Raw genomic sequence first — 118783 nt, 5'->3', positions numbered from 1 at the left:
TTTGTAAAACATCTTGTCCCTAGTGTAACTTATCTATCATCGATTAGTGATATATATTATATATATAATATATATATTTTGTTTTTTATTTATTTTTATTTTTAATATATTTATACACATATTTATACAAATACATTTTTATAAATATGTATATGCATATATAAATTTTTTTATATTAATTAATTAACTAACATTGGTTTTTTTTTTATTATTTTATCTATAAATTTTCTTAGTCGGCTAAATGATTGAAAAAACCGTCCTTCGACATTGCTCCTCCTGTTGAGAGTTTTTATCCACCCAAAAATCTAAATTTAATTAGTTTAATAAAAAAAAAAAAAAAATTAAATATTTTAATATTCATTGAAATTAATAGAAAAATTATTTATAATTAGTGTGATTAGAATATCATATATGACATCATATTGTCACATATGATTATATATGATCATCACATTTGATGTCATATATTGTCATCACATATGATGTCATATATTGTCATACATTACACTATATATGGTTATTAATGATATCAGTGATCATATATGATCATTAATGACATCAATGATCACATATGGTCAAATATGATCAATGATCACATATGATCATTAATGACATCAATGATCACATATGGTCAAATATGATCAATGATCACATATGATCATTAATGACATCAATGATCACATATAGTCACATATGACCAATGATCTTATATGATCACAAATCGATATTCTAATTAGCAAATTGTCTAACTTAATTTTAGAGAATCTTTTATTTGTATGAAAAAACAATTAGTTCAAAATTTATTATTACTTTAAAAAATTATTTAATATCTCATAGAGGTATAATATTTTGGTTTGAATAGTTCAAATAATTTATAATTGGACTATTGCTACATCAAAATGTTAAAAAAATCACCCTCTTAAAAAATAAGGAGTTAGACAATTGCTAATTAGACCGTCGATATGACCAATGATCACATATGGTCATATATGACATCGATAATCATATATGGTCACACATAACATCAATGACCACATATGGTCACATATGACCAATGATCAAATATGGCCACATATGACCAAGGATCATATATGGTCACACAAGACCAATGGTCACATATAATCAATGATCACATACGGTCACATGACCAATGATCACATGTTACCAGTGATATGTGACCAATGATCACATATGGTCACATATGACATCAGTGATCATATATGGTCACATATAACATCAATGGACACATATGGTCATATATGACCAATGATCATATATGGTAACATTGATCATATATGGTCATATATATCACTGATCATATATGGTCACATATAGCATCAATTACCACATATGGTCATATATGACCAATGATAAAATCTGGTTACATATGACCAATGATCATATATGGTAACACATGACATCAATGATCACATATAACATCAATGATCAAATATGGTCATATTTTTTACATTAATTATCACACATGATCATATATGACATCAGTGATTACACATGATCACATATATCATCAGAATGACCTCAATGATCATAAATAGTCACATATGACATTACACATGTCCATATGCACTTATTATCATGTATGACATCATATATGATCATATATGGCATCATACATTAAAACTTGTTTTTTTTTAATCATTAACTTAAAAAAATAAAATTTAGGAAACCTTAAACCTGCAAACTAAAAATTTTAGGTGGTCCTCTTACGCATAATTTGTTTCATATTAGATACCTACCAACAAAGATCTTACCCGCGGTAGTACAGTGAATTTCTCAATAAAACCATACAGTTTTTCACATGAGAGTAATTATCAGTATCATTAGTTAAATTTCTTTAGTCAAAAGGCATTTAAATGATTAGTCACGTTAACGATTGACTAAAATCACAATTGTTTTTAAAAACCTCGTCACATCGTTACAATTTATGTTTCTGTTTTATTTTATTTTATCATTTATTATTAGTAATAATATCTTGATGTACAGGCATAATCGCACATGATTTGTTCTTACGCAGGTAAAAATGAAAGACGCGTTATTTTAATAATTTAACTTTTATCGATTTCTTAAGTCTTGTAATTTCGTACATACGTCTTACAATAATAGTTTTAAACGCTCCCGCTCTTTTTTTACACTTCCATTTTGAATTTCCGTGTCCCCCTTCTTACGACGGCCATCTTGTTGACAATTTTATCCTTAATCATTTTTCATATTTTTTTTTTTTTTTTTATATATAATTGCGAATTCACTGTTAAATTCGTGCATATTATTATTATTATTTTTTTTTTTCATTTCAATTCTCTATAAAATATAACATTTTTAAAATACAAAACAGTTTTTTTAATTTGACACTCAATAATACTGTAAAAATTTTATTATAATTAAAATTCATTTATTTTTTAAATAAATTCAAAAAAATACATTTAATTATAATTAAAATTTTTTAAACAAATTAAATATTTTATAAATTAAGAAAAAAAATTCAATTTTTTTATTTTCTTTTTTTTATTTTTTATTATAATAATTTTTATTTTTATTCAACGAGAGCATCCATTCTCACGCACACACTCACACGATTTAATATTTAATTGCATTATGCATTAATTTAAATCTCCATTTGTTTATTTATTATTTTATTTATATCTCTCAAGTCTCTCTAAACGAATCATCGACAGTGAATCGCTACTTGGGTATATGCGTTATTTATATACTTAGAATAGAAATATATTAAAATTGCAAATTCATACGTTGTGTGTGTGTTTTTTTTTTTTAATTTATTTATTAATTTATTAATTTATTTAATGGGCCGCGAAGGCTCTTCGAGCACGCCACCGACAATCCTGCGCACTGATTTATTTTATTTTAATAATTAACATCATTTGAACACTCTTATCCCCTCGTTATTCCGAAGAGCGAACTTAGATTCATAATTATAGGTTTTTTTTTATTTACTAAATTTTTTTAAAATTTGTTCTTTGATGGAGCCTCCTATATTTTCAATTTGAAATTAAGCAGGAGGTGCCATCCAAAATTAGGTAAATTCATTTTTTATTTTCAACAGTGCTTAACTGAATAAAAAAATTTTTTTTAGAGTTTTATAAACTGGTAATTATTTTAACAATACAAACAATAAAAATTCAGCAAACTTTTATTAAATTTAAAAATCCTTGATTTTTTGTCGGCGCCGGGAATCGAACCCGATATTTTTAATCATCTCTTTCTTCAGTTTGTCATCAAGCTACGCTTAAACTTCTGAAGACGAAACAAAGTAAATAATCACTATTTTGGCACCTTAATACTGAAATTTTTCATATTTTGGCATTGAATTATATTTAATAAATTTTACCAGTTCATAAAATTCTATAAAAAAAGGAGCCAATAAACAAAACATATTGAAACATTAACGATAAATTTATGAAACTCTAATAGATGTCTTATACAATGATCGATCATTAATATTAGTACTCTTGATGACACTATTAAATTGACTGATAAACAACGCGATAACAAGCCAAGAAGAAACAGTTCAAGTAAACATTTGAAACTTTTTAAAAATACAGACCAACAATATTGATATTCAATATAAAAACGAGTGGGTGTAGAATTACGTAATAAAATCCGACGGTTCTATCCGCCATTTTGTTTAATTAATTACTCAGAAACGTATTTTATTCTCTCTGAAGATTTTAAACTTTTAATATATTAATATGTATTTTTTTAAAATAGGGCAGTGTCGTGGACGGTTACGGAGAGCATCCGTATCCCAAAATGTTTCCTACAAGTACATACTATTTAATAATAATTAATTAATTTAATAATAATAATTAGTAGTTCCCGAGGGGGCTAAAGAAGCCTCAATATTTCTCATTATTTTCTTTTATGAAAAATTTGAGAAGAAAATGTCTAATTAAATCTCAAAAGTTACATATTTGAGCACTTTTTTAAAATTATTTTAGAACTTAGTGATGAAATATGGAAGAAAAAAAGTTCCGTGGCGGAACTTGGAACTAAAACTTGGAACTTGTTTGGCGCCCTCTGGATCTACATATTCAACAACCGTCATTAGATCTAAGGTTTACAAGTATCGTTATTTAAGATGTATTAGTCCTTTTTTGCGTAAGAACGTTATTATCAGATAAATAAAAAACAATGGTATTATTATTAATTATGATCATTATCATTTTCATTGTTGGTACGGTAAATTATTTTTCGTCATAATTTCCCCACAAAAAATTGTGTTAATCTTTGCAGTACTTAACACAAAACGTTAGTGTTAACACAAAGGTTTCACAATTTTTTATCCTATTTTCCGCGTTAAAATGTTGTTTGTTGAATTTAAATGTTTTAATAAATAATTTTCTAAACAAGTTTTTCCCAAATTAACCTAAAATATCCAAAAGCAAAGTTATAACCTTTAAAATTAATATTTAACTTTTATACTAAATAAAACAATGAAAATCAGAACCCTATAAACGGCAAAAAAGTATCCATATAATTTTCTAAACTAATTCTTTATCCTATAAATCTACCTAACCAAACAACAATTAATTAAAAAAATAATTTACCGTCCATTAAAATAGAAACAAAGTCAGTCGTCACCGAATAGTTCCGTACCAACCCATCGAATTACAATTACCATTATAATTACAATATTACACTAATAATAAATACGATAAATCGATAAAAAAGGTATGAAATTGCGAAAAAAACGACGGTATACCTAAAAAAAGATTATTAAAGACGATCTTCCTCCTCTTCCTCATTGTCTTCATTATTCTCCTCGCTCTCCTCTTTATACCCCGGATGCTCGCTGATCGCATAATAATTCCCATTGTAAATAACCCCCAACTCCCTGAGAACGTCCCCCCTAATAATGGCTTTAATGGTCCAATTGTAGCACTCCTCGCTCTCGCTCTCCCTATCCAGCCTTTCAACATCCAAAATCTTAGAACTGAGTCTCTCCAAGATGATCCCAATGTCCTTAATACTAAGATGGTGCTTCTGATCAACAGTCAACTGATCAATAAGCAGAAGAAACTTCTCAGAAGTGACAATCTCGTCCTCCATAATCGTGTTCTCAGTTTCTGACTCAGAACTATCATGCTCCTGATGGTTGTTGTGGTGCATGTGGAAGCCTGAATTCCTGGGAGACTCTTCCTCAGCAGTGTCCCTGAACCTGACGTGGCCCTTGACCATCCCGGTCCTGCGAGTTCCGTCGGAGAGCGAGGAAGGAGGCTGAGGAGACGGAGTCTGGGTCTGAGTCTGCTGTTGGTGCTGATCCCGTTGGACCGCATGCTGGTCCTGGATGGGTGAGGTAGCAACTGACTTGTGGACCGCAATTCTACGACCTTCCTCATGAAGCGCACAGCAGTGGAAGTCGCATTCACTCGTGTTATTCCCGTCGGTTCCATTTACTGGGCTTCCATTTCTGGTTACCGGTTGGTGGATCCGGTTGGAGCACTCGGGAGTGTGGATGTGGATGGTGGAGCTGCTCTCGAAGGAATTGGTGCCTTGCTTGACCAGCCGGCCGGTCATTCCGGAGTGAGAGTGGGCGCCAGCAGCCCCTGGAGCAGTTCCGTAAGAGCTCGGGCTGGTGAAGCTCTTCTGGACCATGTCGTCATGGTTTATCACAGTGATTTGAGGGCTGGCGTACCTGGGTGGCACCAATTCTGGGTGGCCCTTGTCGTACCCCAGCTTGTCGAGGCTGGTCTGGATCACCAACGACGGTCGCTGGTTAGGGCCGCCTAGATCCGCCTTCTTGGTCGGCGAGTACTTGGAACTAGATGGGTCTGTTGATTTGGCCTGTTGACCACCTGGTTGCTGCGTTCCTTGGCTACCCGATCCTGACCGCTGGTCCCAATGGAGCACCACCGTGACCCGGCCCTTGTTGTCCATGATCTTCCACGAGGGCGTTTCATCGTGTAGCTCCAGCGCGTGGATAGTTTCGCAAACTATTTTTGGAATTGCTGAGATAGCTGTGGATAAAGACAAATAGTGGTTTTTAGCTAGGTTTTTTTTTGTATTCCTTGTGTCGTTCATCAGACCATTAGATTTTATGTCTTGGTAACAGGGTGCCAGTGTAGTAGCTGTACCTGCGCGGATGATGTCGACTCCTGTTGGACACCACCGCTCCCCATGCCGCAGCAACAGCAGGATTGTGTTGTTTGCTAGGGTCTTCAGGTATTCCCCGTCCTCCACCTGGGTGCCGTCTGATTCTAACACCAATGAGACATTTTCGTTCTGTGGCACGCCCAATTTTTCTTTTCCTAAGGGTGAGTAAAATTTTTTAGTAATAGGCTTTTTAGAAGGATTATTTTCAAGTTTTGATTTGGAAAATTCAATTTTTTTAAAACACTTATGGGGCATTCCATAAAATTTTAAAATTTCTCTTATTCTAATTTATTATTAAAAGCCTATATTTTAGTAATTTGTAAAGAAATTTTACTTTGCAAAATAAAACAATTTTGTTGAAATAACAAAAGACGGGATAACTGAAAAATATGTTGTAGTAACAAATGAGTGTAGTTGGAGCAACAAATGTATTAGGTGCATTAATAAAATATTTCAAGTTGTACTAACAAACCAGTTTGTTAAATCACAAAATCAATTTGTTGCTCCTAACAAAATCATTTTGTTGCTGTCACAAAATGACTTTGTTGTTGCAACAAAATGATTGTGTTGCTATTACAAAGTGATTTTGTTGCAATAACAAAACTAATTTGTTGCCAAAATATTTTCCAAATCAGCTATATAGCTAATTATAGCGTATTTTTAAATGTATTTTTATAAAATTTACTGTAACAAATTTATTTGTTATTGCAACAAATTCTCATTGTTATTATTACAAATTCTCTCTATTAGTTCAACAAATTGTCTTTGTTACTCGAACAAATTCTCTTTGTTATTTTAATAGAATAATTTTGCTATTTCAACAAGAAAATTGTTATACCAACTAAAGTATTTTGTCGAATCAACTTAAAGATTTTGCTGTAGTAACAAAATTTTTTTGTTGTTATAACATATCAATAACTTGTTATAACCTAAATTTTGTTATTTTAACATAAAATTTGTTATCCCTATGTTAACAAATTCATTTTTTGCCCTCCGGGCGGAAAGTGGCAACTTTCGTCCCGCTGCGCTAAACAAAGTTGCCGCTTTCCGCCTTCTTCGGACAAAAAAATAGTATACACTCCACGGGAAGTAAATAAGAAAGCCTCAGATCACATGTTTGTTGACCTCGGCTTCGCCTCGGACAACAATTACATGTGATCTGAGACATTTCTTACTTTACTTCCCTAGGTGTGTAATATACTATTGTTACCATAACATATCTTAGGTTATCTTAACAAAATTTTTTTCTGCGTGAAGAAAATCGATTTTTCTCTCCTAGTAATTTTTCAGCAGTACTAACTTGCATCTGGGTCAAATGTTGTTTTAATAGTTTTAACAACAAATTCATTTTATGTTTGTTATTAACTAACATATTTATTATTATAGTTTTAAGAACAAATTTTGTTTACGTTCGTTATTAATTAACACCCAAGTTTATCAAGATCGTGTTTTTTAATTAGTTTTTTTTTTAATTATCCTAAAAATTTATAGTTAAATATACAAACAATAATGTTTCTAAGGTTGAAATAATATAAAAGTCTTTTTAATAAACAACTCGATGTAGACATTTAGTACTTGTCCCACCAGTCACAAATGTCTGTCCCACCAGTCGCAATAAAAACAAATTTTTTTAATTGTGTCTACGTAGGTAATCAGTCTAATTCTTCATAATATTGAATGTTTGTAAGATAAATTTTGTATTTTCGAGGGAAGTATTTTTTAAAAGTTTAGTGGTCGAACTGAAATCGGATTTTAAGTATACCTTTGGTAAGAGAGAAGGATTTTTCTTAGTCCCACCAGTCACACTCAGTCAAATTATAATTACGAGAAACTTAAAAAGTAATGGAGGTTTTCGACAAAGGGATGTTGTTATAATTAGTTATTCTTCTATATTATAAGATAATCTTTACTATAGAGGCATTCCTTGCGAAATGGAAAAATAACTAAAATTTTAAAATTTCTCTAATTCATTCTAATTTAGTTCTAATTTATTATTAAAAGCCTATATTTTACTAATTTGTAAAGAAATTTTTTTTTAATCAATAATAAAATCGATTTTTCTCTCCTAGTAATTTTTCAGCCGTACTAACTTGCATACGGGTCAAATGTTGTTTTAATAGTTTCAACAACAAATTCATTTTATGTTTGTTATTAACTAACATATTTATTATTATAATTTTAAGAACAAATTTTGTTTATGTTCATTATTAATTAACACCTAAGTTTATCAAGATCGTGTTGTCAGCATGCTAAATCCTTTATTTGTGTTTTTAAATTATCCTAAATAATTTATAGTTAAATATACAAACAATAATGTTTCTAAGGTTGAAATAATATAAAAGTCTTTTTAATAAACAACTTGATGTAGACATTTTGTACTTGTCCCACCAGTCACAATAAAAATAAATTTTTTTAATTGTTTCTACGTAGGTAATCAGTCTAATTCTTCATAATATTGAATGTTTTTAGGATAAATTTAGTATTTTCGAGGGAAGTATTTTTTTTTCAGTTTAGTGGTCGAACTGAAATTGGATTTTAAGTATACCTTTGGTAAGAGAGAAGGATTTTTCTTAGTCCCACCAGTCACACTCAGTCAAATAATAATTACGAGAAACTTAAAAAGTAATGGAGGTTTTTGACAAAGGGATGTTGTTATAATTAGTTATTCTTCTATATTATAAGATAATCTTTACTATAGGGGCATTCCTTGCGAAATGGAAAAATAACTAAAATTTTAAAATTTCTCTAATTCATTCGAATTTAGTCCTAATTTATTATTAAAAGCCTATATTTTACTAATTTGTAAAAAAAAATTTTTTTAATCAATAATAAAATCGATTTTTCTCTCCGAGTAATTTTTCAGCCGTACTAACTTGTATACGAGTCAAATGTTGTTTTAATAGTTTCAACAACAAATTCATTTTATGTTTGTTATTAACTAACATATTTATTATTATAATTTTAAGAACAAATTTTGTTTATGTTCGTTATTAATTAACACCTAAGTTTATCAAGATCGTGTTGTCAGCATGCTAAATCCTTTATTTGTGTTTTTAAATTATCCTAAATAATTTATAGTTAAATATACAAACAATAATGTTTCTAAGGTTGAAATAATATAAAAGTCTTTTTAATAAACAACTTGATGTAGACATTTTGTACTTGTCCCACCAGTCGCAATAAAAACAAATTTTTTTAATTGTGTCTACGTAGGTAATCAGTCTAATTCTTCATAATATTGAATGTTTGTAGGATAAATTTAGTATTTTCGAGGGAAGTATTTTTTAAAAGTTTAGTGGTCGAACTGAAATCGGATTTTAAGTATACCTTTGGTAAGAGAGAAGGATTTTTCTTAGTCCCACCAGTCACACTCAGTCAAATAATAATTAGGAGAAACATAAAAAGTAATGGAGGTTTTTGACAAAGGGATGTTGTTATAATTAGTTATTCTTCTATATTATAAGATAATCTTTACTATAGGGGCATTCCTTGCGAAATGGAAAAATAACTAAAATTTTAAAATTTCTCTAATTCATTCGAATTTAGTCCTAATTTATTATTAAAAGCCTATATTTTACTAATTTGTAAAGAAAATTTTTTTTAATCAATAAGAAAATCGATTTTTCTCTCCTAGTAATTTTTCAGCCGTACTAACTTGCATACGGGTCAAATGTTGTTTTAATAGTTTCAACAACAAATTCATTTTATGTTTGTTATTAACTAACATATTTATTATTATAATTTTAAGAACAAATTTTGTTTATGTTCATTATTAATTAACACCTAAGTTTATCAAGATCGTGTTGTCAGCATGCTAAATCCTTTATTTGTGTTTTTAAATTATCCTAAATAATTTATAGTTAAATATACAAACAATAATGTTTCTAAGGTTGAAATAATATAAAAGTCTTTTTAATAAACAACTTGATGTAGACATTTTGTACTTGTCCCACCAGTCACAATAAAAATAAATTTTTTTAATTGTTTCTACGTAGGTAATCAGTCTAATTCTTCATAATATTGAATGTTTTTAGGATAAATTTAGTATTTTCGAGGGAAGTATTTTTTTTTCAGTTTAGTGGTCGAACTGAAATTGGATTTTAAGTATACCTTTGGTAAGAGAGAAGGATTTTTCTTAGTCCCACCAGTCACACTCAGTCAAATTATAATTACGAGAAACTTAAAAAGTAATGGAGGTTTTTGACAAAGGGATGTTGTTATAATTAGTTATTCTTCTATATTATAAGATAATCTTTACTATAGGGGCATTCCTTGCGAAATGGAAAAATAACTAAAATTTTAAAATTTCTCTAATTCATTCGAATTTAGTCCTAATTTATTATTAAAAGCCTATATTTTACTAATTTGTAAAAAAAAATTTTTTTAATCAATAATAAAATCGATTTTTCTCTCCTAGTAATTTTTCAGCCGTACTAACTTGTATACGGGTCAAATGTTGTTTTAATAGTTTCAACAACAAATTCATTTTATGTTTGTTATTAACTAACATATTTATTATTATAATTTTAAGAACAAATTTTGTTTATGTTCATTATTAATTAACACCTAAGTTTATCAAGATCGTGTTGTCAGCATGCTAAATCCTTTATTTGTGTTTTTTAATTAGTTTTTTTTTAAATTATCCTAAATAATTTATAGTTAAATATATAAACAATAATGTTTGTAAGGTTGAAATAATATAAAAGTCTTTTTAATAAACAACTTAATGTAGACATTTAGTACTTGTCCCACCAGTCACAAATGCCTGTCCCACCAGTCACAATAAAAATAAATTTTTTTAATTGTTTCTACGTAGGTAATCAGTCTAATTCTTTATAATATTGAATGTTTGTAGGATAAATTTAGTATTTTCGAGGGAAGTATTTTTTTTCAGTTTAGTGGTCGAACTGAAATTGTACTTTAAGTATACCTTTGGTAAGAGAGAAGGATTTTTCTTAGTCCCACCATTCACACTCAATCAAATGATAATTACGAGAAACTTAAAAAGTAATCGAGGTTTTTGACAAAGGGATCTTAATTAGTTATTCTTTTGTATAAGATAAATTTTACTATAGTATAAGTTTCAGTCACATAATTATATATAATTGATGGAATTCCAGAGTCAAATGTCCCATCAGTCACTATGGAATGCCCCATATACAGTTTTTGCCAAAAAACAATTTGCTACCCAACAATTAACAATAAAATCCAAAAAATAATTACCTCGATGTAACAGCTCCTCAAAGTTGCTTACGACTAGACCCTTCCGTACGTTACGCCAGCTGTCCCATATCTTGAAAGGTCTCTTGTTCCGTAACTCCTGCGCAAAAATAAGCCTCAATATAGTATATAATAATATCTCAATGCCATTGGCTGGAAAAAAGCCTCATAAAAATAACAAACAAAGTGCATAAAAAGCTGCTCTTGGAATAACCGAGGTTGGTAACTTTCAGATAATCGCTGGTATGCTAAATAGAGTATAGTCTCTGTACCGGGTCAGAGGAGGATTAATTTACCCTTTATCCACAACACTATAATGTCCCTATCTCCTATCGGATTCTCCTGACCACGAGACTAGCATGAGACTCTGTTTATTTATAAATTTATAAATAATCCACCATAACTGGGTTGCCTATAAACTTACAGCCTAGCGTGGAAGAATTGCTCGGTCAAATGCCTAATGCCAATTTATTTAAAGTCCAGCTTTCCAGCTGTCCAGCTGGATCTCTGTGAAGAATTACTTTAATTGCCACCCAATTTGGAAATTTGAACCTCGCCCACGTCCATAACTTAGTTTTGAAGCTCAAAAGACTTAAAAACCTTATAGAAGATGCAAAAAGTGCAAAATTTGAAGAAAAACTGCAGAATTATCCAGAAAATGGCGAAGAAAGTTTTGATAATGATGATCAGGAAAATATTAGCGCAATAGGTCATTGTACGTTAAGAAAAAAAAAATGCGGGCGATGCGACGAAGGGGAGGAGCCCCTGAAGGATCGTAGTTGGGGTGGCATGAAGTAGGATTAGGACGAAATAATGTTTGGGTCGTTCCGCGTTTTCAACAGGGTGGCGCTAGACCAGTTAAGCGCAGACGCAAGCGGCACTTATGGTCGACAACACTGACCTGATTCAATCATTCTTTGGGGAAGGTTGTATTCGTTGAATTCCAAACTGATAAATAGGAAATAAGGACACGGAGATTTGGACGTTAATCTGGATAATGTCGATCTTAGTATGAATAGGCTCTAAAAACTGATGACTAAAATAACCCAAAGAACAAAGGTTGTCTCTATAAATTAAAAACGAGCTCGACAAAAACCATTCTTTGAATAAACACTGAGGTCGCGATCGTTAAATGTGAAGGACGTATCGATTTGGAAGATGCAGACGCCAGACGTTAAGTTATAGCTCACTAAAGTAAGCTACCCAATTCCGGATCAAAAGTTTCTTAATTCCGCCGTTCTTCATTTGGGATTAGGCTTCTGATTCGGCTTGTGATCTAAGGTTCAACATCTAAAACCCAAGAAAAAGAGACGGATAAATGGAAAAAGGGTCAGGAGGAGGAGAAGGAGGAGGCCGTCCCCAATATCCTAGGCCACCCACAATTGCCCCGCTCCCTTACCTTCAATCAGGGAACTCGAATGGCCGTGTCACGGGGTCATCTACCAGCCGAGGGAAACTAGGTCACGGATTATATTTGGGCCAGGAGGTGTTGGTCCACAATCTAACAATATAAACTAAACTTTTGATCACTTGGATGATGTATTCTTGAATTGGCTGATCACAAATTGATTAGATTAGCATAAGGACAATATCATTATCACCACTCATAACTTTACCTCTCTTGCCATTACGTCATATCCCAGCAGGTCTTGGGACCGTCCCACTTGGCACTTGTTAAAAAGTGAATTTGGCACTTGGCATTATTGGTTCCCGAGCCAATGAACGGCTCCTGGTCACCAAAACCATAGAACAGGATGAAAGATCATCAGTTGGATGAGATTCCGTTTGGATGTTGGATGGTAGATGTTGATTAGCACCAGCTAGTCACTTGGTTAATTGTTGAAGAGGCGCACCTTGGTCCATATAAACGTTGGCCTCCTATGCGACACCCCAACCACCACCACCACCACCAGCACCAGCACCACCAGTAGCTACCACCAGCCAGCACTACGACCTGGCTCCGTCGACGGACGCGCGTCGTCTGCGCGGCCGTTCGACGCCAGCACCACTGACGGTTAACCCCGATGGGAACGCCACCACGAGGGTTTCAGGAACCACCCCGAGGAACCGACGCCCCAATGGTCAAGAGACAACTTATAGAGGCACACCCTGCTCTGCCAAGCTGCTAAGTTACTCTGCCAAGGTGGTCTTCATTTCCAATTCACGGATTTTTCACTGCACTGATGAAGGAAGGCACTTTGTTGATCAAGGAAAGGATGACCAATGGATGATGATCTCCAATTATGGGTTGGTGTCCTGGACCTATTGGATGCTGGGTTTCTGATGATTGATGTGATGTCCTTCGTTGACTGGCTGGCAATCTGCGAGGAATGTTAAGTGATTAGATAGGTTTTTTGGATATTGGGTGAATAGAAACTAGTTACCCGTCTTAGGTGAGGTGTCTTAGACGGCCCTTATGGACTAGCTCAGGTTCTTACTGCGGCGAATCCAGAATTTCCGTTGATCGATCCTACCGGGCGCACCGTTTACCATTTACCTTCCTACTATACTACTACTCCCGTTCTTTGGTTTTTTTATAAACAGATGATGGGGAGGGAGTGTCTCGCTTACTCAGGAGATCCTCAAGGTGTCTCTTACTCGCTTTCGGGGTACTGACAAGCTACAGAGCAGGATGCCAAACTGAGATTATGATCACGGAAAATGGACGAGAATACACTCGCGCCGATTGAAGGGGTAGTAGCAGTGGAATACTCCATTCACGGAAGTCTAGTTTGAATTCGAAGAGGTTATTGGTCGGGGGTATTAACGCGGCTTGTGGCTGGAGATATTTTTTGGAATTTTAGAAAAAAAATTTTTTTTTATATGGAATTTTTTGAGTTTGTTTTTTTGATTTTGAAAAATTTAGCTGCAATTTTACTAATTTTTGAAAGTTTGAAAAATTGAGTGTTTTATAAAGAAATTTAAAAATTAAATTTTGAGATTTTTTTTAGAAATTTTCGAAAAAAATAGTCTTATATTTTATTTTTTGAAAATGAAATTTTTTTTTTTTTAATTCATTTGCAATTTTATTAATTTTATAAAATTTTAAAAATTGAATTTTTTATAAAGAAATTTAAAAATAAAATTTTATGAAATTTTTTTTAGAAATTTTGGAAATAAAAAAAATATTTTTTTTTAATATTGGGGAATTTTTTAGAAATAAAAAATATTTTTTTTAATTTTTAAAAATTAAATTGCTTAAATAATTTTATAAAATTTGAGTTTTTTATAAAGAAATTTAAAAATAAAATTTTTTTTTGGAAATTGGTAGAGATTTTTGAGAGGTAAGAGAAAAAAATTTTTTTGACGAAAAAATTTTTTTTTAATATGGAATTTTTTGAAAATGAAGAAATTTTTGTTTTTTAATTTTAAATAAATTTAGTTGCTTGACTAATTTTTAAATTTGAAAAATTGAATTTTTTATAAAGAAAAAAAATTTTATTAAATATAATAATTAAAAAATTTTTTTATTTTTTATAAATTTAATTTTTTATGAAAAATTTGATTTTATTTTTATTAAAATTTTAGAAAAATTTAAATAATTATTTACATTAATTTTGTAATTTTATTTTTTTTATTTGAATTTAAAAAATCGCGCGCTTTTGTAGAGGGCGCCAAAATTAAGAATAGCATCATTTGTAATCAACAACAATTTTCAAAACATAACCTTAACAACATTCGTCGTAAATACACGCCAGTAGCATTTAAAAAAATTCTATTTTTTTAAATTTATAAATTAAAAAGTGTGTAAAAATTATTATTACAAACAAATTACATAATAATAATTGACAATGGGTAAAAAAAGAACAATTACGCCGTCATCATCATCATCAAAAAATATTAAAGTTGAAGTAAAAGACGAAATTAGTAAGTGTTTATTTATTTACATTCAAATTAATAGATTCTAACAATTTTTAGATTTTTTAATAAAAAAATATTTTTTTTAACTAACCTAATTTAATTTATTTGTCAAAATTTTTGAAAACCATAAATGGAATTTTTTTTCTTTGTAACAATTTTTTTATAAATGTAAAAAAAAAAAACTGTACCTAAAGTGTATGCGAATTTCAGTATTGATTTATTTTTTAAACAATGAATTGAGAAATGTACAATAATTGTTAATTGTTTTAATAAATTAGATGACAATGAAGTTGTGGTAGCTCGTGATCGTCTGAAAGGAGCTTTAAGGGAATTACTACGTAACAGCGATGAAGGATCTTCTGGGGATTCTGATAATGAAAGAGATTTGCCGGAATATAAACCAACTCCTATTAAAAAGTATTTATTATTATTATTAATTAGACATTAAAAAAATTATTGTAATAATATTAATGATTTTTAAGTCATTATTATTATTATATTATCAAATAGAATTTTGACAAAAATAATTTTAACAATAATAAAGATAATAATTATTATTTTATTGTTAATTGGCTAAAAAAATAATAATTATAAATAATAAATTATAACAATAATTTTCATAATAATAATAATAATAATCTAAACTCAAAAAATTTTTATTATTATTTTTATAAATTTGACATTCTCAAATAATAATAATAACAATTATCATAATAATTTTTAATTATTATTATAATCTTTACGTCTGGATTATTATTATTATTATTATTTGATAAAGATAGATAGTTATTATTATTATTCTAAGCCGAATTATTATTATTATTATTATTATTATTTAAGATTGTCAAATTTATAATAATAATAACAATAATCTAGGCTTCAAAATTTTAAGAATTTTAATAAAAATTAAAAATTATTATTATTATTATCAATTAGACTTTTTACAAAAATAATTTTCGTAATAATCATAATAATAATAATAATCATAATTTTTAATTCTTATTAAAATCTTTACGCCTGGATTATTATTATTATTATTTAAGAATGTCAAATTTATAATAATAATAACAATAATCTAGGCTTCAAAATTTTAAGAATTTTAATAAAAATTAAAAATTATTATTATTATCAATTAGACTTTTTACAAAAATAATTTTCGTAGTAATAATAATAATAGTAATAATTTTTAATTCTTATTAAAATCTTTACATCTGGATTATTATTATTATTATTATTATTATTATTATTATTATTATTATTCTAAGCTGAATTATTATTATTATTATTATTATTATTATTATTATTATTATTATTATTATTATTATTATTATTATTATTATTATTATTATTTAAGAATGTCAAATTTATAATAATAATAACAATAATCTAGGCTTCAAAATTTTAAGAATTTTAATAAAAATTAAAAATTATTATTATTATTATTATTATCAATTAGACTTTTTACAAAAATAATTTTCGTAATAATAATAATAATAATAATTTTCAATTCTTATTAAAATCTTTACGTCTGGATTATTATCATTATTATTATTATTATTATTATTATTATTATTATTATTATTATTTAAAAATGTCAAATTTATAATAATAATAACAATAATCTAGGCTTCAAAATTTTAAGAATTTTAATAAAAATTAAAAATTATTATTATTATTATCAATTAGACTTTTTACAAAAATAATTTTCATAATAATAATAATCCAAATTCAAAAAAATTTTATTATTATTTTTATTCTATAAATTTGATATTCTCAAATAATAATAACAATAATTTTTTAATCTTATTAAAATTTTTAAGTCTCGATTATTATTATTATTATTGTTGTTTTTGTTGTTGTTATTATAATTTTGTCAAAATAACAAAATTTAACAAACTATTTCAATAAATCAGAACACGACAAACTCCAATGCGCAAATTAAAAAAAAAGAAGCCACTAGCGGCAGACCAATCATTCCACCACACATATGTGATGAAACTCTTCGACAGAAGTGTCGACCTAGCAAAATTCCGTGAAGACACTCCTCTATACCCAATCTGTCGTGCTTGGCTGGCTAACCAGCCAAGAAACCCGAACTTAGTTCCAAAAGAAAGGACTCCTAGTCCGGAGATTGTCGAAGAAGTGCACAAGGACACTAGCTTTGAAGACTCCAATGGAGAATTGAGAGATGTGTTCAACTTGCCGCCACCTAAACCCGCTGAAGAAGCTTTCCCGAGGAACCGCATTCCTTCTCCAGTTCGCCAGCCCAAGGATAAGCTTGATCTTAATTATGTAAGTTTAAAATTTTTTTTAAGAATTATTAAATTATTAAGAATTATTATTAAAGATCTATTATTTAAGAATTATTATTTAACTTCTTTTTTTTTTATTGTGTAAATTGAATTTTTTTTTTTTTTTTTTAAGGATGGAAAATCTTTGAAATCTAAAGAAACTTTAATGAAAAGTCATAGACAACATTGGAATGCAGTTCGTCGTAAATGGCACAAGCAAGCTCAAAAAAATGAAAAACGGTTTCAAAAGAGCGCTAATATATTAGAAATTATTTTTAAAAGGTAAATTATTAATTTTTTTTAATTATTAATAAATAAAATAAAAAATTAAAAATGATTTTTTTTTCTTTTTTCAGGGCACAAACAGAGTTTGAATAATTAAAAAGAAGACGTAAAAATTTATTTGACATTTAACAATTTTTTTTGACGTATATATTTGACGATAAAAAGAAAAATTAAATAATAAAAAATAAAAGTCAGAGTAAAGAAAATTTTAGCTTCAAAAAATTTATTATTTTAGTATATAAATTTTTCTTCTTTAATTTTGACTCATTTATCTTCAGGTAAAATAAAAAAAAATTTGACTAATAACCATGTAGTCACTGTGTGACTTTCGTGACTTGTGAACTTTAAATAAATACAATTTTGAATGATTAAATAATGAGTTTTGTTAAATTGCACTGTAATTTCTTGAATATTAACGTTTTTAAAGATATAAGCTCATCCCAATGTTGCACTCATCAAGAGCTTTCATTTGAGTACCCACGTGCATTTTTGATATATTTTTCATATATACATATATATAATATATATAAATATATGAAAAATTGATGTGGGTACTCAAATGAAAGGTCTTGATGAGTGTAACATCGGGATGAGCTTATATCTTGAAAAATATCAATAGTTCACAAGATACAATATCATTTCTTAAATATTGATATTTTTTAAGATATAAACTCATTTCGATGTTACACTTATCGAGACCTTTCATTTAAGTACCCACATGCATTTTTGATATATTTTTCATATATACATATATATAATTTATATAAATATATGAAAAAATGATGTGGGTACTCAAATTAAAGGTCTCAATGAGTGTAACATCGGGGTAAGCTTATATCTTTGAAAATGTCAATAGTTCACAAGATACAATGTCATTTCTTAAATATTGACATATTTTAAGATATAAACTCATTTCGATGTTACACTCATCGAGACCTTTCATTTAAGCACCCACATGTCATTTTTTATATATTTCATATATATGGTATTTGTAAAATATATTAATATATAAAATATATGAAAAATTGATGTGGGTACTCAAATGAAAGGTCTCACTGAGTGTAACATCGGGATGAGCTTATATCTTTAAAAATATTAATAGTTTACAAGATACTATGTCATTTCTTAAATATTGACATTTTTTAAAATATAAACTCATTTCGATGTTACACTCATAAAGACCTTTTATTTGAGTACTCACATGGCATTTTTTATATATTTCATATACATGGTATTTGTGAAATATATAAATATATGAAAAATTGATGTGGGTATTTAAATGAAAGGTCTTGATGAGTGTAACATCGGGATGAGCTTATATCTTGAAAAATATCAATAGTTCACAAGATACAATATCATTTCTTAAATATTGATATTTTTTAAGATATAAACTCATTTCGATGTTACACTTATCGAGACCTTTCATTTAAGTATCCACATGGCATTTTTGATATATTTTTCATATATACATATATATAATTTATATAAATATACGAAAAAATGATGTGGGTACTCAAATGAAAGGTCTCACTGAGTGTAACATCAATTTGAGCTTATATCTTTAAAAATGTCAGTATTTCACAAGATACAATGTCATTTCTTAATTATTGAAATTTTTAAAGATATAAACTCATTTCTATGTTACACTTCTGAAGAGCTTTCATTCAAGTACCCACACGACATTTTTAATATATTTCATATATATAGTATTTGTGAAATATATAAAATATATGAAAAATTGATGTGGGTACTCAAATGAAAGGTCTCGATGAGTGTAATGTCGGGAAGAGCTTATATCTTTAAAAATATTAATAGTTTACAAGATACTATGTCATTTCTTAAATATTAACATTTTTTAAAATATAAACTCATTTCGATGTTACACTCATAAAGACCTTTCATTTGAGTACTCACATGGCATTTTTTATATATTTCATATATATGGTATTTGTGAAATATATAAATATATGAAAAATTGATGTAGGTATTCAACTGAAAGGTCTTGATGAGTGTAACATCGGGATGAGCTTATATCTCTAAAAATATCAATAGTTCACAAAATACAAGGTCATTTCTTAATTATTGACATTTTTGAAGATATAAGCTCATCCCGATGTTACACTCATCGAAACCTTTCATTTAAGTATCCACATGGCATTTTTGATATATTTTATATATATGGTATTTGTGAAATATATAAATATATAAAATATATGAAAAATTGATGTGGGTACTCAAATGAAAGGTCTCGATGAGTGTAACATCGAAATGGGCTTATATCTTTAAAAATGTCAATATTTCACAAGATGCAAGAAAAAAATCTAAGGGAGCAAAATGAAACAAATAAATTTGAAATAAAGAATCATTTAATGAATTCGCGTCAATTACATTGACAATTAGCGGTAACTTACATATTTATATATATATAATTTATTTACTTTCAATCAATTAGAATTCACGTAAACACCATTATCGTTTGGTATTTATCTCTCAAGAAATAATCAATAATAATAACCGAAAATAATCAATTGATTTTTTATTACAATAATTAATTAATATAAACCCGTAACTATCAACGATTAACCTCTTATCACTCCATATAAAATATTTATGAAATGAATAAAATCTTTAATTCGTTCATACCTAGTCTAGATTCCGATACTTTACCTATCATATAAGATATTCATTTATTTACTTTTATAGTCGCTAATTGCAGTATAAAATTTTAAATATCGGCAGCCATTTTCTCCAGATACTTATTAAAAGCATCAAATAATAATTTAATTAATTAAATTTATTTTTTTTTTTTTTTCCCGTATAGGAAGATCTCCTAAAATTTGGCTTTTTATTTTAACCTCGGATAATTTTTTAAGCTTCACTTTTCAGTAAGCGAAAGCTCAAGCACCTGACGAAAGGTTTCTTCTTCGAGCAGCCGTCTTTGCTCGTCCTCCAGCTGCTGCTGCTCAGATAGCCTCAGTGCGAGCTTTAATTGCTCAGCAGTGTCTGGAATAAGATCATGGTCCCGCTGGTCTTCCAGGACGTTTGATCTCGAACTGGTCCTACCATTTTCGCCCAGGGACTCCGAGGTCTCTTGATAAAACTCCAGGCTCTCTTGTATTGCTCTAAAAAAATTTACAATCTTATTAATCATCTTCTGAATAAAATTAATTTATTATATTTAATAAAGTCTGATCGATGTTAAAAAATTAAATATTTAATTATTTTAATTAAAAATTTCACATAATTTATTGATTTTCCTGCTTTAATTAAGGAATATTCTTTAAAATATTATAAGAGCGTCTGAGCTCAACAAAATGGCCGGAATAAATTTACAAAATGGCGGATACTATTTAAATTTGCCGCGGGACCAATAAGAATTTTTTATTTTTAAAATTAACCAATAAGAAATTTTATTTTTTAAGGTTTAAGAATTAATTACTAAATTATTTTAATGAAAAATTTCAAGTAATTATTAATTTTACTGCTTTAATTAAAGAATAATCTTCAAAATACTGTTAAAGCGTTTAGACTCAACAAAATGGCCGAAACAAGTTTACAAAATGGCGGATACTTTTCATATTTGTCGCGGGACCAGTAAAAAATTTTATTTTTGAAATTAACCAATAAGAAATTATATTTTTTAAGGTTTAAGGATTAATTATTAATTATTTTAATGGAAAAATTTTAGATAATTATTAATTTTACTGCTTTAACTAAAGAAAAATCTTCAAAATATTGTTAGCGAGTTTAGGCTCAACAAAATGGCCGAAATAAGTTTATAAAATGGCGGATACTTCTCATATTTGCCACGGAACCAATAAGAAAATTTATTTTTTAAATTAACCAATAAGAAATTATATTTTTTAAATCAACCAATAAAAAAAGCTTATTTTTCTTTACTTGTAACTAATTTCAGTTTAATCATAAATTTTTTAACCTAAAATTTTTCAATAATTAGACACTAAATTATTTTAATGAAAAATAAGGTAAAAGCTCCAATTATTGACACCCTAAATTATTTTTAAATATATTTAATCATCTGTAATAAGAATAAATATCATATAAATTTTAATTAAATTCTAATTAATTAAAAAATTGAAAAAAATTGTCAGTTCAAAATATTAAATATTAATTATTAAAAAAAAATAAAGTTACCACCATCAAACCAGCTTACGAACGTTTATTTTCTTAACAACTTTGATTAGAAAAGCATTTTTTTTAAATGCCGAGTTTAAATTCATTTCTTCATCTAATAATATCATCTTTTTTTTTTTTTAATTAACAATTTATGAAAAATTAATAAAATTGAATAACCGAAATTAATTGTATGCTTTCTAATATTTAAATAATGGGTGTCAATAACTAGTTGATAATTTCTAAGTTGAATCTCATATTGACAGCCATTCGACAGCGCTATCACGCCTTTTTTTCACTTCGACCTAAAAAATTAACTGTAAGAGTTTGAACTCTTCTAATTCAATAAATTATTTTTAAATAAATTTTTATATTTTTAAAAGTAATTAATCATTTATGGAAATCATTATTAATAAACTTTAATAAAATTGATTACTTAATAATAAGTTTGGATAAATAAGAATAAGCAGATAATTGTAGGCATGCTTAGTATAGGTGTCAATAATTGGGGTAAAGGTATGTCAATAATTAGATCAATCAGTTTTTTAACCTGCCAATAATTGGTGTATCCGGATAATCTATTTAATTATTAAAAATTAATTAGTAAATATCAGTGATTATTATTTTAAAAAATTTGATTAGTAAAAACATTACTTGAGACATTACCACAAACAAAATTCAACGATATTGATACTTGATTGCTTAAAAAAAATCAAATCATAACTTTACCTCTAATTGTGTCAATAATTGGGGCTTTTACTTTATAATTATTAATTTTACTGCTTTAATTAAAGAATAATCTTCAAAATTTTGTTAGCGCGTCCGCGCTCAACAAAATGGCCGTAACAAATTTACAAAATGGCGCACTGTTCATATTTACCGCGGGACCAATAAGAATTTGAATTTTTTAGATTAACCAATAAGAAATTATATTTTTTAAATCAACCAATGAGAAACAAGCTTCTATTTCTTCACTTGTAACTAACTTCAGTTTAGTCTTAAATTTTTTATCCTAATATTTTTCAATAATTAAACAGCGATCAAACTTATATTGATAATTAAAAAAAAAAATTTCTAATATTTCTAATAAACCCTAACCCACCTGACTGACGTGAATCGAAACCATGCAAAATAATAAAAGAATTAAACGAATAAAGCATGCAAAGACAAACTAATATTTTAAAAGAAGATACCTTTGAAGTTGTCGCTCTTCTTCGGGCAACATGTTCGGAGTGGTGGGTCTCGAGGGCTTTTGGGCTCTCAAAGCTTCCCAAATATCGACCTCGTCCCTTTCACTGCCGGCTTCGAGCAAACTTTGCTGAATGGCAAACTGGAGTAAATCGTCCTCTTCCTCAATACTGAACTGCGTACGATCAAGCGCACCGAGTTTGACGTAGCCAGCTGGCGCTTCGAAGCAAATATCATCAACAATGCACGTCGTTCGGGGACCCTCTTGGATTCTCTTTACATGCGGCACTTCTTGGTCCAGTCCAAATATGTTTCCGAAAGTTATTCTCGCGTTCAATACGTGAAACAGCGGGATTTCTGGTAGGGAATTAAATTATTTAATTTTATAATTTATAAATAAATGAAATTTTGATTTATTAAATAATGAATTTTGTTAAATTGCTCTGTACTTTCTTAAATATTGATGTTTTTAAAGATATAAGCTCATTCTGATGTTACACTCATCAAGAGCTTTCATTTGAGTACCCACATGCATTTTTGATATATTTTTCATATATGCATATATATATATATATATATATATATATATATATATATATATATAAAATATATGAAAAATTGATGTGGGTACTCAAATGAAAGGTCTTAATGAGTGTAACATCAGGATGTGCTTATATCTTTTAAAATGTCAATAGTTGACAAAATACAATGTCATTTTTTAATTATTGACATTTCTTGAGATATAAACTCATTTCAATGTTACACTCATCGAGACCTTTCATTTAAGTACACACATGACATTTTTGATATATTTTATATATATGGTATTTGTGAAATATATAAATAAATAAAATATATAAAATATATGAAAAATTGATGTGGGTATTCAAATGAAAGGTCTCGATAAGTGTAACATCAGGATGAGCTTATATCTTTAGAAATGTCAATAGTTGACAAGATACAATATCATTTCTTAATTATTGAGATTTTTTAAGATATAAACTCATTTCGATGTTACACTCATCGAGACCTTTCATTTAAATACACACATGACATTTTTGATATATTTTATATATATGGTATTTGTGAAATATATAAATATATAAAATATATGAAAAATTGATGTGGGTACTCAAATGAAAGGTCTCGATAAGTGTAACATCAGGATGAGCTTATATCTTTAGAAATGTCAATAATTCTCAAGATACAAGGTCATTTCTTAATTATTATCTATTACTTTAATTTAGGTAACAAATTATTTACCTATTTTTACAGGAAAACCTGAAGGCAATTGCATCTGGATAAAATTCTTAAGTTTGGCAAAATGAGTACTGGATATCGCCATCAGGTCAACGATTGGCATGATTTGTTCTTGGAGACTTAGTGGATATTCTTCAGACAACCACAAAGTCGCTCTGAATTTTTGGATTTTTGTGGTTACTTCTTTAGGTCTGCCGATGTCTCGGCCATTTAAATCAACTTCAGGGTCAAAATATTCTTCGGGAGTTATGTTTGAAGGGTTTCCTACATTAATAAATTCTTCCTATATTAAAAAAAAAAAAAATTATAATTTTTATTTATTTTATTTTTTTTATAAAAATTAAATAAAAATTTTTTTTTTTTTAATTACATAAATTTTTAATTAAAATATTAAAAAAAAATTTGATGAAAAAATTCAATAAAATTTTTTTATGAAAAAATTGATTAAAAATTTTCAATAAAAAAATTTAATATATCTATTTAATAAAAAAATTTGATAAAAATATTTAATGAAAAATTTTAATTAAAATTCTTGATAAAAAAATTTTTATTGAAAAAATTGATTAAAAATTTTTAATGAAAAATTTTAATTAAAATTTTTGGTAACAAAATTCAATAAAATTTTTATTGAAAAATTTTTTTAGTAATTCCAATAAAATTTTTATTACTTAAAAAAATTTTTCACTTTTTTAATCTTTAAGAAAAAAAAAATTAAAATTAATGAATTAATTTTTTAAAATTTTAATTTTAAAACTTACACTACACGTCGCACCACCATTTTCTTCCTGCTGTTGTTCAGCAATACCAAGGAATGATTGAAGAGGAGTACGAGGCGCATGAGACCGTACTTTATCGGCTTCAGATAAATGTTCAAGACGTGTTTTACTGATCAGTTCAACATTACTGGCACTGAAGACTTTGCACTCGTGGCCATTTACCACTTCACTCTTGTCTGACCTCCAGCCCCATATGCCGGCTTTGTTCCTCTCGAAACTTATTTTATCGGTGTCGACGTAGGTCGTTACTATTGGGTTGGTCAGGCGGGCCATTATGCCCTCTTCCGAGGGTGCCATCAGCTGGACATTGTCGTCGTCTATCAGCTTCATGTGTTCTACGTAAACTTTCCGGGTTTCGTGATCCACTTCCATCATTGTAGCGCCGTCATCTTTAATTCAAATGATTTAGTTAATTATTTTAATAATCATCTTTATTAATTTGGAAAAATTTTAATTTACTCAATGTTAAATTACAATTTTTTTTAATTAATAATTACAATTGTAGATATTATTTTTTAAGGGTTGATTTTTTGTGTTACGGCTAAAGTTTATTTAATTCGTAACCAAACTTAAAAATTTATTATTATTAATAATAATTTTTATAAAGGAATTTTTCATAAAAAAAATGACTATTGTTAAATTGCACTGTATTTTCTTAGCTATTGACATTTTTAAAGATATAAGCTCATCCCGATGTTACACTCATCAAGATCTTTCATTTGAATACCCACATCAATTTTTAATATATTTTTCATATATACATATATATAATATATGAAATATATGAAAAATTAATGTGGGTACTCAAATGAAAGGTCTTGATGAGTGTAACACCGGAATGAGCTTATATCTTTAAAAATGTCAATAGTTCACAAGATACTAGGTAATTTCTTAATTATTGACATTTTTTAAGATGTAAACTCATTTCGATGTTACACTCATCAAGATCTTTCATTTGAGTACCCACATCAATTTTTTATATATTTTTCATATATACATCTATATAATATATGAAATATATTAAAAATTAATGTGGGTACTCAAATGAAAGGTTTTGATGAGTGTAACACCGGAATGAGCTTATATCTTTAAAAATGTCAATAGTTCACAAGATACTAGGTAATTTCTTAATTATTGACATTTTTTAAGATGTAAATTCATTTCGATGTTACACTCATCAAGATCTTTCATTTGAGTACCCACATCAATTTTTTATATATTTTTCATATATACATATATATATTATATGAAATATATGAAAAATTAATGTGGGTACTCAAATGAAAGGTCTTGATGAGTGTAACACCGGAATAAGCTTATATCTTTAAAAATGTCAATAGTTCACAAGATAATAGGTAATTTCTTAATTATTGACATTTTTTAAGATGTAAATTCATTTCGATGTTACACTCATCAAGATCTTTCATTTGAGTACCCACATCAATTTTTTATATATTTTTCAAATATACATATATATAATATATGAAATATATGAAAAATTAATGTGGGTACTCAAATGAAAGATCTTGATGAGTGTAACACCGGAATGAGCTTATATCTTTAAAAATGTCAATAGTTCACAAGATACTAGGTAATTTCTTAATTATTGACATTTTTTAAGATGTAAACTCATTTCGATGTTACACTCATCGAGACCTTTCATTCAAGTACCTACATGAAATTTTTTATATATTTTCTATATATGGTATTTGTTAAATATATAAATATATAAAATATATAAAAAATTGATGTGGGTACTCAAATGAAAGGTCTTGATGAGTATAGCACCGGGATGAGCTTATATCTTTAAAAATGTCAATAGTTCACAAGATACTAAGTAGTTTCTCGATTTTTGACATTTTCTAAGATATAAACTCATTTCGATATTACACTCATCGAGACCTTTCATTCAAGTACCTACATTAATTTTTCATATATTTTATATATATGGTATTTGTGAAATATATAAAATATATGAAAAATTGATGTGGGTACTCAAATGAAAGATCTTGATGAGTGTAACACCGGAATGAGCTTATATCTTTAAAAATGTCAATAGTTCACAAGATACTAGGTAATTTCTTAATTATTGACATTTTTTAAGATGTAAACTCATTTTGATGTTACACTCATTAAGACCTTTCATTTGAGTACCTACATTAATTTTTCATATATTTTATATATATGGTATTTGTGAAATATATAAAATATATGAAAAATTGATGTGGATACTCAAATGAAAGGTCTCAATGAGTGTAACATCGGGATGAGCTTATATCTTTAAAAATGTCAATAGATCAGAAGATTCAAGATCATTTCTTAATTATGTATCTAGAGACAGAGCATTTTTGAATGCAGCCTAAATACTTTATCATCAATCATAAATTTCTAATTAACCACGATGTTGTGTAAGATATTGACACAAGGCTAGTTACTAATTAATAATAATAATTAATAAATTTTTGTCTAAAATCTACAATAAAATTAAAAATAAAAATACAAGGAACAATCAAGTGCTAAATTGGATTTTTTCGGGATACTAATTCACCTGGTCTATCTCCAACCATGCGGAAGACATAGCTCCGGTCGCACCTAATAGTCACAGGTGCACTTGGTACGTCTTCTTAAATTGCATTAATTGTAAGCAAAGACATTGCAAAGACAAAAACATGCGAGTTTTATTTTTCATAAATAAATAAATAAATATTTTTTTTTTTGTACTTACTCTGACCCTTAAAGACGTAACTCAGATTACCACGCTGCCAATTCGCGTGATCGAAACCGAGTAATGTTGTGTCTATTCTTACGTTGCTGCCTTGTTTGTATACTTTGTATGTATCACTTGGACACATACGCGATGCCAGAGGGACTGAAAAATTAATATTATTTATTTTTTTTTTTTTAAATTAGAATTCATTATTTTATATTTAATTTTTAATTATTAATTAATAAGTATAAATTAAAAACAATAAATTATAAATAGTTTTTGATCAATTTTTTAGATAAAAAAAATTAAATAAAAATTAATTACAGAAATTAATTAATTAATCTTTATTGAATTAATTACAATTAATTAAATAAAAATTAATTTAAAAAAATTAATTAAAGAAACTATTTAATTTCTATTTAATTAATTAAAATTAATAAAATAAAAATTAATTTAAAAAAAATTAAATAAAAATTAATTAAAAACAATTTTTTTTTAATTAATTCAAGAAATTGATTAATTAATTAATTTTTATTGAATTAATTAAAATTACTTAATTAAAAATTAATTAAAAAAAATTTTTTTTACATTAATTAACGAAATTTAATTAATTAATTAATTTTTATTTAATTAATTAAAATTAATTAAATAAAAATTATTTAAAAAAAAGTTAAATAAAAATTAATTTAAAAAAATTAATTAAAGAAATTAATTCATTAATTAATTTTTATTTTATTAATTAAAATTAATTAAATAAAAATTAAATAAATATTAATTTAAAAAAACCTAAATAAAAATTTTTAGTTAATAAATTTATTAAAAATTTTTAATTGAAAAATTTAATAAATTTTTTTTAATCAATTATAAATTAAAGACAATAAATAATAATTTAATTATTGATGAGTAATGTAATAAAATTAAATCGATTAAATATTTAATAAAAAAAAAAAAATTACTATTAATAACCGGTAGCAAACTCATTGAAGATTATAAATATTACTTATTAATATTTCAAGGCTAATTGATAAATAATTCATGTCTGGCTTTCTATAATACTTTACCAAGAAATGCCACTGTAATAAATAATTCATAAAAATCAAAATATTATCCAAATAAAAATTAATTACCCCAGCTAGTAAATTCCCACTTCATTTCAACGTAAAAATCCGGGGCTTGTTTTAGCTTATGAAGTAACTCCGGGATTCCATCAATCCGGTTGCAATATCTTTGGTAGTCTCTTCGTGCCAGGACCATCTGCAAAATTTCTGGGTTGCCCGTGCCCGTCGCTTCTTGTACCACTAAAAAAAAAAGTATAAAATTATTTTTATTAACAAAAATTCTTAATAAGTCTAATTAATTTTTTTTTAATAATAAAAAAAAATTACCGCTCCATCCTTGGGTGTTTTCAGTATAAACATTGGCCTCGTGATTCAACAAAACTTCAACAGACTCCTTGTATCCCAACGTTACCGCCAGCATCAAAGGTGATCTGCCTCTATTGTCGTGCTTCTCTTTGTCATGCTGCAATTAAATATTGTGTTAATCATCTAATTATTTATTATATAATATTAAATTGATATAAATAAAAATTATGACTTAAGATTCATTATTTATTGTTAACTTTTTTTTTTGATTAAGTATTAAATTTTATTTTATTTTTTAATTATTGTAAATAAAAATAGTTAAAATTTAATTATTTTTATTTACAGTAAAAAAAAATAATTTTTATGAAAATTAATTTAGCAGATATTTTATAATTTTAATAATTTTTCTAACAAATAAATTACTGCAAAAAAAAAATGAGAAAAAAAATGGACATTTAGAAATTTTAATAAATTAAAAATGAAATTTTTTAAAAATAATTTTTTTGAACAAAACTTTCTGTTAAATAAAATTAAAAAATGGTCAAGTGACAGCTAAGTTTAATATCATATAATTTTTCTAAAATTAATACTCTAAATTTAAAAATTTTTTTTAACAAATTTTATAAAAAAAAAAAAAAAATTATGTTAACAGTTATTTGAAATTTTTTTGTGAAATTTTAAATATTTAGAACTTAATTAAGTAAATTAAGAAAAAATGATTAAATTTTATTATTATATTTTCCAACTTTTATATTTTAGAATATTTAATACTGATTTTTTTTTGGCAAAAAAAAATTAAATAAAAAAAATATTTTAAAAGTTTGCTTATTAAAAAAAATTGACTTAAAAATCTATAAATTAAATATTTTATTAATAAAACTTTGTCAAAAAAAAAATCAAATATTTTTAACTTCTTGCTAAGAAAATTGGAAATTTTTTAAAATTGGGAAGTTATTTTTCTATAAATAATCTTATTATCTCATTTTTAGTGAAAATTTTCTGTATTGAAAATAATGTCCGCTTAAAAATCTTTAAAAATGAATTATTTTAATCTTTATTTGTAAATATAAACAAGAATATTATTGTTATTAATCTGCGTGAAATTATTCTCTAATTTTTCAAAATTTTAATTATTTTTTTTATAATTAAAAAAAAAGTTGAGTGTCTGCTACAATGATTATTATTTTTAAAATAAATAATATTTCAAACCTAACAAATAAATTTAAATATATAATATTAATACAAATACAAAGTAATTTATATTTATGCGGCTTCCCAACAAATACGGCTTCAAATCCTAGTTACCCGCACGACCACAATAATTAATTATTCACACTTCCATACCCACAAGCTAATAAAAATAAAATTATAATAAAAATCAAGACAAATATTTAGATGAGATTAGAGTTAGCAGTCACTAGATAATTTTAATTTTTTTTAACTAACAAATTTGCTCTGAAAAATTATTTTTAAAAAATTGCATTTTTTATTTTTTTTAATTTCTACAAGTCCATTTTTTTAATAATTTGTTTTTGCCATTTATTTATTCATAAAAAAATTTTAAAAATTGTGAAGTGACAGCTAAATTTAATGACAATTTTTTAATTCTAATTCAATGCAGGAATTTGATCATTTTAATAGACTAAAAATTTTTTTAGAATTTTATGGCAATTAATTTGTTAAAAAAAAAAATTTTTTATTACAAAATTCCACATTCGAAAATTAATAAAAATTACAAGTGAAAATTTTTTTTTCTAAATTTTTTTTGCCATAATTATTTGTTAAAAAATTTATAAAAAATTTTGAGTATTTGTTGGATTAATTTTCATAATATTTAGTTTTAAAAATCACAATGATACTGAAATTAATTGACAATGAAAATTAATTTAACGTATATTTAATAATTTTAAAAATTTTATTGCAAATAAATTTTGGCAAAAAAAATTAGAAAAAAAAATTGACATGTAGAAATTAAAAAAAATTGAAAATGCAATTTTTGAAAATAATTTTTTGGACCAAATTTTTTTGTTGAAAAAAATTGAAAAATTCTTTAGTGACTGCTAACTTTAATGTCATACAAATTTCTTAAAATTGTTAAGTATCTGCTGAATTAATTAATTAATTTTCATGAAAATTATTTTAGCAGATATTTAATCATTTTAAGAATTTTTTCAACAAATAATTGATAGCAAAAAAAATTATAAAAAAAAAATTGACAGAAATTTTAAAAAATTACAAATGCAATTTTTTATAAATAATTTTTTGGAGCAAATTTTTTTGTTAAAAAAAATTGAATAATTTTTTAGTGATTGCTAATTTTAATGTCATAAAAATTTCTTAAAATTGTTAAGTATCTGCTGAATTAATTTTCATGAAAATTAATTTAGCAGATATTTAATTATTTTAAGGATTTTTTTAACAAATAAACGAAAAAAAAAATTCACAAATTTTAAAAAATTACAAATGCAATTTTTTATAAATAATTTTTCGAGAAAAATTTTTTTTAAATAAAATTAAAAAATGATCGATAGCTAACTTTAATGTCATTTAATTTTCATAATAATATTTATGAAAATTAAGTTAACCATTTAAAAAATTTTAGAATTTTTCTTTATTGAAAAAATGATTACAAAAAAATAAAAAAAAAATTTCACTTGTAAAAAACTTTAAGTGCAATTTTAAAAAAATATTTTTTTGTTTTAATTTATTTATTAAAATCGTCGGTTAACTTTATTATTATTATTTAGTCTTAAAAATCACAATGATTGAAATTAATTAAGATCTGTCAATTTTTTTATTTTCAAAGCTACCATATGAAAAAAATTTTTAAAAATTAATTTAATAAAAATAAATAAATTATCAGATGTCTGCTGATTATTATCAAATTGTCACAATTTAAATGACACCATCAAAAGATAATTTAAAAAAATTCTCCATACTTAAAACAGTCAAAATAAAAATAAAAATTCGGTAATTAAAAAAAAATAAATAAAATAAAAATTACCTGATTAGTTGACAGAAGTCTATCAAGCTCATTGTAATCATTGTTCCATACGAGCCAGTGCAGCGGATAAGTCTCTTTTATTTTATCAATATTCACCATTTCTCCAGTATGTAAAAAAACTACTGATACCTTATGTTAAGTCAGAAGGTATAATAAAAATAAATAAAATATTCAGATTAAAAAAATAGTGTCTGTTACATTAAATATTATCTTATCAATTTTCATCAGTAATCAGTAATTATTATTATTAGTATAAATAATAATAATAATAATAATAATAATATGAGGTGTCACGACTGGAGTGATAGCCACGAGGTAGACACAGACACATACCTCTTGTAATAAAAATTCATAACGAGTGTAATGAGCAAATCTCCATTGACTATTGGTCCGACGCAACCAAAAATATATTAGTCTTTAATTTTTGCTTGCTTTTGCTGCTTATTGTCACGAGGCGTCAAAGTTAACTGATTATTTTTATTATTATCATTATTATTATACTTTTTTTAAGAGGTGTTGTTATTATTAGTGTCTAGTGTCACTCAGTGCCGGAAAAAAAAATTCTGCGGAAGTTTTTGGAACTAAATTTGAATTTTATTCAAACTGAAAATTTTTGATTTTTAATTAGAAGTATTTTGAAACTTAACCTAAAAATTTTTGTGATTATTTAAAAAATTTAATGCAACTGAGTGAGTAAAAAAATTTTTTATTTAAGTTAGTTAATTGATTATTTTTATTATTTTATTTGATAAATTAGTTTCAAAATTATTATTTAAATTGTATTTTTTATTTTTTAAAATTTTACATGAAAATTAATTAAGCGTGTAATAATTTTAAGAATTTGGTAAAATTTTGACATGTTGAAAATTTTAATAATAAAAAATGTTATTTTTTAACAATAGTTTTTTTGAAAAAATTTTTTTGTTCAATAAAATTCAAAATTGTGAAAAGACTGCTAACTTTATAACATTTTACTCTAAAATTAATTATAATTAATTTAAGAAAAATTTTATACTTTTTAGAATTTTTTGATCAAAAGAAGTGACAAAAAAAAATTTTACATGTAAAAATTAAAAAATGCAATTTTTTAAAAATAATTTTCTACAACTAATTGATTTTTTAACCAAAATTAAAAAATGTTTAAATGTCTGCTAATTTTAGTCAAAAATTATTATGAAAATAAAGTCGATATCTAAAAATTTTGATGATTTTTTTTATTAAAGTATTATTACAAAAAAATAAAAAAAAATTTTTTCATTTGTTAAAAACTTCAAAAACTATAAGTGCAATTTTTTAAAAATATTTTTTAGTTATAATTTAATAAATAAAACAAAATAAAAAAATCAAAAATGTCGGCTAACTTTATTTTCATAAAATTATTAGTGGAAATTTTTTAAAGTTAAATTTATTTAGCAGATATTTAATAATTTTTAGAATTTTTTTAACAAATAAATTATGGGAAAAAAATGAGAACAATAAAATTGACATGTAGAAATTTTAAATGCAATTTTTAAAAAATAATTTTTCGCAGCAAATTTAGTTATAAAAAATTATCAAGTTACAGCTGACTTTAATATCATAAATAAATTATGGCAAAATAATTGACATGTAGAAATTAAAAAAATTAAAAATGCAATTTTTCAAAAATAATTTTTTTGTTAAAGAAAATTAAAAAGTTGTCAAGTGACAGCTAAATTTAGGACTTTAAAATTAACAGTCACTTCACTATTTTTTAACAAAAAAATTTTTAAATGTCAATTTTTTTGTCATAATTTATTTGTTACAAAAATTTTTTAAATTAATGACACTGAAGTTAGCTGTCAGCTGTGAATTAAAAAAATTTTTATAACAAATATTCACTTGTAATTTTTACTAATTTTCACATGTGTAATTTTTTAATTAAATTTTTTTTTATAATAATTGCCATTAAATTCTAAAAAAATTTTTTGTCTGTCAACTTCATGAAAATTAAGCTAGCCGACACTCAAAAATTTTTGATATTTTTTTAAATTAAAAATTAGAACTAAAAAACTATTTTTAAAAAATTCCACGGATAATTTTTAAAATTTTCGTGAAAATTTTTGTTTGAATTTTTTAAAAATTATTTTTCAATAAAAAAAAAATTCTAAAAATTCTTAGAAGTCGGCTAATTTAATCTTCATTGTTTTTTCCACTAATTTATGTAATTTATATCTTAATTAAAATTATAAAATTTATTAAATATTTGCTAAATAAATTTTTCTCTAAATTTAATGTTATAAAAAATTTCGACTGAATTTTCAGTAATTGAATTAAAAATTTTTATTAAACTGGCTAAAAAAAAAAAGAAAATTATAAAATTTTCATGAAACTTGCCAAAAAAAAAAAAAAAAAAATGACACTGAAGTTAGCAGACATTTCAAAATTTTTAGAAATTTTTTTATTGAAGAAATTTCAATTAAACAATTAAAAAAAAAAATTCACATGTAAAAAACTTGAAAAACTACAAGTGAAATTTTTTAGAAATATTTTTTTAGTTGTAATTTAATTTAAAAAAAAATCAGAAATTTTTAGACGTCTGCTAACTTCAGTGTCATAAAAAAAATTATAAAATTTAAAAAAATTTTCTAGGTTAGAAAATCTGTCATTTAAATCTGTCATGTTGTAGATGTCGCACCGGATTATTCGAGTGGTTGTTGGTGAGTGAAAAGCTTGAAAAGTCTAAAGCTCCGTCGTGTCACTTACTGATCGTTTGACGTCACTGATTAGACCGCCAAGATGGTTGTCAATGTTGATAAGTGGTTACCGTAGGAAATACCAGTGCCTGAGGTGGTTGCCAATTGATTAACATCCATTTATTGTCAGGAATTCCCAGTGCGTGATAGTGCGCTCGCAGAAAGATTGGAATAATGTCTGTTAAGTGATTGTAATTTATTAGTGCCTGGGTCCAGGCGACACTAATTCATTAATTATCAATTATATATATTTCTTAGTCTTTAATTATTAAGTAATTATTATTATTTATTTTATTTCTGTCACTATTATTATTATTGTCAATATTAACATTGATATTAAAATTAATAAACAAAGCGACGAGCCTGAGGATGGCAGAGGGCGAGGATGCCGAGCTACGTCGGGCGCTTGACGTCGTCCAGTCGATGATCGAGATCTCCGCTGAGAGACTCGAGGGACTCAGGACCAAGTGCTCGACCAGTGCTGAGCTTACTCAACAGGAAATTCGGACTCTTGAGGTAGGAATTAATTTTTTTTTTTTTTTTTTTTTTTTTTTTGAGCTTTGTTGTTATTGATTTTTTACTTGTGTTTATTTTTTCAGGGGAAATTGATTAAACTTTACTCAAAACAACTTGTGACTAAGTCGAAACTCGCTGTTGAGTCTCTGCCACCTGAGATGAGACAGTATCCATCGCTGTCACAGTGGTTAAGGGTGGTTGGACTTACTCCGGAGTCTATTAATGTAAGTTTTCTTTTTTTAGATTTTTTTTTTTTTATAATTAATTAATAAAAATTAATTTACTAGATATTTAAAAAATTTTTTTAATAAATAAATTATGACAAAAATAAATTGCAATTTTTTGGAGCAAATTTATTTAATAATTAATTAATAAAAATAAATAAAATAAAAATTTATTAGATACTTAGAAATTTTTTTAACAAAAAAAAATGAAAAAAATAAATTGCAATTTTTTGGAGCAAATTTATTTAATAATTAATGAATTCAAATTTATTAGATGCTTAAAAATTTTTTTAACAAATAAATTATGACAAAAAAAAAATGAAAAATATAAATTGCAATTTTTTGGAGCAAATTTTTTTTTTTTATAATTAATTTATAAAAATTAATTTACTAGATATTTAAAAAGTTTTTTAACAAATCAATTGTGACAAAAATAAGTTGCAATTTTGTAGAGCAAATTTATTTAATAATTAAATATTAAAATTAATTTATTAGATATTTAAAAATTTTTTTAACAAATAAATTATGGCTAAAAAAAATGAAAAAAATAAATTGCAACTTTTTGGAACAAATTTATTTAATAATTAAATATGAAAATTAATTTATTAGATATTTAAAAATTTTTTTAACAAATAAATTATGGAAATAAATTTAAAAAAAAATTGCAATTTTTTTTTAATTAAATTTGTTAAATAAAATTAAAAAACGGAGTCTATTAATGTTTTTTTTTTTTTTTAGATTTTTTTTTTATAATTAATTAATTGAAATTAATTTACTAGATATTTAAAAATTTTTTTTACAAATAAATTATGACAAAAATAAATTGCAATTTTTTGGAGCAAATTTATTTAATATTTAAATAATAAAAATAAATAAAATAATAAAAATTTATTAGATACTTAAAAATTTTTTTAACAAAACGAATGAAAAAAATAAATTGCAATTTTTTGGAGCAAATTTATTTAATAATTAATGAATTCAAATTTATTAGATGCTTAAAAATTTTTTTAACAAATAAATTATGACAAAAATAAATTGCAATTTTTTGGAGCAAATTTTTTTTTTTATAATTAATTTATAAAAATTAATTTACTAGATATTTAAAAAGTTTTTTAACAAATCAGTTATGACAAAAATAAATTACAATTTTTTAGAGCAAATTTATTTATATTAATAAAAATTTATAAGATATTTAAAAATTTGTTTAACAAATAAATTATGGAAAAAAATTAAATAAAATAAATTACAATTTTTTTTAATTAAATTTCTTAAATGAAATTAAAAAAAGGAGTCTATTAATGTAAGTTTTTTTTTTTAGATTTTTTTTTTTTTTAATAATTTATTAATAAAAATTAATTTACTAGATATTTAAAAATTTTTTTAACAAATAAATTTTTGTTAAATAAAATTAAAAAATAATCAAGTAATTCCTAATTTTTAATGTCATTCATTTAATTTAATTATTTTATTATTATGAAACTAAAATAAGCAAATATATGACAATTTTTTTTTTTTTTTTAATAATTTATGACAAAAAAATACTTTTAAAAAATTGCATTTACTTTTTTTTTTTTAAATGTTTGAGTAAAATTTTTTTTATTTAAATTATTGTGGAAAAGTTACATAAAAAAATTTCATATTTAGCAATTTTTCAAAATTTTAAAACTTAAAATTAAAAAAAATAAACAATATAAATTTTTAAATATTACTTGAATTTTATTATCAAACAACTGATAGTAAATTCACTATCTTTTTTTAATTATTATCGAGTTTTTATTTCTAATAATAATTTAAGAAAAACCCACTGATATTAACAAATTCTGATAAACAATAAATGAGATATTTTTTATTTGTAATTAATAATTGCTAATGATATAATACTGAAATTAGAAGACACGTAACAATTTTCTGGTTGTTCTTTGAATTCTTACAATAATAGATTTCATCATTTTTTTAAATTTTCAAGTGAAATTTCTTTCACTTTTTTTTTATCGTAATTTTTTTTTAAATTTCCTAGAAATTATCAGATATTTTTAATTTATTAAAAATTAATTACACATTGTTCTTTTTTATTCAATATTTATTGAGAAATAAAATGTTAGAATTTACAAGTAAGGCGCGCAGTAGCCCTATCGGATCCGGCCCTTGCTTACCAAAGCATTGGACCGGGTTCGAGTCCGGCGTACACCAATGAATATTTTCAATATTTAAGTGTATTATTCTGCTTAGCCCAAAAAATAAAATGAGTTCTAATCTCAAAAGTTTACCCCCTACCGTAGTCGCTCATGACCTTAGTAGTTTATGCGACTTTAAACAAATTAAAAAAAAAAAAAAAAAAAAAAAAAAAAATTACAAGTATATTTTCTTAAAATTTATATCGTTCGACGTAATATTTACAAATTATATCTGAAATTTATATGAGTGTTGTGTTATCTTTTAATTTTATATTTTTCATATCTAAAAGTAGATTTCATTTTAAGGTACATGTTTTTTACGTCAATTAAAATAAAATAATTATCAAAATTAATTATCTTTAAAAATTTTATATCTTCTAAGAAATTTTAATTTTATATTTTTATAACAACAATAATAATAATAATCATAATAATATTAATAATAATAAAAAAAAGAATAACTTTTTTGAAAAAGAATTGAGCCTTGTTATCATCTATATTATTAAGATAATAAGCAAAATTTTGTGGCCAGTATAATGACTTCTGTTAAATTGCACTCTACTTTCTTAAAAATTGACGTTTTTAAAGATATAGGCTCATCCCAATGTTACACTCATCGAGACCTTCCATTTAAGTACCCACACGGAAAATAAATTGTGGTAGTGGCAACAACAACTGTAGTTCCATTTACCGTAGGCTGTAGTATGACCTGAGACAACTCCAAATTGTGTGTAGATTTACTCCAATATTGTAGTTAAGGTAGTACCCTCGCCAAAGTCGTTTTCTTAGGATTTTTTTTTAATTTTGGCAGATTAATGTTCATATAATTCTGCGTCGATTAGCGCAATTTGAGAATTTTTGACCATCTAGTTTCCGAGATATTTAATTTCAAAGTTTGAGTTTTGAACGCTCTTATACATTACAGTATACGGGATATCGAAAAATTTACCTACAAACATTTTTATATCTTAGAAACTTTTCTTAGGATCTTTTTAAAAAACTAGAGTAACGTTAACTAACAACTAAACAATTAAAAAAAAAAAATTCATTGATAATTACCACACAGTTTCAGAGATATTTAGTAATAAGTAATTAAAAATTTACCAGACTTTAGCCGAGGAGGGGATACGTTAATAAAGCTGTGGCAACAGCGCAAGTTTTGTAAGCCGCGAAAGAAGTATGAGATGCGCATGCGCTGACAAATTTGAAAAGTTTAATTTACGTTAGGTGTAATATTATAGTTATTAATTTTATTTATTAAAAAAAAAAACTATGATTATTTTATGAAAATAAGTATTTTTTATGATACTAAAGTTAGTCGACATTTTTAATTTTTTGATTTTTTTTTTAATAATTAAATAAGAAAAAAAAATTTTTTTTTTATATTGCATTTACAGTTTTTGAAGTTTTTTTCAAGTGAATTTTTTTTTTATTTTTTTGTAATCATTTTTTCAATAAAAAAAAATTCTAAAAATTTTTAAATGTTGGCTGAATTAATTTTAATTTTTTTTTTATATTTATTAAAAATTCAAAAAGTTAACAATTTTAATATAATAATATATATTAATCTTTCATAAGTTATAAAAATAATAGTCAGATGAAATAATAAAAAATACTTAAATTTAAAATCAGTTAATACATATAAACACAAAAATTTAATTACTTATTTTTCTGAAAAAACAAAACAATATTGTCAATTATTTTTTTTCTATTTGTTATTTGTATAGATATTTCCATATGTGCTAGAGATTTCTGTCGTTTTTCAAGGACTTTTTTTCATGAATCGTCTTTTATAAGTCGATTTTTCAGACATTGTTACTATATTTCCAAATAAATGTATGTAAATAAATAAATAAACGCATGTATCAAAACAGAGGTTAGTCTACAGCTAGTCCAATATTATGTATAATTATATATAATTATTTCCATAGAAAAAAAAAAAATCGGCGCGAGTGGGAATCGAACCGTGGACCTACCGCTTGAAAGACTAATTCATTACCCGTTTACCTAAGAGACTTACTTAGAGAACAGATTATATTACAACTACAAGTAATGCAAATCGTATACATGATCGATTCGTAGTGAACAAAATTTTTTATCTAATTTATTAATTATTAACAGTCAATATTTATATATAATAATGGTATCTATATGTAGATTTATAAAATTATCTATATATACATGAAATCGCAAAAATGATTCTACGATATATTGTTAATATCAATAATTAAGAAATGACCTTGTATCTTGTCAACTACTGACATTTTTAACGATATAAGCTCACTCTGACATTACACTCATTGAGACCTTTCATTTGAGTACCCACATCAATTTTTCATATATTTTATATATTTATATATATTATAGAGATGTATTTATGAAAAATATATCAAAAATGCATGTGGGTACTCAAATGAAAGCTCTTGACGAGTGTAACATCAGGATGAGCTTATATCTTAAAAAACGTCAATAATTAAAAAATGACATTGTATTATCTTGTCAACTAATAACATTTTTAAAGATATAAGCTCATCCCGACGTTACACTCATCGAGACCTTTCATTTGAGTATCCACATCATTTTTTCATACATTTATATATATTACATATATGTATATATGAAAAATATATGAAAATGCATGTGGGTACTCAAATGAAAGCTCTTGATGAGTGTAACATCAGGATGAGCCTATATTTTCAAAAATATCAATAATTAAGAATTGACCTTGTATCTTGTCAACTACTGACATTTTTCACGATATAAGCTCACTCTGACATTACACTCATTGAGACCTTTCATTTGAGTACCAACATCAATTTTTCATATATTTTATATATTTATATATATTATAGAGATGTATTTATGAAAAATATATCAAAAATGCATGTGGTACTCAAATGAAAGCTCTTGACGAGTGTAACATCAGGATGAGCTTATATCTTAAAAAACGTCAATAATTAAAAAATGACATTGTATTATCTTGTCAACTAATAACATTTTTAAAGATATAAGCTCATCCCGACGTTACACTCATCGAGACCTTTCATTTGAGTATCCACATCATTTTTTCATACATTTATATATATTACATATATGTATATATGAAAAATATATGAAAATGCATGTGGGTACTCAAATGAAAGCTCTTGATGAGTGTAACATCAGGATGAGCCTATATTTTCAAAAATATCAATAATTAAGAATTGACCTTGTATCTTGTCAACTACTGACATTTTTCACGATATAAGCTCACTCTGACATTACACTCATTGAGACCTTTCATTTGAGTACCAACATCAATTTTTCATATATTTTATATATTTATATATATTATAGAGATGTATTTATGAAAAATATATCAAAAATGCATGTGGGTACTCAAATGAAAGCTCTTGATGAGTGTAACATCAGGATGAGCTTATATCTTTAAAAACGTCAATAATTAAGAAATGACATTGTATTATCTTGTCAACTAATAACATTTTTAAAGATATAAGCTCATCCCGATGTTACACTCATCGAGACCTTTCATTTGAGTACCCACATCATTTTTTCATACATTTATATATATTACATATATGTATATATGAAAAATATATGAAAATGCATGTGGGTACTCAAATGAAAGCTCTTGATGAGTGTAACATCAGGATGAGCTTATATTTTCAAAAATATCAATAATTAAGAATTGACCTTGTATCTTGTCAACTACTGACATTTTTCACGATATAAGCTCACTCTGACATTACACTCATTGAGACCTTTCATTTGAGTACCAACATCAATTTTTCATATATTTTATATATTTATATATATTATAGAGATGTATTTATGAAAAATATATCAAAAATGCATGTGGGTACTCAAATGAAAGCTCTTGATGAGTGTAACATCAGGATGAGCTTATATCTTTAAAAACGTCAATAATTAAGAAATGACATTGTATTATCTTGTCAACTAATAACATTTTTAAAGATATAAGCTCATCCCGACGTTACACTCATCGAGACCTTTCATTTGAGTACCCACATCATTTTTTCATACATTTATATATATTACATATATGTATATATGAAAAATATATGAAAATGCATGTGGGTACTCAAATGAAAGCTCTTGATGAGTGTAACATCGGGATGAGCTTATATCTTTAAAAACGTCAATAGTTAAGAAAGTACAGTGCAATTTAACAAAAGTCATTATTTAATAAACCAAAATTTTAGTTATTTATAGTTCGCAAGTTGGCAGTCACTACGTGACTGCCAGCTTGCTAATTATTATTATTTTAATTTTTGAATAATAATAAAAAAATTTTTCAGAATGTATGTACCAAAGCTCAAACACTAGAAGCATTAAAAGAAAAAACAGAGCGTGAATTAAGCACAATGTTAGGAGAAAATAATTCCCGACATGAAGAAGAATTACGTCGTCTCTGCCGAGCTCTCCACAACCTCCGTCGTTACATCGACGTTCTCTTAGAAGGCGACAAAGATACCGACATGAATTTATACTGGGACTCATGGGACCGTCATCAGCTGCGAAGTGGGCCTTCACCGCGGCTTGTAAGGTCCCGAACAACCCGAAGTTCAGTGCCATCCGAAGACAGTATTCCTTACCACAACAATATTAATGTAAATAACGACATCTTGAGCCAGTCCTCTTCGATAATTTGCCTCACTAATAGTCCACCGTCGACCCCTCGGCTCAACAAGCACGAGCGAGTCAACGTAAAGTTCCCCACAACTCCGCCGCCGAACAAGAAACAGAACCCGCAACCTCCTGCGGATGTCTTTCCGCTGACTAAGTCAAAGTCCCACGAGTCCCAGCTTGCTAATCGACTGGAGAACGGCGAGACTGAGCATCCCAGAAGGATTAGACTCCCCACTGAACCAGGGTCTGGTACCAGCAACGCTAATATCGCCAATGATACTCTGAACATCAGCAGTCCTATTAAATCTCCGCCTTACTCTAGTACTGAGAGTGATGACAACAGTTTTAAGGGAACTGTGACCAGCCTCCAGGTAAGAGTTTAATAACTCTTAATTTTTTTTTTTTATAATACAAGGGTTTAATCTATATTATTAAAAGAATAAGAACAATTCTGTGTTCAGGATAGTCGGATAAAATTGTTTTTTAGTGAAATTTAGCTTCACTTGAATTTGTGCCTTTATAAGTTTTATATTATTCTTATCAATAGTTAATTTATTATGATTATTATTTAGGTTGCATTCGAAAATTATCTCTAGATACATAATTGAGAAATTACCTTGAATCTTGAGAACTATTGATATTTTTATTGATATAAGCTCATCCCGATGTTACACTCATCGAGACCTTTCATTTGAGTACCCACATCAATTTTTTATATATTTTATATATTTATATATTTCACAAATACTATATATATATATATATATATATATATATATATATATATATATATATATATATATATATATATATATATATATATATATAAAATATATAAAAAATGGCATGTGGGTACTTGAATGAAAGGTCTCGATGAGTGTAATATAGAAATGAGTTTATGTCTTAAAAAATGTCAATAATTAAGAAATGACCTTGTATCTTGTCAACTAATGATATTTTTAAAGATATAAGCTCAACCCGATATTACACTTATTGAGACCTTTCATTTGAGTACCCACATCAATTTTTCATACATTTTGTATATTTATGTATTTCAAAAATATCATGTATATAAAATATATAAAAAATGCCATGTTGGTACTTAAATAAAAGGTCTTGATGAGTGTAACATCGAAATGAGTTTATATCTTGACAAATGATATTGTATCTTGAAAACTATTGACATTTTTAAAGATATAAGCTCATCCCGACATTACAATAATCGAGATCTTTAATTTGAGTACCCACATCAATTTTTTATATATTTTGTATATTTATATATTTCACAAATATCATATATATATATAAAATACATAAAAAATGCCATGTGGGTACTTAAATGAAAGGTCTCGATGAGTGTAATATAAAAATGAGTTTATGCCGTTCAAAATGTCAATAATTAAGAAATGGCCTTGTATCTTGTAAACTATTGACATTTTTAAAGAAATAAACTCACTCTGAGATTACGCACATCGAGACCTTTCATTTGACTACCAACATCAATTTTTTATATATTTCATATATTTATATATTTCACAAATACCTTATATATAAAATATATAAAAAATGCCATGTGCGTACTTAAATGAAAGGTCTCGATGAGTGTAACATCGAAATGAGTTTATATCTTAAAAAATGACATTGTATCTTGTCAACTATTGGCATTTTTAAAGATATAAGCTCATTCCGATGTTACACTCATTGAGACCTTTCATTTGAATACCCACATCAATTTTTCATATATTTCATATATTTATATATTTTATAAATACCATATATATAAAATATATAAAAAATGCCATGTTGGTACTCAAATGAAAGCTCTTGATGAGTGTAACATCGGGATGAGCTTATGTCTTAAAAAATGTCAATAATTAAAAAATTATATTGCACCTACTTAACTATTGACATTTTTAAAGAAATAAGCTCACCCCGAAATTACAAATATCGAGACCTTTCATTTGAGTACCTACATCGATTATTCATATATTCTATATATTTACATATTTCACAAATATCAAATATATAAAATATATCAAAAATGCCATATGGGTACTTAAATGAAAGGTCTCGATGAGTGTAACATCAAAATGAGTTTATATCTTAAAAAATGTTAATAATTAAGAAATGACCTTGTACCTTCTCAACTATTGACATTTTTAAAGAAATAACCTTACTCCGACATTATACTCATTGAGACCTTTCATTTGAGTACCCACATCAATTTTTCATATATTTCATATATTTATATATATTACATATATGTATATATGAAAAATATATCAAAAATGCATGTGGGTATTCAAATGAAAGCTCTTGACGAGTGTACCATCGTCATGAGCTTATATCTTAAAAAACATCAATAGTTAAGCAAGTACCGTGTAATTTACCAAAAATCATTATATAATTAAGCAAAATTTCACTTACCACAGTTCTCAAGTAACGGCAGTCACGAAGTGACTGCCGTTTTCTGGTAATCATTAATTAAATTTTACAAATAAAATTCTTCAACCTGTTTAGGTACCCAAATCCCCTCGCACCCCTACCGTAACCCGAGGAATGGGTCACATAATAAACCACCGCTTCACCAAAACCTTCAAGATGATGACAACTTGCGACTACTGCGAGAAGCAGATGTTCATAGGAACGGGTTTAAAATGCAAAGAGTGCAAATACAAGTGCCACCGCGACTGCGAGTCAAAAGTCCCGCCTTCTTGCGGACTTCCTCAAGAATTATTCGACGAGTTCAAGCGAACGCTCCAAGCAGACAGCCTAGCAAACGCATCCCCAACTTTAAGCAAGCCTGGAGTGACATCTCCAAACCACCACCACCATATTTCAAACCTTTTAAGTTCTTTAAACCGCAAGGACAGAAAACGACCTCACTTACACTCGTCAATAAACATACCATTCACGAGCGCTGACTCAAGTTCAACTACCTCGAGCTGCAACAGCTCAACTCCTTCTAGTCCAGCGTTACTGCCTGGTAATCAGACGACTAGTCAAACGATAAGTGTCAACGTTACCAGCACTGCTACCAGCACTGCTACGGGCACTGCTACGAACATTGCTATTCACTTACCGACGGTCAAGCAGCAGTTCCACTTCCCAGAAGTTACTCTTAATGAAAAGACTCTGATGGTCGATGGTCAGCACTCTCGGCTGGACAGCACAATAATGTCCAGCGACAGCGACAAGACTGTCAGTGTCTCTGGCTCCGGAAGTGTCAGCACTGACTCAGAGCGGACTCCGGTGAGAGTCGACTCTCAGGACTCACAAGTGTCTGATGGAGAGCCTGGGGACAGTCGCTGGCCGAGGCAGAACAGTCTCTCGATGCGCGAGTGGGAGATTCCCTTTGATGAGCTCAAGATCGGCGAGCCTCTGGGCACTGGAAGGTTCGGGACTGTCTACAGAGGCAACTGGCATGGAGATGTGGCGATTAAGATGCTCAACATGGACCAGTACTCTGATAACAACAAGACTCTTGAAGCTTTTAAATTAGAGGTCGCGACTTTTCGTAAAACTAGGCATGAGAATCTTATTTTGTTCATGGGCGCTTGTATGAAGCCTCCGGATCTGGCGATTGTTACTAGTATGAGCAAGGGGATGACGCTGTTCACGCATATTCATTTGAGGAAGGATAAGTTTAATATGAACAAAACTACTGTTATTGCTCAACAGATCTCTCAGGTAATTGATTAATTTAAATTGCACTATTTTTTTAAAAATTAATATTTTCAAAGATATAAGCTCATTCTGATGTTAGGATCATTGAGAGCTTTCATTTGAGTACCCACATCAATTTTTCATATATTTTATATATTTACATATTTCATATATACTATATATATGAAATATATGAAAAATGACATGTGGGTACTTAAATGAAAGGTTTCGATGAGTGTAACTTCGAAATGAGTTTATATCTTAAAAAATGTCAATAATTAAGAAATGACCTTGTATCTCGTAAACTAATGATATTTTTAAAGATATGAGCTCATCTTGATGTTACACTTATTAAGAGCTTTCATTTGAGTACCCACATCAATTTTTCATATATTTTATATATTTATATATATTATATATATGTATGTATGAAAAATACATGAAAATTGCCATGTGGGTACTTGAATGAAAAGTTTCGATGAATGTAACTTCGAAATGAGGTTATATCTTAAAAAATGTCAATAATTAAGAAATGACATTGTATCTTGTAAACTATTGACATTTTTAAAGATATAAGCTCATCCCGATGTTACACTCATCAAGACCTTTCATTTGAATACCCACATCAATTTTTTATATATTTATATATATTATATATATGTATATATGAAAAATGTATCACAATGCATGTGGGTACTCAAATGAAAGCTCTTGATGAGTGTAATATCGGGATGATCTTATATCTTTATAAATGTCAATAGTAAGGAAAGTACAGTGTAATTTAACTGAAAGGTTACTAGTAATAAATATTTGTTATTTGATAAATAAATTAGAATTTTTTATATGAAACAACTATTTAAAATGAGTCACTAGATGAATTTTACAAGAGTTACTGGGGGTGTAAACACGATAACTTTTGAGAAACACCATTATTTACCCGGAATTTTGTTTCTATCTCTTCGTATAATCACTACGGAGAGATCTATTGAAAATCTTGCCTCAATATTGTTTCGTTTAATTATAATTAATATATTTCGGACTTTAGTTAGACCGAATTTCCTACCCGTCGATCAGCCTTACAGTTTAAATTTATTTGAGGAGTAAATACAGCCGAGCTTATTACACTTGTACTATTTTACTCTCGACTATTGTTCGAAATCACCAGAAGGTGGCGCGGTAGTATACTTCTACCAGGATATAGAGTTTCTCTGAAGAAAAGGCAGGCTATTAAAAAAAACAAACTTTTTAAAATACTTATTTTAAAAATACTATTTATTGTGTACTTTAACACTTATTAATTTATATTACGTTAATAAATTTAATTTTCACTCTCGATATTTTATTTTAATTCTTAAATATTTATACAAACTCTTCATACTTTTTTTTCTATGCTTCATTGTAATGTAAGGTCTAATTAAGCTCGCTTTTTTTAAATTTTACTTTACCAGAAAATTATGGAAAAATATAAACTAACCAGAGCTTTTCAATCAAATGTTGTATGGCTTTTAGTTTTTTAAATTTTTTACTGCGTAAGAAGGACAGGGTTCGATTCCCGGCGCCGGTAAATAAAATCCATTTATCATTAATTCCTGTTTTTAAATAGTCAAAAACTTTTATTGCATCGATACTAACTCCTAGTGTTTATAAAACTCCCTCGTAACTCTTACAAAAAATAATTACAATAAAAACAAACTTATTATTGCCAATGCGTAATATCTTTACACACAATTTTTTAAATTATATAACTAGTTATGCAACTTTTTAACTGTACTAGGGTAAATTTTTTTTTTTTTTTCAGGGAATGGGTTATCTCCATGCACGCGGAATAGTTCACAAAGATCTCAAGAGCAAGAACATATTTTTAGAAACTGGCAAAGTTGTAATAACTGACTTTGGTTTGTTCAGCGTAACAAAACTCTGCTACGGCAACAGGTGAGTTTAATTAACTAAATTACATATCAATTTTTTTCTACAATAACAAAAATTAACAAAAATATTTATTAAATCAGAATAAGTGACGGCTTAAGCATTCCACCTGGTTGGCTGTGTTATCTGTCCCCTGAAATAGTCCGAAGGCTCCGACCCCAGCATACCAGGGATCAAGAAGAACTAGCGTTTACAGAAGCTTCTGATGTCTACGCCTTCGGGTTTGTTTTTTTTTTTCTTTAATAATAATTATTAATACTAAGCGAGGAAAATTGTAGCTTTATATTTAATAAAAACATTATTACAGGACCGTATGGTATGAATTGCTCTGCGGAGAGTGGCCATTTAAAGGGCAACCCCCTGAAGCAATAATATGGCAAGTGGGTAAGGGAATGAAACAGACACTAGCTAACTTGCAAGCTTCTCGAGAGGTCAAGGTATTTCTCTTTATTTTTATATTACCATTACAATAAAAAATAATATATAAAAATAAACCGCCCAACAATGCATTCATATTTAATAAATAGCCAACATTTTATATAATTTTGTTTTTTAATATAAAATATAAGTATGACATTTATTTATTTATTTTTTTTTTTTATAAAATATTGTAAATAATTTAATTAATTTTAGAGGGTTGAATTTGGACAAAAAATTCTCTAGAGAATAAATTAAATTATTTTTAAGAGATAAATTTAATTACAGCAGATGCGTAGAGACTTTTTGGAAGATAAATTGTTATTTTGAACATTAATATAATTTATTAGACGGACGAGTAAAAAATTAATAAAATTTTAATGGATAAAAAGGCAGTTAAAAAGAAAATAAACGTTTTAAGTAAAGTTGATTAAATTTTTAATATTTACTAGCATCCTTGCAGTCACGATGTGACTGACGTGACTTGTGAACTATAAATAAATAGAATTTTGTTTTGTTAAATAATGAATTTTGTTTAATTGCACTGTACTTTTTTAACTATTGACGTTTTTAAAGATATAAGCTCATCCCGATGTTACACTTATCAAAAGCTTTCATTTGAGTACCCACATGCATTTTTGATATATTTTTCATATATACATATATATAATATATATAAATATATGAAAAATTGATGTGGGTACTCAAATGAAAGGTTTCGATGAGTGTAATATCGAAGTAAGCTTATATCTTTAAAAATTTCAATAGTTCACAAAATACAAGGTCATTTTTTAATTATTGACATTTTCTAAGATATAAACTCATTTAGATGGTACACTCATCACGAGCTATCATTTGAGTACCGACATGCATTTTTGAAATATATATATATAAATACATGAAAAATTGATGTGGGTATTCAAATGAAAGGTCTTGATGAATGTAACATCAGGATAAGCTTATATTTTTAAAAATGTCAATAGTTCACAAAATACAAGGTTATTCCTTAATTTTTGACATTTTTTAAAATAGAAACTCATTTCGATGTTACACTCATCGAGACCTTTCATTTGAGTACCCACATGTCATTTTTTATATATTTTATATATATAGTATTTGTGAAATATATAAATATATAAAATATATGAAAAATTGATGTGGGTATTCAAATGAAAGGTCTTGATGAATGTAACATCAGGATAAGCTTATATCTTTAAAAATGTCAATAGTTCACAAGATACAAGGTTATTCCTTAATTTTTGACATTTTTTAAAATAGAAACTCATTTCGATGTTACACTCATCGAGACCTTTCATTTGAGTACCCACATGTCATTTTTTATATATTTTATATATATATATAGTATTTTTGAAATATATAAATATATAAGATTTATGAAAAATTGATGTGGGTACTAAAATGAAAGGTTTTGATGAGTGTAACATCGGAATGAGCTTATAACTTTCAAAATGTCAATAGTTGACAAGATATAACGTCATTTCTTAATTATTGACATTTTTTAAGATATAAACTCATTTCGATGTTACACTCATCGAGACCTTTCATTTGAGTACACACATGTCATTTTTTATATATTTTATAAATATAGTATTTGTGAAATATATAAATATATAAAATATATGAAAAATTGATGTGGGTACTCAAATGAAAGGTCTCAATGAGTGTAACATCGGGATGAGCTTATATCTTTAAAAATGTCAATAGTTCACAAGATACATGGTAATTTCTTTATTGTTGACATTTTTTAAGATATAAACTCATTTCGGTGTTACACTAATCGAGACCTTTCATTTAAGTACTCACATGGCATTTTTGATATATTTTATATATATGGTATTTGAGATATATATAAATATATAAAATATATGAAAAATTGATGTGGGTACTCAAATGAAAGGTCTCAATGAGTGTAACATCGGGATGAGCTTATATCTTTAAAAATGTCAATAGTTCACAAGATACAAAGTCATTTCTTAATAATGTATCTAGAGATAGAGCATTTTTTTATCATATGACTATCTTGGACACAAAATTTTCGTTATTCTCTAAATAATATAATTTTTTTTATTTTTTAATTACAAGTCATAATATGTGCGGGTTTGCCGGAATGTAGACACTTGGAAACTTGAGGGTACTTTGAGTTTTATGGATAATCATAAAATGTCCCGGGCAATGAAGTGAAAACGAGCAATAAAAACATGAAATGTGTTTTCTAACAGTAAAATCAACTAATGGAATGTAATATATTGTGGAAGTAAAGTTTGTCTTTACATTAAATTTATTTTATTATTTGTAAATTCAGAATCACTTGGGTTGTTTATTCGGTTGTAATAATATTATTGATGATAATAATAATGTTGAATTGTTACAGGATATATTAATGCACTGCTGGTCATATCATGCGGATAAGCGCCCGGATTTTGCGAAGTTACTGTCAACGCTCGAAAAGCTGCCGAAAAAAAGATTAGCGCGTAGTCCCTCACATCCTATTCAGATGTCACGTTCCGCGGAATCAGTATTCTAATAATACGCTTGAAGGGGTCGGAATTAAAAGGGTGTAAGTGACTGAAGAAACTTTCCTTTCTTTTTTCTATTTTACATCTTTCTAGTTCCAACTCCTTCAACTGTAATACTAATTATTTAATTATAATTGATTACAAAATCAGTCAAAGATTAATTAACAAATTGTAAATAACTTGTTAATAATAATTATTAATTATTATTATTATTAAGTACCTTGACTAAAATAATGGACGTGATGTTAATTTAAAACGTCTAGCTCGAATTATTACCGAGTATTCAATCAATAGTATTACATGTTATTATTTTAAAGACATTTCGGCATTTATTACAAATTCTTAATCTAATATCACAACAGATACTCTAATTAAACTAATTAAAAGTCTCTTTTTTTATTCACAACATTTTTGTTCGTCAAAATAATTTCGCTGAAATGTCAGTTATTATTTTTAAAAATTTTTAATACAATCTCTTTTTTTATTGGTTAATATTTGTTCCCTGGTAAAAATTCAGTGAAGAAACACAAACTTTGTACTAGTCTGCGCAAGCGCGGCTTTTTTAGCAAAAAAAATTACCATCTTAATTAGATTTATTATTTATATTTAGAGTATTGTTAAACACTGAAGAAAACAATAATCTCAAAGGAAATAATATCAAAGGATTGTACCGATAGAGAATTATCAAGTGCACTAGTCAATCACCACTTTTTATTCTTTACTTTCTTCTTTATCAATTTATATATGTATGTATATATATATGTATATCAGACACGTGCATTTTAAAGTTGAATTTAAAACAAATTGCCATTATTTAATTGAGTTGATTTTTCGATTGATGTAAATACTAAACAAAATAAATCGATTAATAATTAACTCTCATTTTACTCAACACCTTACTTCATTAATTTGATAATTTAATCCATAAAAGTAAACCCCGAAAGGAAGATTAATAATTGAAGTCATAAATTGTCGCAAAATTAATGCCTGCAAGATTAAACTAGAGCTAACAACGGCAAATTAAATATGTAAGCGTCCTAAATAAACATTGCATTTAAAATCAGAATTGAAATAATTTATGATAAATCCTCTCTTTTATCGACTCGAAAATCCCTTGTTTAACTTGGCAATAAACGTGACCTTTTTAAAAAGCAATCCGAGTTTCTATAGGAATAAAATCTTTATGAATGTAAATAAACGGACAATTACGACTAAATTAAATTTTTATTTCAAATAAAAAGAACCAGTTTCATTTAAATTGACAGTTTTAAATTTTATCAATAGTCATTACAACTATTTACATACTCCATTAGCCATTAGCTGTTTTTAATTAAATTAAACAAAAATTTTACAGTTCAAGTTTTACAATTATTATAATTAATTAATTATATTTAATACATTTATTAATAATTAAATCTGTAGTTACAGAATAAGAAAAGCTTTTCACTCTTATTTTTTTAATAATCAGTAATTACTTATATTTATTCATTATTATTATTTTGAATGGTAGCTCGAAATTACAATTATTGCGCCTCATTTGTTTTTATTGACTAATTAATCGCCGGAAATTATAAATAAATTCTTAAATAGTTAATTTAAATATTGAAAGTCATTATATTTAATTAATATAATTTTTTTTATTATTAAATAAGTACTCAAGAGGCTTTTTAATAATTACAACATTTATTACAATTAATTATGTTTTTATTTAAATATTATAAATATTTATTTTTATGTTTGCGGATTGACCTTAAGTTTAAAATTTAAATAATAATAATAATTCATATTAATAGATTAATTTAAGTAAAAAAAAATTTTTTTTAGAAATGTTTTTTTCGAAAAAAAAAATTTGGATGAAAATTCTTAAAAAAAAAAAAATTTACAAAAATTTTTTTTTTCAAATTTTTATAAAAAATTTGAAAGGAAATTCTTAAAAAAAAAAAAATAATTATTTTCTCACTTAGTAGCACCGACATAAATAATAATAATAATATAGATTAATTTAATAAAAAAAAAAATTTTTACAAAAATTTTTTTTTTAATTTTCACTAAAAATTAAAAAATAAAAAAAAAATTTTTTTTCAAATTTTTGTAAAAAATTTAAAAAAAAAAAAAAATTCCGAAGAAAATTCTTTCAAAAAAAAAAAAAAATTTTCTCTGTAGCATCGATATAAATAATAATAATAATAATAATAATATAGATTAATTTAATTAAAAAAAAATTTGTTTTAAAAAAAAAAAATTTTTGTAATAATTTTTTTTTCAAAAAAAAAAAATTTTAAAGGAAATTCATTTAAAAAAAAAAAAATAAAAAGTTTCTCACTCAGTAGCACCGACATAAATATTATGACAATTTTGCGGATTATAAAAAGCTCCAGAAGAAAAAATGTCAAGCTTTTTCTTCACTTTGGTCATAAATTGTTAAAGTTTATTATAACAAGTAATGAATTTGTGGGAATTAAATTTGATTTTGTTTATATAATAAATGATTAATTAATTAATAAATGATTAATTAATTAATTAATTAATAATTAATTTACGAGAGGACACAAGAATTCCTTTTGCCGCCAGAGCGCTCGCGAATTTGTTGCAAGTGCTGCAATTGCTGTAGCGAGGGCACATGGGCGGTGCTGGTGCGGGAATTATGCTGAGGCGGAGGTAAGGATTGACGTCTTCTGCGTCTCAATGCTGGACTCAAATTGTACTTGACCTTCGCCTGGACCAACAACTCTTTAAACACTTGAGTGATATTAACGTTGTCCTTCGCCGATACTTCAACAAATCCATTTTCCCATTCCGTCTCGACTAATTCTCTTGTCCGCTCCGTGTTTACCTGGAACTTAGTCAATTATATTACTTCAGACGGGTCAAATATTTTATTATTTACTTATTCTAATTACTTTACTATTTTTTATAAAGTTAAATCACTTTACGAGAGCTTGGAGGATAATTTATTTAATTGGGTCACTTAAATATTTACAAAAAAAATTTTTTACCCTAGTACAGTAAAAAAGTTACGTAACTTGTTACATAATTTTAGAGAATTGTGTGTAAAGATTATTACGCATTGGCAATAAAAAGTTTGTTTTTATTGTAATTATTTTTTGGAAGAGTTACGAGGGAGTTTTATAAACACTAGGAGTTAGTATCGATGCAATAAAAGTTTTTGACTATTTAAAAACAGGAATTAATGATAAATGGATTTTATTTACCGGCGCCGGGAATCGAACCCTGTCCTTCTTACGCAGTAAAAAATTTTAAAAAATAAAAGCCATACAACATTTGATTGAAAAGCTCTGGTTAGTTTATATTTTTCCATAATTTTCTGGTAAAGTAAAATTTAAAAAAAGCGAGCTTAATTAGACCTTACATTACAATGAAGCATAGAAAAAAAAGTATGAAGAGTTTGTATAAATATTTAAGAATTCAAATAAAATATCGAGAGTGAAAATTAAATTTATTAACGTAAAATAAATTAATAAGTGTTAAAGTACACAATAAATAGTATTTTTAAAATAAGTATTTTAAAAAGTTTGTTTTTTTTAATAGCCTGCCTTTTCTTCAGAGAAACTCTATATCCTGGTAGAAGTATACTACCGCGCCATCTTTTGGTGATTTCGAACAATAGTCGAGAGTAAAATAGTACAAGTGTAATAAGCTCGGCTGTATTTACTCCTCAAATAAATTTAAACTGTAAGGCTGATCGACGGGTAGGAAATTCGGTCTAACTAAAGTCCGAAATATATTAATTATAATTAAACGAAACAATATTGAGGCAAGATTTTCAATAGATCTCTCCGTAGTGATCATACGAAGAGATAGGAACAAAAATCCGGATAAATGATGGTGTTTCTCAAAAGTTATCGTGTTTACACCCCCAGTAACTCTTGTAAAATTCATCTAGTGACTCATTTTAAATAGTTGTTTCATATAAAAAATTCTAATTTATTTATCAAATAACAAATATTTATTACTAGTAACCTTTCAGTTAAATTACCCTGTACTTTCCTTACTATTGACATTTTTGAAGATATAAGCTCATCCCGATGTTACACTTATCAAGAGCTTTCATTTGAGTACCCACATGCATTTTTGATATATTTTTCATATATACATATATATAATATATATAAATATATAAAATATATGAAAAATTGATGTGGCTACTCAAATGAAAGGTCTTGATGAGTGTAACATCGGAATGAGAATATATCTTTAAAAATGTCGACAGTTCACAAGGTACAAGGTCATTTCTTAATTATTGACATTTTTTAAGATATAAACTCATTTCGATGTTACACTCATTGAGACTTTTCATTTAAGTACCCACATGGCATTTTTTATATATTTTATATTTATGGTATTCATGAAATATATAAATATATAAAATATATGAAAAATTGATGTGGGTACTCAAATGAAAGGTCTTGATGAGTGTAACATCAAGATGAGCTTATATCTTTAAAAATGTCAATAGTTTGGAAGATAGAAGTAATATAGATTATTGATAAGTACCTCTGAGTCACAATCAGTTTCGTTGTCGTTTTCCATTACCAAATCAACTTTATTCCCAACAACGACAATGGGCACAGTTCCTTTACTGGCAAGTATCTGGGACCTGAGTGCTTCAACTTCAGCAAATGTACTGGCGTCGTTGACATCGTAGACGAGGACAAAGGCATCCGCAGACCTTATTGACAATTCTCTCATCGCCGGAAAATCATAGGAACCCGAAGTATCAAGTATGTCAAGAGTTAATTGGATTCCCGAGACATTAAAATCCCCACGGTGCATCTCTTCGACAGTGCGTTTGTACTTTGGTGAGAATGTGTTGTACAGAAATTGATTTATTATTGCTGATTTCCCGACTTTAGCCGCTCCCATCACCACAATTTTGTGCCGAGCTGGCGCTTCTGATGATTTTTCGTCTGTTTCTGACTCTACCAGTCTTTCATTTCTGAAAACAAACGCATGTATTAATTAATTACAAAAATTTTCTTCTTAAGAATTTGACAAAAGTGTTGATAAAGAAGAAATAATTCACCCCAATTATTGACATTTGTACTAAGCATGCCTACAATTATCTGCTTATTCTTATTTATCCAAAATTATTATTAAGTAATCAATTTTATTAAAGTTTATTAATAGTAATTTCCATAAATGATTAATTACTTTTAAAAATATAAAAATTTCTTTAAAAATAATTTATTGAATCAGAAGAGTTCAAACTCTTACAGTTAATTTTTTAGATTAAAGTAAAAAAAAAGGCCATTCGGCAGCCGAAATGGAAGTAGATTTTTCAAATAAAGAAAATTGATTTTTAATAAAATAATATAATAACACTAATAATCTATAACTTATTTATGAATTAAAAACATAATTCAATAATAAATTTAAAACTATTTAGAACAAATTTTGGAAAAAAAATTAACTTTTGAAGAAAAAGTTTCTCAAAGAATTGCAAAGATTATAAAATTTGAATTATAAATGACTAAATTTTAAATAACTGCTTAGGAACAACAATTTGCAAATCAATCAGATGTTTGAAACCGGATAAAATTTTAATTGAAGAAAACAATATATAGAACTAATTTGTGACATATTTACTGACGAATTACCTGAAAACATTACACGAAAGACTAATCATTATCGTAATTATTGAATTTACATCATGATTAAGCTATGATGCAGAGAATAATTTTAAAACGGCTGAAACAGTAAAACTGTTTCATTAAACGAACTCTAAAAGGAGTGATATTGAGGCTATTACCACTTCTGAGTAGTGAAAATTGAAGCTTATTAAAAGAGCTTTACTATGCATTTTACCGAATTTTGATATCTTGTCTCGATCAATAATTATATCAAGTTGAAGTAGTAAAAACATCAATTTTTACGATTTTCAAAATTTCAAAATCCTGTCATTTCCAAATTACTCGCCCGATTAAGCTCATCTTCGAACTTAACCTTGGTCTTGATCGATAGATAAAGCATGTTGAGTTTGAGAAGAATCGGTTATAAATTGAAAACGCTATCGTGCTGACAAGCCGCGTTATATCGTATAAACATATATATATATATATATATATATATATATATATGCTATATATATATATATATATATATATATATATATACATATATATATATATATATATATACATATATATATATATATATATATATATATATATATACTGCTGCTATATATATATATATATATATATATCGTATAAATATATATATATATATATATATATATATATATATATATATATATATATATATACATATATAAACTTTTGAACTATATACATTTTCTGACTCAGCTCGACAAACTGAATCAGAAAACGACTAAATTTTTTCAAAGTTGCGCCATGAGGACGGCTGCAATAGTTAGATTTTTATAAAATCTACTAAAAAGGCGTGATAGCGCTGTCGAATGGTTGTCAATATGAGATTCAACTTAAAAATTATCAACTAGTTATTGACACCCATTATTTAAATATTATAAAGCATACAATTAATTTCGATTATTCAATTTTATAAATTTTTCATATATCGTTAATTAAAAAAAAAAAAAAAAGATGATATTATTAGATGAAAAAATTAATTTAAACTCGGCATTTAAAAAAAATGCTTTTCTAATCAAAGTTGTTAAGAAAATAAACGTTCGTAAGCTGGTTTGATGAACTGGTGATAACTTTATTTTTTTTTAATAATTAATATTTAATATTTTGAGCTGACAGTAATTTTTTTCAATTTTTTAATTAATAAGAATTTAATAAAAATTTATATGATATTTATTCTTATTACAGATGATTAAATATATTTAAAAATAATTTAGGGTGTCAATATTCAGACCTCTGTCAATAATTGGGGCTTTTACCTTAAAGAATTATAATTATGGCAAGAAGAATAAGAAGAAAAGAACAAAGAGACAAAACGACTAGCTCAATTTGCTTTAATTAGTTTAAGAAAACGACCGTCGGAGCGCATTACGCACACCGGCGGTCGTAATTAAATCAAAGCTTTACTTCCAGCTGTATGTTCTCCAGTAAACTTTAATAATTCTCAATCTAGTGTATAGAGTGCTCTGTACTCACTGCTCGCTGTTCAACAAATGATTCAACTTGTCGTTACCTTCTACAAGTATACAAGTACACTAGTTCTAATGCTGCTTTGATCAATTTAAACTTTAGCAATTGTAAAACTAATTCATTTTATTCGTCTAGTAATTTTTACATTTAAACTTTTTTTGTTTTTTTTTTGTAATTTGAAAAAAAAAATTAGATTTGTTCGCAGTTGATTGCTTTTGGTAAGTTTTTAATTTATTTATCTGATAAATAATTATTTTTTTTTATTTTATATTTATTTTAGACAATAAAATTTCAAAAGAAATAATTTTAGGATTAATCGAAAAAATATTTTATTTAAAATAAAGAATTTAATTGATTTTTAACTAAGTTATAGTGTGTTACAAGTTCACTGATTTAAAATGGCCGACTTTGAACCACTTGCTATTTTTCTTTAACCTGTACATTGAAAATATAGAATGTAATAATTGGAAATAATTTTTTTTATAAAGAATACAAGTGAATTTAGCTTTAAATTACAATTTTTGTTAGTTATAAGCAAATTTAAATAATGTAAAAAATATTGAAATTTTTTCAAGTCAATATGGCCGACTTGCTATCACTTGCGATGTTTTTGCGCTCTTTAAAAGAGAAATTCTTATGAAAGATTGAAAATTCTTAATTTTTATCGTAGAAAAAATGTGAATTTGGCGTAAGAATTTATGGGAGTAAAAAATTAGATAAGTTTTGAATGAATAAAGCGTATTAAAAATTCTCAGAGTTAAAATGGCCGACTTTCTACTACTTGCTACCTTTTTTTAACACTTACATAAGAATTTTCCAACGTAAAAATTGGAAATAATTTTTTTTATAAAGAATACACGTGAATTTAGCTTAAAATTACAATTTTAATAAGTTTTAGTTGAATTTAAATAAAGATAAAAGTATTGAAAGTTTTTAGAGCCAAAATGGCGGACTTTTTATGAGTAAAAAAATTTTATTTTTTTTAATATTAAAAATTAATGATAAAAACACTCGAAAGAATATAAAAAATAGATCTTAGATTCTTATTAATCAAATACGAGGATAAAAATATATTTAAAAAAATATTCATTAGTTTTTTTGCTTCTAGCGGGAGTTTTTTAAAACAAATTTTTATCTTTAGTGACATTAATTTTATTAGTAAAAATATTTATAAAAATTTTCAATTGTGATTTTTTTCAATTTCAATGCATGGAATTTTCTTTTTATAATTGTTAAATTGTAAAAAATTTTTCAATTAATCAATTGCACTGTTATACACTTTTGTAATGGATACATAAACTATTGAGAACAAAATGGCCGTATATGTGAGCTGGATTAAAGTATATATGGGTGATTCTCTGTAAGGATGTTTTTTGCTGTCCCAGGCATTTTTTTATTAGAAAAATAGTTATTTTGTTACTAAAAAAAATTTATTACGAGAGTAGAAAAACATTTCTATTTGGAGCATCCCTGGCGGATTCATGGTCATGGTAAAATGATCGTGAAACGACGGTGAATGTACCATAAATTCACAGTGTCGACAAATGATCGTCGAATGACCGTCACTTGACTATCGAACGGCCGTCATTTGACAGTGAACGACGAGTATCATTGTGAAAGTTTTTCATTGTTACTTTATGATTTTTATTCTGTATAGTTATCATACTTCACTATTCGAAAAACCAAATTTTTACTCGACTTCTCCGATTTTTTACCTGAGTAAAAATCGTAGATCATCGATCGATCGTCTGTCATTTGACAGTCATTCGAAAACATATAAATTGTCAAAAAACCGTAACTCGGTGGTAGATGCACAGTAGTCTGTGAGTGAAACGACCGTGAAACGAGCGTATAATGTCGGTAAGTCAGGAATTTTTTACTATTCAACAATGGAAAAGTGCTGATTATATTTTTTTTTTTTATTTCATTAAAAATACTCAAAGTGTATAAAAAGATAGGTAAATGAGAAATTTTCAGTAACTAATCGGGATGAAAAATTAAAAAAAAATATTAAATTATTGTAATTTTGTTTATTTCAAAGTAAAATTATAAAAAATTAATCAGATTACAGGCAATCAACAGAGATCCATCATTTCAATACTTTTCAGAAGAGTTTATGGCTTACAAGTGTTGAATTTTTTTTATAGTCTTAAATGAGAAACTATAATACCTTTTGATTATGAAAAATATGATAATCAATATTGTTTTTTTTTTTTTTTTTTTTAGAGACTACTTTTAGAGAAAACTTTAATTTCAAAATTACGGAAAAATTGTTTGTTATCAAGAAAAATTATTATGAGATATTTTTTTTTAACAATTCAATTTTTAGCAATTTCTTTTCCAGATCTTTTTTTATACAGTTAATAATTTCACCATAATTTCGAAATTAAGAATTTCGTAATCATCAAAAATTTGAATCATTTATTACGATTATTATTTTGAAGTCATGGAAAAAATATAACTTTATTTAAGCTATTTTTATCTGTGCAATGAAAAAAAATGACTTGGTTTTGACACCTTATGATGTGACTGAATCAAATGTTTCGTGCAGTGTCTTAGATAGCCTAGCTGGTAGAGTTTTGGGCGCGCGACCAGATGAATCGGGTTCGAGTCTCGGTCTAGACTGTCCGCAATATTTTTTTTCATTTTATTGTCCGTGATAGTAGCGTAAAATCACCGTATTTGGACAGTATATTGAGCGTACAGTGTCGGTCATAACGTCGTAAATTCACTTGCGTATGCACCGTAAATATTCAATAAATTTATAGTAGATATCGTTCACAACGGTATCCGATGGTGACTGACAGATCGCTCGGTAAGAACGAACTTTATATGGTGAAACGACCGTGAAACAACCGTCATTCGACCGTGCTTTCACCGTGTCGCCGAAACCGCCAGGGATTGAAAACTAAAATGAAATAAATTTTGGTTTTTTTGCTATAAATTCGTAAACCACCGAATTAACAGTCCCCTCGGCTGTCTCATTCCCAAAATTAAAACTTTAAGATTAAATTTTAAGTTATTCGTTCATAATATATAATTTGGTCCATAATGTCTATAAACTTAATTAGTTAACTAATAATCTTCTTCAATAAAAAGTACCGAAAATTAATTTGTTTCATTAAATCCACAGATTCGGTAGAATCTGGTGCCAAGTTCCGTTCAAATCTGCTGTAAACGGAGCGCCAGACTACCGACTGTGTTTACTGTAATCAGAACGGTATTTTGAGGTTGCAAAATTTTATTTAATTCTACGGTACTTTTTTTTCCTAAATTGTATATTATAACAGTAATTCATACTTTATTTGACTGTTATTAATTAATTATATTCACTTATAACAATTAATCTACTTGAAATTATTAAATTTAACCAGCACAAACTATAGCAACGCAAAAATTTCGATCCTGACTTTTTTTTCGATGGGCAAAGTGATCTGCCACAGACTAAATAATTCGAGAATGCATAGTAATCCTTCATTAGATGGGAAACTACAATTAAAAATAGATATTTCACAGCTTGCATCTACGCCCGCCAGGGTGCGCTGGAATTATTTTTACATAAACTAGTTTCAAGGGGATAGTTTGCTATAAAAAATGCAACCAACGCGAGATTTAATTAAGTTGGTACCAATTGTAAATTTTTATTATAATTACAAAAAATACTAAAATCCAAACAAAAACAGTTTCACTGTGTCAAGTCCACGTTCATAAGACTATTAAGAAAAAAATTTGTTTTTTCTTTACAAATATATAAAATAAAAATTCAGTAACCGATATGATTGTTTATGATTTTCTTGTTATAAATTTAAAAATTAAGAAAAAAATTTTGGAACGTACTTGGTGTGCGTCATTGTGTATTTCAATTTTTTTAAATTTTGCAACCGCGCACACCAAATACGTTCCAAACTTTTTTTCTTAATTTTTAAATTTATAACAAAATTTTTTTTAATTTCCGAAAATCATAAACAATCATATCGGTTACTTGGATTTTTTAATTTTATTATTTTATATATTTTTGTAAAGAAAAAAACAAATTTTTTTTTCTTAATAGTCTTATGAACGTGGACTTGGCGCGATTTTTTTACAGTGAAACTGTTTTTGTTCGGATTCATTAAACCAAAGTTTGTCTCAGGCATTTTAAGAACAGTCTCCTGCCAGAAGTTCAAAGCCAAAAAAAAAATCCAGCGTGTTATTTTACCTTTTGTAAGGTTTATAAGGACCTAACTAGCCTTGAGTTAATAACCATAGGGCTGTTAGCGCTTTATCGGCATTTTATTTAGTGTCAAAGCACCGTTTGTGCTGGAAATATGTGTCTGGGACACTTCAAAACTCAGTCCTCGGGCAGCTATTTTTATTTATAATTTATTTATAAAATTGAATCCATAAGTCTTAATATTATTCTAATTAATAATTTACTATTTTTTCCGAAGATTGGTGTTTTTACTAATTGAAGAGTTCTATATTTCAAAGCCATTATCCCCGATCCAAATTGATGTTAGACTAATTTTAATGTAACGTCCACGTTTTCAAAAATTATATAAATAAATAAATTATTTGTCCCCGGCTCGAAATTTGCTCGCCGGAGTCCAGGGTCATAAACGGGGATTACATTATCAATAACAAAATAATAAACAAAACACTTCATTTTAAATAAATCAAAGAAAAAAAGAAAAACCTCTTTATTGGCCTGATCATGTTAATAAACGATATAAACAATATAAACAAATTAACCAATATAAACAATATATTAGAACACTCTTTTCACACATACTCGCGGTTTAAAATCGCGAACTAACCGTCAAGAGCTGGTTCCCCGCTTCCCCAGGAGACTAGCCGTCACCCCTGGGCCTAAACCTCTACCCCGAGAGCGAATGGAGAGTGTCCTCTTCGCCCCCACCTACACGGCTTATGATCACCTACCGTACCTCAGCTGAAGGCTTCGGCACGGGGAGAAGCACTTTCATCCGGTCGGTTCATGATACTTATCTGGGCCTTGGTCAGACTCCAGGTAGAGTATCATCCTCTGAAATTACTTGGTGAAGAGTATTCGCCCGAGTAATTCTCCCGAGAAAGAACTGCTTGCTTTATCGAGCCAAATTTTGGCGTTTATCATTTTTCCCCCAACTCTCTTGTAACGAACCGGAAGGGTCGTTTTAGACACCTGTCCGGTGCCCTCGAACTAGCATTCAAAAATAATTATTTATTATTTTAGTCGTAATTTCCTTCATTTTCTATCCATTCGTTTCGCCAAATTCTAAGTTTTTATTTTCGAAACTCAATTCTTTATTATTTTAATCGCAATTTTCTTCATTCTCTATCCATTCGTTTCGTCAAATTCACAATTCTTTATGATTTTAATCGCAATTTCCTTCATTATATATCCATTCGTTGATTTTTCCATACTAAATTGTCCTCGGGACTTATAAAATTTTCGCTTACCTAATTTATTTCTTACAAAATAATAATCGTCATTTCTTTCATTTTATATCCATTCATCACTTTCCCATACTAAATCTTATTCGGAACTTAGAATAATTTTCCCAGTCTTTTAATTTCTTTTACAATTAATTCGTTCGGCTTCGTAATAATTTCTCACACGCTTAATTTCTTAATTTTAATCATACCTTCAGTAACAATAATATAAAATTATTAACTAAATAAATACAATAATTAAATAATAATCGCCGCACTAATAAAAATAATTGTTTCTATTAATATTTAAGTAATTAATAAAAAATAAACTAAAATACTCAAATACAAAAAAGTAAAATTTGGGTCATATTAAATTTTACATTAAATTTTTATTTATTAAATTTATTTTCACCACTTTTTATTGTTGGTATGAGCACTCAATACCATCTTTGAATATATCTAATAATTAAAAATTTTTTTTATTTTTAATTAAGATTAAGCAAAGAAGTTAATTTTTTACTCATTGTGAGTAATTCTTGTATATTGACAATTTTTAATGATGTATTTTAGATGTTTTTAAACATTCTAATTAATGTAAACATTCATTGAGAACTTGAAAAGTTGAATGCATTGAAATAGTTTGCTTGATTTTTCTCAATTTGATAAAAAAAAAAAAAACAGTCCCCTGGCAAGCAGTCCCCTGTGATGTTATATAACAAAAGATACACAAATATCGAAAAAGCAAAAATTAATTCAGTTGTTTATTTATTATGATTAAGCTGAAAGTTTTGTAGCCCTTGTTAATTTTTTTTCTAATAAAATCAAAAATAATTTGGTCGGACAATTTTGTACAGATTTAAGACTTCCTTACAGAGAATCACCTATATGCATCAACAAAGCACGTAAAATAATAATAAATGTTATCTTATCTTAAAAATAACTTTTTGATTGTAATTTATAAAAGCAAATTGAAATTTCACAGATGAGTGATTAATAATCGAGATGCATCAAAATCAGAGAGTTATTTGTTAACAAGAGAATTAACTACGCTTTGAAGTAATTGGAGGTTATCAAACAAAAAATACGTTTAATTATTTGGATGAAGGATTTCAATTTAATGAGTAAGTATTGTGAATATCAATATCAATTATTCGGTAATTAATGTAGCTGAATGGTTGAAATAATTAAAAACAATCGCAGTAATTGTTTTTGTAAAAGGTTTATTAAAAAATTAATTAATTAATATACTTGCATACTAAAATTTTAATTAATTTTAAAAAAATAAATTGCAATATATTATGAGAGAAATTTTAATAATTTATGTTAAAAAAACAAAAATTACATGATCGAAAATTAAAACCTGAAAATGTTTTCCATAATAGAGTTCAACAAACTAAAAAAATAAAAAAAGTCAAGTACTGTTACTAAAAATAGCAAATTCACAATTTATTACTCATTAAATCATTCCGCTAGAAACTTGGAACGTTTCCAGAAAAAGAAATTCATTTTATTCAATAGGTAATTTACAATATGACATAATGAAAACAAATGGAGAGTTATTGTTCGTACTAACAATAACTTTTTATTGTTAAAAACAACAATATAAACTTATTATTGTCAACACTAAAAAATTTATAAGAAAAATAAATTTTTAAATCTCGCGCTTTTTTTTAAACTTGTTATTTACCCGCAAAAATGGCGGCTACATATCGCATCAGCTGTTTATGCCGGTTTTAACGCTAAAACACTGATTACAAAGAAACAAAAAGATCTTTTCTACCAATTTTTTTATAAATTTGTCCTTTTTATCACTCTCGAGCTGATAAAAGAAGAATTGAGTTAATTAATCAAGTTATTTTTATAAAATATCGACATACTTTCAAACTATCTATTATGTTTTCATTAGTTTTCTTTGCAGTAGGCAAAAGCGGTAAAGTTTTTATGATTTTTCGGGACAAAAACATATACTTTAAGTAATTTAATGTAACGATCTTTAAAAAGTAGTAAAATTAAAAAGAAACTTTTAAATTTTCATGGTTATCTTAAAAGCTTGGCTGAAACTTTTATCCGTAAATAAACTTGACAATTCCCTAACTCTCCACTCAGAAGTTTAACAACTTTGTACATCAAGGTCTTTGTAATTCTTATCGAATAACCAGACAGAAAAAAATTCTATATAAAATTAAAATATAAAACAAACCCTTACTAAGAAAAATAATATAAAATTATTTTGAATAAATTTAAATTTTCTTTCTTCTAGTACAATTAAAAAGTTGCGTAACTTGTTACATAATTTTAGAGAATTTGTGTGTAAAGATATAACGCATTGGCAATAAAAAGTTTGTTTTTATTGTAATTATTTTTTGTAAGAGTTACGAGGGAGTTTTATAAACACTAGGAGTTAGTATCGATGCAATAAAAGTTTTTGACTATTTAAAAACAGGAATTAATGATAAATGGATTTTATTTACCGGCGCCGGGAATCGAACCCTGTCCTTCTTACGCAGTAAAAAATTTAAAAAACTAAAAGCCATACAACATTTGATTGAAAAGCTCTGGTTAGTTTATATTTTTCCATAATTTTCTGGTAAAGTAAAATTTTAAAAAATCGAGCTTAATTAGACCTTACATTACAATGAAGCATAGAAAAAAAGGTATGAAGAGTTTGTATAAATATTTAAGAATTAAAATAAAATATCGAGAGTGAAAATTAAATTTATTAACGTAATATAAATTAATAAGTGTTAAAGTACACAATAAGTAGTATTTTTAAAATAAGTATTTTAAAAAGTTTGTTTTTTTTTAATAGCCTGCCTTTTCTTCAGAGAAACTCTATATCCTAGTAGAAGTATACTACCGCGCCACCTTCTGGTGATTTCGTCCAATAGTCGAGAGTAAAATAGTACAAGTGTAATAAGCTCGGCTGTATTTACTCCTCAAATAAATTTAAACTGTAAGGCTGATCGACGGGTAGAAAATTCGGTCTAACTAAAGTCCGAAATATATTAATTATAATTAAACGAAACAATATTGAGGCAAGATTTTCAATAGATCTCTCCGTAGTGATCATACGAAGAGATAGAAACAAAATTCCAGGTAAATAATGGTGTTTCTCAAAAGTTATCGTGTTTACACCCCCAGTAAATCTTCTAAAATTAGCTTATTCACTCTTAATAATTTAATTAAACCCTAAGCCGGCTTGTGAGTGTCACTAAACCTCTTGTTATTTTTTTTTCTAGGAAAAGTCTCTGCGGTTTGTCGAGCCGGGTAATCCTCGGGTTTCTCAACCCCAAAAGATTCGTCGGTAATGATGGCAATCAAGACTTGTTACTTGTTACACTAGTTTTTTATATTTTCTCGGGTTTTATTTTTACAATTTCAGCCTTTTACGTCCACCAACGTATCACCTCATCATCCAGATCCTTTGACGTAACAAGAGACATCAGTGGTGAAAACCACAGTCGGATTTTATCCACTTAAATCTTTAATCCCTTTAAGATCTCTACTTTTATCTATTGTACGAACACTTCGGATTGATAGATAGATCCACGAGCCGGAGATTCACCTCGTGTGAAAAGAAATAGAGTAGAGAATAAGAAAAAGACTCGAGTGAGGAAAATTTAATGAAAGATGGATTGAAGAAGAATAGTAAAAATAAAAAGAGAGAAGAAATGGAAAAGTGTTAGGTAAGGTAAAAAATGAATTACCTGATACTTCGAGTTGGTCCGTCTTCTTTTTCTTCTTTCAGAGACGAAGATGGCTGAAGACTGAATCTTCTGCGGAATTGATGCCGGCTTTTCATCATTTGCCGTCACGGTTCTTCAATTATGTTCTATAGGTAATATATCTATAAATAAAAGAGGATATATTTATTTTTATTAAATCGAGTGAATGTAAGAAGAGATCAGCCGGAAAAAAAGTATCTTGTTGCAGTGCAAGATGAACTTTTGAGTGAGAAATATACAGAATAGCTGATATAGATTTTTATTCCGGGTTATTTAATGCCGGTGTTACTCCCTTAAATTTGTATTGTGGGGGATAATAGAATATCAATTTTCTTCAGCTTCAGTGATTATTCATGCTAATCGATTTATCAAGAGAGTTTTTATTATGAATTATCGGAATTTCTGGGGTGACTTCTTTTATTTTATTACTTTTTTATTAAATATCTATATTATTAAGAGAATAAGAAAAATTTTGTGTCCAGGATAGTCATATAATAAAATCGATTTTCTTAGTAAAATTATGTGTCATTGCAAAGGTCTAGGTACATAATTAAGAAATGACCTTGTATCTTGTAAACTATTGACATTTTTGAAGATATAAGCTCATTCCGATGTCACACTCATCGAGACCTTTCATTTGAGTACCCACATCAATTTTTCATATATTTTATATATTTATATATTTCACAAATACCATATATATAAAATATATGAAAAATGCCATATTACACTCATCAAGACCTTTCATTTGAGTACCCACATCAATTTTTCATATATTTTATATATTTATATATTTCACAAATACCATATATATAAAATATATAAAAAATGCCATGTTACACTCATGAAGACCTTTCATTTGAGTACCCACATCAATTTTTCATATGTTTTATATTTTTATATATTTCACAAATAACATCGAAATGAGTTTATATCTTAAAAAATGTCAATAATTAAGAAATGACCTTGTATCTTGTAAACTATTGACATTTTTGAAGATATAAGCTCATTCCGATGTCACACTCATCGAGACCTTTCATTTGAGTACCCACATCAATTTTTCATATATTTTATATATTTATATATTTTACAAATACCATATATATAAAATATATAAAAAATGCCATGTTACACTCATCAAGACCTTTCATTTGAGTACCCACATCAATTTTTCATATGTTTTATATTTTTATATATTTCACAAATAACATCGAAATGAGTTTATATCTTAAAAAATGTCAATAATTAAGAAATGACCTTGTATCTTGTAAACTATTGACATTTTTGAAGATATAAGCTCATTCCGATGTCACACTCATCGAGACCTTTCATTTGAGTACCCACATCAATTTTTCATATATTTTATATATTTATATATTTCACAAATACCATATATATAAAATATATGAAAAATGCCATATTACACTCATCAAGACCTTTCATTTGAGTACCCACATCAATTTTTCATATATTTTATATATTTATATATTTCACAAATACCATATATATAAAATATATGAAAAATGCCATATTACACTCATCAAGACCTTTCATTTGAGTACCCACATCAATTTTTCATATATTTTATATATTTATATATTTCACAAATACCATATATATAAAATATATGAAAAATGCCATATTACACTCATCAAGACCTTTCATTTGAGTACCCACATCAATTTTTCATATATTTTATATATTTATATATTTCACAAATACCATATATATAAAATATATGAAAAATGCCATATTACACTCATCAAGACCTTTCATTTGAGTACCCACATCAATTTTTCATATATTTTATATATTTATATATTTCACAAATACCATATATATAAAATATATAAAAAATGCCATGTTACACTCATGAAGACCTTTCATTTGAGTACCCACATCAATTTTTCATATGTTTTATATTTTTATATATTTCACAAATAACATCGAAATGAGTTTATATCTTAAAAAATGTCAATAATTAAGAAATGACCTTGTATCTTGTAAACTATTGACATTTTTGAAGATATAAGCTCATTCCGATGTCACACTCATCGAGACCTTTCATTTGAGTACCCACATCAATTTTTCATATATTTTATATATTTATATATTTCACAAATACTATATATATAAAATATATAAAAAATGCCATGTTACACTCATCGAGACCTTTCATTTGAGTACCCACATCAATTTTTCATATATTTTATATATTTATATATTTCACAAATAACATCGAAATGAGTTTATATCTTAAAAAATGTCAGTAATTAAGAAATGACATTGTTTCTAGTGAAATATTGACATTTTTAAAGATATAAGCTCTTCTCGATGTTACACTCATCGAGACCTTTCATTTGAGTACCCACATCAATTTTTCATATATTTTATTTATTTATATATATTATATATATTTATATATATGTATTTATGAAAAATATATCAAAAATGCATGTGGGTACTCAAATAAAAGCTCTTGATGAGTGTAACATCGGGATAAGCATATTTATTAAAAAAACGTCAATAGTTAAAAAAGTACAGTGCAATTTAACAAAAGTCACTATTTATTATAGCAAAGACTGCAAGAATGCTAGTTAAAATTAATATATTTATTTATATATAATTTTATTCTACAGAGCGGGCTGCTAGAATATTCTGCGGAAAATAATAAATTATTATTAATGCGCTGTTGGTTATGTCATGTTGATAAACATCTGAATTGTGCAAACTGTTATCAGCGTTTGTTGTAAGTAATAAAGTACAACCTAGTGTGAGCCAAATTTATCTTCATGTTAAATTTATAATGATTATATTGTTAAATATAATTTGATGTGGCATTTAATTGTTTGTAAATTTAGAGTCGCTTGGGTTGTTTATTCGGTTGTAATAATATTATTGATGATAATAATAATGTTGAATTGTTACAGGATATATTAATGCACTGCTGGTCATATCATGCGGATAAGCGCCCGGATTTTGCGAAGTTACTGTCAACGCTTGAAAAGCTGCCGAAAAAAAGATTAGCGCGTAGTCCCTCACATCCTATTCAGATGTCACGTTCCGCGGAATCAGTATTCTAATAATACGCTTGAAGGGGTCGGAACTGAAAGGGTGTAAGTGACTGAAGAAACTTTCCTTTCTTTTTTCTATTTTACATCTTTCTAGTTCCAACTCCTTCAACTGTAATACTAATTATTTAATTATAATTGATTACAAAATCAGTCAAAGATTAATTAACAAATTGTAAATAACTTGTTAATAATAATTATTAATTATTATTATTATTAAGTACCTTGACTAAAATAATGGACGTGATGTTAATTTAAAACGTCTAGCTCGAATTATTACCGAGTGTTCAATCAATAGTATTACATGTTATTATTTTAAAGACATTTCGGCATTTATTACAAATTCTTAATCTAATATCAGAACAGATACTCTAATTAAACTAATTAAAAGTCTCTTTTTTTATTCACAACATTTTTGTTCGTCAAAATAATTTCGCTGAAATGTCAGTTATTATTTTTAAAAATTTTTAATACAATCTCTTTTTTTATTGGTTAATATTTGTTCCCTGGTAAAAATTCAGTGAAGAAACACAAACTTTGTACTAGTCTGCGCAAGCGCGGCTTTTTTAGCAAAAAAAATTACCATCTTAATTAGATTTATTATTTATATTTAGAGTATTGTTAAACACTGAAGAAAACAATAGTCTCAAAGGAAATAATATCAAAGGATTGTACCGATAGAGAATTATCAAGTGCACTAGTCAATCACCACTTTTTATTCTTTACTTTCTTCTTTATCAATTTATATATGTATGTATATATATGTAAAGCCATATTAAAGCAAATTTTTTTTAAGAGAGTTGGGAAAGAACGGATAGGGGAAAGGGGGGGACCTACTCAGTGGGGATTTTTCCGTAATTGAAAAAATAATCAGACAGCCCAGACTGGGAATCGAACCCAGATCTCTCGGTTACGCGCCAAGGGCTCTACCAGTTAAGCTATCCGAGACAAGTACTGACTACTATATTCAGTCACGTACATAAGACCCACCGAGCAAACAACGCCACCGTCCATCTTACGGTCAAGAGCCATATTAAAGCAAATTTTTAGGGGAGTTGGGAAAGAACGGATAGGGGAAAGGGGGGGACCTACTCAGTGGGGGTTTTTCCGTAATTGATATATATGTATATCAGACACGTGCATTTTAAAGTTGAATTTAAAACAAATTACCATTATTTAATTGAGTTGATTTTTCGATTGATGTAAATACTAAACAAAATAAATCGATTAATAATTAACTCTCATTTTACTCAACACCTTACTTCATTAATTTGATAATTTAATCCATAAAAGTAAACCCCGAAAGGAAGATTAATAATTGAAGTCATAAATTGTCGCAAAATTAATGCTTGCAAGATTAAACTAGAGCTAATAACGGCAAATTAAATATGTAAGCGTCCTAAATAAACATTGCATTTAAAATTGTTATCTTACAGTGTTAAATTAACAAATTTTATTAAAGTCGCGCTTGCGCGACTTTAATAACCTACAACTTACCTATGAAAAAATTATTCCGGTAAAAAATAATTCTGTACTTATTTATTGACGCAAATGTCATAAGAAATTTAATATTAATAACAGGATAAAATGATTTATTACTCAAGAAATTCTCCCCAAGACTTTCCAGACTCCCCGACGTAAATAATTAATGACTGATAGCTTATTAATATATTGGTATATTTTATTTATATAAAAAAAAAAGACCTAATCTTCCTCAATAAAATATGTCTAATTTTTTTTTCGGTCGAAGAAACAAAGGGAGAAATATAATAAATAGATAATAATTCTCCGTGTAAATATAACGTACCCACATCAATATAATCTAACAAGTTTACTAAAACCGAGGTTTATAAATAATTAATCACCATAAATTAAACAATGACCTAGTTGTCGCAATCTATCGCCGCGAACTCGTTTCACGGGGAATTTTATAATAAATCAAGTACAAAAATGTTTTTCTTTAAATTCACCCCCTAATTTATGCGTAAATTTTAATTACTCGTAAAAGTTTATGTCAGTGCAATAAAAACTAATTAATTTTTAACTTTTTTATTTTTACGATTGCTAACTCGGAGATGTAAAAAATGAAGTAATTTATATGTAAATTATTTTTATTTTTGCGATATGTTAATGAAGTTTAAGTGTCTACTCTCGAGCGTTTTATGTAGAACTGAATAATTACTGGGTCAAGAGGGTGTTGCACTTTTTTTTTACAATCTTTCAATCGTCATTTATCGATGCCACATACTCCCCCGACTCCTGACACGTGATAATATTTCTAAGTTATGGATCGACCGAAGTTCTTAGATGTTAACATGCATTCTTAAGATTTTTCTTCTTTTCAAGCCTCCTATTTAGAATTTATAATTTTTTTTTGCTGCAGCAAATGTAATAGCCGTTTTTTATTTAATCAGAAATATTGTGAGCAGAAAAATAATTTATTTTTTAGTGTAGGATTATAACATTAGGGGCATTTCATAGTGACTTATGGGAGATTTGACTCTCGAATTCGATCAATTATATATAATTATGTGACAAACTTATACTATAGCAAAATTTATCTTATACAGAAGAATAACTAATTAAGATCCTTTTGTCAAAACCTCGATTACCTTTTAAGTTTCTCGTAATTATCATTTGACTGAGTGTGACTGGTGGGACTAAGAAAAATCCTTCTCTCTTACCAAAGGTATACTTAAAGTCCAATTTCAGTTCGACCACTAAACTGAAAAAAAATACTTCCCTTGAAAATACTAAATTTATCCTACAAATATTCAATATTATGAAGAATTAGACTGATTACCTACGTAGAAACAATTAAAAAAATTTGTTTTTATTGTGACTGGTGGGACAGGCATTTGTGACTGGTGGGACAAGTACAAAATATCTACATCAAGCTGTTTATTAAAAAGACTTTTATATTATTTCAACCTTAGGAACATTATTGTTTATATATTTAACTATAAATTATTTAGGATAATTAAAAAAAACTAATTAAAAAACACAAATATAGGATTTAGCATGCTGACAACACGATCTTGATAAACTTAGGTGTTAATTAATAACGAACATAAACAAAATTTGTTCTTAAAACTATAATAATAAATATGTTAGTTAATAACAAACATAAAATGTATTTGTTGTTAAAACTATTGAAACAACATTTGACCCGGATACAAGTTAGTACGGCTGAAAAGTTACTAGGAGAAAAAAATCGATTTTCTTATTGATTAAAAAAAATTTTCTTTACAAATTAGTAAAATATAAACTTTTAATAATAAATTAGGACTAAATTAGAATGAATTAGAAAAATTTTGAAATTTTAGTCATTTTTCCATTTCGCGTAGAATGCTTCTATAGTAAAATTTATCTTATAATATAGAAGAATAACTAATTAACAACATCCCTTTGTCAAAAACCTCCATTACTTTTTAAGTTTCTCGTAATTATCATTTGACTGAGTGTGACTGATGGGACTAAGAAAAATCCTTCTCTCTTACCAAAGGTATACTTAAAGCCCAATTTCAGTTCGACCACTAAACTGAAAAAAAATACTTCCCTCGAAAATACTAAATTTATCCTACAAATATTCAATATAATGAAGAATTAGACTGATTAGCTACGTAGAAACAATTAAAAAAATTTGTTTTTATTGTGACTGGTGGGACAGACATTTGTGACTGGTGGGACAAGTACAAAATGTCTACATCAAGTTGTTTATTAAAAAGACTTTTATATTATTTCAACCTTAGAAACATTATTGTTTATATATTTAACTATAAATTATTTAGGATAATTAAAAAAAGTTTGGAAAATCCAACAGTGCACGCCTCATAACGCTTATTCATTTTTTAAGAAAAAAATTAATTGTGTAATTGATTAAAAAAAAAAAAAATTATAAAAGTAATTTCTTACAGAGTATTTTTTATTATTTTTTAAATATGGCGCCCTTTTTTCTTGTCATACACGCACGCAGTCTAAAAAAATCTAGCTTGATCAAGTGGCGCCATAGTTTTCACGTGTCAAAAGAAAAGTTCGTTTGGCTTTGTACGGTTGTATCGTAGTGAATTTTAATAAAAATTTAATTAAAAAAAAAATACGTAAGCTAGGCCACTGATATGGAATACGGACCCAGTTCATCGAGTTCTTAAACTAATAAAAAAGATCCGGTCTTGAAATATCAATTTGTTCGGGAGTAACCGTTGGTACATCCAAAATGGGGTGACATCCGGACGTCCACGTAAAATTTTTTTCAAAACGTTTTTTTTTTTCAAAATAGCAAAATGAAATGATTTTAGAAAGTAAAAGATGGTTTAATTTATGTGTTTTTTCGGTGTACATCTACTTATATCATTGCATAAGTGTAATATGGTTGTGATAGAGGCATTTAAAGATCACAAAATTATTTGACTTTGACGAGTCGAGTATAAAGCACAACCTCACGCGCTTCGCGCTATGAGGCGTGCAAAAACTAATTAAAAAACACAAATAAAGGATTTAGCATGCTGACAACACGATCTTGATAAACTTAGGTGTTAATTAATAACGAACATAAACAAAATTTGTTCTTAAACTATAATAATAATAAATATGTTAGTTAATAACAAATATAAAATGAATTTGTTGTTAAAACTATTGAAACAACATTTGACCCGGATACAAGTTAGTACGGCTGAAAAATTATTAGGAGAGAAAAATCCATTTTCTTATTGATTAAAAAAAATTTTTTTTTACAAATTAGTAAAATATAAACTTTTAATAATAAATTAGGAATAAATTAGAGAAATTTTTAAGTTTTAGTCATTTTCCCTTTTCGCATGGAATGCCCCATTAATCGAAAACTTCGAAATCTGACGAAAACTTGATTTTCAATAATTCCATTGATAAAAGGATTTATTAACTATTACACTGTAAAAAAAGACCGGTGTGAATCCATGCGGTGTACGGTGTTAAATTCAACACCGAAATCGGTGTAGCAGTAACACCGGTCGCGGTGTAAATATTTTTTTTCGGTGTTAAATCGGTGTTATAAATTTTTCGGTGTTGATAATATTTTAAGTAACACAATTTTTATAATTAAACTTTTTATGTTTAATAATTAAAGATAAATATTTCGATGTAAAAATGGACCTAGAACACTTTACATGGCCGTGTAGTGTGAAATAATGGTGTGAAATTCTCGCGGTGTAAATTTTCGATCCGTGTTATTTTAACTCCATTATTAAAGGACAATTTTAGGACATCATACAGATAATCGGAAACTCTAAAATAGTGTATTTTAGTAATTATTTCATAACTTTTAAGATTTTCGGAATACTTCTAAGACAATTTTAGAATCAATGCAATTTATTTGAAGCAATTTAGTTAAAATTTTGTCCTCAAATCTTATGTGGAACCTTTTTTGAATAATCTTAAAACATTTTTTTAACTATTTGAGAACAAATTTTGAATACTTTTGAGACATTTTTCGGATATTTTTGAGACAATTTTGGAACATTTTTTGGACAGTTTTAGAGTTTTTTTACAACAAATTTGAAACATTTCTAGAAAAATTTTACGACAATTTTCAACGTGTTTTAAATGATTTTCATATAGATAATTTATTTCTGCACAGCTGTAGATTTTTCATGTTTAAAACATCCATTATATTATGAGAAATATCATGGTTACGATAAAAATAATTATTATATTGTTCCTAAACATTTAATATTGTAAATACTATTTAACTTGTTGTATAACATTCATTAAATCGATTTCTGCGTAATTTTATAAGTTGAAAATTATTAAATAAATGTTACTTGTCTCATTTTGATAAATATTGAATATTAATCGTGTTTTATGGATCATGTAATATTCATACTCCGATACGGTGTAAAATTATTCTACTGTTACACCGGTTTAACACCGATATTACACCGGTTTAACACCGGATTTTTAACACCGCAAAAGAGCACCGCTACACCGGTGTTAATACACAGGTGTTAAAATGAGTCATTAAAATGAGCAAACAAAAAGCCGACGTTGAGGAAACTATAATTATCCGATAAAATCTCAAATTCTACGGTAACAACATAGTAGTTTTTGAAATTCAGGAAATCATAAAGATATAATAAAGTTTTCAGATATGATATACATTGTTGAAAATTTTATTAATTACATCAAAAGCGATATTAATCAGCAGTTAGACTGTTTATTGCACAATATCCTCGAGATGAGTATCTGTTGATCCTAGCATATTTAACTGCTTGACAGAGTTACATTATCCGTAGTAAAAAAGGAACTTCCGGATTTTATAATCATAATTTTTTAAAAAAATTTTCTGGGTACACCTTTAATTAGAACTTGATACTCGTAAAAATGATTTTAACTCTGTTCATTGTTTTGGCAGCTCAATTTTTTGGCGTTAAGGTATTTAAAATTTTAATTATTGAGGTCATGCATCATACAAACTTTTATAATTTTTTTTGTAGAGCAAATAAATAGTGTTGGGGCATTCCATGCGAAATGGGAAAATGACAAAAATTTTAAGTTTTTAAGACAAATGGTTAAAATTTGCTTTAATATGGCTCTTTACCGTAAGATGGACGGTGGCGTTGTTTGCTCGGTGGGTCTTATATACGTGACTGAATAAAGTAGTCAGTACTTGTCTCGGATAGCTTAACTGGTAGAGCCCTTGGCGCGTAACCGAGAGATCTGGGTTCGATTCCCAGTCTGGGCTGTCTGATTATTTTTTCAATTACGGAAAAATTCCCACTGAGTAGGTCCCCCCCTTTCCCCTATCCGTTCTTTCCCAACTCCCTTAAAAATTTGCTTTAATATGGCATCCCTTGTGGGGTCTTAAAATTTTAAGACAAAAAAGTTTTAAGAAGAAGAAATTTTGTTTATGTTCGTTATTAATTAACACCTAAGTTTATCAAGATCGTGTTGTCAGCATGCTAAATCCTTTATTTGTGTTTTTTAATTAGTTTTTTTTAATTATTCTAAATAATTTATAGTTAAATATATAAACAATAATGTTTCTAAGGTTGAAATAATATAAAAGTCTTTTTAATAAACAACTTGATGTAGACATTTTGTACTTGTCCCACCAGTCACAAATGCCTGTCCCACCAGTCACAATAAAAACAAATTTTCTTAATTGTTTCTACGTAGGTAATCAGTCTAATTCTTCATAATATTGAATATTTGTAGGATAAATTTAGTATTTTCGAGGGAAGTATTTTTTTTCAGTTTAGTGGTCGAACTGAAATTGGACTTTAAGTATTCCTTTGGTAAGAGAGAAGGATTTTTCTTAGTCCCACCAGTCACACTCAGTCAAATGATAATTACAAGAAACTTAAAAAGCAATCGAGGTATTTGTCAAAGGGATGTTGTTAATTAGTTATTCTTCTATATTATAAGATAAATTTTACTATAGAAGCATTCTACGCGAAATGGAAAAATGACTAAAATTTAAAAATTTCTCTGATTCATTCTAATTTAGTCCTGATTTATTATTAAAAGTTTATATTTTACTAATTTGTAAAGAAAATTTTTTTTTAATCGATAAGAAAATGGATTTGTCTCTCCTAATAATTTTTCAGCCGTACTAACTTGTATCCGGGTCAAATGTTGTTTCAATAGTTTTAACAACAAATTCATTTTATGTTTGTTATTAACTAACATATTTATTATTATAGTTTTAAGAAGAAATTTTGTTTATGTTCGTTATTAATTAACACCTAAGTTTATCAAGATCGTGTTGTCAGCATGCTAAATCCTTTATTTGTGTTTTTTAATTAGTTTTTTTTTAATTATTCTAAATAATTTATAGTTAAATATATAAACAATAATGTTTCTAAGGTTGAAATAATATAAAAGTCTTTTTAATAAACAACTTGATGTAGACATTTAGTACTTGTCCCACCAGTCACAATAAAAACAAATTTTTTTAATTGTTTCTTCGTAGCTAATCAGTGTAATTCTTCATAATAATGAATATTTGTAGGATAAATTTAGTATTTTGGAGGGAAGTATTTTTTTTCAGTTTAGTGGTCGAACTGAAATTGGACTTTAAGTATTCCTTTGGTAAGAGAGAAGGATTTTTTTTAGTCCCACCAGTCACACTCAGTCAAATTATAATTACGAGAAACTTAAAAAGTAGTCGAGATTCTTGACAAAGGGATGTTGTTAATTAGTTATTCTTCTATATTATAAGATAAATTTTACTATAGTATAAGTTTCAGTCACGTAATTATAGCTTATAATAGATGGAATTCCAGAGTCAAATGTCCCACAATTCACTATGGAATGCCTCTCATACAAACTTTTATAATTTTTTTTGTATAGCAAATAAATGGTATTTTTGATTTTCTGGGAAAAAATTCAAGAAAATATCAAAGGACAAATTTTGTCCTTTTTACGGTGAACAAAATTTGTTTGTAAAAATTATCGCAAAAGAGATAAAAACTTTCCAAAGAAATTTAAACTCATATTTAATTTCTAGATAAAATTACAAAATATATTTTCTTGGGTAATAATAAATTTTTTGTTTGTTAATTTTTTAGGGTGCCTTAGAAATCGTGATAGAAGATATAGTTTGTCCATTTTTTAGTAAAGAGTATCTAACCGAGCCAGATGTTTATGTAAATGCTGATAACCAAGTGTTTCTTAACTTCTCGATAGTTAAATCATTTCCAACGGAAACTCAAGTAATCAGTTTTTTTAACCATATTCAAGACCTTTCCAATTATACTAAATTCAATTTTAAAAACTCATTTTATTATTTAAATACGCTGGAGACAAAATTTTCCTTATTCTCTAAATTATGTAGATTACACGCAGAAAAAAATTTTGTTAAGATAACTTAAGATATGCTGTGGTAACAAATAAATTTGTTAACATAGGGATAACAAATTATATGTTAAAATAACAAAATTTAGGTTATTGCAAGTTATTGGTTTGTTATAACAACAAAACAGTTTTGTTACTATAGCAAAATATTTTAGTTGATTCGACAAAATACTTTAGTTGGTGTAAAAATTTTTTTTGTTGAAACAGCAAAATTATTCTATTAGAATCCCGAGAAAAAATGTTTCTATATAATTATATATAATTGTATATAATCATATATGATTATATATGGAATCACATATATAATTATATACAATTATATATGATCATACATAATTATATATAATCATACATGATTATATATGGAATTGTATATGAGGTTATATATAATCATATATAATTATATATGACTATATATGGAGCAATATACAACCATGCAGGATTATATATAGTTCCATATACAATTATATATAAGTATATAGAATTATATATAATCATACATGATTATATATGGAATTGTATATGAGGTTATATATAATCATATATAATTATATATGACTATATATGGAGCAATATATAACCATGCAGGATTATATATAGTTCTATATACAATTATATATAAGTATATAGAATTATATATAATCATACATGATTATATATGGAATTGTATATGAGGTTATATATAATCATATAAAATTATATATGACTATATATGGAGCAATATACAACCATGCAGGATTATATATAGTTCCATATACAATTATATATAAGTATATAGAATTATATATAATCATACATGATTATATATGGAATTGTATATGAGGTTATATATAATCATATAAAATTATATATGACTATATATGGAGCAATATACAACCATACAGGATTATATATAGTTCCATATACAATTACATATAAGTATATAGAATTATATATAATCATACATGATTATATATGGAGTTGTATATGAGGTTATATATAATTATATATGACTATATATGGAGCAATATACAACCATGCAGGATTATATATAGTTCCATATACAATTATATATAAGTATGTAGAATTATATATAATCATACATGATTATATATGGAATTGTATATGAGGTTATATATAATCATATATAATTATATATGACTATATATGGAGCAATATACAACCATGCAGGATTATATATAGTTCCATATACAATTATATATAAGTATGTAGAATTATATATAATCATACATGATTATGTATGGAATTGTATATGAGGTTATATATAATCATATATGACTATATATGGAGCAATATACAGCCATGCAAGATTGTATATAGTCCCATATATAATTATATATAAGTATATATAATCATATATGCTTATATATAATTAACAGACATAAAAATTGTTTCTTTGAAAAAAAATTTTTTTTTGGTAATCACAAAAAGTGTAAAATGATATTTATAATTACGTTTAAATAATTCTGAAATACAAAATTTGTCACATTTCCTATGAGATGTTTTGGTCTGCTCTGCTATTACCTAATAGTAAAATCATTATTTATTTTATTATTTAAATAAGTGTTATATTATAATGAAATTCGGTAAAATAAATAAATTATGAATAATGACTATCCAAATATATATTAAAATCAATTTTTATATTCCATTTATGATAAACTCATATGATACATTATGTAGATCATAGAATCATTATTATCTAAGACAGCAGCACAGCAGACAGACACTTCAAGACGCACGGAGATCACCAAAGTTAAGCAGCATTGAGCAGGGTTAATAGTTGGATGGGTGACCGCTGGTGTTATAGCTATAAAATTATAACTAGATATTTTTTTTTGCATTTTAATTGGTTACACAGAATTGCGTAGGACCATATTAAATATTCTATCCATAAAATTAACCCAATAATTAATTAGATGTAATAAATATATAAATAAATATTGTTATATATAATTAGATATGATTATATTTGGCCATTTTTCATATATAATCACATATAACCAATTTATATATAAATATATATATTTATATATAAATATTTTTTCTCGGGATAACAAAGAAAATTTGTTGGAGTCACAAAGACAATTTGTTGAAGTAATAAAGAGAATTTATAAGAATAATAATAAGAATTTTTTGGAATAATAAATAAATTTGTTATAGTAAATTTTATAAGAATAAATTTAACAAGCAACAAACTAGTTTTGTTATTGCAACAAAATTACTTTGTAACAGCAATAAAATCATTTTGTTGCAGCAATAAAGTCATTTTGTGATAGTAACAAAATGATTTTGTTGGAGCAACAAATTGATTTTGTGATTTAACAAACTGGTTTTTTAATACAACTTGAAAAATTTTGTTAATGCAACTAATGGATTTGTTGCTATAATTATACTCATTTGTTACCACAACATAATTTTCAGTTATCGCGTCTTTTGTTATTTCAATAAAATCGTTTTTATGCGTGTAGAACGTTCAGATGGTAACCGAAGTAATTATAATTTTTAGTCCTATTTTCAATTACTTGGTGCATCAATGGGCGAATATGTCATACATACTGGATTAGAACTACAAATGAGCTTATGTGAAATGTTAGATGAACCTATTATAGTGGGTCCTATTTTACAAATAGTTGGATTTGACAAGCCTAATTGTCCATCACCTCCTGTAAGCTCTATGTAATTTTTTTAATTACGCCAACATTTGTTTGAATTTATTAATTTTCTCTAGGGTGTTTATGGAAACGAAAACATTGAAATACCAATGGAACTTATGCCAGATGAAGTTATACCTAATAAATATCTAATTTCCTGGGAACTTACATATAAAGAAGAGAAATTATTAGTTATTATGATATATATTCATGTTCACTAAAAATGGAAAGAACTACAATACAAACGATTCTTATCATTATTCGTTTAAATGTTATGCCTTAAAAAATTTATTGATTTATTGAATAAAAATCTTCTATTCAGAGTTAAAATGGCCGACTTTCTACCACTTGCTACCTTTTTTTAACACTTAGATAAGAATTTTCTAATGTAAAAATTGAAAATAATTTTTTTTATAAAGAAAACAAGTGAATTTAGCTTAAAATTACAATTTTTGTTAGTTTTAACCAAATTTAAATAAAATAAAAAATATTGAAAGTTTTTCAAGCCAATATGGCCGACTTGCTATCACTTGCGATGTTTCTACGCTCTTTAAAAGAAAAATTATCATGAAAGATTGAAAATTCTTAGTTTTTCAGGTAGAAAAAATGTGAATTTAGCGTAAGAATTTATGGGAGTAAAAAATTAGATAAGTTTTGAATGAATAAAGCGTATTAAAAATTCTCAGAGTTAAAATGGCCGACTTTCTACCACTTGCTACCTTTTTTTAACACTTACATAAGAATTTTCTCATGTAAAAATTGAAAATAATTTTTCTTTATAAAGAATACAAGTGAATTTAGCTTAAAATTACAATTTTAGTGAGTTTTAGTTGAATTTAAATAAAGATAAAAGTATTGAAAGTTTTTAGAGCCAAAATGGCGGTCTTTTTATGAGTAAAAAAATTTTATTTTTTTTTAGATTGAAAATTAATGATAAAAACACTATAAAGTATAAAGAAATGAATTTTAGCTTCTTAAAAATTCATTTTTAACTGAGTTAAGGAAAGTATAAATCAACGATATAATATTTCAAAGTTTCGAGCTGTTAAAGTGAATTCAATAAAAATATATTCGCACCCTCTTATCTCAAGAGATTGTTCGGATTAATCGGATTCTAAAGGATTTATCTATTGTCAGAAAATAGAAATCATTGAATTCAAATTTCTTTTGAATAACAATAATAACAATAATATTGAAGATAAAAAAGGTGATATTAAATTTCAATTTCCATTTACCTAAACAAATAATATTTTTCAATATCCTTCCATCACCAATTTAATAAAAACATTGAAACGCGTACCGAAAATTTGATATCAAATCTTTTCACTGGGTTCGCTGTTGACGTGTAGCAATTTGCACTTTAATTACAGCACGCCCGATTGTTAAGAAACGTAAACTAATAGTAAACATAAAAAAAAAAAGGCCATTCGGCAGCCGAAATGGAAGTAGATTTTTCAAATAAAGAAAATTGATTTTTAATAAAATAATATAATAACACTAATAATGTATAACTTATTTATGAATTAAAAACAAAATTCAATAATAAATTTAAAACTATTTAGAACAAATTTCGGAAAATAAATTAACTTTTGAAGAAAAAGTTTCTCAAAGAATTGCAAAGATTATAAAATTTGAATTATAAATGACTAAATTTTAAATAACTGCTTAGGAACAACAATTTGCAAATCAATCAGATGTTTGAAACCGGATAAAATTTTAATTGAAGAAAACAATATATAGAACTAATTTGTGACATATTTACTGACGAATTACCTGAAAACATTACACGAAAGACTAATCATTATCGTAATTATTGAATTTACATCATGATTAAGCTATGATGCAGACAATAATTCTAAAACGGCTGCAACAGTAAAACTGTTTCATTAAACGAACTCTAAAAGGAGTAATATTGAGGTTACTACCACTTCTGAGTAGTGAAAATTGAAGCTTATTAAAAGAGCTTTACGATGCATTTTACCGAATTTTGATATCTTGTCTCGATCAATAATTATATCAAGTTGAAGTAGTAAAAACATCAATTTTTACGATTTTCAAAATTTTAAAATCCTGTCATTTCCAAATTACTCGCCGGATTAAGCTCATCTTCAAACTTAACTTTGGTCTTGATCGATAGATAAAGCATGTTGAGTTTGAGAAGAATCGGTTATAAATTGAAAACGCTATCGTGCTGACAAGCCGCGTTATATCGTATAAATATATATATATATCGTATAAATATAGATATATATATATCGTATATATATATATATATATATATATATATATATATATATATATATATATATATATATATATATATATATATATATATATATATATATATATATATATATATATATATACTTAGCTGACCCGGCAAACGTTGTTTTGCCATATAAATAATTTCCTAGTAATTTCTAGTGTAGACAAAAAATAGCTTACTTATTGTAAGTATGTATGTATGTTAGAATGTGTATATTGTATGTATGTAAGAATGTGGTATATGCGTGAAATAAGCATGGAGCGCTGTGAACGATGAGGGAATATAAAAATAACAAAAGGCAAACATTATTTTTAAGTTATTATAATTTATTCCTTAAAATTATATATCATTAATTAAACAATTACGACAGTAACACTATTAAACAATATCAATCTCTTAATGCTATAGCGTGAACAATATTTTTTGTTAGTCCATCTTTAGCTAACACAAACAAACTGGATGGTTTACCCACTCGAGAGCATGCCACGTATATATATATATGTATATATTTATATGTATATATATATATATATATATATATATATATATATATATATATATATATATATATATATATATATATATATATATATATATATATACATATAAATACATACATATATACACTTTTGAACTATATACATTTTCTGACTCAGCTCGACAAACTGAGTCAGAAAACGACTAAATTTTTTCAAAGTTGCGCCATGAGGACGGCTGCAATAGTTAGATTTTTATAAAATCTACTAAAAAGTGAAAATATTAAAAAAAAGGCTTGTCAAGTTCAGTGTATTAAATTACACCCGAGGTATAAAAAAAAAAACACTGGAATAAATAAACCCACTTTTCTCCCCTGGCTATCATTATTCTTTAGGTAAAAGGAAAAAAAATAAAATTATATTAGTCGATAGCGTTTTTCGAGAGCCCGAACACCTACCGCTGAAAAAGTAACAAAATTACCTTGTTTTTTTCGACAAGACAAACTATTCGATCCTTGTCATTGTTATTAGCCCGTCCCCTCTTGTTTCTACTGATAAAACTTTCACGCTTTGTTTTACTCACCCTTACCCTCATGATCAACCATTACTGATTAAACTTATCAGCAATTACAACTTACTCATCAAGTTATTTACATTTTTATTACCCGTCTTTTTATCTCTCGCGCTCAGAATCAGACAAAAGTTGTTTACAACTGAGCGCCATCTATCGGATTTTTACTTTACTGCTTAAGCGTCAGCTGATTGCTATTTTCTCACACTTTCAATATTTTTTTACGTTAGAATTGAAAATTTCAGGGAAAAACAATTTTGTTTTATTTTTTTAAGGTGTCAAAAAAGTGAATTTATCTTAAAAATTTATTTTTGTAAAATTTTTGCATAATTAAAGTCTATTATAGAACTATAAAAATTTTTTTGTCCAAAATGGCTGACTGTTATCACTTGAAATTTTCTTTAAGTTCTTATAAAATAATTTTACAATAAAATATCTTTGAATAATTTTTTTTATGCTTGAAAAAAGTGAATTTAACTAAAAAATTCATTTTTTTGAAATTTTTGCATAAATAAAGTCTATTATAGAGCTTTAATAATTTTGTGTCCAAAATGGCTGACTACTATCACTTGAAATGTTTTTTAGGTTCTTATATAATAATTGTACAGTAAAAAATTGTTGAATAAATTGTTTTAAGCTTAAAAAAAGTGAATTTAGCTAAAAAATTCATTTTTTTTTTAGTTTTGGCATAATTAAAATTTATTAAAGAACTATAATCATTTTTTAATCCAAAATGGCTGACTAATATCACTTGAAATGTTCTTTAAGTTCTTATAAAATAATTTTACAATAAAAAATCTTTGAATAGTTATTTTTATGCTTAAAAATAGTGAATTCAGCTAAAGATATTATTTTTCTATTGAAAAATTTTTTTAATTACATTATTAAAAACAAAAAATGAAATTTTCTTCATAAATAAAATAAAAATAATTAATTTCATTAGAACAGAAAGCATCTCGACAAACTTTCCGCTTTTCCAGGCAATTTTTTAAGGTCACCGCCGGCATTCTAACTTTAGCACCAAAATACCTTGTGATTATTTTCCACCACAAAAATTTTTTCATTTCTTATATTTTCCGCATCCCCACAGTGATTTTAAATCAGCAGCTTCAATAGAAGATGACCTCGGTGGTAACGCGTTAGAATTCTTGAAATAACTCCGGCGGATCAGTTTAATAAAACAGCACTTTAACGCAACAGGTGACGTATAATCCGTTATAGATCGAAATATACATATAATGTACAATGTGTTTGAAGTTATCTCTAGCGGTGAGTATATATGCGCTAACGAAACCGATTTCGGTGGTCTAATAGTGGTCTAGATTCAACCGCGATATAATTAATTCCAAATAAGCGGGTTTATTAGAGACAACTGGATCAATAGTCCATAAAATTCATTTTATGCGGGTGGTTGTCTCTTTCCTAACCGAGACTTAGAATTAACCAAAAAAAAAAAAAAAAAAATAATTCCTAAACGGAGAGAACAATTTATTTGAACCAAATGAGACTCGTTTATTATAAAGAAATCTCTTATTTAAATACCACCAATTAATAGTTATTTAACACAATTAAATTAATTTATTTGAGACAAAAATATGGTTTCAGTTTATTTATTTGAATGAAATAGTTATTTGTTTATAGAACAAATATTTTTTTAATACTTTAAAATCATTTATTTCAGTCACATCAGATTTGTTAACTATAAACAAATGTGATATTCGAATGTCGATAAAGAAATCATGCTCTGTAATATAGTAAATAATATCTGACATATTTTTAGGGTTACTAGAATTTGAATTTGCGCGCGCAAGCGCGCGCCTGACTATAGCATTTGCATATATTTTCATGCTTATGATATATTCGACCAATCACGTTACGAATAGTTTGCTGCCGAATACATTTCATCTCAATTTTGTATTAGGACTAGAATTTGAATTTGCGCGCGCAAGCGCGCGCCTGACTGTAGCATTTGCATATATTTTCATGCTTATGATATATTCGACCAATCACGTTACGAATAGTTTGATGCCACATACATCTCATCTCAATTTTATATTAGGATCAAAGCAATGAGGATGAGTTTATTTATATAATTTATATTGGGGAATCTTCTAATAAACTAAAATTATTAGATCCGAGTTGGATTTTGATAGTTTTTTTTTCCATTATTAAATTCATCAAAAATTTATGTACATATACAAAATTACTCAATTATAACAGGCGACGATAAAGGTATTAAAATTACGATAACTCAAATAGCGACAGTAGCGACACAAACGTCTTATGATTTATTTCAAACGAGATTTGTTAATTATTAACAAATCTTATTTGACTAAAATAAATCGGCGAATTCAATCAAATAAACCAAAACAAAATAGTATTTGGTTGAAAGTAATCTAAATTTAAATCAAACAAATTTGTTCATATTAAATACGTATTTTTAAGTTATTTTAAATAAATCTACGAATTTAAATCGAACAAACTGTTTTCTCAGTGTGTATTTATTTGGATGAACTAGTTATTTGTTTATAGAACAAATATTTTTTTAATACTTTAAAATCATTTATTTCAGTCAAATCAAATTTGTTAACTATAAACAAATGTGATATTCGAATGTCGATAAAGAAACCATGCTTTGTAATATAGTAAATAATATCTGACATATTTTTAGGGTTACTAGAATTTGAATTTGCGCGCGCAAGCGCGCCCTGACTATAGCATTTGCATATATTTTCATGCTTATGATATATTCGACCAATCACGTTACGAATAGTTTGATGCCACATACATCTCATCTCAATTTTATATTAGGATCAAAGTAATGAGGATGAGTTTATTTATATAATTTATATTGGGGAATCTTCTAATAAACTAAAATTATTAGATCCGAGTTGGATTTTGATAGTTTTTTTTTCCATTATTAAATTCATCAAAAATTTATGTATATATACAAAATTACTCAATTATAACAGGCGAGGATAAATGTATTAAAATTACGATAACTCAAATAGCGACAGTAGCGACACAAACGTCTTATGATTTGTTTCAAACGAGATTTGTTAATTATTAACAAATCTTATTTAAATGAAATAAATCGGCGAATTCAATCAAATAAACCAAAACAAAATAGTATTTGGTTGAAAGTAATCCAAATTTAAATCAAACAAATTTGTTCATATTAAATACGGATTTTTAAGTTATTTTAAATAAACCTACGAATTGAAATCAAACAAACTGTTTTCTCAGTGTGTATTTATTTGAATGAAATAGTTATTTGTTTATAGAACAAATATTTCTTCAATACTTTAAAATCATTTATTTCAGTCAAATCAGATTTGTTAACTATAAACAAATGTGATATTCGAATGTCGATAAAGAAATCTTGCTCTGTAATATAGTAAATAATATCTGACATATTTTTAGGGTTATCAAAGCAATGAGGATGAGTTTATTTATATAATTTATATTGGGGAATCTTCTAATAAACTAAAATTATTAGATCCGAGTTGGATTTTGATAGTTTTTTTTTCCATTATTAAATTCATCAAAAATTTATGTACATATACAAAATTACTCAATTATAACAGGCGACGATAAAGGTATTAAAATTACGATAACTCAAATAGCGACAGTAGCGACACAAACGTCTTATGATTTATTTCAAACGAGATTTGTTAATTATTAACAAATCTTATTTGACTAAAATAAATCGGCGAATTCAATCAAATAAACCAAAACAAAATAGTATTTGGTTGAAAGTAATCTAAATTTAAATCAAACAAATTTGTTCATATTAAATACGAATTTTTAAGTTATTTTAAATAAATCTACGAATTGAAATCAAACAAACTGTTGTCTCAGTGTATAAATCATAATCTTGTTATTTCTACGATTAATCTCGAAATGAAAGTAATAATCACATAAGTTACAAAAATAGATTGGTGCAAAATCCGCAAATTTAACTGGCTAGCTAAATCGAAAAAGTAAAATCTACAGGACGGTAACATTTATAAACGGAAATTGAGTTTCTTCCTCGTTTCTATTTTGTTTTCCACTTTATCATTTTTCGCTCTGTCAATATCCAGTTAGTGATGTAACGTCACGTAGAAAATATAATAGGAAATTGTTGTTTGCAGTAAAACGCTTTCTTAATAATAAAACTTGTTGTATTACTTCTTCAAAAGCTCTTTAGATTTATTTACATTGAGTAAGGAAAAATTTAACGACCTAGTCTCGGAGTAAAGACTCTTAATTCCAGTGTTTTGCCTTAGGTGGCCTTCTACAACCTTAACTTAGGATAGTGTTTTATATAATATTATTATACTTCTTACTTTAAGGAAGTCCTTTCGCTCCAGTTGAGTCACAACAACTGTAGTAGTCAATATTCGATTAATTAAAATAAAAAACCCATAAAAATTCCTAAAGTTATAAAATAAATAGTATATGAGGCATTAATCGTTGAAATTTTGAAAATTAAAAAAAAAATTAGTTAAATACAAAAATTAATTTGACTCTTGTAAATCAGCTGTCAGTAACCTGTCCGTGATTTGGCAACGCTTTATTTCGGTAGTTTACATTTTTATTTGCACAATATAACCTTAACCATGTTTAACTTTTTGCAGTCAGTGTAAATAAATAAATTAATTAAAAATGTTTAGTCACAAAACCAAAATATTCTAATGTCTCATGGCAGGAATGCTAGTATTTTTTAATTATTGTTTTATTTTTCAATTATGAATTATGAAAATTTGTTAACAATAAATTAACTAATAAGTATGTATGAAAAACATAAGCACGTTAAAGTTTAGTTTGAATTTATTGAATGGTCTGAAGCTCGCGCGCTACACAACGTTGCCAAATGTTCTGACGCCATTTAAATGTAGGTTACTTAAAAATTTTCTGTGATTTTATAATTATAATTTCTCCATAAATTCCACGGCAACCTATATATTTTATTGCAAAAAATCAAATCTGAATACTTCGAAAACCTTATTTTGAGTTTTTTTTTACCTTATCTAAGGTAAAAGCCCAAATAGATGATCACGTACCAGTATATGATCACTCCATGTATTTGTATATCTATATTCACAAATATAGGTATACAAATACATGGATGATCATATATTGGGGCTTTTACCTTAATCGGTGGTTAATGCCATAATTCGAGAAAGTTGTTGAGGTCTGACTTTCTCGTAAGATTCGGAATAAATACTAACATTTTTAGAAATTTTTTTTTCAAAAATTTGCTCGGTGAAGTATAAATTAAACTTCACTAGTAGATACATAAGGACTTCAAATATTAGATAAAAATTAATTTTGTGCATAATCTAATATTTTTAACTTCCCGCTAAGAAAATCGAAGATTTTCAAAAATCGGGAAGTTATTGTTTTCACCCTGTTTTGCAAAAATCGAGTTTTCATCAGATCTCGACGTTTGAAGGTCACAGGAAGCTTTTCTGACCATCCCCGCGAGGTTGTCACGGTGTCTGTATGTGTGTGTGTGTGTGTGTGTGTGTGTGTGTGTGTGTGTGAAAGTATGTGAACCGCTTATAACTTTTGAACGGCTTGACCGATTTTATCGTGGTTGGTGCCATTCGAAAGGGCTTGACCAAACTTAGATTTTGAAAACTATTTGGACCGATTCAGATCAATAGAATTTGAGAAATCTTCAAAAAACTGAAAAAAAATTTTTTTTTAAATGTGGTTTTTTTGGAATAACTTTTAAACGGCTTCATGGTTCAACTCCAAAAACTAATCAGCTTTTAACCTCAAAAAACCACGTCGATCGCCACCATTCCGGTCAAAATCAGTTGATTCGTTCGAGAAATATCGTGAACGAAAGAAAACCAAAAAAAGTGTTTTTTCGGAATAACTCCGAAATTCCTAGCGCGATCAATTCAAAATTTAAAATTCATTGTGAGGCTTAAAAAACTGCGTCGAATGCGGCCAACCGCGTGAAAATCGGTTTATTCATTCAAAAGTTATTGCGGTTTAAAAATTCAAAAAATAGTGTCTTATCAAATCTCTATCAGACGTTTGAGCTTGAAGAGCTCAAAAGCATAGGAAAGCAATCTTTTTGAGCTCGGAGAGCTCAAAATAACTCATAAATTGTATTTTTGAGCTCGAAGAGCTCAAAAACGTCATTGGTGCAATTTTAAGCGCCTAAGTATGGAATTAGCGGGAAATTGCAGGGATGGCCTTCAGGGTCAACCGTTTTTCTAATTTTTTAATTATTGTTTTATTTTTCAATTATGAATTATGAAAATTTGTTAACAATAAATTAACTTATAAGTATGTATGAAAAACATAAGCGCGTTAAAGTTTAGTTTGAATTTATTGAATGGTTTGAAGCTCGCGCGCTACACAACGTTGCCAAATGTTCTGACGCCATTTAAATGTAGGTTACTTAAAAATTTTCTGTGATTTTATAATTATAATTTCTCCATAAATTCCACGGCAACCTATATATTTTATTGCAAAAAATCAAATCTGAATATTTCGAAAACCTTATTTTGAGTTTTTTTTACCCTATCTAATCGGTGGTTAATGCTATAATTCGAGAAAGTTGTTAAGGTCTGACTTTCTCGTAAGATTCGGAAAACATACTAACATTTTTAGAAATTTTTTTTTCAAAAATTTGCTCGGTGAAGTATAAATTAAACTTCACTAGTAGATACATAAGGACTTTAAATATTAGATAAAAATTGATTTTGTGCATAATCTAATATTTTTTATTTAACATTGATGGCGAAAGGACCTCCTTAATTCGTAACTTGTAAGGGGACCCTCAGGTCTACTTACTACAATTTCGAGGTAAGAGTTATAATTTATCGATTTTATCTCCCGCTTTTGATAAAATTTTAATCCAGGCTACTCATTTACCGTTCTTAATTACTTTATACACTTTTAATAAAAGTCTGATAAGTATTTTATACCTTTTTTTTTATCCAACGTTGAATTTAAATAACTAACTAGTTCTTTACTTCGTTCCACACACTTCGCTTTTACCACTTTTTTTTCTAGGAAGTGTCTCTGTTGCTGGGAACTTTTGTGGGGTGAAATAAAATTTCTACGTACCGAAAAATTCACTTTGAATAATTGATTAATTTTTTACAATGTTATTCAGAAAAATTTAAAATTCGCGCGTTATTTCAACGAGTTACCTTAAAATTACAAATGGCTGACTTGTTACCGCTTGGAAAGTTTCATTGAGTTTTACACAAAGAATTTTTAATAAATATTATTTGAGTAATATTTTTCAAGTACAATAACAATGAATTAAGTCTAAAAACTTAATTACTTAAGATTTTATTTAAATTTAAAGTGTAAATAACAAGTATAAACTTTTAATTCAAAATGGCCGACTTACTACGAAATTTTCAAATGTTTTGATTTTAACCTATTACAGAATAAATAATAATAATAATTAAATGAAAAAATAAATTATTTTAAAGTCTGTAATAGTGAAAATAAACTTTTAACATTTTTATTAACACTCACACTAAAAAAATTAGTCAATTCGAAATGGCTGACGCTAAAAGTAACAACCATTGATGTAAATATGAATCGCGTTTAAAAATGGCCGACTTGCTACCACTTGGCATTACTTTTTAATTGTCCCGTGAAAGATTTACATCGAAAAATGTCACAATAATTTTTTTAACGCTCAATAAAAGTGAATTAACATAAAAATACCCTATTCAACTCGTTTTGTTTAAAAAAAAAAGCCATTAAAAAAGCCTGAGACTTTGTTTATAAATTGTGAGGTTAGAACGGGCGGTATTAAAATCAGATAAAAGCAAACTTAATACTTAAAACGCGCCAGGAATTGAATTTAAATGAACGAAAGCATAAAATGGGAACAATACAACACTCCTTTAAAATTCAAATCGACATAATAAAAAGCATTGACTTATTACCTCGATAATATCGGAGGTATAAAGCTCACAAAAATACAACTTTTAATTTACTTGGATCAATAATAATTTTCTTTAATCAATATTTTTTTTTCCTAAATTATAACGTAAATAAATCCAAAAAATTGATAAAAAGTAGGTCAATGTCAAACCGATGACTATAATTAAATAAAATTCGTTTTAGTTTCAAATTAATTAGCGCTTTGATTTGTGAGCGTGTTATAAAAGTCAAAACCAATGTAATTAAGGTAAAAGCCCCAATTATTGACAGGGGTCTAAATATTGACGCCTTAAATTATTTTTAAATATATTTAATCATCTGCAATAAGAATAGTTATCATAATTTTTATTAAATTATAATTAATAAAAAAATTACTGTCAATTCAAAATATTAAATATTAATTATTAAAAAAAAATAAAGTTACCACCAGTTCATCAAACCAGCTTACGAACGTTTATTTTCTTAACAACTTTGATTAGAAAAGCATTTTTTTTTAAATGCCGAGTTTAAATTCATTTCTTCATCTAATAATATCATCTTTTTTTTTTTTTTTAATTAACAATATATGAAAAATTTATAAAATTAAATAATCGAAATTAATTGTATGCTTTATAATATTTAAATAATGGGTGTCAATAACTAGTTGATAATTTTTAAGTTGAATCTCATATTGACAGCTATTCGACAGCGCTATCACGCCTTTTTTTGACTTTAATCTAAAAAATTAACTGTAAGAGTTTGAACTCTTCTGATTAAATAAATTATTTTTAAATAAATTTTTATATTTTCAAAAGTAATTAATTATTTATGGAAATTATTATAAATAAATTTTAATAAAATTGATTACTTAATAATAAGTTTGGATAAATAAGAATAAGCAGATGATTGTAGGCATGCTTAGTATAGGTGACAATAATTGGGGTGAAGGTATGTCAATAATTAGATCAATCAGTTTTTTAACCTGCCAATAATTGGTGTATCCGGATAATCTATTTAATTATTTAAAATTAATTAGTAAATATCAGTGATTATGATTTAAAAAAAAGAAATTGATTAGTAAAAACATTACTTGAGACATTACCACAAACAAAATTAAACGATATTGATATTTGATTGTTTAAAAAAAATCAAATCATAACGTTGTCTCTAATAGTGTCAATAATTGAGGCTTTTACCTCAATTATTGATTTTATATTTTAATTTATTATCAAAATATTATTAGCTCTTTTGAATTTCAATTTTTAATCCAAAAAATCGGAGTTTTACACCGCAAAAATGTCAAGTGTGTTTGTTCATAAATAAAAATGACGAAATCTCCGTTAAAATTTTATAAAATACTTCAATTCTATCTTTTTTAAGTTTGGATCGATACAAAAGATATTTTTGCAAAATTTTAGGGTTAAAAGTCATTTAATTTGTTTGTAATATTCCTTTTTTTGTTAAAACTGGCTCACCATATGTTCGACATCTCGCCGCCATATTGATATTTTGTATTTTAAAGCTAAGACAAAAGGCGGGAAATTTATAAAGTCTTTAAATTAAAAAATGTCTGAGATAAAGAAATTGATTAGTAAAAAAATTTGATTGCTTAAGGAGGTTCGAGCGAATCTAATGTAAAAAATAATTTCAAACTTTGAGCTTTGACATTAAGTATACGTATAAATAAATACGTAATTTATTTAATCCCAGAATTTAAGAAAGATTCACCGTTTAGTTACTTAGATATTAAATTTAAAAAATCACATATTTTATCTCCTTATACACGGGCTCTTATGGCGGACAAACGTTTTGTCGAGACTTTAATTATTTTTTTCAATATTAACCTCCCAACTTTAACGGATAAAAAACTATATACAAGAAACTTGGATTATTGCAAAATATAAAAACAATTGAATAATAATACATTACCGATATAATTTTTGAAATATTTAAAGTCAAATTTTATGTTTGTAACTCGTTTATCGTCAGCCATTTATTCGAATAAAGATTTGACAACATCGCGTCAACAGCTGAGAAAAAAGAAAAGGATAGAAATATAGTTACAGAGAGAGAAATGTTTAACTCACACACTCATCCACGTCTTAGTTATGGGTACAATCAAGCGCGCTATTGCCAAATCTGTTTATTTATTCTGGCAAGTAATAAATACCAAAGTCATTTTATTACTTTACTTTATTAAATAAGTAAAAATCATCAATTATTAAATTGTTTATATTATTTCAAATTAAAATAATAAATTTTTACAAATATTGGGAAGACTAAAATTTAAAAAAAATTTTAACATTATTTTGACTCATTTGTTACGCTCGAACTTCCTTAAAAAAATTAGGAAAACGGTTGGCCCTAAAGGCCATCCCTGCAACTTCCCGCTAATTCCGTTAATACCTGGCCGCTTTTTTGAGCTCTTCGAGCTCAAAAGTACAATCTGTGTGTTGTTTTAAGCTCTCCGAGCTCAAAAAGATACCTTTTCTATGCTTTTGAGCTCTTTGAGCTCAAAAGTCTGATAGAAGTTTCATAGAACACTATTTTTTGAATGTTCATACCGCAATAATTTTTGAATGAATGAACCGATTTTTACGCGGTTGGCGGCATTCTACGTAGTTTTTTAAGCCTCATAAAGAATTTCTAAGTTTCAATTGGTCAAACTAGAAATTTCGGAGTAACTCTGAAAAAACACTTTTTTCGGTTTTCTTTCGTTCACGATATCTCTCAAACGAATCAACCGATTTTGACCGGATTGGCGGCGATCGACGTGGTTTTTCAAGGTTGAGAGCTGATTAGTTTTTGGAATCGATCGGTTGAGCCGTTTAAAAGTTATCCCAAAAAAACCACTTCAGAAAAAATTTTTTTTCCTACTTTTTTTTAGATTTCTCCAAATTTCTCAAAATCTATCGGTCTGCATCAGTTCAATTTAACAGGAAATCTAAGTTTGGCGAAGCCCTTTCGAATGGCACCAACCGCGATGAAATCGGTTCAACCGTTCAAAAGATAAGAGGTTTACATACTTACACACACACACACACACACACCCTACGAGTAGCTAGTGCCTTTCGCACTATATCAGAAGAAGCAGTGTGCGTCATTGCTGGAACCCTACCTCTTAGAGTTCTAGCAGAGGAAAGGCGGACCCTTTACCAACGAAAAAGGTCAACTGCACTGAGCCCTGAAGAACTTAGAATTGAAGAACGGCAGAAGAGCATAGGCCGATGGCAACTACAATGGGATGCTGCAGAGAAGGGTAGGTGGACGCACCGTCTCATACCTCGGATCGACATTTGGCTTAACCGGAATCACGGTGAGGTCAATTACTATCTTACGCAGATGTTGTCGGGACATGGGTGTTTTCGAGAGTATCTACACCGCTTTAAGCACGATGAATCTTCGGAGTGCCCGTCCTGCCCAGGAGCTGCTGAAGACGCGGAGCACGTCTTCTTTGTATGTCCTCGTTTCGATCCACAGCGTGAAGAACTGGAGAGGATCCTGAACCAGAGAATACAACCAGATTCACTAGTAGAAGCAATGTTGTCATCAGAAGCTGCCTGGAACGCTACCAACACGTTTGCAACAGAAGTCCTTAAAGACTTGCGTTCCACCGAAAGAAAAAGAGCAAATAGCAGAAGATAGAAGGAAGGTAGTTAACACCTTAGCCACCAGAAGGAAGAGCAGTAGCTAGATCCTCCCTTCACGAAGTAATGCCTGACGGCGGTTTCCATGAGGGATTAGAGGAAAGAAGGAAAAGGGGTTTAGGGTTTAGTGGGTAGGGGCGTTAGTGTCGAGTTTTAGTATGACGCTGCGTCGAGTCGCCACATATCCAGGCCAAACAGCTATGCCTAGAATCCGTAAAAAGGATTCCCCCTAAAAAAATATACACACACACACACACACACACACATACATACAGACATAGTGACACCCTCGCGGGAATAGTCAGGAAAGCTTCCTAGGACCTCAAAACGTCGAGATCTGATGAAAACTCGATGTTCGAAAAACGGGGTAAAACCAATAACTTCCCGATTTTTGAAAGTTTTCAATTTTCTTAGCGGGAAGTTAAAAAATCAAATCATAACTTTGTCTCTAATAGTGTCAATAATTGGGGCTTTTACCTTAGTTGAGTTTTGTTTAATAATTGAATAAGACGAGGAAAAAGAGTCTTTAAAATTCAAATCAACAATATAAAAAGCTTCGAAGCGTATTACCTCGATAATATCCGAGTTATAAAGCTCACAATGACTAAAGTCCGCGGATCGAAGCTTATATGGGACTTCCAGAAGACATTAAAGTGTCCATTTGTTCTCATAAAACGTCTAACGATAACTCAGGCTCCTGTATAACCGGCAATAAGTCCTGGGTGAGTTAATGGTAATGGCTGCGTCTCTGCATACAGACATTAGAGGTTATACAAGACGGAAAAAGATAAAAAAATATAAAAACCAAATGACCATCGATCCAAATGTTTACTTGGCACGTTCGCCTCTTGCAATATATCTATAATACATGTAATATAGTCAAAAGTAGAGCAACGACCGAATAGAAGAAGAGCAAACCCGAATAGAAGTTGGCCGGGAAAACTAGTCACCGCGGATCCTCAGTTATATTATCAGGATCGCTCTGATTTCCAAGACAGGAAATGACGACCTCGATCTACTTTTGTTTAAGCGGCATTACCCGAGAAAAGCCAGTAAGTATTTTATTTTATTTATATTTTTTTTTTTTTTTTTGAGCATTTGACCGTTGTCTTGTATTTTTTCGTCGCATTATCACGTTCTTTATTGCTGAGGGAGATCTTCTTTCTGCTCAGTGGGATCCTATTAATTAAAAGGACACCTCGAGTGCGAAAAAAAAATTATTTACAAAACTGTAACTCTTTTATTTCTCTAATTAAAAAATATTTATAAAAAAACCTTTTGTTAGTCTGTTTTTTATCGACGAATAATTATGATTTACATTAAAATAAATAACAAGATTTTTATATTTATTTTAAGGAGTGTAAATTTGTTTTTTAATCTTATAGAAGGTTAAAAAAAATATTGAAATTTTGCGTGTCATAATCAAAACTTATCGCTCGGATTTCCTTCTTTCAATCTTTGTTAAGTATTATCTACGGAAACGTTAAACCGAACGTCAGGTTCGTGATAAAATATTGCTTTTTTTAGAATAGAAGGAAACATTAAGAAATGTTCTTTTAGTAAAGTGTTGATTGATAAAGTATTTTTTTTTTGACAAAAAATAATTTTAGGAATTAAAAAGATTTTTTTTCTTGAATTAATAAACTTATTAGCAATCTTGCAGTCACTCTGGGACTTCCGTGACTTGTGAAATATAAATAAATAAAATTTTGCTTTATTAAATAATTACTTTTGTTAAATTGCTCTGTACTTTTTTAACTATTAAAGAATAACTTATTGTAAATACGGTCTGTTTGCAGATGACATATATATATATGTCATCATTTCTTGCCAATTGATTTAATTGATGCAATAAGCCGAGTCACTATTGATGCACAGGCTATCTCTGATTGGGCTCGTGAACATGGTCTAATAGTAAATCACAGTAAAACAAAAGCGATGATTCTTGGAACTAACGGTAAACTTAAATTAATCGACTGGGCTACTCTTCCATCCATAACTATTGATAATGTAAAATTACCTTATATTAATTCAACTAAATGCCTCGGTTTATACATAAATCCACAGATTCGGTAGAATCTGGCGCCAAGTTCCGTTCAAATCCGTTGTAAACGGAGCGCCAGACTACCGACTGTGTTTACTGTAAGCAGAACGGTATTTTGAGGTTGCGAAATTTTATTTAATTATATGGTTCTCCTTTTTCCAAAATAATATATTATAAAAGTAATTTATACTTTATTTTACTGATATTAATTAATTATAATCAATTATAACACTTAATTCACTTAAAATTATTAAATTTTATCAGCACAAACTATAATAAGCCCAGAAATTTCGATCCTGACTTTTTTCGATGGGGAATATCAGCGCCACAGACTAGATAAAATAAAAATGTGTAGTAATCCTTCCTATAGACACGCAACTACAGTAAAAAGTGATTCATAGCTTGCATCTATGGCCGCCAGGGTGCACTGGAATTACATCTACATAAACTGTAGCTTTAAGGGGATAGTTTGCAGTAAAAATGCAGTCAACACGAGATTTAAGTTGTTATCAATTGTAAATTTTCATTATAATTACAAAAATACTAAAATCCGAACAAAAACAGTTTCACTGTAAAAAGTCGCGCCAAGTCCACGTTCATAAGACTATTAGGAAAAAATTTTTTTTTCTTTACAAAAGATACAAAATAAAAAATTAAAAATCCGAGTAACCGATATGATTGTTTATGATTTTCGGAAATTAAAAAATTTTTTGTAAATTTAAAAATTAAAAAAATTTTAGAACGTACTTGGTGTGCGTCATTGTGTATTTCAATTTTTTTAAAGTCCTAGTAAATAGATTTTACGAATTTCATTAAAAGTAAAATATTTTGCAACCGCGCACACTAAATACGTTCTAAAATTTTTTTTTAATTTTTAAATTTACAAAAAAATTTTTTTTAATTTCCGAAAATCATAAACAATCATATCGGTTACTCGGATTTTTTAATTTTTTTATTTTGTATCTTTTTGTAAAGAAAAAAAAAATTTTTTTTCCTAATAGTCTTATGAACATGGACTTGGTGCGACTTTTTTACAGTGAAACTGTTTTTGTTCGGATAATGATCTATCTTGGAAAACTCATATCTCTCAAACTATAAAAAAGATAAATTCTGCATTATTTTGCTTAAAAGTGAGAAAAAATATTTTCAATTCTGATATCAGAAAATTATTGGTTTCGGCTACTATTCTTCCGCTGATAGATTATTGTTCGGTTGTACTAATCGATTCAAATGCTGATAATGATTTAAAACTGCAGCGTGCAGTAAACTGTACAATAGGGTTTATTTTTAATATTAAACGAGATGAACATATAACTCCTTATCGATCCAAATTGAAATGGTTATCGGTTAAATCGAGAAGAACATATTTTCTGGCTACATATTTCTATAAGTTGCTACATACTGGAAAACCTATTTATTTAAGGGAATTATTTGTAGAAGACGATGCTAGGCGCTCAGAAAGATTAGCGAGTAAAAACAACAATGTAAATTACTTTATTCCTAGTTTTTCTACTTTACATCTTGAGTATTCATTTTCAATTTCGGCAATACGTTTATGGCAAAAGTTACCAGCTGATATAGTAGCTGCAACCACCTTAGAAATATTTAAAAAGAAAATGTATGATTATCTAATCTCTACTGACTTCTAAAAATTGTAAAAATTGTAAAAATTGTAAAAATTGTAAAATTAACAATTGTTTAGTAATTGTATTACATAAATCTTAAGTTAATATTAAACAAATTGCAAATCTTAAATCTAAACCATTATATGATGTTATAACTTAAAAATTTATATATAATCTATGCATTATTGTTACTATACTATACTATCTATATTTTATACTATTTATTTATATTTATATTTATATCTTATAATACAGTCATCACAAATTACATTGTATTAAATACCTTGCCATTCGGCCTGTGCCTTGGAATATATTATTAACAAATAAATAAATAAATAAATATTAACGTTTTTAAAGATATAAGCTCATCCTGGTGTTATACTTATCAAGAGCTTTCATTTGATTACCCACATGCATTTTTGATATATTTTTCATGTATACATATATATAAATATATAAAATATATGAAAAATTGATGTGGGTACTCAAATGAAAGGTCTCGATGAGTATAACATCGAGATGAGTTTATATCTTTAAAAATGTCAATAGTTGGCAAGTTACAAGGTAATTCCTTAATTATTGACATTTTTTAAGATATAAACTCATTTCGATGTTACACTCATCGAGACCTTTCATTTAAGTCCCCACATGGCATTTTTCATATATTTCATATATATGATATTTATGAAATATATAAATATATGAAAAATTGATGTAGGTACTCAATTGAAAGGTCTCGATTAGTGTAACATCGGGATGAGCTTATATCTTTGAAAATGTCAATAGTTCACTAAATACAAGGGCATTTTTTAATTATTGACATTTTTTAAGATATAAACTCATTTCGATGTTACACTCATTGAGACCTTTCATTTGAGTACCCACATGGTATTTTTCATATATTTTACATACATGGTATTTTTAAAATACATAAATATATAAAATATATAAAAAATTGATGTGGGTACTCAAACGAAAGGTCTTGATGTGTGTAACATCGGGATGACCTTATATCTTTAAAAATGTCAATAGTTGACAAGATACTAGGTCATTTCTTAATTATGTATTTAGAGATGAAACCTTAAAAAAGGTACAAATTCAAATCAAGACCTTTGTAATGACACTAAATTTCACTAAAAAAACCGATTTTATTATATGACTATCCTGGACACAAAATTTTTTTACTCTCTTGATAATATAGATTATTTTTAATTAAAAAAATTTTTCTTAAATTGATATTATTGAAGAATTTTAATGAAGCAAATAACTTTTTTATTGATAAAAAAAATTTATTTTTAAATTAAAGTAAAAACTTTTTCGTCGAAAAGTACAAAGTTTTATTGAATTAAGAAATAATACTGACAAGTCAAGAAGTAAATATTCAACTGAAGAACATCGATGTTCTTGGCTTGAGAATATTTAGTTTTTTATAAATAAAAATCAACGGAAAAAATACTCTTGGCAGGGCTCGAACCCTGCTCGGACCGGACCGAGTACAACCACACAAGCCGCTCAGCCATTGCACGCCTCGCGAAAGAGTGCTGTATATCGATATATTAGTAGTATTTGATTTTGTCGGCATTCTAAAGGCGGCGCTAAGGTCTAATCGTCTAAAACCAACAACATCATATTCTTGAGTCGAGTTATTTGGCTTTGAAGCAAGTAAAATATCTCTTGCGTTGATAAATTTAATTTCATTAAACAAAACACTATTTTAAATTGAAATAAAAAAATATAAAATATCGATTGAAAAATAATTTTACTTTATTTAATTATTGTAAACTTTTGAATCAAAATTTACTAAATCAACACCAAAATATTCTTCAATCTTTTGGTCGTCTTCCGATAAATGTTTTTAAATAAAAAATATAGTACTTGACTCAATTGAGATTTTTGAGTTCATTCCTTCAGAAGTAAACTTCTGGAAATTCACAATTATTGCCAAATTTAGTATCGCTGCAAAATTTTCACTAAAAATTAAAAAGAAGGCTCTTAAAGTTGAAGTAATAGAACATTAACATAAAAAAATATCGATTGAAAAATAATTTTACTTTATTTAATTATTAAAAACTTTCGAATCAAATGTTTAAAATAAAAATCCACTTTTTTTATCGTAAAAAATTATTATATAAGTAAACTATATCTCAATTCCAGCTTAAAGCTTTACTTCTTACTCTGAGATGATAATAATAAAAATTTCCCCTCAGATTACCAAGCAGTAAAAAAAGTAAAGTGCGAAACCAGCAAAAGATTTAGCATCGTAAAAAAAAGTCACGGCCACCTGTGAATTTAAATCATTGTTATTTAACCAAAAAAAGTAAAAGGTAAATTTTTTAGTGCCGAATCCTCATAATCTACCGAACGCTTTATCATAATAAAACTCGAGATTAAGAGGAAAAAGAAAACTACTGAAGATCGATAATTCAACAAGCGATAAGATTAGATAGGATTGACAAATTCACATAAAAGTTTATGCCACTGAAAAGTAACTTTAATTCAAAGCTTCTGTTGGGCTTTCATCAGTCCAATAAATCTACTCGACAGTAATCTCATTTACATTTCCTAATCCTCTATGTCGCCGGGCGACTTCCTCAAGCAATAAATTTTTTTCTTCCATCTGTTTCTATTTTTCACTCTTCCGGCACTGCTACTTTCTTTCTTTATTTATTTCTTCTTTTCATTGTTATTATATTATACTACTCGCTTTTTAATGTTTTATTTCTTCATTTTTTTAATTTATTTTTTTTTCTGTGTTTTTTTTTGCTACTACAAAACCGGAGACAAAAAAAGAGTAATTAGGAAATAAGGGAGGAAATAGAATCTCCCTTGAGTAATCGAAAGGATGACTCTTTTGTTCAACAAACCCTAAGTTGTTTCTTTGTTATTAATTATTTCTTTCTTGTTGTTTTTTATTAATATAAACTATCATATAAATTGCTGTAATTTATTATTAAAAGACAATTAAAAAAAATTGATACTAATAACAATAACTATTATTAAGATAAAAAATAGAAAAAATTGTTTAAGAAAAAAAAAAAACAAATATTATTCAAGATTTAAGCGTTAAAACAAAGTTTTTTCTGATAATTTTTTGAATTTCGCGGTTGAAAACGCGGGAAATGACGTACATAGATGGCGCATCGCTAAGCGCGAAATTTGAAATCTAATAGGTGGTATTATTCGATAATATTGAAAAGAAGAGTTTCTTTATTGAGATCCACGCGAAGTAGTCAAATTTTTAAGACTGAAAATTTGTAAATTTAATCTACGTAGCCTAATAATTAATAAAAAAAATTAAAAAACGAGTTTCCGGGATATTTAATGAAATAATTAGGTTTGAAAATTGTAATTTTTACATGTAAATGGAGATTTCACCAGTTGGGTATTTGGTTAAGAATTTAATGCAATTAACGATTTAAAAAATATTTTATTTTCATTGAATTTGATTGAAAAAATAATAAGCTTTCGATTAAAACAATAAAAAAAGCTTTCCGAACGTATTACAGAGATAATTTATATTTTTTATAAAAAATCACTCGGAACTTGCGTTCTTCAAAGTCTTGTATTTGACTTGGCAACACCGCTTGCGCAGTTACTCGGCGCATAAGTAACCGCGGTTTTTTAAATGCTAGAAGATCTTAGTAATTTTAGCTAGACAGTAACCATAGATAAATTTTAAGGTTAGGGAACTCTTGCGGTGTTGTCAAGTGTATACCGGTAATTAAGAGTGCTATATTTTTTATTAGTCAATTAAATGTTAACAATTATTTAATGAGTAAATTTTTCGGAAATTTCCTCAAGAATGTTATTAATTAATTTAAAAATTAATTTTTAGATGCATAACAAAAGAATTTCTACGTATTAATTTTTTATAGAGATTTATTACACTAGTAGAGTACTTAGATCTCCTTAAAACAAAGTTTTTTGATAATTTTTTGTATTTCGCGGTTGGTAACGCGGGAAATGACGTACATAGATAGCGCATCGGTAAGCGCGCGAAATTTGAAATCTAATATTCTCAAATATCGATAAAAAGAGTTTCTTTATTAAATACTAAACTCACTATGAATAATTTAAATTTTTTAATTAAAAGACAAAGTTTTCTTCATCGACAAAAAGAAGAAATTAAATTATGAGACGTGACGTTGAAAAAATTATCGGAATTAATATTTAATTTATGCCGACAGGTTGCGATCAGTAAAATGAATAATTAATGAGCTGAAATTATTAGTATCTTAATTTTAATATATAAAAAAAATTCAAACTGTTAATTTTAATCAAAAAATATTTTTTACACAAGGCTTGACTTTCTCAGTCACTTACCCTTGAGTCTAAAAGATAAAAGAACATTGTCTGGTATTAGTTCAAGTTGACAGCTACGGAAGTTCATGTATCTTTATCACAAGGCCACGGTATCGAGTGTAAGATAAAATTTTAAAGCTCCTCTATTATCACGAAATTGATTTATTAATCGAAATTATGAATTCTATTTATAAACTCGGTGGAGATATTTATTATTCAAAAGGAAAAAAATAACAGAGGTAGTAATATTTTCGTAGAATTTATCGAACCAAGTCAAGATAATTTAAAATAAAAAATAACAAAGAACAGGTGTTGGTTATGTAAGAGCCAGTGGAGTAGCAGTTGTTATGAGAACAAGACGAGCAGTCGAGGGAAAAGGAAGTTGGAAGTTGTTGGCACGACACGTTTCCACTTTTTCACCTATCACCTCTTGCTTTTTTCCTCTTTTTTTATTATTTATTCCGTTGCTTAGTCCAACTTTTTATCTTCTAAATTTCCATGGAAAAATTCTCAAGGATACAACTCCACTTGCGATAACGAATCGTTGTACAATGCTCGTATATATTTATTCCGTAACGTCTCCAGCTTGCATTGAATATAATAAACTTCCTTTTTACTTTTTATTCCTTTTCTTCTCATGAATCTTTAAATAAATATCTTTAATTTTTAATCAAGGAAAAATCTTTTCATTTTGCTTTTTTCACTATTTTCAGATAGATCATTAATTATTCATTTCATTGATCGAATCCTGTCGGCATAAATTAAAAGTTAATTCCACTAATTTTTCAACGTTACATCTCTCAATTTAATTCCTTTTTTTTTGAGTGAACAAAACTATGTTTTTTAATTAAAAAATTTTAATTATTCATAGTAAGTTTGAAATTTAATAAAGAAACTCTTTTTTATTAATATTTTAGATTATTAGATTTCAAATTTCGCGCGCTTACCAATGCGCCATCTATGTACGTCATTTCCCGCATTTCCAACCTTGAAATCCAAAAAACTATCAAGAAACCTTTGTTTTAAGGAGATCCAAGTACTCTTCTAGTGTAAAGAATGTCTATAAAAAAATAATACGTAGAAAAACTTTTGTTATGCATCTTAAAATTAATTTTCAAATTAATTAATAACATTTTTAAGGAAATATTCGAAAAATTTACTCATTAAATAATTATTAACATTTAATTGACTAAAAAAAATATAGCACTCTGAATTACCGGTATACACTTGACAACACCGCAAGAGTTCCCTAACCTTCAAATTTATTTATGTTTACTGTCTATCTAAAATGATTAAGATCTTCTGGCATTTAAAAATCCGCGGTTACTTATGCGCCGAGTAACTGCGCAAGCGGTGATGCCAAGTCAAATACAAGACTTTAAAGAACGCAAGTTCCGAGTGATTTTTCATAAAAAATATAAAATATCTCCGTAATACGTTTGGAAATCTACTTTTTTATTGTTTTAATCGAAATCTTATTATTTTTTCAATCAAATTCAAAGAAAATAAAATTTTTTTAAAATCGTTAATTGCATTAAATTCTTAACCAAATACACGGTTGGTGGAATCTCCATTCACATGTAAAAATTACAATTTTCAAACCTAATTATTTGATTAAATATCCCAGAAACCTGTTTTTTAATTTTTTTTATTAATTATTAGGCTACGTAGATTGAATTTACAGATTTTCAGTTTAAAAAATTTGACTTCTACGCGTGGATCTCAATAAAGAAACTCTTCTTTTCAATATTATCGAATGATACCGCCAATTAGATTCAAATTTCGCGCGCTTACCGATGCGCCATCTATGTACGTCATTTCCCGCATTGCCAACCGCGAAATACAAAAAATTATCAGAAAAACTTTGTTTTAACCCTAAACTCTTGACTAATCATTTTTTTTATTAAAAAAAATTTTTTTTAATCATTTATTGAATTTTTTCAGGTAAATTATAAATTATTTATTCAATTAATTGCTAATTTTTTTATAAAAAAAAATTCTTAGAAAAAAAAAATTCTCAATTCTTGTAAAAAAATCGAATAAATTTTCCCGTCGATAAATTCTCAACAAAACAAAAGTTTCGGTTGAGTAAATCTGAGAAAAACGTGTCCGAAGGGACGCGATAACAACACTCGTCGATTAGGGACTGAATGGCACCTCTTTTATTTTCTCAAGCCGAAACTCTTTCTATTTAATTCCACTCTTACTTTTATTCATTTCTCCTTCACCTCAACCTTTTCTCGGCTCTTGAATCGAGTTCACGTTTTACATTTTCCGCGATAAAGTTGCGAGTTTCAATATTACAAGTTCGTCAAAGGAATTTTTCAACTAAAAATGTTATTAGATATTTTCTTTATAAATGTAACTTGAATCCCAACAAAATTAGTGTAAAAAGCATCTATTTGAAGAAAATCAGCGGTAGGCAAAAATGAGACGTTTAAAATGTCTAATTAAAACAGCAGTGGACGTGCAGTAAAGTAACACCAACAATGTGTTAAATTAAAAAAAGTTACGTGTCACGGGTTAGTTATTTGTTAAAAATAAATAAATTCCTCAGACTTGGAAAGTTGTAACTAACCTAAAATAATTGAAAATAATTGAAAAATGAAAATTTATTCAAATAAAGTTAACCATTACAAAGGAAGAGCAGCGATGATTGATTTACCAAATAATTCATTGGATAGTTGTGTTATTTAGTTTATTATTCTTTTAAAATAATAAATTAATTTATTTTATTAATGCAAACCACTCGCTAGTGGAATCTTCACATCAACTACTACTTATTTGTTGCTAATTAATTATTTATTTAACGTTATTAAATCATTTAGATTTATTCCTTTGGGCCGCTGATTAATAATTATTTGGTGATCTAAGTACACCATTTAATTTATGGCTCGCGTTTGCTTGCAATTAATTATTTTCTCAGTCTCTCGAAACACCTAAACGATCGGCCAAATCGACAATTCGTTTGTTACTGATAACATTTTTTAAAAATTAACAAACTGTTCTGAAAATTTAGCGCATAAAAGGTAAAAAATACTTCAAAGCCGGTAGTACATAATCTCAAGGCGTGTCGAACAACCTGACAATCTACGAGCGTATTTATATATAATGAATATATGTTTAAATTAAACATGTCCGTATGCATACAACATTCTACCGCGGGTGCACCGCTTTGATTCGCGGAGGAAGCGCGAAATGTGTGTTGGAAATTAATTATTGCTGTGCCGCATGTCTATAAGAAATTTTGTAAAAAATTTAAGAAAAAATAAATAAATTTCAGCAATTTACACTTCTGTAGAAACTAATTACAAATTAGAAGGATTTAATTAACTATTAATAATTTAATTTATTTGAAGACAATTATTTAATTTATTAAATTTTAATAAATATTTTTTAACATTTAATAAATATTTATTTGGGAGGAAAGTACATTTATTAATAGTTAATAAGTATTTATTAACAGTTAACAAATATTCATTAACCATTAATAAATATTTGTTAACAATTAATAAATTGTACTTAATAAATTACTTATTAACTGTTAATAAATATTTGTTAACTGTTAAAAAATATTTATTAACATTTAATAAATCGTATTTAGTAAATAATTTATTAACTGTTAATAAATATTTATTAAATCCTATGATGTTAAGAAATCATTTATTAACAGTTAATAAAGCTTATTAAATATAAACAAATCCTTCTGTCAGTGTGCTATTAAATACTTTCTCAGTCTCTCGAATGACCTAAACAATCGGCGAAATTAACAATAGAACATTCCATGCGAAATGGGAAAATGAGTAAAATTTTAAAATATCGCTAATTAATTTTAATTTATTCCTAATTTATTATTAAAAGTTTATATTTTACTAATTTGTAATGAAATTTTTTTTTAATCGATAAGAAAATCGATTTTTCTCTCCTGGTAACTTTTCAGCCGTACTAACTTATATCCGGTACAAATGTTGTTTTAATAGTTTTAAAAACAAATTAATTTTATGTTTGGTATTAACTAACATATTTATTATTATAGTTTTGAGAACAAATTTTGTTTATGTTAGTTATTAATTAACACCTAAGTTTATCAAGATCGTGTTGTCAGCATGCTAAATCCTTTATTTGTGTTTTTTCATTAGTTTTTTTTAATTATCCTAAATAATTTATAGTTAAATATATAAACAATAATGTTTCTAAGGTTGAAATAATATAAAAGTCTTTTTAATAAACAACTTGATGTAGACATTTTGTACTTGTCCCACCAGTCACAGATGCCTGTCCCCCCAGTCACAATAAAAACAAATTTTTTTAATTGTTTCTACGTAGGTAATCAGTCTTATTCTTCATAATATTGAATGTTTGTAGGATAAATTTAGTATTGAGAGGGAAGTATTTTTTAAAAGTTTAGTGGTCGAACTGAAATTGGACTTTAAGTATACCTTTGGTAAGAGAGAAGGATTTTTCTCAGTCCCACCAGTCACACTCAGTCGAAAGATAATTACGAGAAACTTAAAAAGTAATGGAGGTTTTTGACAAAAGGATGTTGTTAATTAGTTGTTTTTCTATATTATAAGATAAATTTTATTATAGGCGCATTCCATGCGAAATGGGAAATTAACTAAAATTTTAAAATATCTCTAATAAATTTTAATTTATTCCTAATTTATTATTTAAATTTTATATTTTACTAATTTGTAAAGAAAATTTTTTTTTAATCAATAAGAAAATCAATTTGTTTCTCCTAGTAACTTTTCAGCCGTACTAACTTGTATCAGGGTCAAATGTTGTTTCAATAGTTTTAACAACAAATTCATTTTATATTTGTTTTTAACTAACATATTTATTATTATAGTTTTAAGAACAAATTTCTTTATGTTCGTTAGTAATTAACACCTAAGTTTATCAAGATCGTGTTGTCAGCATGCTAAATCCTTTATTTGTGTTTTTTAATTAGTTTTTTTTTTAATTATCCTAAATAATTTATAGTTAAATATATAAACAATAATGTTTCTAAGGTTGAAATAATATAAAAGTCTTTTTAATAAACAACTCGATGTAGACATTTAGTACTTGTCCCACCACTCGCAAATGCCTGTCCCCCCAGTCACAATAAAAACAAATTTTTTTAATTGTTTATACGTAGTTAATCAGTCTAATTCTTCATAATATTGAATGTTTGTAGGATAAATTTAGGATTGAGAGGGAAGAATTTTTTTCAGTTTAGTGGTCGAACTGAAATTGGGCTTTAAGTATACCTTTGGTAAGAGAGAAGGATTTTTCTTAGTCCCACCAGTCACACTCAGTCAAATGATAATTACGAGAAACTTAAAAAGTAATGGAGGTTTTTGACAAAGGGATATTGTTAATTAGTTATTCATCTATCTTATAAGATAAATTTTACTATAGTATAAATTTCAGTCACATAATTATACATAATTGATGGAATTCCAGAGTCAAATGTCCCACCAGTCGCTATGAAATGCCCCAATAACATTCTTTAAAAAAAATTAACAAACTCTTCTTAAAATAAAAAAGAAATTCCCACTAAAAATAAACCTAAGCCCGATGGTATTAATTTAGTTTGCAAATAACAGGCAATTGAATGCATCCAATTCGCGTAATAACACGCTTGCAAGTTTCCGTAGTACCTCTATACCCCTATTCCAACAATTCGCGTATAAATTTCTCACCTATTAAATAATTCAAGCTTAAAATTTCCATAAAAATTCAGCGCAACAAAAAAAAAAAAAAAAAAAACAAACAAATTTATTTTTACTCACCTAAATTCAAACTTTACCGGGAAGTTTTTAATGTCTGACCAAACTGGACTTGTACTACTCGATCACTGGAATTAAATCACCAAAATTAATTAAATTAATTGATTAAATCACCAAAATTCTTTTCGGAAGAATATTTGTTTTTGTTTTTGGGGAAAAAACCCGCGCTGTTGACCGTTTAAACTTTCAACCCCGACTGCGTTGGATGCCAAATAGAGAGCGTGTCAAGAGACGAGCTAGCTCTGTCCGGTGCCCCCGATCAAGCCGGGATGGTGGTTAGTATCCTCATTTACACGCATGCGCGGTTAAAATAAATTACTAGTGTGTACAATAGTAAGCGCAGTGGTTATATTAGATGATAGAGAGAGACTACACTTTACTTTGTCGGCAAACGATTCCATCCTGCGAATACTATTATATGTATAACATATAATATATAACATATGACGCAGTTCATATGTGATTTACGCGAGTTCATATTTTAGCGCCTTTTGTTTATTTCTTCTTGAGGATTTTTGAATTTTTGGTGATAAGGTGCAAAGGCTTTAGGTTGGATTTAATTTTATTAATTAACCTTACAGTTCATAGGACAATTAAAATCTTTGTTTAATAATATTTATTGAAAAAAATTTTTAAAATTCGCTCTATGCAAATTATATTATAGATAAATATACTGAGAAATTTAAATCACTTGGAATTATTAAAAAAAATTCTAATTTTATGATAGTGAATTGTATTTTTTATCAAAAATGTATAACTAAATTGGGAGTTCGGAGTTGTAAGCTCCAGGTTACATTAATTGATAAAGTTAGTAGACCAAATTAACGTTCTATTATTAATTCATTTTGTATGAATTTATACAAGAATGTAGTTAAAATTTACTTATAAAAATATTAAATGCGAGACAAATTAACAAAATTATGAAGTAATTGAAACAGTAATAAGACGGCACGTAATAATTACCGTAACTCCTATTCTTTCCCGCTTCACATTATTATTTATATTTGTAAAAATGCTTGCCGTAAGATGGACGGTGTGGCATAATGTATATAAAATAAGGGAAAGGAAATTTAGTATAGACCGGATAGCTCAAATGGTAGAGTAGCCGACATGTCTTCGGAAGGTTCTGGGTTCGAATCCCAGTCCGAGCTATCTAATAATCATTTGTAAAAATGTGGAACGCTTCACGATTTTTTTTTTTTTTTTTTATAAATATAAATAATGCTGTGAAGCGGAAAAGAATAGGAGTTACGGTAATTATTACGTGAAGCGTTCCACATTCACGTAACAGGATATTGGTAGAAAAGGATTGAGAAAGGAATGTGGAGAGGATCATCTTAATGTGAGTTTATAGAATATGCGAGAAAAAAATTATTAGATAGCTCGGACTGGGATTCGAACCCAGAACCTTCCGAAGACATGTCGGTTACTCTACCATTTGAGCTATCCGGTCTATACTAAATTTCCTTTCGCTTATTCTATACACATTAAGCCATAATTTATAGCTAAATTTGTCATTAAAGACAAATTTGGGGGCTGGGGAAATAAAGGATAAAGGAGGGAGGGGGGACCTTACTCAGCAGGAATTTTTCGATAACCGAAAAAATAATTCAGAAAGCCCAGACCGGGACTCGAACTCGGATCGTTTGGTTACGCGTCAAAGGCTCTACCAGTTAAGCTATACGAGACATTGTCAGTAACTACCATTCAGTCACTAAATAAGACCTACCTATCTGACGGTAAAGAGCCATAATTTATAGCTAAATTTGGTATTTTGTTACGTAAGCTTCTGGGTTCGAATACGTATACTTAAGCATGAAAATATCCAATTTATAAATAGGCACGTCTTGGACAAAAAATGCTAGATGCTATTACGGTGCTCTGCTAAAAGGAATTGATTTTCTGATCAGAAGTTGAACTTGGTGACAAGTTCCAAATTTTTCGTACTGCTAAGATCTTCCAGGGGTAATGGGTGGAGTAAAATGGATACGAGACCCTTAATTGGTAATTTGGGAAAAGTGGGTGTACAGGTAAGTACTCGAGCAAAAAGGAAAAGATCTAGAGTAAGTTAGAGAGAGAGTTCATAACTAGAAAGAGAAAGGACTTAGACAACTAGATGCCAATATGATGTACAGATGTACAAATAACTAATACTCCAAACCGAGGAAAAAACCAAAGTAATAGAACAATTAAAAACAGATGTGTCTTGGGAAAAAATATTTCATAATAGAAGGATTAGAAGACCTTAGAGCAGAGGGTTAAGTTGTAAATAAAACGAACTAGAATCTCACTACGACTTGAATTTACAATTGTACAAAACTGAGTTTAGAAGGTAATAAAGCAAAATACATAAGCTATGGTAAGCTAAAAAATGATAAACTAAACAAAAAATATGCTAGACATGAGGGTATTATAAATCTTATAATATTGGAGACTGAAAAATTACTCTAATACAAAAAAATTCATATTAAAATAAAAATTACGAAAATAGATTAATATTATAAAACATGAATTGTAACCTAGGTTACAAAAAGTTAATCTAAATGACTTTCGTTAAAATGCACTGTATCTTTTTAACTATTTACGTTTTTAAAGATATAAGCTCATCCCGATGTTACACTCATCAAGAGCTTTCATTTGAGTACCCACATGCATTTTTTATATATTTATCATATATATATATGTATATAAAATATATATAAATATATGTATATATATATATATATAATATATATATTTTAAAGATATAAGCTTATCCCGATGTTACACTCATCAAGAGCTTTCATTTGAGTACCCACATGCATTTTTGATATATTTTTCATGTATACATATATATAATATATATAAATATATGAAAAATTGATGTGGGTACTCAAATGAAAGGTCTCGATGAGTGTAATATCGGGATGAGCTTATATCTTTAAAAATGTCAATAATTCATAAGATACAACGTAATTTCTAAATTATTGACATTTTTTAAGATATAAACTCATTTCGATGTTTGACTCATCGAGACCTTTCATTTAAGTACCCACACGGAAAAAAGATAACTCGAAAAATTACAGTTTCTAATGTAATTATTACAGATTTTATAAAAATTACATTGTAGAATGTAATATTTACATTGAAAGCTCTGAATATTAAATTAAAAAATTGAATTTAGAAAAATGTTATTTCAAACTGTAATTTTTCTAGTTTTGATTACGACGGGACCGATTTTACATTTTATACTGTAATTTTTCGAGTTTTCTTTTTTCCGTGCACATGGTTTTTTTTATACATTATATATATGTATGGTATTTGTGAAATATATAAATATATAAAATATATGAAAAATTGATGTGGGTACTCAAATGAAAGGTCTCGATTAGTATAACATCGGGATGAGCTTATATCTTTGAAAATGTCAATAATTCACAAGATAAATGTAATTTCTAAATTATTGATATTCTTGAAGACATAAACCCATTTCGATGTTACACTCATCGAGACCTTTCATTTGAGTACCCTCATGTCATTTTTTATATATTTTATATATATAGTATTTGTGAAATATATAAATATATAAAATATATGAAAAATTGATGTGGGTACTCAAATGAAAGATCTTGATGAATGTAACATCGGGATGAGCTTATATCTTTAAAAATGTCAATAGTTCACGAGATACAAGGTCATTTCTTAATTATGTATCTAGAGATAAAGCATTTTCGAATGCAGCCTAAATACTTTTCATGATAAATTGACTATTGGTGAGAATGATACGAAACTTTGAAAAGGCACAACTCGTGTTTGTGGGAAGAGAATAGGAAGTAAAAGGCGAAGGGAAGAGAAATCATATCTGTATTTCATATCCGATGGCAGTTATGATATAGTATAGAGTTGAGCTAAGGTTCACCGATACTAAAACTAGCTCCCGGGCAAACCAGGTTGACGTATGTTTACCTTATGGCTAATTTCTCGTTAAAGTTATCGACATTCTTCTCGATAACATTCTTACATGATATGTTTTCAAAGATATTATTATTGTTGCTATTAATAGTAGGTATTTTTTTAATTTGTAACATTAAATATTTTGGGAAAATTATTTCTTTGGGCCCAAAAAATTTCAATCATTATTTTTGACAAATTATTTCTATAATAATTCTTAAAGTTACCATATAAAAAGTTAATTTTAGTAGCATTAAATAAATTAATTTGATTTAATTAATTATAGTAATGTTAATAATCTATTATTTTTTTTACGTATATTTCTTCACTCTCGATATTTAACAGTAATAATCCCAGTTCATAAATCATTATTATTATTATTAAAAATTTATTTTTAATGTAAACATTAAATAAGCTCCCAAATGTTAAAGATTACAAAAGAAAAGGCCATTAAAAAATATAAAAATAAAGTTTTAAAAATAATAATAAAATTTTTTTCCGACTATCTTATTCGTTACTTAGCTCGGAGTTTTGTATACACTGTCCTGAAAAGTTATAATCGATTTAGTGACATCCAACAAAAGTTTATCTATCTCAGAGTCGTTGTCGGGTGATGCGACTACTGAAGACTTTCGTCCTCAAGTTTGACGAGATGAGATCAACTGATACTAAGTTTCTCAATGAGTAAAGAGCTCTGAATATTTCAAAGTCAAGCAAAAGTTACTTTCCGATAAACAAACTAAATAATCTGTAAACTTAATTTTTAGGCTTATTTTCAGAAGGATATTAAAAAGAAATAACTTTTGGGGCATTCCATAGTGACTGATGGGACATTTGACTCTGGAATTCCATTAATTATAAACTATAATTATGTAACTGAAACTTATACTATAGTAAAATTTATCTTATATAGAAGAATAACTAATTAACAACATCCCTTTGTCAAAAACCTCCATTACTTTTTAAGTTTCTCGTAATTATCATTTGACTGAGTGTGACTGGTGGGACTAAGAAAAATCCTTCTCTCTTACCAAAGGTATACTTAAAGTCCAATTTCAGTTCGACCACTAAACTGAAAAAAAAATACTTCCCTCTCAATACTAAATTTATCCTACAAACATTCAATATTATGAAGAATTAGACTGATTACCTACGTAGAAACAATTAAAAAAATTTGTTTTTATTGTGACTGGTGGGACAGGCATTTGTGACTGGTGGGACAAGTACAAAATGTCTCCATCAAGTTGTTTATTAAAAAGACTTTTATATTATTTCAACCTTAGAAACATTATTGTTTATATATTTAACTATAAATTATTTAGGATAATTAAAAAAAAACTAGTTAAAAAACACAAATAAAGGATTTAGCATGCTGACAACACGATCTTGATAAACTTAGGTGTTAATTAATAACGAACATAAACAAAATTTGTTCTTAAAACTATAATAATAAATATGTTAGTTAATAACAAATATAAAATGAATTTGTTGTTAAAACTATTGAAACAACATTTGACCCGGATACAAGTAAGTACGGCTGAAAAATTACTGGGAGAGAAAAATCAATTTTCTTATTGATTATAAAAATTTTTTTTTACAAATTAGTGAAATATAAACTTTTAATAATAAATTAGGACCCAATTAAAATGAATTAGAGGAATTTTAAAATTTTAGTTATTTTTTCCATTTCGCATAGAATGCCCTTATAGTAAAATTTATCTTATAATATAGAAGAATAACTAATTAACAACATCCCTTTATCAAAAACCTCCATTACTTTTTAAGTTTCTCGTAATTATCATTTGACTGCCACTGGAGGGACTAAGAAAAATCCTTCTCTCTCACCAAAGGTATACTTAAAGTCCAATTTCAGTTCGACCACTAAACTGAAAAAATACTGCCCTCTCAATACTAAATTTATCCTACAAACATTCAATATTATGAAGAATTAGACTGATTACCTACGTAGAAACAATTAAAAAAATTTGTTTTTATTGTGACTGGTGGGACAGGCATTTGTGACTGGTGGGACAAGTACAAAATGTCTACATCAAGATGTTTATTAAAAAGACTTTTATATTATTTCAACCTTAGAAACATTATTATTTATATATTTAACTATAAATTATTTAGGATAATTAAAAAAAACTAATTAAAAAACACAAATAAAGGATTTAGCATGCTGACAACACGATCTTGATAAACTTAGGTGTTAATTAATAACGAACATAAACAAAATTTGTTCTTAAAATTATAATAATAAATATGTTCGTTAATAACAAACATAGAATGAATTTGTTGTTAAAACTATTAGAACAACATTTGACCCTGATACAAGTTAGTACGGCTGAAAAGTTACTAGAAGAGAAAAATCGATTTTCTTATAGATTAAAGAAAATTTTCTTTACAAATTAATAAAATATAAACTTTTAATAACGAATTAGGACTAAATTAAAATAAATTAGAGAAATTTTAGTTATTTTCCATTTTTTTTATTTATTTACAATATTTAAAACTGTTAAAATCCTTTAATTCAAATATTTAAAAAAAATCGTCTTTAAGATTTTAAATTTCGCGCGCTTACCAGCGCGCCATCTATGTACGTCATTTCCCGTATTTCTAACATTAAAGCGCGAAAACTTATCAGAAAAACTTTATTTCAACGCTAAATTCTTGAACCGATCACGTTTTAAATTGATAAATAAATTAAAAATACGAAATTATAATTAAAAAAATTGACCTTTATAAAAATTCTAAGTATTGTTAATTTTTTTATACTATTACAAAATTTTTTTTCTGTCTACGAGTAAAGGCCGGCTCTGAATAGACTCATTTGAGTGGGCAATCTACTCGGCTAAGAGTAAAAACATAATAATAACAATAAAGAAAAAAAGAACCAAGATAATATAAGAAATGGAAGCGTAGAAGCCGTTGCGGTTCTGCAGGTGATCCACCGCAAATGAAATTTCTTATTGACGTAGGAAATATTGAAGTATTGAATAGAAGAAAAAAAATTGATTTGAAACTTAAATATTTTATGGGTAGGAATAAAGTTTAGTTTTTTTGTGACGCAAATCCAAAAGTGTAAAAGCCGATTGCAAATAGAAAGAATTAAACTCAATTGAATTTTATACCGAGTGTCTTTTTAAGCTCGTTGAGAGCTTTAAATTTTTTTTCCTGCTTTTAAAGGTATGTTGAGAATCTTAAGCATTGAATATCTTAAATTTTATAGCGGATAAGATAGAAAAAAGCTATTAGGAATTTTTTTTTTATTTAATAGGTAAGGTAAAAGCTCCAATTATTGCCACTATTAGAGATAAAGTTATGATTTGTTTTTTTTTAAGCAATCATATATTAATATCGTTGAATTTTGTTTATGGTAATGTCTCAAGTAATGTTTTTACTAATCAATTTCTTTTTTTAAAATGATAATTACTGATATTTACTCATTAATTTTAAATAATTAAATAGATTATCCGGATACACCAATTATTGGCAGGTTAAAAAACTGATTGATCTAATTATTGACATACCTTCACCCCAATTATTGACACCTATACTAAGCATGCCTAGAATCATCCGCTTATTCTTATTTATCCAAACTTATTAATAAGTAATCAATTTTAATAAAGTTTATTAATAATAATTTTCATAAATGATTAATTACTTTTAAAAATATAAAAATTTTTGCACGCCTCATAGCGCGAAGCGCGTGAGGTTGTGCTTTATACTCGACTCGTCAAGGTCAAGCAATTTTGTGATTTTTAAATGTCTCTATCACAACCATATTACACTTATACAATAATATAAGTAGATGTACACGGATAAAACACTTAAATCAAACCATCTTTTACTTTCTAAAATCATTTCATGTAGCTATTTTGAAAAAAAAAAAACGTTTTGAATAAAATTTTACGTGGACGTCCGGATGTCACTCCATATTGGATGTACCAATGATTACTCCCGAACAAATTGATATTTCAAGACCGGACCTTTTTTATTAGTTTACGAATGCGATGAACTGGGTCCGTATTTTATATCCGAAAAAAAACAGTTTCACTGTAAAAAAATCGCGCCAAGTCCACGTTCATAAGACTATTAGGAAAAAAAAAATTTTTTTTCCTTTACAAAAAGATACAAAATAAAAAAATTAAAAAATCCACGTAACCGATTTGATTGTTTATGATTTTCGGAAATTAAAAAAAATCTTATTGTAAATTTAAAAATTAAAAAAAAATTTTAGAACGTATTTAGTGTGCGTGGTTGCAAAATATTTTACTTTTAATGAAATTCGTAAAATCTATTTACTAGGACTTTAAAAAAATTGAAATACACAATGACGCACACCAAGTAAGTTCTAAAATTTTTTTTTTAATTTTTAAATTTACAATAAGATTTTTTTTAATTTCCGAAAA

General features: G+C 27.0%; 6 protein-coding genes across 11 annotated transcripts; 3 read left to right on the top strand and 3 right to left on the bottom strand.

The window, feature by feature from the left end:
• Positions 1–2777: 2777 nt before the first annotated feature.
• Positions 2778–13985, bottom strand: LOC123264971. Of its 2 annotated transcripts, none has more exons than XM_044728519.1 (5): positions 13734–13985; positions 12966–13670; positions 11353–11449; positions 6063–6284; positions 2778–5993 (listed from the first exon to the last, which is right to left on the bottom strand). In XM_044728519.1, exons 2-5 carry the CDS (start codon positions 12975–12977, stop codon positions 4753–4755), a joined length of 1572 nt encoding a protein of 523 aa, XP_044584454.1. In that variant the 5' UTR covers positions 12978–13670; positions 13734–13985; the 3' UTR covers positions 2778–4752. The 2 variants fall into 2 exon arrangements, with proteins under 2 accessions (XP_044584454.1, XP_044584455.1); XM_044728520.1 differs by having other exon boundaries at positions 6111–6284; positions 13734–13982.
• Positions 13986–15120: 1135 nt separating this feature from the next.
• On the top strand, positions 15121–17886 carry LOC123264704 (protein lin-37 homolog). Its single transcript, XM_044728132.1, has 5 exons — positions 15121–15216; positions 15489–15627; positions 17124–17502; positions 17635–17783; positions 17858–17886. The coding sequence occupies exons 1-5, from the start codon at positions 15141–15143 to the stop codon at positions 17877–17879; spliced, it is 765 nt and encodes a 254-aa protein (XP_044584067.1). The 5' UTR covers positions 15121–15140; the 3' UTR covers positions 17880–17886.
• A 2748-nt stretch (positions 17887–20634) lies between these two features.
• LOC123265592 (ankyrin repeat domain-containing protein 13D) lies at positions 20635–32761 on the bottom strand. Of its 3 annotated transcripts, XM_044729380.1 has the most exons (11): positions 32553–32761; positions 32220–32348; positions 29237–29372; positions 28979–29149; positions 27870–28013; positions 27693–27767; positions 25127–25533; positions 24372–24651; positions 23114–23465; positions 23023–23026; positions 20635–20908 (listed from the first exon to the last, which is right to left on the bottom strand). In XM_044729380.1, the coding sequence occupies exons 2-11, from the start codon at positions 32316–32318 to the stop codon at positions 20846–20848; spliced, it is 1731 nt and encodes a 576-aa protein (XP_044585315.1). In that variant the 5' UTR covers positions 32319–32348; positions 32553–32761; the 3' UTR covers positions 20635–20845. The 3 variants fall into 3 exon arrangements, with proteins under 3 accessions (XP_044585315.1, XP_044585312.1, XP_044585313.1); XM_044729377.1 differs by lacking the exon at positions 23023–23026 and having other exon boundaries at positions 32553–32748; XM_044729378.1 differs by lacking the exons at positions 23023–23026; positions 27693–27767 and having other exon boundaries at positions 32553–32738.
• Positions 32762–34856: 2095 nt separating this feature from the next.
• LOC123265590 (kinase suppressor of Ras 2) lies at positions 34857–52118 on the top strand. 2 transcript variants are annotated; one of them, XM_044729375.1, is made up of 9 exons: positions 34857–35198; positions 35289–35449; positions 35533–35673; positions 42167–42868; positions 45018–46187; positions 47962–48095; positions 48173–48310; positions 48397–48526; positions 50899–52118. In XM_044729375.1, exons 2-9 carry the CDS (start codon positions 35303–35305, stop codon positions 51049–51051), a joined length of 2715 nt encoding a protein of 904 aa, XP_044585310.1. In that variant the 5' UTR covers positions 34857–35198; positions 35289–35302; the 3' UTR covers positions 51052–52118. The 2 variants fall into 2 exon arrangements, with proteins under 2 accessions (XP_044585310.1, XP_044585309.1); XM_044729374.1 differs by having other exon boundaries at positions 34857–35205.
• A 1221-nt stretch (positions 52119–53339) lies between these two features.
• Positions 53340–110687, bottom strand: LOC123265598 (ras-related protein Rap-2a). Of its 2 annotated transcripts, XM_044729393.1 has the most exons (5): positions 110442–110687; positions 67260–67399; positions 55559–56000; positions 53572–53882; positions 53340–53533 (listed from the first exon to the last, which is right to left on the bottom strand). In XM_044729393.1, the coding sequence occupies exons 2-4, from the start codon at positions 67355–67357 to the stop codon at positions 53580–53582; spliced, it is 843 nt and encodes a 280-aa protein (XP_044585328.1). In that variant the 5' UTR covers positions 67358–67399; positions 110442–110687; the 3' UTR covers positions 53340–53533; positions 53572–53579. The 2 variants fall into 2 exon arrangements, with proteins under 2 accessions (XP_044585328.1, XP_044585327.1); XM_044729392.1 differs by having other exon boundaries at positions 53340–53882.
• Positions 76588–82164, top strand: LOC123265603. Its single transcript, XM_044729398.1, has 4 exons — positions 76588–76756; positions 78895–79038; positions 81690–81848; positions 81912–82164. Exons 1-4 carry the CDS (start codon positions 76706–76708, stop codon positions 82053–82055), a joined length of 498 nt encoding a protein of 165 aa, XP_044585333.1. The 5' UTR covers positions 76588–76705; the 3' UTR covers positions 82056–82164.
• Positions 110688–118783: the final 8096 nt, after the last annotated feature.

This window comes from Cotesia glomerata, linkage group LG5 (genome assembly GCF_020080835.1).
Source record: "Cotesia glomerata isolate CgM1 linkage group LG5, MPM_Cglom_v2.3, whole genome shotgun sequence".
Taxonomy (NCBI): Eukaryota; Metazoa; Arthropoda; class Insecta; order Hymenoptera; family Braconidae; genus Cotesia; species Cotesia glomerata.
This window is presented reverse-complemented; position numbering and strand designations above follow the sequence as displayed.

What these genes read in the sequence shown, in the direction of transcription:
- LOC123264971 (XM_044728519.1), bottom strand. An exon ending in TGAGGAGCTGTTACATCGAG is followed by an intron (nt 6,285 to 11,352) that starts GTAATTATTTTT and finishes ACTCACCCTTAG; the next exon opens with GAAAAGAAAAATTGGGCGTG. An exon ending in CCAAGACATAAAATCTAATG is followed by an intron (nt 5,994 to 6,062) that starts GTCTGATGAACG and finishes CTTTATCCACAG; the next exon opens with CTATCTCAGCAATTCCAAAA.
- LOC123264704 (XM_044728132.1), top strand. Translation starts at nt 15,141, where the DNA reads ATGGGTAAAAAAAGAACAATTACGCCGTCATCATCATCATCAAAAAAT. An exon ending in TGAAGTAAAAGACGAAATTA is followed by an intron (nt 15,217 to 15,488) that starts GTAAGTGTTTAT and finishes TTAATAAATTAG; the next exon opens with ATGACAATGAAGTTGTGGTA. An exon ending in TTAGAAATTATTTTTAAAAG is followed by an intron (nt 17,784 to 17,857) that starts GTAAATTATTAA and finishes TTCTTTTTTCAG; the next exon opens with GGCACAAACAGAGTTTGAAT.
- LOC123265592 (XM_044729377.1), bottom strand. Translation starts at nt 32,318, where the DNA reads ATGGTGAATATTGATAAAATAAAAGAGACTTATCCGCTGCACTGGCTC. An exon ending in TTACGTCTTTAAGGGTCAGA is followed by an intron (nt 27,768 to 27,869) that starts GTAAGTACAAAA and finishes ATGCAATTTAAG; the next exon opens with AAGACGTACCAAGTGCACCT. An exon ending in AGGTTTTCCTGTAAAAATAG is followed by an intron (nt 23,466 to 24,371) that starts GTAAATAATTTG and finishes ATTCCCTACCAG; the next exon opens with AAATCCCGCTGTTTCACGTA.
- LOC123265590 (XM_044729375.1), top strand. Translation starts at nt 35,303, where the DNA reads ATGGCAGAGGGCGAGGATGCCGAGCTACGTCGGGCGCTTGACGTCGTC. An exon ending in TTACTCCGGAGTCTATTAAT is followed by an intron (nt 35,674 to 42,166) that starts GTAAGTTTTCTT and finishes AAAATTTTTCAG; the next exon opens with AATGTATGTACCAAAGCTCA. An exon ending in TCTGATGTCTACGCCTTCGG is followed by an intron (nt 48,311 to 48,396) that starts GTTTGTTTTTTT and finishes ACATTATTACAG; the next exon opens with GACCGTATGGTATGAATTGC.
- LOC123265598 (XM_044729392.1), bottom strand. Translation starts at nt 67,357, where the DNA reads ATGATGAAAAGCCGGCATCAATTCCGCAGAAGATTCAGTCTTCAGCCA. An exon ending in GGACCAACTCGAAGTATCAG is followed by an intron (nt 56,001 to 67,259) that starts GTAATTCATTTT and finishes GTTTGTTTTCAG; the next exon opens with AAATGAAAGACTGGTAGAGT. An exon ending in AAACTGATTGTGACTCAGAG is followed by an intron (nt 53,883 to 55,558) that starts GTACTTATCAAT and finishes TAATTGACTAAG; the next exon opens with TTCCAGGTAAACACGGAGCG.
- LOC123265603 (XM_044729398.1), top strand. Translation starts at nt 76,706, where the DNA reads ATGATTTTAACTCTGTTCATTGTTTTGGCAGCTCAATTTTTTGGCGTT. An exon ending in CTCAATTTTTTGGCGTTAAG is followed by an intron (nt 76,757 to 78,894) that starts GTATTTAAAATT and finishes TTAATTTTTTAG; the next exon opens with GGTGCCTTAGAAATCGTGAT. An exon ending in CTAATTGTCCATCACCTCCT is followed by an intron (nt 81,849 to 81,911) that starts GTAAGCTCTATG and finishes AATTTTCTCTAG; the next exon opens with GGTGTTTATGGAAACGAAAA.